A 136,514-nucleotide genomic window follows, 5' to 3' on the forward strand; every position below is an offset into this window, starting at 1 on the left:
ATCAACCTGGAGTTCTCATTTAAGGCACAAATGACCAGGCTCAAATTATACAGGTCATCCTTGACTTACGACACTTCATTTAATGGTTGTTCAAAGTTACAGTGGCTCTGAAAAAAAGTGACTTGTTGTGACCATTTTTCACACTTACGACCTTTATAGCAACCCTGTGGTCAAGTGATCAAAATTCAGAATGCTCAGCAACCGATTAATATTTGCAGTGTCCCGGAGTCATGTGATCCCCTTTTGCAACCTTTTGACAAGTCAACGGGGAAGCCAGATTCACTTAACAACCATATTACTAATTTAATAACTGCAGTAATTCATTTCATAACAGTAGTGAGAAGATTGTAAAATGGGGCAAAACCCACTTAACTGTTTCGCTTAGCAACAGAAATTTGGGGCTCATTGGGGTCATAAATCAAGGACTACCTGTACTTTGGATACATCATGTGAAGACAAACTCTGGAGAAATCTGTAATGCTGAAAAAAAAGGCAAGAAGAGGATCAGCAGCACAAAGGTAGATAAAATCAGTGGTGATACTACATCACTGGAAGATCTGGAGGAACAGGTTGTGGACAAATGTTCACAGAGAAAATCTGTGTGATCATTAACTTAGACAATATGTGGGAATAATAGGAATAGCAATAGCACTTAGATTTATATACCACTTCACAGTGCTTTATAGCCCTCTCTAAGAGGTTTACAGAGTCAACATATTGCCCCCAACAATCTGGATCTTCATTTTACCAGAAGGATGCAAGGCTGAGTAAACCTTGAGATTCGAACTGCCAAACAGCTGGCTATCGGCAGTCAGCAGAATTAGCCTGCAATACTGCATTCTAACCACTGGGTCACCACGACTTTTATAATTTTGGGAGACAGGAGGAGAATCCGCAGCCTAGGTAATCTTCCTCCTGTCTCCCAAAGTCACTTCCACATCCTATTATGTTTAGAATCAACACCAACATAATGGTATATCACTCAACCACATCTTGCCTATATGTAGGGCGTATACATGTTGAAGATAATGTGTCTAATAATGTGTCTCAATCTGTAAACTTTTCTATGTGAACTGGGTAACAGGTTGAAATAATTCATTTATGCCTAATACTAGGTGAAGTTCCACTTCATTGGTTGGGGTCTAGGGTAGCCTGTAGCTTAGCATACTGTGTGAAGGAAGCTAGCATAGCATAAATATTTATTAAAATTCACCAATTTTTCATTCTGCATGTTTCAATTCTAGTTCTTGATAAAAATTATACAACTTTCCTTGAACCAATGCAGTGGGCACATCCTTAACCCTCAACAAAGAGAACTCCAATCTTGAGTGGCACTGTTTATCTCTGTTTCCTTATGCAGCTGTTTTATGGTACTCATAGTGAGTAGTATATGTTCTTTATTGCTTACTTAGGCTGGTGACAGTTCAAAAGCTATGGGCAGTTGTCAGGGCCTGGCTGCATTTAAACAAAACACAAACCATATCCTAACCAACTATGTTTGATGTGAATTGTGCCAACAGAATTCCAGTCATTTTATGATTCAGTGTCTCATACAAACCCAGGAAGAAGTTGCGTTGGAAAAAAGCCACAAGTAGGTCTCAGAAGGGAGGACGTAACCTTGTACAGCAGAGTTATTACCATAAGCGTAGGTCAGGATCGTGGGCACTTGGAAGGAAAAGAACTGCAAACTCTTCTTAATCAAGGAATGAACTCTAAGTCTAAGCCAGGGGTAGGCAACCTCGGCTCTTTTATGACTCATGGACTTCAACTCCCAGAATTCCTGAGTCAGCATAGCTGACTCAGGAATTCTGGGAGTTGAAGTCCATGAGTCATAAAAGAGCCCGAGGTTGCCTACCCCTGGTCTAAGCGAAGATAAGGCAGACTATCTTCTAAAACAGAGGTCTTCAAACTCGGCCCTTTTATGACTCATGGACTTCAACTCCCAGAATTTCTCAGCCAGGCATGCTGGCTGAGGAATTCTGGGAGTTGAAGTCCATGAGTCATAAAAGGGCCGAGTTTGAAGACTCGCTGTCTAAAATCTCGGTGGGGAAGGCTTTGATATGCACTCGGCTCTCTTGTCACGGGATACCGCTACGGGCCTCAGTAGAGTCCCACCCTCCCGCGCAGGATAACAAGAGGGGCCTTCTTTCGCCCGTTCTTGCTGTGCCGGTTTCCCACAGACAGGAGGCGGACGTGCCAGCCTAACCCAACCCAACCCAACCGGAGAGAAGGGTCGGTGGCAGCGGACGCCATTGGGTTGCTATGCAGTGAAGTCTCCGCCCTGAAAGCGGGTGACTCGGCCCGGCGGTCCGCAATTTTTCCCGGCTGGATTCCCCTCCCCGCGGCGGGGAACTGGGCTGTCTTGCACCGCTCACGCGCTCGGCTGCTTTGGCGGGGAAGGAGGAGTTTGGGAGAAGATGAAGGCAGCGGGCAGCAGCTGAGGCGAGGCACGACGGAAAGAGCAGCTCGCGGGTTTTGTTTTTGTTTTTTCTCCAGCAAAAGGAATGGCTCACGCCGGGGCGGCGGGAGACGAGGAAGCCTCGCCGGGCACCTCCAGCCGCAGAGAGGAGGAGGAGGAGGAGGGCTACGGCGGAGGCCAGGCGGCCGCGATGCTGCGGGAAGCCCTCTCGCTGGAAGAGATCCTCAAGCTCTACAACCAGCCCATCAACGAGGAGCAGGCGTGGGCCGTTTGCTACCAGTGCTGCGTCTCCCTCCGCGCCGGGGGTGGCCGAGGAGAGAGCCTGAGCCGCCGGGTGGAGAGCCCTGCAGACATCCGCATCTGGAGGGATGGGACGGTCACTTTGAATGGAAGCGCTGCCGCCGCCGCCGCCGCCGCTCGAAGCTCGCCCGCAGCAGGTAAAGGTGGCGTAGTCTTAGCCTCAGCCGGTCCTGGCAGGAGGGAGAAGCTCCCAGCCCGGGTGACTTCCCTGCTCGGCGCCTGGCCGCTGTGATGCTTTTTGCCAGGAGCCGATTCCCTCCCTTTCCCCCCATTTGCTCTCAACTCCTGTTTTTTGCTGCTGGGTCTGGTTAATGCAGGGGTCTTCAAACTTGGCCCTTTTATGACTTGTGGACTTCAACTCCCAGAATTCCTCAGCCAGCCAAGCTGGCTGAGGAATTCTGGGAGTTGAAGTCCACAAGTCATAAAAGGGCCAAGTTTGAAGACCCCTGGGTTAGTGAGTCAGTAGTGTATAAAGGGGAATCTCATCCTACCTTCAGCCCGCCGTCCATCAGCATTTCTTCATCCGTTTAAACTCTTGTTGCTTTTTTTTAAAAGGAATTTGGCTTGCCTCCCTCCCCTCCCCTGTCCTCCCTCTTTTTCTACAGTACAAAATTGCTTCTGCTTTATACAGCTTGTACTAAAACTGTCCCACTTAACGTTTCTTCGCCATCCCTCCCCCCCTCGCTGTAATAACGCGCCTCTTTTTTTTTTACGTGAAAAAAAGGAAGATCTCACCATTTTGACATCCTCCCCCCTTCTTCTCCCCCCCCCCCCTCCAGAATGCTGCATTATGGCTGATATATAGGCGAACGCTTTTGAGTCTGCAGGGTGGCCTGAGGAAATGGTTTTATACATTTTGGAATAAAGGACCTAAAAATTGTGCAATTGCAATGTTATTTTCAGTACCACACAATATGGATGACTATAGTTGATTTCAATAGGCGGCCTGTATCTCTGTATGTTTACCAGCATTACTTTGGCTTCTTGCTTAAGCTAGAATTTTCTTTGCTCCTACTTGATGAAAGCCTGGAAAAGAAAGCGATGCAAAGCTGCCCATATAGGTCAGCATGATGGTGGGGGAGGGCACTGCAAAACAAAACAAAGAGAGCAGCTGTCAGAGTCTCGGCTTTGCTTTTTAGCAGAGGTTTTAATGACTACTGGCTCTCTATCTCTGTGTTTGTGTGTGTGTATTACATCCAGACAAATCAGGTTGGCTAATAATTTGAATATACATTCTATGAAGATAGCAGACTCTACATCTTGATCTTATAATGTGCAGTATTTCATGTGGGAGAAATTTATCTTCATGTTCTAATGTGTATAAATCAGTATTGTATATTGAAACTAGAATATGGAAAGCAAGCTGAGAATGAATACAGGAAATAAAATATGACTTGCTAAATTCCTCTATCAAGAGTGTACTTATGGACAATATGCCAGACAGGTTCAGCAATTATGTGTAATTTGCTCTTCATATATGTGAGTAATAAAATGCCATATTTACTTAGTCGTGCTTTGGTTAGCATCTAACTATAGTAGTCATTATAAACATACTTTTAAAAGTCATGTCAACATCCTAAACCAATGCCAACTCAACATAAGATCATTCTGTCAATAAACAGATTATGCCTGTTTTTTGTCAATCAGACACCAAATAAGAAATATGATACATGCTATGTATCATAAAGATCCTAATTTTAAAATGGACAACTAGTGAACAAAACAGAGTAAGAACTAATACGACTTCAAATTCGGAGTAACTGAATTTGATATACAAATTTTATGATATATTTTATGGAGAATAATAATAATAATAATAATAATAATAATAATAATAATAATAATAATAATAATAATTTTATTTATATAATAGAATTTACTGTAATTAATATTTGTTTAATATTGGCCCCTCATAATCTTCTTAAAAATGAATTAATGAATTCTGAAATTCTAAAACACATGTTATATGAACATTCTTACATTAACAGGTTAGAGAAAATACTAGCTCTACATTGCAAGCACAGTAATTGTATTTATGATGCATTTCCATGACTGGGATTAGGGCACAGAGTTTTCAGCTGAGGGGGAGTCCCTTCTGTTCAGGTTTTTATACCAATGCAGTGTATAACAAAAAGAAGAATTCCTCTTAGTACTGGTTTATAATACTTGAAATAGTAACTATATTCCTTGTGTCTTCTTTCTTTTGGGTATTATATTACTCACTTCCATATTAGAATATATTTATTAGGCTTACTAAGATTTTAAAAAACGTGGATCCCCATAACAAGTAGGGCAAAAAAAAGTCTGAAGGTGTGCACGTGATTATTTTTTCATCAACAGACTCTTAAAATTAAATATGGAAGAACACTGCAGGCATTCTAATTAAGCTGAGTTTATGTTATGAATTTTAATTTATAGTTAGCATTTCTGTAAAGATCAAAGAAAATTTTCCCTTTTTAAAAAATGTAACAATATGGTTGCATTTAACAGAGCATGTTGTTTATATTCTTGTTAATACTTTCAAAACATGTCAGTGTTACGGAGGGAGCTAAATGGATTTTTGACAATCCCCAGTAAATTGATTCGGTAATATTACCTATTTTAAAGTTGTACTTACAAAGCATTCTATTGTATAAAATTTATAACAAGACACTGCAACATCAAATATATCATGTATCAGTTAAAAAGATTGCTGGACTTTGATGAATTAGACACACATTACAGATAGTCCTCGACATACAACAGTTCATTTAGCGACCGTTCAAAATTACAGCAGCACTGAAAAAAGTGACTTATGACCATTTTTGGCTGACTGACTCATATTTATGAGGGTTGCAGTATCCCCAGGTCATGTGATCATATTTTACAGCAAAATTAATATGGAACCAGATTCGCTTAACAACTATGTTACTAATTTAACTACTGCAATGAGTCACTAATCAATTGTGGCAAGAAAGGTCATAAAATGGGACAAAACTCACTTGACAACTGTCTTGTTTAGCAAGAAAAATTTTGGGCACAATTGAGGTTGTAAGTCAAGGACTACTTGTATTTCATTTATATAATTTATTCAGCATTTTAATTTAGAAAGGTTTAAAAATTTCTGCGATCATCGCAGAAAGATCTCAACATTCCTATGCCATAAATACAGGTCCATCAAAATGAAATTTTATGTCACTGGTTGTTTAGTGGATTGTTAAATAAGCCACAATTGGTTGGGATATTATTGTTTACAAATGGGCAATTCACATAGCATATATAATCAGAGAAAAGATACTACAGGTGGGTTAACAGTCTTAAAATTTTCTAAACTAAAATAAACATTTTATAAATAATTTCTTTAAAAATGTAGCAATTGGTAATGAAACCATGTGGTAGTGAAAAATAAACTTATAAAGAATGTTATCAAATAAATAACAGATAAATAACCAGTAAGTTTTAAGTTACCATGTGAGTACAATTATTTTTGAGTTGTTGAATATAAAGGCTTTGGAATAAACTTATATGGAATTGCTCTCATAGCAATGTCTGTATTGGTTCTTTTTCTTAATCTAAAAAAGGGAAGAAAATACAAATGTTTGTGTTCATTTATATTGATGAAAGGAATGTTGTAAATCAAATGCTTCAATCTTTTCTTTGAAGATTATATGTCATAACATTCCACCAACAAGTTAAGTGAATGAAGTAAAGTTTGCTGGGTTAAAAGAAATTCAAATACTTCAAATAAAGCATGTCCTCTTACAAATTTCAAGAGAAAGAAAATTGCTAGGAAATTTGAATTTCTGGGATATATATACTTTTGAGAAGATGGTATTAACTAAGTAATATAAAACACATAGCAAATAAATCTCACTCTAGTATAACCATTCTGCTTGGGGTATTTGCCTGTCCGGCTGCCTTTTTATTGAAGGAATTCCACTGCCCTGTCCTATCTTTCATGTCTCTGTATGCAAGTCATTAGAATGTGCTGAGTTGAAAGAAAACAAATTATTTGAGCAAAATGAAGTTCATATCTTTTTTGCATCATTCCCTCAGGTGAAGAATGTTGAAAGAAAAAGTAGGGAAATTGAAAAACGAAGTATAAAATGTTTTTAAAATGTAAGCTGTACACATATAGTTTTATAGAGTTTTTTGCTATAGTTTTAGGGGCAAGCTTGGAGATTGGGGTTGTGGGGTGGGAAATGGATTTTTCATTTTGTACCCTTGACAGTTTATGAACTCTTAGAAGAGAATATGATTGACTGTCTAGCATCAGCAAAGTAGCATATATTTAGGGAGTAAGAATTCAGTCACATTTTCTTGCAAATCCAGTTTCTTTTAATATACTATAAAGCCCCAACTTCTACATGTTACATTTTCTCTCATTAAAATATTGCTGTCCAGGCTATAAGCAGAGAACTTGTATAACAGGAAAGATGCACTGCAGTAAATTGCCTGAGGAACAAATTACTGTAGTCCAGTAATTTCAGGATTAGTCTTTTTTTTAAATCACTGTTTTGCATTAAATGCTAAAGGTGTTTTTTTTAAAAAATAAAATACCTGATGTAAAGCTACAACATCTCAAATAGATTGTATCTGTATTCATACAATATGCTAATTTATGATTATAAATTCAATTCCATGGGATTGCATAATTTATCGAACCATAAATTTATAATAGTCCTTGGATTCACACTGCGCAGATTAGTGATCACATTTTAGCATAGTGTGTGGTGTGAATACAGCCTTCAGCCTGAATCTTATCCATCATTGCTAAATGAGATAATCATTCAATTTATGAAGTATAGTTTAACTGGAACAGAGCACCAACTTGGGATAATTGCCATAATATTTAATATATATGACTGTGTTCTGACTTAATTTTACTGATTAGTAGTTCTGAAAATACCCCCCACCCCTCCATTTTTTCTTTATGGGGAAATTTATATTTATTCTTTGGCAATGTCTGTCCCTTTTTTAAAAAAACTCCTATTTCTTGTTTGTAGCACAGTATATAAGAACATGAAAACTGACAGTTTTAAATGTAGCTGGCACACTAGATTGCAGACTGAGACAGTATAAATCCTCATGAATGAGATGTGGCCAGTGTTGGGATTCAGCTGCTTCACACCACTTCGGCAGAACTGGTAGCTAATTTTTTGTTGCCCAGGCCCAGAATGGACTTCCAGAAGCGGCATCCACACAGAGAACTGGTAGTTAACATATTTGAACCCCAAGACTGGATGTGGCCCTTGGTCACATACAGAATTAATTTACCCCAATTGCTTCCTCTCCTTCTGAAACATGTAGCTAGCAATACGGCCCCACAAGATCATAAACTTTTAAAATTATGTGATTTATGTATATGAACTATATTATGTATTTTATATACAGCCCAAGACAGTTCCTCTTCACTCAGTGCAGCTCTGACAATCAAAAGAGTGAACAATCATGGTTTACAAGTTTTCTGTATTACTTCTGCAGTACTGTATAAAAATGTCTAATTAGGAATTTGTATTAAGATTTTATTGTTTACTGTGCTGTATTAAGTCCTAGGTGTTTATTTCTCTGTACATATTAAAAAAAATTAATATAGCCTTCACTCATTCTCACAGACGTACACATTTTCTTTAGAATCTTCTTGTGGTCTTTAACAATAATTTGAAACCTCTCCAGTATGTTCTGGGTCCTGGAGATTTGATAGAGAACTCTTCATTTGTAGCAAACCAAGGCTACACCATGGAGTATCTGAAATCTATTTGTTTTGGATTTGTCTTTTTTAATTACATCACCAATTGTTTTCAGACAATGTAATTTTAAGTCACCAAGCCAGAAACCAGGACGGTATGAGTTCCAGTTCTTACGCATGAAATTTGGCTGGGTGACTTTGAGCCAATTATATTCTCTGTGTCCAATCCACTTTACAAAGTCATTGTAATGAGGAGGGGGAAAGAGAATTGTTTATGTTCATCATCTTGAGTTATTTATAAAGTATTGAAAGCAGGATAAACTAGCTAAAAAACAGACATTACCAAAAAAGCATCCCAGGTTATATTTCTTTCAACACTGAAGTTAGGAGATGAACGGAAGATAGAGAATGACAGCAGAAACTACCAATCTGCTATCCCAAAATGGGAAACTTCCTTCTGGAAGAGGGGATTGGAATCCCCAGCCTTCCGCCCTGTGGTTCTCAGTATACTCAGTATGCAGTATACAGATCAGATCTATTGATATTTTGAAGAGCTGCCAAAGTTGTATTAGATGCAGTGTCTGCTAGGTAAAATTACAGGTAGTTCTCAACTTATAACCATGCGTTCAATGACCATTCGAAATTAGGACAGAACTGAAAGAAGGATGGTTACAACCAACCCTCAGACGCCTGGCTATCCAAGCACCCCACGGACATTTTGATTACGATCTGGGTGCTTGACAGCTACCTTAGCCTTACCAATCGCAACTTGCACTCTTACAAACCTTCCCCGACCCTTGCCGTTTTTCCCTTGCAATATAATTGGCCCAAAGTCACCCCCTTGAACCTTTGTGTACCTTCCCCAAGCCTAGCTGCATCTCCCTTGCACCCTCACACACCTGCTTCAACTCTTCCTCACCTGGCAGCAGCCACTTGCCTACCTCCCCGCCTGCTTGCAAGCTATTTGATACTTGCAACTTCCTGTCAGCTGTTTCCCCACTTACTTGGTTGAGTATAGTTTGAGGAATACCTACACTCTGAATCTATCCGTGGATACTGTATATATCACAACTGAATTGGGGAAGACGTGTTCTTCTTTAAAAATTTCCAGGCTCTTTTGTTTCTACATCCTTCCCTATTTGAAATAAACAAGACCTTGGAAATAATGGAGAATCTGATTTTGTTCTACCATTGTTCCACATTTAGGATTATTAAGTATTACAGTGATCTTAGGAATTGATTGTTTAAATAATGACAGTGCAGTCCCCTAAACTTACAGTGATAAAATAGCAAACATTTTAACTTTTGAGGTCTTATAATCTGTGTAATTTCAGTAAGCTGCAGTAAGCTTTGAGTTCAGTTGATTTTACTGAGCGCTATTTTGATTACTGCTTTTTATGTTTATTTCTGTAGTTATCTGCCACAGAGTCACTTGGGATTGGGGAAGAATATAAATACAGATGCATACATATATAACATATTTTATGTAAATAGTACATTTTGTATGATATTTACATTTATGAGTAAAGATGAAAAAAAATCTGGTTATTTCTTGGGTCTGATTTGATATCACATGAAGCAGAGTTTGTTCAGTCATGAGTATATATCACAATTGACTTGAGTTTGTAGGCTGAGTAAGCCATAAATGACAAATTGTAAATCACATACAACAAAGGAAAAGACAAATCACAATATTGCTTATGTAGACACATTCTTTAATAATATCTTCTAAATGTGTAAACAGGATGTCAAAAAAGAAAAATATTTATTTGATTTTTTTTCTACAATAGTATATAAAAATAAAGAACAACTTAGAAATGAAAACATGTAGGTTGCATGGGGCAATTTTTGGATTTATTAAAAAGTATTAAAAATAAGTGGAGTCCATAAGTTAGAATAAGACTTGGGGAACTAATTCAGTTAAGTATTAGTTTCTTTCCCCAAGAAAATCCTGTTCAACTGATTGTTGCCAGAAGAAAAGGCTTCGGAAGGCGAAGGAACTTCGCTCTCTAAAAACCATCCCATGGAGCATTCATTCTCTTTCTCCGTGTCAGGAGAGGTGATTTCTCTGTGCTTCTCTGTAAACAGGAGGGGGTGGAGCAGACGTTTCTGGGAAAATGCCCATTCCTGTTCTAAAGAGAACCGCTTGGAAACAACTTGGAAAAAGGCTCTTTTCTTTGAGTCTGACAAAAGGCCATCTGCGAATAGCAGGGTCTTACTAACTTTCTTCAGAGATAACATAATTCTATAAAACCCTGATTTTACCTTTTCCTCCCTTTCTTATGTAGACCTTTTGCTTTTATTAATTGAATAGGAAATATGTGGAATCGCACATGAAATAATGTGAGAGCCATTTGGTCATGTGGTTAAGGCACCAGGCTAGAAACGGGAGACTGTGGCTTCTAGTCCTGCCTTAAGCATGAAAGCCGTGTGGGTGACTTTGAGCCAGTCATCTACCTCACAGAGTTGTTGTTGTGAGTAAAACAGGAGGAGGAAGGGTATTGGATATGATCATCACTTCCAATAATTTAGAAAAATAATTAGAACAATAATTTAAAAAAAATTAAAGAATGACAAATGCATGATGGTATTGGACAGCAAACTCCACCTGACATATTTGTGTCCTGGTATCTGCTACAAATGCCTAAGGCCTGTATTATCAGGAGGCACATTTTATTTATGGATTTTTAACATTTAAATCTCCTAAGGTGAAGTACTAATTTTAAAGAAATAGGTGTAATCTGCAACCAAAGAACAGAACAAAGTTTAGATTTTGATGGCAAAATCCCAAAAGACTTGTTCCTTTGTCTTTATGAGAGCTTGCATCCTTTACCTTAATATACGGTAGCTTACATTTTATGAAAGCTTTCTGCTATTTCCTTGAAATAATAGATATTGAATTTATAAAGTCTTCCTAAGGACCAGCTTAATTTTTGCATTACATGTACATTTCTTTAAAGTGTTATTAATACGATCATTTACCTTTCATAGAAAAAAGACCACAATCATCTGGGATCCAAATTAGGATCATGATCCACAGGGCAAGTCATATATAAGTAAATGACCTATGTTGAACAACATATTAGATATGAAAAACAACTGCCCAAAGGAAACATTAACCACTAATATGCTCTCCCTATGTGTACACAGAAAGAAGAATTGTAAGAATCCATAGTTCCTGTATATTAGTCTGAACATGCAAAGAATATACATAGTTTAACATAGTAGCCAATGATCACTAATCTTTTTTTATTTTTCATTTTGCTTAGCTGAAGCATTTTCATCCTTTTAGTCAAAAATGGCATGTTGAATGACTTACAAAGGTCACTAATAACACATGCATTTTTAGTTTTCATTTCTAATACATATTCAAATATCATAGTGTTGCTTTCTTTTATTTGTAATAGTTATATTGTACTTGGGACTAGTCAGACTACAGTTGGCTTTCCATCTTAAAAAGACTATGAGAACTATCAGAATGCAAGGTGTCTATAAACAAATTCATGTAAGGAATAGTTAAAAGAACTGAATATATCTATCTTGCAACAGAAAAAAACTGAGACAAATATCTAAAAAGCTGACATATACAGGAAGGGACCAATCTAGTCAGTATGGAAATCAAGGGCAGGACAAGAATCAATGAGATGAAATTAGATGAAAGCAGATTCAGGTTGAACATTAGGAAAGATTTAATACAAAATAGATTTCCATTTACTTTTCTTGCTAGTTTTCAGTGAACAAACAACTTTTGCTGCTGCTAAACTCTTGCACTGATGAATGCAATATTATGTTATGCATTAAGACATACAGGGAGTGCAGAATTATTAGGCAAGTTGTATTTTTGAGGATTAATTTTATTATTGAACAACAACCATGTTCTCAATGAACCCAAAAAACTCATTAATATCAAAGCTGAATATTTTTGGAAGTAGTTTTTAGTTTGTTTTTAGTTATAGCTATTTTAGGGGGATATCTGTGTGTGCAGGTGACTATTACTGTGCATAATTATTAGGCAACTTAACAAAAAACAAATATATACCCATTTCAATTATTTATTTTTACCAGTGAAACCAATATAACATCTCAACATTCACAAATATACATTTCTGACATTCAAAAACATAACAAAAACAAATCAGTGACCAATATAGCCACCTTACTTTGCAAGGACACTCAAAAGCCTGCTATCCATGGATTCTGTCAGTGTTTTGATCTGTTCACCATCAACATTGCGTGCAGCAGCAACCACAGCCTCCCAGACACTGTTCAGAGAGGTGTACTGTTTTCCCTCCTTGTAAATCTCACATTTGATGATGGACCACAGGTTCTCAATGGGGTTCAGATCAGGTGAACAAGGAGGCCATGTCATTAGATTTCCTTCTTTTATACCCTTTCTTGCCAGCCACGCTGTGGAGTACTTGGACGCATGTGATGGAGCATTGTCCTGCATGAAAATCATGTTTTTCTTGAAGGATGCAGACTTCTTCCTGTACCACTGCTTGAAGAAGGTGTCTTCCAGAAACTGGCAGTAGGACTGGGAGTTGAGCTTGACTCCATCCTCAACCCGAAAAGGCCCCACAAGCTCATCTTTGATGATACCAGCCCAAACCAGTACTCCACCTCCACCTTGCTGGCGTCTGAGTCAGACTGGAGCTCTCTGCCCTTTACCAATCCAGCCACAGGCCCATCCATCTGGCCCATCAAGACTCACTCTCATTTCATCAGTCCATAAAACCTTAGAAAAATCAGTCTTGAGATATTTCTTGGCCCAGTCTTGACATTTCAGCTTGTGTGTCTTGTTCAGTGGTGGTCGTCTTTCAGCCTTTCTTACCTTGGCCATGTCTCTGAGTATTGCACACCTTGTGCTTTTGGGCACTCCAGTGATGTTGCAGCTCTGAAATATGGCCAAACTGGTGGCAAGTGGCATCTTGGCAGCCGCACGCTTGACTTTTCTCAGTTCATGGGCAGTTATTTTGCGCCTTGGTTTCTCCACACGCTTCTTGCGACCCTGTTGACTATTTTGAATGAAACGCTTGATTGTTCGATGATCACGCTTCAGAAGCTTTGCAATTTTAAGAGTGCTGCATCCCTCTGCAAGATATCTCACTATTTTTGACTTTTCTGAGCCTGTCAAGTCCTTCTTTTGACCCATTTTGCCAAAGGAAAGGAAGTTGCCTAATAATTATGCACACCTGATACAGGGTGTTGATGTCATTAGACCACACCCCTTCTCATTACAGAGATGCACATCACCTAATATGCTTAATTGGTAGTAGGCTTTCGAGCCTATACAGCTTGGAGTAAGACAACATGCATAAAGAGGATGATGTGGTCAAAATACTCATTTGCCTAATAATTCTGCACTCCCTGTAAATAATGCTGAAAGAGTTAAGTCTAATATGCTTAATGAGTTTTTGATCAGAAATGGAATCAGAAATAGGAGATACTTTGTTCAGTATAATAGTTGAAGAGGAAGAACATCCTTTTCATTCTAAACAAGGGGAAACATTTCCTTGATTTGCCTTTATATTAAGTTCAGTGACAATACTACAAATGACAGACTACAAATCTTACTTGATAAGTACTATTAGAAATATGAACAGTAATAAATTCTCAGGTTTAATAAACTAAGCGCCAACTTAACCAACTTGAGTTGGCATAAACCAACTCAAGGATCTGTAAGCTTCATTTCTTTTCAAACGGTGAATATTCTCTTATGCTAAATATTTTTGATGAGTAACACTAAAGAATATTAAATCATTGAAGTTGTATTGCAGCAAGAAAAAGTTAAAAGTTAAGGTGAGCTTCAATTTCTTAAACCACTCTAAATTTCATGTTGGAAAAACTGAATATAATACTTTAATTTACAAAATATGTATACAAAAAAGGAAAAAGTTCTATAATGATGACAAAGTCAGGCCAACTGGATGGAGGAAGAGGTGATAACATCAAAAACCAATGAAATATCTTATTATAAAATAAGCACAGTCTTACTTTTTTATCTTTGACTTGGGAAGAAATTGAGGGATTATCCACAAATTATAGTGAGTTTTGGAAATGCTTACCTCAGGAGTTTGGAACAGTGTCAGATATCAACACCTTATCCCTCAGAGATAAAGGTGAGGCTAGCCCAGGTTTTGTTTTTACCTTTCTTCCCAGGACAAACAAATTTATAGGCCTTTTTAAAGTAATTTATCTATTTACTACTAAAACTCTTGTGTCTATAACCTTTAACTGGGCGAAATGGTGCATCATCAGTGAAAATATTTTCAACCAAGGTACTTCAAATGGGCTACTACAGTCACCTAGCTGGTATTTATGCCTAAAACAGAAATAGAACTCATAGTTTCCTAGTTTCTAGCTTGGTGCTTAATCACTAAACTAAATTAGCTTTCCAAAATTACTATCGCAAAAATTATTCATATGATAAATAGTTTAAGGGCAACAAATATATAGGTAGTCTTCAATTTGTGGCTGTAATGAAACCTGCCAATTTCAGTTGTAAGTCATGATGGTCATAAACTGGCACATCAAGTGCCTGACCCAATTTTAAAGCCTTTCTTTGTGGCAATTGTTAAGCGAACACTGCCATTGTTAAATGAATCTATTGTCTGGGGCTATGGGGCATTTTTTGCTGAAAGCCAGAAGCAACCACCTGTTTTCAGCAAAAATTGGGGTCCGCATGGATGTGACCACAGGATGCTGCAAATGGTCTGTAAATGCTGAATGCCCAAAATAGAACTTTGGAACCAGATCATAAATACTTTTTTGGGGGGGGGGTGTCTGTTGTAACTTTGAACGGTATGATCAGTGACAAGTCTAGGATTACCTGTATTCCCTATTAGCTATCTATGTTTCTGAAGGACAGGAGATTTTTTAAATTTATTTTTATTTTATTAAATTTATATACCGCCCTATTCCCGTAGGACTCAGGGTGGTTTACAGGGAGAGTTAAAAACAAACATACAAAAGTTAAAATCAGATTAAAATTAATTAAATCAAGTCCCCAATTTAAACTAAAACCCAATAAAATTAAAACCCCTCAGCCTGGGCCAGACAGCTCGAAGAGCCAAGTTTTCAGGTCCCGGCGAAATGAGCGAAGGTCGGGGGCAGTCCTAAGTTCCATTGGGAGTTGGTTCCATAGGGCCGGCGCGCCCACAGAGAACGCTCTTCCCCTGGGAATAACCCGCCGGCATTCCTTACCCGGCGGTATCCTGAGAAGGCCCTCCCTGTGGGAGCGCACAGGACGAAGGGAGCTTGATGCCGGCAGCAGGTGTTCCCTCAGATAACCCGGACCCAAGCCATTTAGGGCTTTATAGGTCATCACCAGCACCTTGAATCTCACCCGAAGGGCAACCGGAAGCCAATGCAGCTCGCGGAGTAGAGGTGTTACATGGGAGTATCGGGAAACCCCCATCACAACTCGCGCGGCCGCATTCTGCACCAGTTGAAGCCTGCGAGTGGTCCTCAAGGGCAGCCCCATGTAGAGAGCATTGCAGTAGTCTAAACGGGAGGTCACGAGCGCATGAGTGACTGTGCGTAGGGCATCTCGGTCCAGATAGGGTCGCAACTGGCGCACCAGGCGAACCTGGGCAAAAGCCCCCCTGGTCACGGCTCCTATGTGGTCTTCAAAATTGAGCCGTGAATCCAGGAGGACACCCAAGTTGCAAGCCCTATCAACGGGGGGGGTAACACCTCACCCCCCATCGTTAAAGATGGAATAGTCTGGTTGACCCGAGATGCCGGTATGAGTTTGTGTTCTGCCAGAAATGTTTAAAGTCTGTCAGAGCTATTGATGGATTTCCCTAGCTTAGTCTCCTTTCATGTTGAGTGTTACTCACAGGCAGAAAAAACACCCATCAACTGTTTTCCCCATCTTGAGCAAGGGCTATCATTGGAATAAACCATACTTTAACACATGGCTAGATCATAGGTTTAGCCATCTATCAAAACGTGGTACAAAGAGAATTGATCTGCAAGGTGAGTAGGCCTGCCCAGCAAAGCAGAATAATATTTTCTGCTTTACTCTGCAGTACAGGCTCTCGGTTTTCAGTACATCTGTAAAGCTGCCTGGTAAAACAACAGAGGCTCTTCTGTTTTATTGGATATTTTTTCCTTACTCCTCAAATCAGGAGCTGGGTTTCTCCACTCTTTCCCCCTGCAGTCCTTCTCCACCCTTTCAGTCAGCCACAGATTGAAGACCTGGAAAATAGAATCCCAGCAGGAGTTAGAAGAAACAAATCAACCCATTAATCACTGTGAGCCAGTCCCTAAAATAGCGAATGAGCACCAGAGGAGTAGTCTGGAGAAGTGAGGGCAAACGTCTGAATTTAAAAGTAGGCCTGAAAAACTGGTGATATTTTTTGAGAGAGCTATATGGCAAAACAAGATTCTCTGGTTTCAAATCACTATTCCCCCAGGCTTTTTTGGAGCGGGGGAGGTACATAGAACATAGAATAATAGAAGGGACCTTGAAGATCTTCTAATCTAGCCCCCTGCTTGAGTAGGAGATCCTATACCATTTCAGATAAATGTCTAGTCTCTTTTTGAAAGCCTCCAATGATGGAGCACCCACAACCTCTGAAGGCTGATTGCTCTCACCGTTAGGTAATTTCTTCTTAGTTCTAGATTTACCGTAGTTAGTTCTTAGTTCTCCTTAGTTCTAGGTTGCTTTTCTCCTTAGTTTCCATCCATTGTTTCTCGTCTTGTTTTTTGGTGCTTTGGAAAATTGTTTGATTCCCTCATCTTTGGCTGAAGGATGCTTGCAAATTGAAATAGGCAGCTCTTTACCCAATACATTTCTAGTCCCTTAAAGCTGATCAATGTTTTCAGAGGCCTGACAGGTAAATAATAATCTTTTCCAGTCAGCAAGTAAATTCAGTATTGATTAATAAGTAGCAGATATGGGGGAGTTGCACCCTGAATTGGTGTGAAAGAGATAGCTGTCTGTGTGCCCTGCTTCACTGTGCAGATTTACCTCTCCTGTTGTAGTCAGCTTCAGCTCAGGCTGATCCAGGAGTCTGTTTGGGGGTTCAGTTTCAGAAACCTGGGAGGAACATGAGGAAAGCGCTGCTTGAAAGAACTCAACTGCCAATCCAACAGCAGAATGGAAAACAGTATGTAGGGACAGAAGTAACAGGGCATAGCTGTCGAAGCCTAGAGGGGCCAGTATAAGTAGGTAGGTTTCAACTATTGCCCATGTCACTAACTGCATTGTTAATATGGCCAAACATATTTTAATAAAAGAGGAAAAACACTACTTTAAAACAAGCAGTTAAAATGTCTCTAGGCTGTCTTTGATGTGTGCTGAAGATAAGACGGAGACAAAGTCATAGGGACATGTTGAATAACCAAAACCAGAAAAATGTGTTTGTCCTGCGCTTAGAGGGTGCTGAGTTTAATGGGCCTCTCTCTTAAGGAAATAGACATGGACCTTAAAAAGAAAAAGAAAAAAAAAGCACATGGCACGTAAATGGTGCCTGTTCATGTATTTGTTATGTGTATAATTGCAAACTAAATGAGTATGTATGCATTCGAAACTGGTGATCTTAAAATGGTTTTGATTTTGAAAAGGATTTCAACCTTGCCTTTATTGGGTTCATAGAATGCAATTGAGATTTTTCTAATTTTGTTTTTAAATTGACTGTTTTTCCCCTCTTAAATATGACAGTAACTTTTCTTTTTACATTTTTAGGTAAATCTGAACGTTCACATTTTTCTGAAACAAAGGTAAGAATTTATATGAAATATAACATGATTTCTTATATATTTTGTCACAAGCCATTAGTAGCATTCTGTAACACAGACATGAGGCAGAGAGTCCTCCCTCCCTCCCTCTTAATGCAGAAAGAAAAACAGTTGAAGCACATAGAAGTCATACAGTTTGCCCATGACTGGCCACTTTGTACACCAGTTGAAATTCTGGAGAGCAAATAGAAGCATTAATAATGATTTTGCTTACAGTTCTGATTGTTCTGCTTCAGGGACATTTTTAATAACATTGATTTACAATTTCAATCTGACCAAATGCGATTAGCTGCAATGAATACAGTCGAAGTCAGGAAATAGTACTAGGAGTCCTTGCTTAATGAGAGTAATTGGGACTGACAACTCCATTGCTAAGTGTTGCAGTCATAAAGCATGATGTTACAGCACTGTGTTGACTTACAAAGGCGGTTGCTGCTGCCATTGTTAGACAAATCTCAGATGGTCATTAAGAGCAGTGTCACATGATCACCATTTGAAATCTGTTGACTTTCCCAATGACTTTGCTTATTGGAAGTTGGTAGTGGAGGTCACAAATGGCAATCACGTGACTGCTGGACTCTGCAACTGTCATACTTGGTAAAAAGTTGCCAAGTGCCCAAATTACAACTGCATAACTGTGGTACACTGTGATGTTCACTACTACGAGGACCCGTCCTACATCTCATTCAATGCTGTCATAACTTTGAACAGTCCCTGAACGAGTGGTATATGTTTTGGATTAAAACATTATTTTAAAATAAATGTTAATAGTTATTTTAAAATATGGCAAGAATATGATCAAATATGGACTAAATGCAATATAGTCAGTGTTCTGGTAAGACTTTAAATATTGGGTGTATGTACTGTAGGTGTGTATCTTAATTCAAGTAATGCCAGTATTTTTGCCCTAAACTCTTTAAGGGAAGGGAGATGTTTTTTTCTACTATATTGCAATAGCTGTTATTTCTTTGTTTATTCTATTTGCTGCCCATCTCACTATCGAGCAACTCTGGGCGGCTTACAACACCATAAAAACAAGAATATGTTAAAACATTAAAATTATCCAGAAATTTGCTACACTAGTACATGAATGGGAGGGGGTGAGATGTTCTTAACCCATTAGCCAACTCCAGTGAGGAATGCCCCCATCACAGCCCCAAGCCAGTCGGCACAGTCAGGTTTTCAGTCCCTTCCAGAGGCCAGCGGGGTGGGGACAGATTTCATCTCCAATGGCACAACATTCTAAAGGGTGGGAGCCACAGCAGAAAAGGCTTTTACCCTGGACCCCACCAGCTGAAATTGTTTGACCATGCCCTTCTGCAGGACTCAGTGGGGCAAGCCAATCCCTTTGGGGTAAGATGATTCCTCAGCTAGAGGAATCATTTGTTTCATTGCTGCTAGCTCCTTATATTAATTTGTTCAGCTACTCTTTAATTTAGGATTTAGGTTTGAAATATACTTCTCTTCTGCTACATACATGCCTATAATATGCAACTAGGTTATTTATCTGAAATGGTATAGGGTTTCCTGCCTAAGCAGGGGGTTGGACTTGAAGACCTCCAAGGCCCCTTCCAACTCTGTTATTCTATTCTATTCTATTCTATTCTATTCTATTCTATTCTATTCTATTCTATTCTATTCTATTCTATTCTATTCTATTCTATTCTATTCTATTCTATTTAAGGTAAAGGTAAAGGTTCCCCTGCACATGCGTGCTAGTCGTTTCCAACTCTAGGGGCCGGTGCTCATCTCTTTCAAAGCCAAAGAGCCAGCGCTTGTCTGAGGACATCTCCGTGGTCATGTGGCCGGCATGACTAGACGCCAAAGGCGCATGGAACGCTGTTACCTTCCCACCGTAGTGGTCCCTATTTTTCTACTTGCATTTTTACGTGCTTTCAAACTGCTAGGTTGGCAGAAGCTGGGGCTAGTAACAGGCACTCACTCTGTTATGCAGCACTCGGGATTCGACCCGCCAAACTGCCGACCTTCTGATCGACAAGCTCAGCGTCCTAACCCACTGAGCCACCGCATCCCTTATTCTATTCTATTTAGTGTATGTTTATTCCAAAATATAACAAAGTGGATTCAATGGATTTATAATTATTATCTGTACTTATTACTGAAGCTTAGATTTCAGTCAAGATCATTGGAAATATTATGAGATAAGGTACAAGAACAAATGGCTTTTTGTAAATCTCCCAGATTAATATTAACATTAGACAGATACACAAACAAAGGATACTGCTTTTTCCTGAATTCACTTCTCTGCTGTTTATCAATTCAACCAGTGGGACTAGTATCACTAGTCTCATTTAATTTGATCTTAGTGAAAGTCTAAATCCAGAATTAGTTGCATGCAAAAAAGTATGCTCCCAATTAGTTAAAATATCCATATTGATATGTTTTGAAATCTGACATGATTTTTTAAATTTCACAATACTTTGCAATCATGCAGACATAATGCTTTATTCATACATTTATCTGTAACTGTAGAATCAGTACAGCTCATCTAGCAAGTTATTTGCTGTAGTCTTGAAATGTGGAGCAAGCAACAATCTAAATAACTTTATTAATTGCATTATCCATTGCTAATTCATATCGCAGTGAACTAATTCAGTCATCTAGAAGATTACCAGTGTAATCAAACAGCCAAAATGTTCTTTCTCTGTAGTTGTTGACATTGAACAATACAAGGTACAATGAACTTGATTTTAGATGAGACGCTTTAAAATATCTACCTGCTTTTTCCCCAATTTGTTAACATTTATAAAGCTGCAATTAAATGTAAAAAAGAACTGTTTCTGTTATAATGGTATAGGCAATAGATTTTCAATATGCAATTCATGAAAGGTTAATTGTGAAGCTACAATTTTAAATATATTTGGTTTCTTTGTTTGTTGAAGGAGTTCACATATCCAAATAGGAAAATTAACAAACCTTCTGTTTGAAGAGTGAAGCAGTTTTCTCTGACCTGTACATAATGTTCTCAAGAATGTTGAAGTAAAGTCATGTGCTAGTAAAGAGAACAATGTATATACTTAAATAACTGCTTTCATTATTAAGTTTAGAATGGTCTAAACCAGGGCTTTTCAACCTTTTCACCCATTGTACCACTTTTAGGATATGGCACCAGTCGCCTAGCCAGGTGTCAAAAACTTGATGACCAAAAAAAAAAAAAGGAAAAAAGTGACAAAGTGCAGGTAGTCCTCGACTTACAACAGTTTGCTTAGTGACTGCTCAAAGTTACAATGGCATTGAAAAAAGTGCCCCCCAAGCCACAGCTGACCAAGACACCTGCCTGCCTGCCCGGCGGCGCTCTTCCTCCTGTCCGAGGTTTTCATTGTTGTGAGCATTTCTGTTGAAGATTGGCAGTGGGGGTGGGGTGGGAGTGTGTTTGGTTTTTATTCCCCCCATCTGCTGGGTGGTTGCAGCAGGGTTTGGTCACTTCACATGACCCTGGGACACTGTGACCGTCATAAATATGAATCAGTTGCCAAGCATCTGAATGTAAATTACAAGATGCTGGAGATGCTGGAACATTCCAGCTGATCGGCGCTTCTTTTGGGCTCAGAAGCACCAGGATCAGCACCGACTCCAGCTGGATCCTGGCGCTGATCCTGGTGCTTCCGTTGAACCCTGACAGCCCTGCAGCTCCAGCTATCTCTCGCTCAGGCTTGTGCGGTGCTGCCACTGGTTCAGCTTATTCCCCTCCCCTGCTACTTTTCTAGGATGGTCGTGTACCACCTGCTAGGTGCCAATGTACCACAGGTGGTACCCGTACCACTGTTTGAAAAATCCTGGTCTAAACTATTATTACAGGAATGCATGAAATATTTTTATATGGAGCATTATAGTAATTTACTGTTGATTAGTACCTAAATAAAATGGATGCTTTAGTCATCTATTTCCTGACTTAAAAATAATCTGCACTGAATTGTTGGTCTAATTCCTGAGTATGTTTCTAGTGTAATTTACCCTATTGTTGTGAATTAATTGATATTGGCATTATATTTTTATCCAGTAATCCATTCAATTTGGATTGATATGTTTCAGAAGTTTGCAAATCAGAATATTAAGTGGCACCAGACTCTAAGGTTCCATGATTTTTTGAAAATTTCTCACATGGCAGGATAAACATAATTTGCTATGACAGAAAATTTTTGAACTTTTGTTTTTTTTAAAAAAAAAACAAGCTGAAGGAATAAATAGCCCTGATGAAAAATTAGAGAGGCAAGAATTTTGGCTCAAGACAGCTTTTTTAGTGTTTACAAGGAAAAACATGCATTGAGGCTTTGTTGTTTTATTTATGAATATGAGAACTTCAGGGAAACAACAAGTCTATGGACAATGCTGTATTATATTGTTTAAGTGTGGGAGAATGGTATGCATGATATTGTATTACAGCATGAGATGTGAAAATAAAAGACCATAATATAATTAAAAGGTCTATTTTTTAATACTTGTTTATTAAATATATAACAAAGAGAGACAGAGCCCTTATATTAGTTTTCTAATTATCTGCATCAAGGCTAATTATCTTTATTAATCTAACTAAAATCTATCATTTAAATTTCAGCCCCCTTCAAACATCAAAGAAATAGGAGGGGTAGATATGAAAAAGAACATGAAAGGGATGTTTGTCCCATTTCCCATCTATTAGTTCTAATTTCTGTCCTACATTCTCCATTTGGAACTTTCCCTTTCATCCCCACTTTTCCTTGCTGAACCTAAATCTCCTACAGTAGACTCTCTTCCTATATTATGTGGAGTAAGCTTGCTGTGTTCTACTCAACTCAGCTTTATCATGCCTATAGTTCCACATGCAGACTTCAAAGGAAGAATGTTTGCATAACATTGAAAGTGATCTGGTTACAGCCTGGTTATTCAAAGCAAACAAACTAAAATTAAACACATCTACCTTATCCACCCCTTCATGGATTACTGCCTTGTTGTGGCAAAGGGGCTTGCGTAATTCAATGAAGCTATGAGCTATGCCGTGCAGGGCCACCCAAGACGGACAGGTCATAGCAAAAGAGTTCTGACAAAACGTGATCCACTGGAGAAGGAAATGACAATCCACTCCAGTATCTTTGCCATGAAAACCCTATGGACAGTACCAAAAGGCAAAACAATATGACGCTGGAAGATGAGCCCCTCAGGTCGGAAGGCGTCCAATATGCTACTGGGGAAGAGCAGAGGGCTAGTACTAGTAGCGCCAGAAAGAATGAAGTGACTGGGCCAAAGCCGAAAGGATGCTCAGTTGTGGATGTGTCTGGTGGTGAAAGGAAAGTCTGATGCTGTAAAGAAGGCCTGGAGGAATGTTGTCCATGGAGTCACAATGAGTCAAACATGACTTCGCAACTAACAACAACAACAACAAAACTTATCCAATTTTAGTATTTTGAAAAGTACCATCGGCAAGTTAGTTTGTGGGGTAGGGGGCAAGCTGCATATTAGAAACTAATTAGTTAACGTCTGGATTATATTGTAATTATTATGGTTTTTTCCTTATATAATATTAATATGGTAAGAGATTTTTTTCTTGTTTAACTACTGATTTAATATAAACTAGCATTTTGCTTTTCAGATATTTTGGACTATAACTTAAATAAGATAGAAGTTGCAAAATGACTGTTTATCTAAAACTTGATATAATCCCTTTTCAGGTTATAGAATCACTAGGAATTATTATTTATAAAGCACTGGATTATGGCTTGAAAGAGAATGAAGAGCGAGAGCTCAGCCCTCCTTTGGAGCAACTGATTGATCATATGACTAATACAGTGGAGGCAGATGCGACCAAAGATGAAGGCTATGAAGCTCTGGATGAAGTCGTAGATGATGAACATAAAGGCAATATTGAAGTTATACAGTCTTATAGAGATGTCATGAAGGTATAGTTTTAATCTATTTATCCAATGTTGATATTTAAGAAACAGTTAAAGTAAACAACACCTTTTATGTTTAGATAGAGCATTGACATAGTGGTTGTCTAATAAAGAATATTACAGTTAACTTAGATATTATAGTGTTAACCTGGTTGACCCTGACAGTATCTTCTAATTTAAAATATTGTTTTAATCTGATATATGACTTAGCACAAATTTGATTTTTGTTTCTGTTTTTACTGCATTTCAGTTTTCAAGAGTCTATTGTCTTCTACTACAGTCATTCCAATGCAAAGCTTCTTGGGAATTTCATCACTGCATTGATGTAATATTCTTCTACAACCCACACATTCTTAGCACATTCCATTTTCATATAAACACATACCAGAGAGATCTGTTTATCTCAAGTCAGATTAAAATTTAAATTTTTTTGCAATATGCAAAATTGGGTACATAAAAAATATTTTTCTGTAAATAGCCCTTTATTTAAACGTATTTATTTAGTATTGTAAATTTGCCCTTTAATTCAGCATGAAAGTTTTTCTGTCAAAATACAGTATTCACATCTTAAGTAGTTACTATCTCTAGATAGTTATTAACATAGGCTTTGAGTGAACATTGATGCTTGGTGACTTTCTTCCACACTTAATGATCAGTTGCTTGGCAACTGTTTGAACTTATGACAACACCCCCTCTCTAAGCTACTTACGACTTGGTTCCAGAGTTTACAGCTGCACACCTCATCATAGTCAATGACTGCATTTCAGGCAGTAGCCAATTTTGTAGCCAATTGCAGCATTCCATGAACCCATATTCACAATTTTTGACATTGTCGGTTTCTGACCTCTTTGTTTGGCATCCGCAAAAAAGCCAGTAAGAATATATTGATCCATTTAACAAATTTGGTGTTTGTTTAATGACCACAGTGTTCACTTAAGAACTGCTGCAAAAAAAGTAATAAAATATGGTCCAATCACATGGTACCTCAACTTACAGCCGTCATGACTTAACAACAGAAAGTCCAGGCACCATTATGAACATAAGTCAAAGACTACCTATATGTAGGCGTGATTTTCTATTGCCTTCTCCTTGGACATTTCTTTCACCTTTAAAGACTATTCAATAGACCAGGGATGTCAAACTCAATTTCACTGAGGGCCGCATCAGCATTGCGGTTGCCCTCAGGGGGCCGGGTGGGTATGGACAGGGTGGGCGTGGCCTACTGGATGGGCATGGCTAGAGTGCGTATGGCCTACTGGGTGGGCGTGGCCAGCTCTACATCGTTCGCATCAAGGGTGCCTATGGGGGCCTGGGCAGGAGTGGGACAGATCTGGGGGTCTCTGGCAGAAGGAGGGTCTCTGGGCCAGGGCCAAGGCAGCAGGGGCCGTTCCCTCACTGTTTCCAGGGTGGCTTCGGGGGCCACATGAAACCACTTCACGGGCCGGATCCGGCCCCCGGGCCTTGTGTTTGACCTGTCTGCAATAGACTAATATCAAAAAGATAAAATCCTGCTTAGCTTGTTGAGATCCACCTGGTTATATGCTATCCAATGCCTGTCTATATAGGAGAAGATTTGGGTAGAGAAATGTCTACTTTCACCTGATCAAAACAACCTTCTACAAAAACAACCTTCTACATAGGTTACAGCACATAGAATTTGGTTTCATGTGATATACTTGCTGTCTATACTTGCTGTGCCACAATTAGAAAAAACAAAATATGTCCATTTATGAGAAAGTCACAAGCTGCTCTTCCTGTTTTACTGTTCATACTTAGGTATGCAGTTCCCACCACATTCAACTTTTTAAATGCTTCTTCTAGCCTACCTAACACTTACTGTAGCACAGTTACACATAGCCATTTTAATATTCATTATTCATTACAGATCACATATTACCTATAACCTTTTGATCAACATTTGCACATTTTAGAATTTCTCCTTTCTTTGTCCCATCTTTGCTAAACATTCAACCAAGCTACACATATTCATCTACTTTCTCTATTTTTCATCACACAGCTTTCATCATACAACTCTGTCTTTGATAAGTTGACTGTCTGGTCATACCTCATGATATTATACAAAATCATTCAAGTTCTTAACCTGGGTAAATTACTCAGACTTGGGTAAAATGATTTTTCTTTAGGTAATGACACACAACCCCATTATCCAATCACAAGAGAGACATTTAAATTGACTTAAAAGGCTTTACTTACGTTGCATAAAATACTTTATGATAAGTAGTTTTGGATAATGAAGGAAAAAAATTGGTGAAGCCTTGTCTTAACCAATAACACAGCATCATGTGCAAATATTCCTTATGTGTACCACAAATATTACTTATGCTTTTATCCACAAATATATTAGGGGGCTGTTTGGTCTCCGAGCTTGGCGATTTGGCTGCAATGTTTCATCTCCATTCGGGGGGCGGGGACATCTTCAAAGCACACTGAAGATGTCCTCCCCCCACCCCGAATGGAGACGAAATGTTTGCAGCCAAATCACCAAGCTCGGAGATCAAACCTACAGCCCAACTGCCATCCCGAGCTTCTAATATTCAAACACATTTCACAAATATATTAAACAACCAAGGAGACACTCCCAACTTTCAACCATTCACTAAGCATTCCTTTCTGACAGATGGTTTGTTTTCATCATATGCTGCACCTACTGTGTTCAGCAATCAACCATCAGCTCCATATTTATGCAAAAATCTGGACTGCAAACTTCTTCCTAGCACAATGACACAAGTGCACTTGCAAAATTTTAACTTTAAGAACAATTATAATTTGCTTTCTTGTTTGCTCAAATCATGCCTATTTTCTCTGTAAGAATCATGAGTGTTTTAAACCATTATTGTTTGTAGTAGAAGATGTCTGTATATGTAGTGAGTTTGGAAAGCTTTGATGGTTTACAAAAGTATACTCAGATAAAGTAATGATAAAATTCTTAAAAAATAAAAAGTTCTAAAGAGCTTTTTTCTCCATCTTGCTGTAATAAGAAAATGTTTGTAAATAGGCACTATGTTCGCCCCCACATATGAACTGAAGCACTTTTTCATTTTTTTTATTGTGAAACAGTGAACACCTAAACGCTACACTATTTTTCAGGCTAATCTTTCTTGGCAGATACCATTTTAAATTCAGGTTTGTTTTTTTGTTTTGTTTTCTGGCTTATTGAAGAAAGCAATACTATACTGTACTGTATTACACTGTAGCGTTTTATAGATAGGATTTAACTTTCTGCTAGAGAAAGTTGGATCTTTCTGTTATAAGTCAGTAATATTGTAAAGCGAGATACCACATGACCGCAATCCTTGTTACAGGTAGCTAACCAAAAATCTGCAGGTTACTTGATCCCTCAAGCCTCTAGACTTAGTAAAATAAAGACTGCTTCCAACTCCCCCTCTCCTTCTGTCTCTTCCAGTCTTTGCTTTTTAGCCATCTTCTCCTCTGGGCCAGAAAACAGCCTCAGAACCACTCAAGTTTGGGCCTACTTGCCACGCTTTGAGAAGCCTCAGCCACATCAGGTTGGCCCAGCAAGCATTCATTCTCCCAGTTGCCTTCACTCCCACTCGCCTTTTGTGCCCAGCTGCCATGGCTGACACAGAAAGACCTCACTGGCTTGGTCACCTCCTTTTCACTGCCATTTCCACCTCCTCCTGCTGCCGTTACTGCCTTCTTTTCATTCCTTTTGACAGTGCAGCTTTAGCCATGTGTATCCAGAGAATCTGGATCTGACAAAGGCAGTGAAAAGGATGCAGCAAAGGGAGTGAAAGGAGACAGCAAAGGCAGCAGAAGAAGGCAAATGATTATTATTATTTTTTTTAAAAAGCAAAAACAACAGGTACTTCTGTGCCCAGGACACCTGAGCACAAAAGATTGCCACTGGAAACTGTGAGAGGAGGCAACTTGATGGTACTTACTAGGGTAAGTACTTACTACAGTGCTTGATGGTACTTACTAGGGTAGCTGAGACTTAATGACAAGCAGCAACAGTCCCAGTTTTTCATGTGGCCCATTGGGAAAATTAATTGCTCACCCCTGCTTTAAAGCATGTCTTTAAAGATCTGGAACTAATTGCAAACAAAGAACAGTGAAGAGCAAATCTGGCGAGCTTTATAATTTGATGAAAATCTTGAGCTGATACTGATCATGGAGCAATTAAAGTACCGTATTTTCCGGCGTATAAGACGACTTTTTAACCCATGAAAATCTTCTCAAAAGTTGGGGGGTCGTCTTATACGCCCAGTCGTCTTATACGCCGGAAAATAGTACATAAATCAATCGAGCACCCCCGTTCTTGCAAAGCAACTTCAAGCCTCCTTAGTCCAGTCTCCCCTCCAACGTGACTCTCCCTTCCCACCCCCAAGAGCCTCTAATCCCCTTCCCCTCCCCCTTGCAAATGCCAGACCCCGGGAGCTCTTGCATTTATTCCAAAGGGTGGGTGGAAGGAAAAGCCCCTTTCGGCTCTGGCGTGGTTGCAAGTCGACGAGCCCGGGAAGGCACGCCCTCCCCTCTCACTGTGGAGGAAGCAGGGCAGGCTGGCGTCAGGTGGGAGCCAGCAGGGCAGTCCTGCGCATGCGCGTGCTCCCCGGCTGCTAAGGAGACCTCGGGGAGCCGTGGCAGGTGCCTCACGCCCTTCCCTCTCGAGGCGGCACCGGCGGAGCCGTCCGGCATCGGGCAGGAGCCGGCAGGGCAGTCCTGCACACGCGCGCGCTCCCCGACTGCTAAGGATTGCTCGGGGAGCCGTGGCAGGCAGCTCACGCCCTTCCCTCTCAAGGCGGCACCGGCGGAGCCATCCGGCGTCAGGCGGGAACCGGCAGGGCTTTGCACCATCTGCATCAGACGGGTCTGAATCGGGCTTGTGTCGGACACTTGGCAACTGGCATGTAAGTATTTTCCGGCGTATAAGACGAAAAATCTTGAAAATCCTCTCAAAAGTCGGGGGTCGTCTTATACGCCCAGTCGTCTTATACGCTGGAAAATACGGTACACATTGATCCATATGTACCTAGAGAAGTAAAAGTTCATATTGTTAAGTCCATATTGAGCCATATGTACCTAAAGAAGAAATAATCCCTTGTTTTATTTTGTTTTTCCTATTGCAATTCTCACTTTGCCAAGCCTTCGGTATAATTATGGGTTTTGTTTTAGTTTTGTTAGGATTTATTCTAGATGAACTGGTTTTATTAATGCATATATTCTTTGGCAAAAAACTCTAGATATTGCTAGATGATGTGTGGTTAAACAACATTTGTTTTTTATTTTCTTGGGTAGCAGAATAATTCAAATATGATTTAAAATATTTTATGATATTGAAAATAAAATTACATTTCTCTGACATTTAAATTATAAATGAAGCATTTGTATTTTCTCTGTAAAACAAAACTCATTATGCTTTTGTAATCTTTTTGCATAGCTTTGCGCTGCCCATCTGCCAACCCAATCAGATGCACCAAATCACTATCAAGCAGTATGTCGCGCACTATTTGCTGAAACAATGGAATTGTACACATTCTTAGCCAAAATTAAAAGTGCTAGAGAGGTAAGCAATGTACAAATCACTTAGTTATTTGGCTTTTTAAAATGTCATATATTTCTGTTGTTTAGTATTAATACTCTGAAACAATTGCTCAAGGCTACCTGTAGCTTTTCATTTCTCACCTTCTTGTTCCTTCATCACTCTCAATATATCCATCATATCAATGTGTTACTACAGGAGTGTCAAACTGCTGGCCCGCGGGCCGGATGCATCACGCCGAAACCGCGCCCACCCCATTGCTGGCAATGGGGAAAAAGTCGCGATACGACATGTCACGTGATGTTGCGAGTTTGACACCCCTGTGTTACTATCTTCATTTTACTGTGTTTGTTACAAAATATTGTATGGAAGTGACAAATGCCAAAATGAGCATGTGATAATTATGATCTCTTTAAATATGAATTTATCTGACAGTGTTGATGTTGTTTCAGGTGTTGCTAAATTATAATGCATAATATCCTTTACCAATGACCGTGCTGGGTAGAATTAATAGCTATAGTTCAGCAATATCTGTAGGATTGTATCTTTACCGACCTTATTGTAAACAAATATTTTTTTCTTTTAATTGATAGAATTTAAAGAAAATGCAGGCAATGGACAAAGGAAATAAAGAATCTAGCACTGACCTTGATGAATTAAAAACTGCTGATTGGGTAAGATAACTTTTTTTCATAAAGTAACGGCTTTATATTAGAAACTTATAGCCAGACAACGCAATCTCTATCAAATATTTATATCAAATATATACAAAGAAGCACATATAAAAATCTATAAAATCATGGCTAATATTACATCTTTTTCCACTATAAAGTAAATAATAAAGAATTTATTGTTATTGAAGCTAAGAAACGTGACTCTAGATGCTCTATTAATTTCAAGACATGCAACTGATTATTTTGTTATCTGACAATGTACTTAACTGCTTGCTTGTTTATAACCTTTCCTATCCTGCATACATGCTTACAAAGAAATATTTGGGATTGTGTTATCTAAAATGGAATAATATATGGAAGTTAGTTGGGAAAAGATAATTGTTGCAGAATTCAGTAAAGTAAACCCTAGCCTAGCTTTTAAAACTGAAGCACCATTTTGCTTCATGATACATGTAGAAGGTATGATGAGTATTTACATATAAGTATAAGTTTAGTTTCTGCCAACCTAGCAGTTCGAAAGCACGTAAAAATGCAAGTAGAAAAATAGGGACCACTATGGTGGGAAGGTAACAGCGTTCCGTGCGCCTTTGGCGTCTTGTCATGTCGGCCACATGACCACGGAGACGTCCTCAGACAAGCGCTGGCTCTTCGGCTTTGAAACGGAGATGAGCACTGGCCCCTAGAGTCGGAAACGACTAGCACGCATGTGCGGGGGAACCTTTACCTTATAAGTTTAGTAGAGCTTAAAATACAATAATACAAACTTTGTTGTATATATATATTAACTTTTTATTCTTAACTACTTCAGGCCCAGTTTTGGGTTCAAGTTATGAGAGATTTGCGAAATGGTGTAAAACTTAAGAAAGTTCAAGAACGTCAGTACAATCCTCTTCCCATAGAATATCAGCTCACTCCATATGAAATGTTGATGGATGATATTCGATCCAAGCGCTACACTTTAAGAAAGGTTATGGTAAGCTCTGTCAAAATCAATTTTGTCATTTTTTGCATAGCCTTAAATTATGTTAGGACTACCAAAAAAGAGAAAAAAGCAAACTATTTTAGTTCATTTGAAAAACTAATGCCTTCTGGAGGGGTTTTATATTGCTTTGTTAAATTTTTGCCCTTAGAGTAATAGAATCTTAGCTAATTTTACAAGCTATTTTGAAAATCACCTTGACTTCAATAAATGTTACTATGTTAGGATCTGCTATTTGGAAGAAACAAGGACCTTATTTCTTTAGGCAGATAAAAACTAGATGCATAGATTTTTGTATCATATCATATGGATTTAACAAAAATTGCCAAACTGTTCAGCTGGAACACTATATAAAATTGAAGTTCATTTTGTTTTATTGTATATATAAACATTATAAATCATTTACTAAGAAATTTTGATAGCTTCTAGGTATCTCTTCCTGTGACCATTGAGCACAGGATCAGGATAACTCCTAAAGCTAATGCTTTATATATAGTAATCTAAAGTGCAAAAGTCCATTAATTCAATTCCCGAAGACCTTTTGAACCCTATAGAATAACATCTGGCTAGCTATATTTTACAGATTTCAGATAATATAAAACTGGTTACATAGTGCCTGCCTCCTGGTGGTCAATCGACTCCATTTCAGTAATCGCCACAATTATGATTTTTTTAGAATTCATTCCCCTTTTGGATTGCATGATACTGATGTGCAAGCAAAATAATAGATATTTTTCTTTCTCTCTTTTAGGTCAGTGGGGATATCCCTCCACGATTAAAAAAGAGTGCCCATGAAATTATCTTGGACTTTATCCGGTCTCGACCTCCATTAAATCCTGTATGTAATACAATGGAAAGGGGCGGGGCGGGGGGACAAAGTTAATGAAAATAAGAGATTTTCTATATCTTTTTGCTTTAACTACTTCATATTCAGCTTTTTCCCACTGCTTCTCCCAGTCATCTCTAAAATATAGGAAACACAGCTTTTTTTCTTATATTTTGTAGCATTGGCATCCTTCAAATCCATTTATATAAAATACACAATAGAGGAATTATTTTGAAATAAAATCTCACGTATTTTTGCTGTTTCATATCAGTCATCTCAGCATCCTTTATAGTTTATGCACTATCAATTTGATGTCTCTGCTACAGCTGATTTTTCTCTTAGCCTATTGGTTTTGTTATCTATTCTGACATGAAGATCTGTCCCTTATCTGAAAGTGTGACTTTGTGTATGTGTGTGTGTGTTCCCATTCGGATGAATCAGATATATCAGAATAACAGTGTAACAGAATTGGAAGGGACCTTGGAGGTCTTCTAGTCCAACCTCCTGCTCAAGCAGGAAACCCTGAAACCATTTCAGACAAATGGTTGTCCAGTCTCTTCTTAAAACCTCCACCACAAAGGTGAACAAGCTGATTATTCATAACTGTGGTTCTTTGGGTGGTCATCTGTGCATTGAAATGACCTTCCCTCCATCTCTCTTATGTCTCTTCTTTGGTTTGCAAGAAAGAACTTTTTGACATCAATTCAAGGAATTAAGCAGATAGCCAGAAAATCTCTCCTATTGCACATGCAGTGGCTAGACAAGAAGTGCTTTCCCCCATTTAAAACCTAGTATATTTAAGACGCGGTGGCTCAGTGGGTTAGGACACTGAGCTTGTCGATCAGATGGTCGGCAGTTTGGTGAGTCGAATCCTGAGTGCCGCGTAGCGTTACTCGTCCCAGCTTCTGTCAACCTAGCAGTTCGAAAGCACGTAAAAATGCAAGTAGAAAAACAGGGTGGGAAGGTAACAGCGTTCCGTGCGCCTTTGACGTCTAGTCATGCCGGCCACATGACCACGGAGACGTCATCGGACAAGCGCTGGCTCTTCAGCTTTGAAACGGAGATGAGCACCAGCCCCTAGAGTCCGAAACGACTGGCACGCATGTGCGGGGGAACCTTTACCTTTACCTTTATATTTAAGACATCTGACCTGGAAAGTTAACACAACCCAGGTGGCTAGAAAGGCCCAACAGAGGCTTCACTTTCTTAGGGTCTTGCGGAAGAACAGGGTAGAACAACAGCTAATGACCCTCTTTTACCGGTCTACTATAGAGAGCGTCTTCTCGTATGGTATTGTCGATTGGTATGCTGGTCTGACAGCCGCGGACGGGAAAGTATTACAGAGGGTAGTGAGCACAGGGCAAGACATTGTGGGCTGTCCCCTGACACCACTGGATGACATCGCCAGGGCTCGTTGCCTTGGAAGAGTGAGGAAGATTCTCAGGGATGACTCACACCCTGGACGGTATCTCTTTACTCTCCTACCATCTGGTAGGAGATATAGGAGTATAGCCAGCCGTACCAACAGGCTGAAAAATAGCTTTTATCCGTGGGCTGTTAGGCTTTTAAATGGGATATAATCTCTGTGAATTTATGCAGAATTGACTGCATACACCAGTATGTGGTGTAGTTGGTTCACATGGTGTGGTAGGATGGAGTGTTTGTTGTCACTGTGTGTTGGGGGGAGAGAGCACGGCGGGAGGCTCAGCTAATCTCAATGGTCACATGTTGTACTTTGACAATAAAGGTTTTATTTATTTATTTGTTTGTTTGTTTGATGTTTAGGCTGAAGAAGAGTTAGAATCTTTTAAAGTGAATATGCAATAGTCACTTGAAAAACCATAGTTATACTGTAGGCAAGCATCTATTATTTTTAAATTGTAGCTTAGAAATTTACCTTATTATCTTATTTCAATGGACGCTTAATTCAGGTAAAGCTGTGTATCTTGATGAACATCTCTTAAGCATTGTCAGTACTTTTCTTTGAGATATGTTATTCTTTCCAGGCATCTGCAAGAAAACTGAAGCCAACTCCACCACGGCCACGTAGCCTCCATGAAAGAATTCTGGAAGAAATAAAATCTGAAAGAAAACTAAGACCTGTTTCACCTGATGAGGTCAGGCGTAGCAGGCTAGGTGAGTACTTGGATTTTGATGAAACTTGGTTCGTCTCTCGGCTTAGGAACTGAGTGGAACATGAGTCATTTGTCCTTGGATGATAAACCTCCCCAAAATACCAGTAGATATAGGTTAGACTGGAAGATGAAAAATACCCCCCCCCCAAAAGAAGGCAATTAAATTATCAAGAAAATTGTGTGCATATGCAATGTAGCCTCTAGGAATCAAGGTCAACTTGGAGAAAACTTTTCCAAGATGTGTTAACCAAGTCACTCTTCATTTCTAAAATATGTTAGCCATTTCAAGTGCCTGACTGATTAATCTCTGTTGCTGACTGTACAAACACAAATATAGTGAAATAGATAAAATTAAAATATGAACACTTTGAAGGGACATATTTTCTACTAAAATAAACAAAAGTAGCTAATTTAAATTTTTTAAATTAATTTTCATGGAAACTTTAAGCTTATATCTCATTTTGAAAGAGGGAATTGGCGATGGATTAGTAAAGCCTTAATGCCATTTCTGTTACCTTTTTATGGAACCTCTGGAGTTAAGAGCTTTCTGACTAATAAGAGTTAGGATTATATAGGATCACCTACAGAAATCATATGCCTCCCCTTGTTTGCAGTCTTCAGTTCCACAAGCAAAAATGCAATAAAGCAGGATTGCTAATTGTTTGTAATCAAATTTCTAAGGAAGAGACAATATGCTTAGTGCTCCTTTTGCCTGATTTATCAGAAATCAGGTAAAAATAAGATAATAACTTTCAGCAAATAACAAAGTGAAGCTACTTCATTCAATGACTCAAGTTGTCCGAATTCCCATATAAATGCTATTATGCTTCCCTGGATATTTCATGTGTACTATTACTAGAGCAGAAGTTCTTTGATTATTTTTTTAAATCTATACACCATTACTCAAAAATGTAGGCAAGACTATTTCAAACATCAAATGTATTATATTAGTATCAATTTGTAACAGAAAATACATTGTGTTAACTCAATATTGATACATATTCAAATGTGGTAATCCTTGGTTAATAACCACTGGTAGAGCAATCATTCAAAGTTATGACAGTACTGAATTAGTTGAAATTATGATCAGTCTTCAAAGTTCTGGCTGTCCCAGCATGCTTGCAATCACGTGATTGCAATGTGGATGCTTGGCAACAGGTTCACACAACAGGTGCAGCATTCCGCAGTTACCTGATCACCATTTGCAACTTCCCTCTCAGCTTCCCACAACCAATATTAATGATGAAGCCAGCAGACAAGGCTGCAAGTCACTCTGGTAAGTCTATCCCACCCAGAAGCAGCCACCCTCAACCCTGCCGTCCTCATGTTGTGCCTCTGCGCGTCCTCCCATGCCTGGCAGCAAGCACCCAAAGCCCCATTTGCATTCTCACCACATCTTGATGGCCATTCACACAGCCTTTCCCTGCCTGTCAGCAGCCACTGCCTGCTGGCCTGCTTTCAAACTGCTGGGATTTGAAACATCCTGCTGGCTTCCCTACTTAACTTGGTTTTTTGAATGCTGGCAGGAAATTGCAAGGAGGTCTTTGCTTAGTGATGGCAATGATGCCAGGATTGTTGTTGTTAAACAATACAGTCATATGACCTCACATTTTATGACCACATGAGTTAGTGATGGAAATCCCTGTCCCAATTGTTTTCCCATATAATTTTTTATATCGAAGTATATAGGCAACACTGGTGTGGCATTGACATAATTTTTAGGAGAAAAGATAAATATCACAGTAGCAGTGCTTATTCGTGCTCTTTTTCTGCTTTTCCTAGACGTACCCACATCAGCAGCCTCCCAAAACCTATTAGAAAGCTGTATAGCGAATGGCAGCTTGGAATCCAAAGCAAAGATAAATGGCCTAGGGACAACGAAATTAACAGTGCAGCGGAAGAGACTTTTGAAAGCTCCCACTTTGGCTGAACTGGATAGCTCAGATTCAGAGGTAAGATGTATAGCAACAATGCATCCCTTCAGTTTTTAGGGTTTTACAGGTAATCCTTGACTTACAATTGGTCACTTAGTAATCATTCAAGTTATGACGGACCTCCCCAAAACTACTTATAACCCAGATTTGAAGTTTCGCTGCAGTCAAGTGATTATATTTTGGGTGCTTGGCAGCCAGTCTGCATTTACAATCAGTTGCCATATCCTGCACTCACATGACCTCAATTTATGACCTCTTTTTTTTTTGCCGGAAAATAACATTTACTTCTGGTTTCTGGAAAAAAAACACCCATTGTGGACAATAGACTCACTTAATCAACACCATGTTCACTTAACAACCAATGCATTCTCTTAACGATTGTCACATTTGCTTAATGATCACTGCAAAAATGATCATAAAGTCAGTGTAATTCCAGGCTGAATTACAATCATCAGTCGAGGACTACCTGCAATTGGTTCATTTCCATTTACTGCTTTTATTGGTCACATTGGGACTTGTTTTGCTTAAAATGTTGTGTAGTACATTTGATAAAAGTAGTGTTGAAATCATTTTGAACAAAATGTGGTTTTATGCAATTCATCCTAATGACTACTGTTCTAACCAGTTCTGGCTAGCAGATGTTAGAAAAACCATCTATATGAAATAAATAACCTTGGATTAGGTCATGTTCTTGATGTTGGTAATATTTTACATTGAGTTGGGTCTACTTTGCTCTCACTTCACCCTTGGCTTGTACAGAATCCCAGTATGAATACTCCTTTAACGTAAGTACTATTGATATCTATAGTACACCACTGAATTGCTTTTAGTTTATAAAGCTTGCACATATGGAGAAGAAGCTTATACAGTAGCTATCAGCCTATTATATGGCCTCTATAATATTTTCTGCTGTTTGAAGAAACAGTGATATTTTGTTTTCTAGAAGCATTAATATGACTAGGTAATCTTATACAGTTCCATATCCTGCATCATTATACATTATGCTATATTTTCCTGCATATTGTTTATATTGCTTCCCAATTAAGGAGAAATGAGACAACTGATTGCCATATTTTATTATTTCCAGGAGGAGTCTATACACAAATCAGCCAGTAGTGGTAGTGTTTCTCCCTCCCAGATGGAAGAGGTGTTTCTGGAGACCATATCTGGAAAAAAGGGTGAGTAAAAATGCTCAAAACAAATAAGATTTCCTGAAACAGTAGAAACATTTTAAACCTGATGGATTAATAGAGATTTGTGTGTGTATGATGATATTATATGATATGATATATGATATAATGCTACTTTCATTCTACTTGTATGACATCATTACAGGTACTGTTAAAATATTAATTTACAAAATTTGAACCTAATTCATTCTTATCAAATTTACAGTGCCTCCAAAATTCTTGCCAATATCATCCACACCACAGCCAGAAAGGAGACAACAACCGCAGAGACGACATTCCATTGAGAAGGAAACGCCAACCAACGTACGGCAATTCTTGCCTCCCACAAAACAGAGCTCCAGATCGCTTGTAAGTATTGTAGTAGATCAAATTCAGCATTGGTTGCAAGATCAAACATAGTGGTTCCAGCACTGAGGGAAGCAAATCCATATGTTAAAAATATGCTGTGATGAATCCTTAGCTCAAAATCGTGAAACCTTGGAACAGCTCTTTAATTTTCTTTCCAGTAGGTCAGGGGTAGGCAACCTTGGCTCTTTTATGACTCGTGGACTTCATGCTGGCTTAGGAATTCTGGGAGTTGAAGTCAATGAGTCATAAAAGAGCCAAGGTTCCCTACCCCTACTGTAGGTTGAAAGTAAGATCTAGAATGAAATAACTCTGAGCTTTTAAATTCTGGATTTGAATGTTGTGCCTAATTACTGATGCTTTTATATAAACTTGCTAACAAAATTAATATATCTCCAAGTAAAATGTCTTCTATATGGTACATGAAAATGAATCTTTTGGATGATGTTTTTGCATATTTTTAATATGTTTTTCTTATATTTAAAGAGCCTAGAATGCCGTGTAGTCATATAGTATTATTGAATCTAAGGATCAAAAGAAAATACAGTACATTCAGTTAGGTAACTTTATCTGAAAGTAGATTCAAATAAAACACAATTGTCATAAGGGAATAAAATGCCTGTTTTAGGAGCTGGCAAAATGCCGAATCCTTGTATTTTATAAGAAGGTCCATTTTTTTGTTAAAAGAATTCTTAAAATTGATAAAAGATTGAAAGAATTCAGGTTTAGGAAGAGGGGTGCATTTGATCTTAATAAAATGCCTTCTTATTCTGCATTGGCTCAAGAGGTTCTGATTTGGAGGCCAATTTTTCAGCATACTGAAGTTAATTTGCATTCCGCCACTAATTTATAGATCAGAGCTGCTTTCTAAGAAATTAAATGCATTTTGACATATGATTCTAACGTGACTTCACTGTCTGATCCTAGATTATCTTAAACTCATTTGTCAGTTACATATGCAGAGTACAGAACAAAAGCAATTATTTCCCAAGAAATAGCTTTAGGAGAATAATGGGTTTGTACATGTGAAAATTGTTTGAAGTATAGTTATGCAGGCAGTTAGAAATATAAACAATTGTGTAGTAATTATTCATATATACTACATAAAATTGCTTTTTGTGGAGACCCAATTTCAGAAAAAGTCTATCATTTCTGAGATATCTGGCATTTCTAATAGATGTGCTCATCTTAGTTTAAAGAAATCATATAATTTAAAAGTTGTTTGCCTATCATTCATTTTTTCTTAAATGGTCCTAGTAATATTATTGCAAGAAAAACTCAGAAGTTTGTTTTAGCAGAAGTAATATTATTTGACAATTGCAGTATATTCTTATTTTAGCCTTTGGGATTAAAAGTAGAGCAAGAGTTCTGAATATAATATCCATTGAAAAACTTAAACTGGCTGTTTTAATAATTTTTCATAATTATGGCTTGTTAGAAAATAAGCCACATGATAATCTAAATGATTCTAATTATCTCAAAAAGCAATTCAGGCTAACAAATTATAGATGCTTTCTCCCAGGGTTTGTGTGGCATGATCTCAGAAACAATTTATTCTGGATTTGTTCCTCTTATCTGTTCTGAGAGGAACAAGCTAGAAAAATCCTTCATTCAGACAACAAAGGATGGCACTGCCATCCACCAGAACTCACTGGGGGTCAAGATAAGCCCCTAAGAGCAATCAGAACAGCATCAGTATCACACAAGGCATTTGCTTTGCTAAATCAGTTTCTTGGAACAGCATACAAATGGGCGGGGTGTAATCAATGTTAATTAAAAAAAATAAAACTACAGAAGTTTCTGAATAAGAAATAATCTCATATTTTATATCTTGTACTGAAAGGAAAACCCCCTAATTCTGTTGTTCTTTGGTCTTTTGAGAATGAGGAGACTTCTTGTAAGTATTTCTTTATTTTAAACATTTTATATATTGGTTTCCTTAAAAACAAGGCAGTTATAATGTGTTAACAAATTTAAAATAGAATGAATGATCACAAAGCAGCAGAACTTATTCAAACTCCTATAGTGATTTGCCAAAATTCCCACATTACAAGGAGGCAGTGACTGAAATGATTGAAGTTTCAGCATACATCAAAAATTTCCTGAAAGTATCATAATTTTCTAGTATCTGAAGTTACATTTGTTTTTAGACTTGGTAGCTCTCTCACCTGCCCACCAATGTCATTGTAATATTGTAATATTCTGTAACTTTATGTTTTATCAGCTCTTAGTAGTCCCCTGCAGATTTCCATTTGGATGTATATGAGGGCCACAAATATGGAAGAAACTGAACCCTCAATCAAGCACATTTATATCCTGTCACAATTCTATAAAGACTCATAGCATTTCACGACATTAAAAAACAACAATGTTGATAAAATTGAAAATATAAAAAAACCAGCAGTCAAAAATATGCAAAACTGGTGCTGGAGCCCAAACATTCACTAAAAAAGTTTCAGCTTAAATAGTTTCCAGAAATCAACTAGAGTTGGGACCAAAATCTATATACACAGAGGCTGTCCTTCCCCCCCCTCTTCCCCCCCCTATCTCTCTCTTTCTCTCTCTCCCACTCTCTTCATATATATTTATATTTATATATACACACACACATACATACACACACACATACATACATATAATACTGGCTGCCTTCCCATATCTGACAGTATATATACACATATTGGTACACATATACACATGCATGCATGTATGTACACTATATGTATATGTCAGATATAAGGCGGACAGACAGTAGGTTTTGAATAAATACATATTATAATTTATATAATCTATAAAATACTTTTCCTGTAGCTTTTTATTTTGCTGTTGCATTTATCAGGCAGAACAATATTTTCTTTTCATTTTTTTCTTTCTTTTTCTTCTTTTTTCCTAAATGGAGTTTTATATCCATAAAATGAGGATTCTGTAATATGAAAGTGTGGGAGGATCTTTGGAATATACATAAAAAAGCAATACTGCATTTTAGAAAGCAATAATAATTCCTGAATTAGAATATAGTCCTGTGCCAGTAATTGTGTTTGTTCACAAGGATGAACCTGCTATACAATATGGTGATTAAAAAAACATACTATGTTGTTCAAAAATAAATATATACTGTTGAGCTTATGCTTTCTGATAATTAATTAACTGATAATTTCACATGTATTTTTTGTTTTTAGGAAAAGCTATAAGCATTTTATAACAATCTGTGAATTGTCATTGAGCAACTGTTTCACTGTCATTTAACAGTACCATTAAAGTTATATTTTTAAAAAGATATAAAATTAATATTACAATACTAAGCCTGCAGTTTCTCAAAGTATAAAGAAAGTGGCATAAATAAGGTCACATTATCCTATGTTAAATTTAACATCCTCCTTCTTCATTCCTTCCCTCAGGATTGATGGATTGTCACTCTTTATCTTCTGGTGAAAGAAATCCCACCTTTAAATAATCCTCATTTCCACTGAAAAGAAAGTTGAATGGTTTCTTCCAGCAGAATTAGCAGGGAACTTATCTTGTGATGGTTTCTTCCAGCAGAATTAGCAGGAGCTTGTATTTTATTGTACATTAATTCTGGTTATATTGAGCTGACTTCCTAATAAGAAAGAAAGAAATATCAATGCTGGGGTTATTTTATCTAAAATGGTAGACAAACATTTTCTTTATGTTTAGCCTTCCCTTTTCTACTTCCTATCTAATGTTCAGGTTCCAAGGAAGACTCTTTTTTCAACCATACATACAACTTCTCATCTTAGTACCCATCCTTTTGAAGCAGCTTTGTTTGGAATGGCCAGAACTGTGTATTATCTATGTGAAAGAGTTTTTAACCAGTGGAAAGCCTCAAAGGTTTGCCTCCTACTGTGAGCTTCCTAAAATCTGTCCTAGGAATCTTTCCTTCCCATCAAATGGGGAGAGTTTCCTAAGGTGTTAACCGTTAGGATTTCACTAGATTCTGATTAAAATTGATTTTGGTGCCTGCAGAACTCTTTTGTGCATGCATAGATTCACTGATCAATTTGCCTAGAAGTTGAAATTGTCTGTGAAAGGTAATCAAATTAGAATGTAAAATCAGAAATTTATTAGCAGCATTTTATGATCTTAACTTTTTAGAAGTTAAAACAAATATCAACAGTAGAGAAATAGTTTAGAAAAATTAAGAATGAATTTTAAATCAGAGGTCCCCAACCTTTTGGGCACCAGGGACCAGTTACACAGAGAGAGCTTTTTCCGTGGACCGGAGGGGGCCTGGTTTTGTGTGCTGCCTGCATCCTTCGTATGTGGCTTTGCTTGTTTGTGTGGTTCCTGGCATGCCATGGCCCAGTACCAGTCCACAGACTGGTGGTTGGGGACCCCTGTTTTAAATCATAAAATCATACATGTCAATTTTGGCCAAGTTTTCACATTATACCGTAAATTAATCTTTCAGTGTGTATTTACATACCGATAAATCTATATGCCAAACGTTAAATGAAAGCTTAACTAAATTAAGATTTACAGATGCTAAATTAGCATTTACAATTAAGAACATTTATGAGTTCATGTCAACGTAGTTGAACATTTTGAACATTTTTACACAAATTACTGCATTTTCTCAGTGGATTGGACTAAAAATAAACAAATAGTTGGGCTTTATCATTATAAAGTTTTTTTTATTTCACTGTAGTCTTCACTTCAAAACTATGAATATATTTATTATGTGTTATTTAATAGAAATTATTCCTATATTAGTCTTGTGTAGTTAAACTAATTCAAAGGTGTCTGAGGATTTTAGCTTGGTAAACTACTGTATCCATCCCACTAGCAGCTACTTGAGTTGCCTCCAATGAAAAAGAAGCATTAGTTCAGCTAATGTTCAATATCAGGAAGGATCTGTTTATTATCCACAATACAATGTTGGTTTAGAAGAAAAGCTTAGCAACCGTACTATCCTAATATTCTTTGAGGTTGGAAAACTTTCTAAGGAATTCCTCTCTACTAGTCTTCATTGGAAAATGTCAAACATAAAATTCTAGTAGTACTTCAAAATGCTTTTAAAATATAGCCAGAATGGCTGGATAATTGAAGGTTTAAATATGGATTATTCTTATATGAAGGATTTAGTAGACACATATACAGATACGTGAAGCCACCCAGGCATATAGGTCACTCCTGTTTTGAAACAAGAGTGTCCTTATCACTTGTCTCCTTTCTCCAGTATCCACACAACAAGCACAATTATTTTTGAATGAATGTTGGGATCCCTTTGCAAACAGATCTGCTCAGGGTGTACATGTGAAGAGTTTGAAGTAAAGCGGGGCTTTCAGTAAGAGAACAAACACTTTGGTAACATGCTGTTCAAAATAATGAATCAGTGAGGCTATACTGAGAAGACCATGATGAAACAATTCTTCAAGATTTAAAGACACAATTTAATTTAATGTCACAATATTTATCAAGTGCTTTTTCCTGGATTGTGTGCTATATTCTGAGAATGCAGTCAGCTATTAGTAAAAGATTCAGCAGCATTCAAACCGATAACTGACTTCATAATCCATCAATAATGGATTACTTGTAATGTCTTGCTAATTTTGCTGCATTCCGTTGACATGAGAACAGTTTTCCTCTCAGAATTGTACACTTGATTCCATGTATTCTTCATGAAAGTGGAATAAATTAGCATGGAACTGGTAATGCTAAGTGCTACTGTTAGCAGATTATACCTGAATTATTCCATGAATCAGTTTCAGCTAAAAGATTTTGTTTTGTAATACCAGGTGTAAAAATTAAAATGATGAAACAGTTTTTCTCCTTTTGATCATTCTTCTTTCATATTTTCAAAAAAGATTTTGTGACAGCAAAAACAGAATAGTACAATTCTCTCCTGTTTTTTATAGTGCACAAAGCAGTACAGTGCAGTTAGAAATAATATGTCCTATTTCATAGCTACAGTTTTACCATTACGACATGAAACATTTCAGTTCTTCAGTGTAATATGCAATAAGTATTAGCAAAAATTAATAATTGATATTTAATAGGTTATTACATATAATGCCAGGAGAAAGAGCTGAGTTGACCAGTTTGATAGAGAACAGCAACTTAGATTCATGCTGTCTCTATACTAAACATTTTTCAAACAGGACTTCTCATTTTCACACTGATGTTATATGGCCACTTATAGATGCACATTTTTTTTAAAAAAATTCTAAGACAAAAAGCTATGACTTTATAATTTGATAGTATTTTATGAATGAATAAATTAAAAAGCTAGTAATTTCTTAGTGGTACCATTATTTACATTAGTACAATAATACATTATTTTCTTGATGGAATAGCTAGTTAGTTATGAAAGTTCTTTAGTGAATTTGGACCATGTTGCAGCTTGGGGAGAAACACCATTGGGAAATAGATAAGGGACTAGTTCTTCTTCCCACACCTTTTCTAAATTAAAGACTGAGCATAATTAAAGGACATTGGTGTTTTAAACAAAGTTATGAAACAAGCAGCAAAAGGCAAACTGTTTAATAATCTAAACTAATAATTTAAAAACTTGAACATAATAACTACAACGTTTAATATTTATGAGTAAGGAAGAAGGACAGTGGCCTTTTTTGGGGGGAGAGGGAATTTCATTGATCTGCACTTCAATAGCCACATGTAGTTTAGTATCAGTGATAGAGCAAGGCATTCAGATGTGGATTGCTTCAACAGTCCTTCAAATATTTTAGTGGCAAACCATTTTTGGATTACGGAGTATCAACATTTAATATAAGGAATCCTGCCATCATATTCCTTGATTTTTTTCTGGGTAATCATATATATTATATTATCAATCACCTTTTATGTCTTGAATCTTGCATCAGTGAACAGTCACTCGTACTGGAAATTTAAAAGACTAAAGCAGTTACTATTTTAAAATAAGCTAGATAATTTTGTAAATGCAGTAGATAAATATAACTGAAAACAAAAGATAAAAAGTTATAAATGCCTATAAAACATGAAGACTTTTAGCTTGTGGTGGGGGGAAATAGCGTTTTCCAGTGTAATACTAAGGTTAATATAGTATAGCAAATTGCACTAAATTTTGACTCTGAAGTCACATTATATTCAGTATGAATAAGTTAATGATAAAAAAGGCACAATTTGTAAGCCATCTTGAGCAAGATGAAGTTTGTATTTGAGGTCCATTTTTAGATGGGTAAGACAGCTGTTCTTTAAAATATGGTGGCTCTGGTATGCCCTCTTTACTAATTCTGCATTGTAAATTTTTTCTTAATTGAAAGACAGAATTATAAACTACTTAAAATAGCACTTTATCTATTGGTCTAATTAGTTGAGTTTTACATTATGCTGTATTTATAGTATGAATTTGTACTATTTTTCCTAAGAGCTATAAGCAACATAGATTTGATGAATGTCCCAATTCATCTGAAGTCTACTGATTATTTTCCTCCTGCTCCAAACCTTGGAGTCTTTCTGTCACTTTATATAACTTGCAAACCAAATTATTTGCAAAATATAATTTAGCTAGGGAGAGAATTCTGTCTTTCAACAAAATCTATGGCAAGAATCTATCAAAGAGCTGAATTTGGGATGTGCATTTTTATTCCGTGGTATCAACAATTCTGATGATTTATTCAATTAGATATTAAACCGTTTACAGCATTTTAGTGTTGGAAAAAATGTCCTGTATACTACTTCTTATCACAAATTGTAATAGACTGATATTCATGCTAACAAGCAGGAGCATAAGGTGTACAAAGTTGCAATTATAATTGTTTAAATATTATATAAGGAAAATAATACATATAATTTTACTGTAAGTTAAAATATACCACAGAATAAAATTTTCTTCTGGATTGGATTACTGTTTCTTTGGCTTCTCTAGGGATCTTAAGGTATCAAAGACACCATCATAATGATTGGCTTAATAACCATCAAAGTCTTTTTCAGGGACAATCTTTTTAGCCTGCATATCTGAAGTCTTTGCTCTTTTGATACCTGTGGATCATATAAATGTTCTTCAATGTTGATGGTAAAAGTAAAATCTGTTTCTTCTAAAATTACTAACCAGGTGGCTGGCTCTTTACATAGATAGCTGGGAAATGCTCTGAGAAAGACAGTTGAAAAGCATTTTTTTTTCTTTCAGGAAGAGTTTTGCTACCCGGTGGAATGCCTGGCCCTCACAGTGGAAGAAGTCATGCATATCCGTCAAGTGCTGGTAAAGGCAGAACTAGAGAAGTATCAACAATACAAAGATGTCTATACTGCCCTAAAGAAGGGAAAGGTACAGCTAATTGTGTTGATTTTCCATAGATATGGACAGTGGAGTGGGGGAAAGAAATCTGTATGTATATCACACAGGAAGTTAAAATTTGCAGAGAGGGATTCAAATATTTGTGCAAAAGGAAAAGACTACGGTAGGTCTGTAAATTGAGACATTCTTCTGAAAATAGAAGAGCACCTTCTTTTAACAAATGTTCAACAGGGGGCACAACAGTGATTTTTGCAGATTTTATCCTATCTTGTTCTGAACATCATACAGCCTTCTGGAGTAGATTTATATATAAAGCACTGGGCAAGATTCACAAAGGATAGGAACAAAAATCAGTACATAAATCACCAGCTTCACCTTCTCAAACACCAGTAGAATTCAACAGAGCATAAGTTTGAATCCAGTTCTTTTTTGTCAGCAAGCTTGTCTATTATGCTCTCAAAATGCTTAATATAGAAGATGATATGTCAGTTATCAAAGGATTATAGAAACATTTAATGAGTATTTTATAAAAAGTGGGGAAACTACTTATTTCAATAAATTTAATTAGATTAAGTGTACAACTACTTGATTATGCAGTATATATTTGCTGTGGTTTGTTTACAGACATAATAGTCTCTTATTGCCAATTTTTGTAGCTCTGTTTTTGTTGTCGCACAAGAAGATTTTCTTTCTTCACTTGGTCCTATACTTGTCAGTTTTGTAAAAGGTAAGCACATGGTTGTCATTAAAAATTACTGAATAATACAATGATAGAAATGAAGTACTTATTAAACCATTTTTAAAGAATTTATTACTATTGGTTTTGCATATTAAAGGAACGGGGAAGGATAATTTTTGGAGAATAAAGGAGAACTTGAACAGGTTAAAGGTTTGCACTTTTAGAGACATAAGTGGGAAACCTTTGCAGTTAACAATTTTAATTATGACGTATGATGTTCATGCCAGCTAATATAAAATGAGTAAATAGCAAGAGACATCTGTACTCAGAAAATAGATTAACAGTCTTGGTCTTGTAAACTTGTATACAAACTGCATGCATGCATACTGTAGATGGATTATTATATTGCTCTGAAGAATAACACTTCTCTGAATTTTTCATAATTCACATTTAAAATTTGCTTCATGCATTTCTGAAATAAGAGTCTGCTGTAGTCTCAAGTGAAATCTTTGTCAGTTTCTAAATTTTCTTAGAATAGAATTGCATCAAATTTGTGTTCATTCCATTTCTAGTTTTAGATAGTGAAATGCTACCCAAAATCTATACTATTTGAAACATGCTCATTTTGGCTTTTGTGATTTCTCCTCGTTACTTCCAAAGAGTTTCTACAATTTAAATCACCTTAGTGCAGCAGACTAGGTTTGAACAGGAGAACTAATAGCCCACTGGGAAGCTGGGATGGATCTAGGTAGGGCACACAAGCTTCTGTACCCAGTGTCAGTCTTCTGGCTTTCTCTGTGTTTTTTTATTCATGCTGAAAAAATGAAATAACCATTGAAATTCAAAAATAGTATGTAACTGTTAGAATATTTCTATAAGGAAAAATGCAATATAGACCCCAGAGACAATTTTACTGTGAACTAAGAAAGCCAATCTTTTTTTATGTTATAGGCCTGTATGCTCACAGTGCTGTAAAAAAGTAAGTTTAAAAACAAAAATCTAAAATCTGTTTAATAAATTGTTTCTATTTCTTTAAATGCTTCATTTTTACCTTTTAGTTTTTAATTCTACCTTTTCTTTAGGAATTCAAGATAGTATATATAGTATCCCGTCTCTAATTTTATCCTCCAGTTTTATCCTAAAGAAATATAAGAGTTTTTTTGAATGAGATATTGTTAGTGGGCAAATGTCATGCAATGAACTTTAATGACTAGTTGTGAACATGAGAGTCTGCACTTGCTCTTTGAATATTTTACTAAGATTCATAAAAATGCAGCATTATTGAGAATATGTTGGAGTAGGGTGCCATAAATGGTACGGCATTTACAATCTCAGGGCATCAAGCTCCCTTCGTCCAGTGCGCTCCCACAGGGAGGGTCTCCTCAGGGTGCCGCCGATAAAAGACTGTCGGCGGATAACACCCAGGGGAAGGGCCTTCTCTGTGGGTGCGCCTGCCCTCTGGAACCAGCTGCCCGTGGAGCTCAGGACTGCCCCCGACCTTCCCACATTTCGCCGGGACCTGAAGACCTGGCTCTTTGAGCTCTCCGGCCCAGGCTGAGAATTTTTAACTGGGTTTTTTTAATTTTAGGGATAATTTAATCTTTTTAAATTTGTTTTTAACTTTTGTACTGGTTGTTTTAAATACCCTGTAAACCGCCCTGAGTCCTTCGGGAAAGGGCGGTATATAAATCTAATAAAATAAAATATAAAATAAATAAATATGTCACCATTGTTCCCTTGCTTTATGACAGATGCGCCTACCATCAAAGCCATATTCCTCCCTTCCAATTTTTTCCCTGGGACCTTCCGCTTTACAGAAAGGAGAAAGCTTTATGAGGCCTGAAAAAACTCCCGTCAGCCATCACAGGTCACTGAAGGGCATACCAAGGTCAGTTATGCTTATAATTAATAATGGGGGAGAAAGACAGACAGAGAGAGATTCATTTCTTTCTTCCTTCTCCCCTTTCATCTTTCCAAATTAATAATATATTATTAATGCAACTTACTCATACTAGAGGTGGAGAAGAAGCTAGAAATACTGAGTTCAAAATGGCTGGATTTAACCAGAGACTGTGGAGAAAGATTCCAAATAAATTCACACCTTAGAATTTCTCCTCCCAGTATGGAAGAGGCAATTTTGTCAATCACTTGAAATATTCCCAACACTTCATTTCTAAGCCCCCCTTCTAACTTCTGCCCATTCACATGACCCAGAGAATAGTTATTTTTAAAGGCTGAGAAAGAATTATAGAGGTTATGGTCTAAATGTTTTCCCTATCTTAAAATAAACTAATATTTTAACAAACTCCTAGGCAGATCTCTTCCTTCCCTTCCTTTCCCATTCCTGTTAACACCTTGCAGAGTATTGTTTTGTGAAGCACAGCATAATGTCCTGTGAAGAAGGCAGACAACCAAAGCATCCTTCTTGGAAAGTTTTTGTGCATATATAAACCTTTTTGACTTGTATAAAACCCTGTGCCTGACACCATCATCTCATATACATTAAGACTCCTGAGCTCTGCCAGTCCTGTATCTGAAAACACTAGTATATTCCTGAAATTATGTCCTCCTTGCCTCAGTCACCCAGGTGGCAAGAGGATTTTTCTAGGAATGGGGCAATGCTACCCCATCTCAGGATAATTTGACCTCACACACTGTAGCTATCCAAACATCTCCACTTCAGCCATCTTGGTCTTGGGACACACTTGCTTCCTGAGTGCCATGAGTTCATTGCACTGAGCATAAACTTATTTCTACTAGGCAGATAGCCGTACTTTTGACACTCTGTGTAATAAACTCAAAAATATCCCTTCCTTGATTGGCTTTCTACCTTCCTTATAGGTGAGCATGATGTGGCTCTGAGAAGTTAAATTAAGAAAGTAATCTTTTGTAGTTCTTTCAGCCTGTTTTAAATATACAGTAATTTCATGTTTTAATACAAAGAAAGAAAATATATATTTTCCTACATAGCATGATTTAAGATAAAATACTCTGTATTTAAGACTCCACAAGATTTAAAAACTCCAAATTCTGTTTGATAAACTGTAACAACTAGTAGCATAACAACAGTATAGAACAGGGGTGTCAAACTCATTGAGTCACATGACATGTCGTGACATATCACAACTTTTTTTCCCCTTGCCAGAGCTGGGCTGGGTGCGGCTTCTGCTTGACGCATCCAGCCCACGGGCTGGCAGTTTAACACCCCTGGTATAGAGCAGTTGCTTAATTTATATTCCACAGCTGCAACCTATTTTCATTAAATTTGCATTTTTCCTTTCTTGAATATATTTACTGGAATACCTTAGCCATTCTTGCCTTCTATTATAATTCATGTGTTAGTCTTTCTTTTCTTGCCTGCAATTTTTTTAAAAATGTTCTGATTATGTAAAATTGGTTATTTTTATGTTGGTTGACCTTGGGACAGTCACTTTCTCTTAGTCCTGAGAAGGAAGCAGCGACGAACTTCCAAAAAATGGTGCCAAGAAAACTGCAGGGAATTGTCCAGAGAGTTGCCAGGAGTCGACACTGACTCGAAGGCAAAAACAAATAAATTAATAAAATGAGCATAAGAAATTCAGGTGATTTATGCAGTTTCTTCTTTCTCTATGCTCCAGATGTTAAGAACTGGAAAAACTTGAAAAGGTTTCAGAAACTCTTTAGAACAATTGGAAAGATGAGTGCTACTAATGAGATCAGAATTGTTCCTTTGCTTTTAGATTGTCCTCAAAGTCAAAGTCTGTAGATAAGTCAAGCGAAGAAGCATTTTTTCCAAAAGAACTCATGGAGGACTGGAGCACCATGGAAGTGTGCGTGGACTGTAAGAAGTTCATTTCGGAAATCATTAATTCAAGCCGCCGCAGCCTCTCTCTGGCTAACAAACGAGCCAGATTAAAAAGGAAAACACAGTCATGCTACATGTCATCTCCAGGCACTTCAGAATACTGTCCTTCTGAGAGGACTATCAATGAAATCTGAGTCTTGTGCCTTTCTCTTTACAGTATTTACTTTTCATGAGATACTGAGAAAACTCATCAAAACCAGAGCATCAGTCTTTCCTTTGTTTTACTTGATCATTTATATTTTTATTAGCTTATTGGTTTCCCTGCTTTATATAATTTACAAAAACAAAAAAAACCCAGAAATTGTCCTACCCACCAGGCCAGCGAATAAATTTGTTTTACTGGAGGAAAGCAACTATACTAGATTGTTGTCTACTTGTCTATGTTCAATGTACAAAGAAAGTCTTTACTTGTATTTTTCCCTATTTATCCCTTAATTATTTTTAAGATGTCTATGTATGTATATATATATGTAGATAGAACTAAAGAAAAACTAGATTATGTTGTTAGTACATTTGTAAACCATATTGGCATTTGCTGCCAATGAAATATTATTCATATTTTGTTATTTGACATACCTAGTCCCCTATTGTACAGAACTTGATATCTCATAGCACAAGATTAAGAAGGATTTCATAATATGCTGGAAATGGTTGATCAATCCATACCATCTCAGTCTTAGTATAAAATACTGAATAAGCTGGAAGCCTGAATGGGTAATTATTTTCCAGAAGCTTCTGCTATACTATAATAAAATTAGTGTGTTCAAAATATTTTTTCTCCTATTTGGAATGTATCTGAATATCAGTGGTAGTGTTACCTGTAGCTTTTATAAATAAAACCCTTTATAGATGCAGAATGCAATATAAGTTTAGTTTTTAATATGAATGAACTTTTGTAAACTAGTGTTCTCTGGGAAATAAACCTGAGAAAGTAAGATAAATAATGTATATTTGTTTTATAGAGCAATACATAAGTACTGCTGTAACCAAGAATATGGGAGCATGTCTATTATTAACCCCATTTTTACAGGGGTATGTATCTTGGCTGTAAAGATTTTTTTCCTGAAAAAATTTGGGACAGTGTGTCTCAGATTAAGAAGTGTTTTTGTTTCCTTGTTTTCAAAAGGTTGGAGAAACACTGAATGTTTTCAAGTTAAAATATTACTGAACATCACATTTTTGCACTGTTTTATAGTCAGATTTTTTAAACAAGATAGGCGCCTAGTATGGAATTGGGTTATTTTTGTATATATAGCAGCTCATTTAAACTGTTTGCAGATTATCTGTGGATAGGAACAATTACTCTGCTATGTTTTAATGACCTACTTTATCTTTAGAATCAAAATTTGGAATATGATGGGGAAAAGGTTGCATTTCATTTTTATGTTGTAAAGGAAATGAGTGACACTCAGTTCACTTCTGAAATAGGCAAAAGTTTACCAACCAATTACCAACATTTATTTATGAAATATACTATCAAAATTTATTCTATCATCTTAATCCCTTTTAATATTTTGATTTGATTGTTCCTTAAATACCCCAAATACTGTAACGCTACCTAACTGAAATGATGAGTGTTAAATTTAATATCCAAGGATCACGCATTAATTTATTTCGAGGTTAGGGTTAGGTTCTTTGCTCTCTTTAACTTAAAATGTACACACATATAATATGAAAGAAAAGTATTGTTCCATCATCAAGCTGGTAGTCCTTATTACCCTGAGTTACCCAGAATCTTTCCACGTTGTACATTCACTTCCAGTACAGCTGATCTACTATTCTTCTAGCTGTATCTTTCTCATTACACAATAAAAAAGGGACGCGGTGGCTCAGTGGGTTAAGCCGCTGAGCTTGTCGATCAGAAGGTCGGCAGTTTGGCGGGTCGAATCCCGAGTGCCACGTAACAGAGTGAGCGCCTGTTACTCGTCCCAGCTTCTGCCAACCTAGCAGTTCGAAAGCACATAAAAATGCAAGTAGAAAAATAGGGACGACTATGGTGGGAAGGTAACAGCATTCTGTGCGCCTTTGGCGTCTAGTCATGCCGGCCACATGACCACAGAGACATCCTCAGACAAGTGCTGGCTCTTCGGCTTTGAAATGGAGATGAGCACCGGCCCCTAGAGTCGGAAATGACTAGCACGCATGTGCGGGGGAACCTTTACCCAATAAAAATAGGTTATTTTTTTGACAGAAACCATCTTTTCAAATGTAGGCTAGAATACGTTAAGTCAAATTTAATAAAATAGAATAGGATTTTATTAAATCCTCTTTATTGGCAAAGATTTTCACATTTTTTGTGTGTTTATGTGGGGCCAAGGAAAACACAAAAAATATTATATAAATGTATAAATTTATTTCCTAGCAAACTATTTACAAAATTCTGGTGAGTTTAACCTGAAATTGTTAGGACAATAGTTGGATAGTTGCCTAGATATATTTGATATACTAATGAAATGAATGAATTAAAGATTTTGTATTGGGCTGCACAAGAGAAATGCAGGTAGTCCTCAACTTATGACCAAAATTGGGATCGGAATTTCCATTGCTAAGCAAGGAGGTTAAGTGAGTCACACCCAATTTTACAATCTTTTTTGCCCCAGTTTTTAAGGGAATCATGTAGCTTTAAGCAAATCCAGTTTTCCCCACTGACTTTGCTTGTTGGAAGCCAGCTAGGCAGGTCGCAAATGGTGAACCTGTGATCTCAGAACATTGCAATCATCATTAAAGTCATACTGTCTTTGGTCACATGACCATGGGGATGTTGAGGCAGTCAAAAGGGTAAAGATCCAGTCATAAGTCACTTTTTTCAGTCCATTTGAATAGTCCTAAAATGAATGATTGTAACTTGAGGTCTATCTGTAGTCAGCAGTCATATATAGATAAAGTTTTACCAATTTGTACTAAAAAAAATATGTTTACCTCAAAATTCCATACTTCAAACTGAAAAATGAATACAGTTGTTTAACATTTTCCATTTTTCTGATCCATTACCACCCGTCATAATTATATTACGGTATGTTTACATTCACAATATAAATGTCAGAACTGATTTAAATAACATTTCTGTGAAGACAAAGCCTAATGAAGAAGAAATTGTATAAATTAAAATCTGTTACTTCCCTTCTCCATTTTTCTTTATTGCTGGGCTTGTATCTATTTATAAATTATCCCTCAGAGATTGCTTATCAGCATCTGCTATGTAATTCAAAATCAGCTCGAGTGTGAGGTCCCATACATTAAAAAACAAATCCATTCGTAGAAACATGGTCATCTGACTGGAATTTTATTAAACCGAGGTTCTTCTCTACCTTAAATTGTTTTGTAATGTAAACCCAAGTTAATCCTTTGCCAAAGCACAGATTCTTCCAGCTGCTTTGAAGGCTTTCATGGTAGGTCTCTGCATAAGAAAGTTTTCAAAATATTTGTCCTGAGCCTTACAGAGAACCCAGCAGCTTCAATGCAGGTTATTTAGTTTATACTGCTCCACTCTGTGAAGTGATTGTTTTTTAATGCTTTGCGCAAATGTTGTGTGCCTAATTGGTTTGAGAATATGACAAAGCTATTTCACAAGCCAAATATTCCATGATCGCATGCTTTCAAAAGAAAAGTACACCCCAGGAGGGAAAACTCAAACAGAAGACTTGGATTACTGTACTGATTCTGAAAGCACATCTGATCATCACATGATGTGTGTCAAAGTTAAATGAACTTGCTAAAAATTATTTGCAAGTTACATATTTCTGTTATTTGCAATCCTATGATTTATATGATTTTCCTTTCCTGTTTCCAAGGTCAATTCTTCACAAAAGTGGGAAACATAAAAAACACTATCAGTAAACTTAGATCTGGCAGCCAGCACAATTTCCAGCCAATAAGATATATTCTAATTGGGTGAGATTAACTTTTGTGTGGGTCAGAATCCTATCCTACCACTCACAAGGAATGTCAAGCAAATGTCTTTTTGCAGTTCCATGCTGTTCACAAGCAAAACATAGGAAATCTTAAGATATTTCACCTTAAGGCAAAAGCGAAACATAGGAAATCGTAAGACGCATGACTTTGTATCACAATTCTGTGATCAGCACTAAGCTTCAAAGCCTATTGGCATGCATAGAACTGTACACTTTTTAAATGCATGAAGATACGAGAAATAAGAATTAAAATACACGGTCATTTCAAGATACAGAAGTACTTGATTTGGCTGAATCCATAGGGAAAAGCCACATATATACAGCACAATTCTCTCTGCCAATGTCCATTTCTCAAAATCTGATCTGGAAGACTGGGGAAATCCTAAACCTTTCATGAGAGCTGCTATAGAAGCTTTCCACCAGCAAGAACCTTTTGCTGGAACCTGCTGCTGACTATCAAGAACAATAATTCTTTGCTTATACAGACATGACTCTATATACAAATTAAGACAATGACATTCACATTTTAGATTTTGCTGCTAACTGAAGACTTCTTTTGCATTCCATAAATGAAGATATTGCAAAAAAAACCTTTGTAGACATGTATTTGTAAGAAAATTATTGTACTTTTTATTGACTTTCTTCTGTTTTAAATCTTGCTTTCTGAAGGCTATGCTCACCTAGAAACTCATCCAGCTTAAAGATAGAAGAAAATCATAATATGGTAAAAACAGGAGAAACAAATGAAAATCAAATGCATTAAGTATGATTGAAGAAAGCTGAGCTTCCTAGAGCTGGATTTAGAATTCAGGGTAATTCCATTGTGTGTTAAAGTAATATTTTTTAAATGGTAAGGCTTCATCCCTTGATTATACTCCGAAACTACTTATTGCTGCAGTAATGATTTTATCTTGCACTATAAATGAGAAAACAGTGGTAATGAAAGAGAAAATAAATAGGCTTTCTCTCTGCAAGTAGACAATATGTTTGGGAAAACAAGTCAAAATCGTTTTTTGGCTTTTTTCCTACTACTATCTTTTACATAACTTTTTTTAAAAAAAAATACAGGTCACCAAAACTGGATGCTTACAAGGGAAAAAAATGCAGTTGTTTAGTTTTCTTTATTGTGTTCCTAAACCTGCAATGTACCTGGCAGTGATTTGAAAAGGAAGCACAACTTTAAAGTCTTCAGGTCTACCTTTTTATGTCATGATGCTGACTCCCCTAATGGATAACCATTTGTAAATGAAAAGGGCAATAATTTTTTTTCTGCTTGTTTTCCTGTTACATAATATTCACTTGCAGTTTATGGATTATTAAACTCATAAAAATGTTGTGGTATTGTTTGTGTTGTCTCATCACCTGAACACAATTATCTATTATATGCACATACACAAAAATAACATTTAAAATTGTTATAATCTCTAGGACCATTTTTATAAATTACATTTCTGGGAGTGAACTGGCCTGGATAGGATAAAACTCAAGGGAAATAAGAATTACCCATTCTTGGGCTGAATGTATGGTTTCTAGCTTTTAGGAGAAAAACAAGATAATAGTTTTTTCCTTTTATTGGTGTTTTAAAAATAAACACCATTTTATGTAAAAAAAAAAAAACAACCACCCCCCATTGGTTTAAGTTTCACACTGTAGGACACACAAAATTAAGGAATATGCACTCCTAACTACTCTTGAGTTTAGTGGTTCATTCTAGAATCTAGAACATTTGCTACCCTTGCTAGTGATTTTCTGTTTTTTAGGACTCAGCATTATATGGTTATCCTGTTCAACAACTGACCTAAAAACAGACTGCTTTCCTAAAGAAAAAAAATACTTTTTTGCCATCTTTAAGTGGGTCATATTAATTTGTAATTTCAGAAATCTATGGGATTTAACTTGAGATCAAATGATTTGTCACTTAGTAGAGCTCACAATCAAATCACAAAATAATGAAGATCTAGAACAGAGTTTCTCAATGTTTCCCCTCACTTCAGTAATGTTATTTGAAGAGTTGTTGCTGCCTTTCATCAATCATGGCAGTTTTCTACATTAACTAAAAGAACATACACCAGAGATTTTGATATTACTGCCCAAAACATAAAACTAAATGTTTTCCAATAATCAGTCTGCTTATTATTAAAATCAAGAATTCTTTATTCTAGGAACTGGACCCCATTATCAGGGAAGATAATATTTTTATATTTTAATAGTCAATCAGGTAGAAAATAAAATTTGCAGAGATGTCTCTGGTCATGGCATAAACAGTTTCATCTATTCCAAATACTACTTCTACATCTTTTCAAGATACATAGTTTTGTCTTCATTTACACTGAGGATTTTTTAAATGCAAACAAAAAACACATGCAAATAAGGAAGAGGTTACAAGACCAATTAAGGACCAGATGGATTCATGGACAGTATGAACCAAACATTTGAACATGCAGATAACATTGGCAGATAATGAACTCTGAAAGACACCTGCATGTAGTCATATTAGCTGCTGGAAGTAGATGTCAGTAATATTTTGCTTTTCCTTTCTCTTAGTGAAAGGCTTTGTTCATAGGAAACATGCAAATCAGTAAGGCAGCAATGCTTCATCCGCTATCTTGCGTACTTTGACACAACAGACCCTGTTGGTCATTATTCCTGCCATTAGTGTTGCTTCCCTCTCAATTATATTGTAATGCCAACAAATGAATGTAAATGCAAAATGGTGGTATAGATAATCTAAAGACTAGAAAAGCCTTGGCAACAGAAAGAATTTAGCAGGGATACGGATAGGGAGTAGGATTGTAGTTTTCCTAGTAAAGGCACTCTTCAGTTTGTGTTTCTCTGAAGCAACTCTGGAAATACAGGTGAAACTCGAAAAATTAGAATATCATGCAAAAGTTCATTTATTTCAGTAATGCAACTTAAAAGGGGAAACTAATATATGAGACACTCATTACATGCAAAGCAAGATAGTTCAAGCCCTGACTTGTCATAATTGTGATGATTATGGCTTACAGATCATGAAAACCCCAAATCCACAATCTCAGAAAATTAGAATATTGTGAAAAGGTGCAATATTCTAGGCTCAAAGTGTCCCACTCTAATCAGCTAATTAAGCCATAACACCTGCAAAGGGTTCCTGAGCCTTTAAATGGTCTCTGTCTGGTTCAGTAGGAATCACCATCATGGGGAAAACTGCTGACCTGACAGTTGTGCAGAAAACCATCATTGACACCCTCCATAAGGAGGGAAAGCCTCAAAAGGTAATTGCAAAAGAAGTTGGATGTTCCCAAAGTGCTGTATCAAAGCACATTAATAGAAAGTTATGTGGAAGGGAAAAGTGTGGGGAAAAAGGTGCACAAGCAGCAGGGATGACCGCAGCCTGGAGAGGATTGTCAGGAAAAGGCCATTCAAAAGTGTTGGGGACTTTCACAAGGAGTGGACTGAGGCTGGAGTCAGTGCATCAAGAGCCACCACACACAGACGGATCCTGGACATGGGCTTCAAATGTCGTATTCCTCTTGTCAAGCCGCTCCTGAACAACAAACATCAGAAGTGTCTTACCTGGGCTAAAGAAAAACAGACCTGGTCTGTTGCTCAGTGGTCCAGTCCTCTTTTCTGATGAGAGCAGCTTTTGCATCTCATTTGGAAACCAAGGACCCAGAGTCTGGAGGAAGAATGGAGAGGCACACACTGCAAGATGCTTGAAGTCCAGTGTGAAGTTTCCACAGTCTCTGTTGATTTGGGGAGCCATGTCATCTGCTGGTGTTGGACCACTGTGCTTTATTAAGTCCAGGGTCAACGCAGCCGTCTACCAGGAGATTTTGGAGCACTTCATGCTTCCTTTCGCAGACAAGCTTTATGGGGATGCTGACTTCATTTTCCAGCAGGACTTGGCACCTCCCCACACTGCCAAAAGCACCAAAACCTGGTTCAATGACTGTGGGATTACTGTGCTTGATTGGCCAGCAAACTCGCCTGACCTGAACCCCACAGAGAATCTATGGGGCATTGCGAAGAGAAAGATGAAAGACATGAGACCGAACAATGCAGAAGAGCTGAAGGCCGCTATTGAAGCATTCTGGTCTTCCATAACACCTCAGCAGTGCCACAGCTTGATAGCTTCCATGCCACGCCACATTGAGGCACTAATTGCTGCAAAAGGGGCCCAAACCAAGTACTGAGTACATATGCATGCTTATACTTTTCATAGGTCCGATATTGTTCTATGTACACTCCTTGTTTTATTGATTGCATGTAATATTCTAATTTTCTGAGATTGTGGATTTGGGGTTTTCATAAACTGTAAGCCATAATCATCACAATTATGACAAATCACGGCTTGAACTATCTTGCTTTGCATGTAATGAGTCTATCTCATATATTAGTTTGCCCTTTTAAGTTGCATTACTGAAATAAATGAACTTTTGCACGATATTCTAATTTTTCAAGTTTCACCTGTAAAACAATTCTGTGCCTTACATCTTCCCTTTTTAAAACTTTGAAATTATTCAATTACTCAGATATACTGTCGATTTAAAATGTTTCCTGCTTCCAATTTCTAGAGAAAATATCATAAAGCAGGTTTTCACTCCTTAGTGAATTACCTAGAAAAACAAAAAATTATATGAAATGTAATGATATGCAAACAAAACATAGCTTTAAAAAATGGCTAAAAAGTAATCATATTTCATGGAAGCTTCTTTGTAATCATATTTCATGGAAGCTTCTTCAAGCTAATTTCTACTGCAACCTCTCTGAGATACAGTTACAGACTCCTGCAATAACTTAAAAGTTTGTCTTCATTAATAAAACTATTTCTAATTTGTATTAGAAAGAACATTCCACTGAATTTTGAAATTCGGAACCAATATTTGAACTAACTTTATGTTGGTTCCAAAGAAGAGTAATCTGAGTTTCACAACATGTGAAAGATACAGTTCTACGGACATGATAAACCCAATTCTCAAAGCAGGATGTGAAATACAGGCTGGTATAGAATCTTTTTGCAGCCTTCTAATCCCTGATGTGAAATAATGAGCTAAGCAAGTTATCCTAAATGTATGAACATATTTCTACCAGCTTTTTATTTCTAGTATTTCACTCTGAGGTAATAGTTGACTTTTCACAAATGATTAGAAGAAATCCATTTCAAAATAAATTATGCACTAAATATCAGCTGGCAAGAAAATATTCAGATTATTATCTTCTAGCAAAGTATCTGCTCCCCTTGTTTTTAGCAGTGCTTTGATTATAAATAAAGAGGTAAAATGTTGGCATTTCTTATTCAGCTTCTACAAACAGTGCAAAAATAATACCACAGAAACCTGCAACCAACAATGTAACTTGCCAAGGAGCAATACTTGGTATATTCCCACACAGGCTTTTTTAAAATAACAAGGCCATGCTGCCAAATTAAGGAAATTAATCAGAGCATGCCTCTATATCTCTTCTGGATCGACTTGGTAACTTTAAGGTCTATGGACTTCAACTCCCAGAATTCTGGGAGTTAAAGTCTACACATCTTAAAGTTGTTCAAGTTTGAAAAACACTATTTTGGACTGACCTTCCCCCCGCACGCCTCAAATAAATAGTTACTAACAGGTTGACAGACTCTCCACATTTTTGGTACCTATGTACTTCACCAAAGAACTACAACTGTACTTAACAAAATAAATGCTAATATTCAAGCAGCAAAAAGAGCAGCACATTCAAAAGTGTATTCGCATAGCTCTTGGTATTTATGTAGACTAATCTTCAGTCATTCTTTTAGTTTGAAATCCATGTAAATAGCTTGAATTTGAAGTCACTGTCTTGCAGGGAATTAGTTAACTATATCTTGAATCCATATAAAAACATAAAAATAAGCTTAATTATAATACAGTGGGTCCCCAAAATGCTTCAATGTTTAGAAAAAAAGTGTCCTGTAAAACTGATTATAAATTAACAGACTCTCTCATTCTCTCTGCCTGCCTGCCTATATATGAATTTCAAAAAAGTAAGGAGTATTTGCCTCAGCAACAACAATAACAAAAAAATTCAATGGAAAAATAAAGATTGTGACAGTTCATCAGTTTTCCATCGAAGCAGCTGCCATTGTTGATTTCATACTGTCTCGTGTTGAAGTTAGTTCACCAATCACCCATTCTAAAGCTTCACGCCCCTGTAATGGAAAAAGAAAAGGTTATTTGACTGACTGGAAACAATGCTAAGCATGTAAAACTTTCCTCTGTCAGAATCCAGCAAGTTCCAAAAGCAAAGTAATTTGTTTCTGCCTACATGATGACAAAGCACTATAAAAGCTACTGAAACTCTCTGTTATTTCTTGTACCCCCTTCCTTTAAGAACAGCCTTAATTTTAATTTGTTTTGAAAGTCATTAATTTTTAACCTAATGACACATTTTTTCTGTAAACAATACTCTTGCCAACCTAAGTACAAGATTGCATGCTAATTCTAATGCATAATGCAATGAACTGATTTCTCAATCCAGCAAATCAATTACAAAGTTTCCAACATTTCTAGAAGACTGCTAAAGACAGATTTGATTTACAAATATTCCCAGAACACATCAATGACCCAAATTCTAGTCCAAAAGTTGTGAAACGTTTTCACAAGCCACAATACTAAGAATACTGGAATTATTGCACTCTCCATTACCACATTGCATCTCAACAAAGAAAATACACCAGAGTATCTTTTTTTTTGCTTTTTCTGAATGAGAAAATTCATTGCCCTGATTTCTCCATTCTGGAATTGAAAGAATACTTCAAGGGTTAGTCCTAGAAAATAATACTACATAAGAATTCTACAGTCCTTGAGGTTATCTCCAAAGGCAGTCTGTCACCTGTCAGACCTCAAGAAAAATATCTCTTCTTCTTGCTAACTGTTTCCAACTTTGAGAAATTCCCTAACACCAAAGATTAAAAAAGACATTAAAAATCATGGTAATGGGCTCTGATTCTAGAACTTTTCAACATGTTCATAGCCCGAGTTGCTAAAATAAATTTCGTCTAAAGTTTTTAACTGAAGAAATTAAAATCCTACCTAACAAATGACTATTGAACATTATAGCTGTTGCTATTTTACTAATATTTTGATCTTTGAAGTTAAAGTAAATATTTGTACATCAGCCTGTTTTGAAGGCACTTAGGTAGATTATACATAGCTCAACTAGAGTGTTACTTCTACCTCAAAATGTCTTCCAGGTGGTTATTTATTGCCACTTAGATAAATTTACAGAATGTGAATAATTATGTTCAATAAAATTTCAGATTTTTTAAAGTATCATAAATACTTAGAATCAAATCCCTCAGAGAGCTACACCTACACCTAAAATCTCATCAACGTGAAGTACTAGCCATGCCACAAGTACACACATTGAATTAGCTACTTCCCTGGCAACAATTTCTCATCAAGTGCTAACCATATCCAACCCTACCTACTCCTTTTTTGAATGTAATCAAGATCAACTACGTTCTACCTACACGGACTCCAGCTACCAGGTTTACTATAGTTCTGTAAAAACATGTTAGGTAGGAACAGAAAACTTGATCAGAACTGCTTACCCATTCCTCACTTACTTATTACGATGATTACAAAACATATGACTCAAATCAGGAATTTAACTTTTATTAAAAAAAATAATCAGATGGTGCTTACTCTATATTCATCTGATAGGTTATTGTACTACTGTATTTGCATGTATTGTTCCTAAATTGCAAAAATGTGACTTCTTAATAGAAGTTTAATTATGAAGTGAGGAAAAATGCACCATTAAATATAGGAGATCCGAGGCTGAGCCTTAAGAATTCATACTTCACTTTAGGCCTGCAACAGTATAATTGATCCTAAATTTCTGACAACATAGCTGCCATGATTTTTCCCAAAAGAATCTAGGGTGAGGTTATTATCTAAATTCAGCACTTATCTCTTTAAAAAGCCTTTATGGTAGAATATGCCACAAATTGCATAACTATTAAAGAACATCCAGAGATATATTTTCACAGGTAGTTTCACATTTTTGCACACTATATTCATTATTAATATTTCAATATTTTTTGAAGCCAGCAAACATTTCAACATTTTTCATTTTAAATCAACCATCTTTAAACGACTATCTGAACATGCTTCAGTATTGCAAATTACACAGTTCAGTTTTACTTTTAAATCTTCTAAATAAAAATCTAAAAAAAAAAAGAAAATTACCAAGATAGAAAAATAACATGCTTGAAGAAGACATTCACTGGTTTATTGTAAAACAGCGTGAACTGTTGCATTCTTACAGTGCAAGATACTTGCAATATATCAATTTTCAGAAATCTTAAACATTACTTCAAATCTGACACCTATGGCAACAAAATTCCAGGTTAAATAAAATTTGGGGGTATACAGTTATATAAATGTGCATAGGTTTACAGTTAAATAAATTCTAGGAAGTGAAATAATTTGATTTAACCAAATTCCAATTACACTGATAAATAAGAAAATGTCTGAATTCCCAAGTTTATGTTGCAATGAACAGTTACTCATTCATTTACAGCAGTTGAAGGAAACACATAAATTAGATTACTTTTAATACACTTACTTATGGATAGAGCAGTCCTGACAAAGAATTAGTTTGCAATGTACTTCAAATGGTGTATTAACATACACTGTAAGCGAGCAGATTTGCCAATAGACATGCACATTTAACATTTATGCATATGATAGTAGTACAAAATTGACACAATGTTAATGGTTTTTAATTTAAGGGCAACTAAGAGGATATGGTGACCATGTATTATGTTCATACTATATACACACACTCCAAAAATCAGAGTATTTAAAGATATTGCACCATCTTTATATAAATTTTAATTACCTGTAAATTAGGATATTAAGCACAGAAATTAAACTTTTCTGTTCCAAGTTTGATAGAAAAATGTAAAAAAGACCCTATCTAAATTTATTTTCTATAGCTAGCTGACAGTTTTATCAGAAGCTAAAAATGTACCTTTGGAAACAAGTTATTCAATTGGAGAAAAACAAAATCAACACTTTTATTATGTGAAACATAATGACATTATTAGTACAAATTCAAATAACATCCCAGTTAATGAGCTGCAATTCATCACATTCCAATGAAAAGCAACTGGTTGTTTATGTCATTCATTGTTTTCAATCTAGATACAAGCATAATTATAAATTATAACTAGAAATTTCTCCTTATATGTAAAGGAGAATGAAAAAGAGAAAGAGCACTTTTAATCTGAAGAATACGCTAATCACTTTAGCTTGAACTAGATGTGAATGGAGCCAAAAGGTTCCGTAGCTCATTTAAAAAGCACAAAAGCAGTTATGTATCTGTAAACAATGAAGCTAACAATATCTACTGCATTTACCCAAAGGAAGACAATCCTGAACTGAAGACAAGGTTCCCCAAGGCTACCAATTTTCAAAATAAGTAGATAGAAAAATATAATTCTGGACAAAATTTTGTGCCTAGGGTTTACATTTAAACCAAGTTAACTCACCAGCTGGAAATTTTCCACACTGCCAATAAATATGAGTGTTTTATAGGCTTGAATATGTGATGGACAAAAAAAATCACATTCCAGAAATAGACAAAACTGGGACTACTGAATGAGTAACTTCCTAAAATTAATAGACTGTAAAACAAATTCATCTGCATATATCAGACATGTCAAACTCGCGACGTCACACAATATATCAGAGCTTTTTCTCCATTGCCGGCAATGGGGTGGGTGCGGGTTCCTGGTGACGCATCCGGCCCGCGGGTCGGCAGTTTGACACCCCTGGCATATACCAAACATTCTGTCACATAAATAACTCTCCAGATGAAGAATCATATTAAAAAGGAAGGAAGGAAGGAAGGAAGGAAGGAAGGAAGGAAGGAAGGAAGGAAGGAAGGAAGGAAGGAAGGAAGACCGAGATGAGGTCAAGGAAGGAGCAACTGTTTGTGAAGGGAAGAAAAGAGAGATGGTCCATTTAGATATCACAAAAGAGTTACATTCATCAGGCAAGTAGCAATCTTGTCTTTCTATGGGGTAAATATAGTATATATGGTCTGACTTAGATATATAATGACATGTATGCAGTTTGCTACTTTCTTCACTGCACTGTCAAGAAAGGCAAGGCATGAGATGTAAATAACCTGAGAATTGGCTGCCCCCTCATGAGGTGGTTTTGGATAGCAGCTGGGATCTATATACCTAGCTGATAAGAGTACACTGCTTGTATTTATACAGCTTTTAGCACAAGCTGTATTACAATGCATGTATCATGATGCAGAAAAATCTATGTGGTTGCTACAAGTTGATAATGACTTCTTGGCACATAATCAATCAATTAACTAAATGCCGTTGGCATCATATTTCTACAGAAATATACTGCAGAGTCAACTGAAACCAGTATTGCCCTCAAGTAGTACATGTTAAGCAACCAAGGATTTGAAGGTAACTCTTCATTGAACAGTTATTTCACATCTAGTCTTGCAATGCTCAGACCTGAACACATAATCAATCTGATTTGACATGTACTGTTACAATAGAGCTCTTTGACCAATTCAGCACAGAAATGTTAGAAAAAAAATTCCTCCAGTGTTCTAATAATATTCTTTTTATACAAAAAGCAATAACAAAATATAAAAATAACACTAAATTGATTCCCCTGAATTAAAAACCTTCCTATGACAAAGTATTTAGATACCAAACGAGCCCTGATTCCTAATTAAAGGCACTGTTCCTCTATGTGCAATGTGTGTATATACATATAAAAGCATGCAGCTTTTTAAAGGTACATCACAACAACATGCATGTACTTGCTAGAAGCTGAAATGCTATACCAAGGTAACAAATACTGACATTACCACTAGTTAGTACAAAATGCAGCTGTAGAAAGACTGCTAGCTTAGAACATTTTCAGAATGTTGAATTGTCCATTCAAGAGCATCCCACCCCTGGAGTAACACAGAAAAAATGTACAACTTGCAGCAAACAATTATTCCATCATCAACCCTACAATGTAAGAGCTTCCAGCAAAATTAAACATTTTAATTGCATAGATACAGCAAGCAAGAGTACCCCAAGAAAGTTTCTATGTATAGCAAAGTGGGATTTTGACAGCATATAAACATGCATCCCATCATACTAATACTGAGGAGTCAACTAAGCGCATGTATTGTTGCTAGTTTGGTTTTAACATCTACTTAAGATTACATGTTACCAAATTCTTAAAAAATAACTGCCATCTAGACACTTGGTTACAAAATTAAAGTGACCGCAGCTGAATGGGTGAAAAATACAGAGCCACACTAACTGTTTAGTGGTACCAGCATTAGAACAGAAAAGAAGAATCAAATGCAGGCAAATGACTAGGACAAGCAATACATTGACAATTGTATAAAAAGGCAGGGAAATGTAAAAATGATTGCTTATCACATTCCCCAAAAATCTATGAACAGCATCTCATCTCATCTAGTATACATATACATATATACATATACACAGGTACATACATACATACATACATACATACATACATACATACGTTTCCAGAAATAGTCTTTATAGGAGTGAGCTACTTAATTGACATTTTATTTATTTATTTTTATTTATTTTAATCCCATTTATATCCCGCCCTTCTCTGAAGACTCAGGGCGGCTTACAATCTAAGCACAAATCAAATGTGCTTAGCAATAGCCTTCATTCTATGTATATGCCTGCTTATTAGGGCTTTCGGCCCCATCTCAAGCGGCATTTTTACAAAGTCAGCTTATTGCCCCCAACAATCTGGGTCCTCATTTTACCTACCTCGGAAGGATGGAAGGCTGAGTCAACCTTGAGCCGGGTGGGATGCGAACCTGCAACAATTGCAGGCAGCTGGTGTTACTTAAGGAGGCATTAGCCCACTGCTCCACCAAGGCCACTCATTTCTAATTAAATTCTAAACCACATAAGAATTACACCTCAAAGTTACATTTCATAACATTCATTTAGTGGTGCAGTTAGGACAAACTGAGTCACAGGGAAAAAAGGGACTTGCCAATTGTCAGACTTGACAACTTACATGAAAATGCCATTGACTAGTCTCCATATTTATTATTTGAAATTATCGAAACAGATGACATGCTTATGATTCTAGCTTTCTCTTACTCACTAACACAGAATGGGAAACATATACCCTACACATACTGCAAAACCTTCATTTCCAGAAGATTAAACCATCAAACCCAATGGAGCCCAGCAACAGCTGGAGGAGACAGGTTTACCATCAATGGCTCAAACGTATGAACTGTATTACACCTTATTTTAAAGGCAGCATCAATCATTTCAAGCAGGCATGTCAAACTGCCAGCCCGTGGGCAGGATGCATCACAATGAAACCGCGCCCTCCCCATTGCCAGCAATGGAGAAAAAAATCGCGATACGTCACGCAACGTCACGTGACGTTGTGAGTCTGACACGCCTGATTTAAAGTAATTGTTTTGCAACGTTTTTCCCACTTATCACTAAACAGAGCAGTTATTTGCAATCTGACTAATCTGTAAAAGGAAAGAGAATAAAAAGGAGGCCGCCCAACTCTTACCTGACTTCAGTTTTGCCCTGAAGCAGCACTGTTCTCAATGGAATGCAGTCATAACAGAAAGTAGGCCGTGTTTTTCATACCTTAATGAATTTAGAAAGCAATAGCACTGGCTATTTCAGATACACTGGATGAGAGTTGTCTAATAACACCCTCTCTGGAACAGTTGGAACAACTTCCACATTCAGTTGCCAGATAACATTTACAAAGAAATCAGGGGCTGGGAACAAGGTACTACTGGATGGTCCCTACAAGCCTGTAACCTTGAACAAAACTAGCTTTTGCACACTTTTCTCACATGTTCCATGAGATTTGGATCATTTTAATTTTAAATAACTTGTAAATAGTTCCCGTTTCCCAGATTTCCCTCAGGAAGGTGCCCACATCATATCATGCAATTGTAACTGCAGCCTTAAACAGTTGCTACCTACAGTGTAAACCAAAGATATGAGTACCGTATTTTCTGGCGTATAAGACGACTGGTCGTATAAGACGACCCCCTACTTTTCCTGTTAAATTATAGGGTTTGGGCTATACTCGCCGTATAAGACTACCCCACTGCATACAAAGTCTGCTTGGATTGGGTGGGTCAGCTCTCACTCCCTGCCTGCCCAGCCCTCCCTGTCTCCAAGATGATCCGAGCGGTAGTAGGCAATTTTTTTAAAAAAAAATCCCATTTATATCCTGCCCTTCTCCGAAGACTCAGGGCAGCTTACAATATAAAGCACAAATCAATGTGCTTAGCAATGTACAAAGTACACTTCCGGCATCCAGAGCCTGTCTGCGTTTCTTTAACCTCCACATGCTTCCGACTCTCGACAACTTCAGCGTTGTAAACCTTGCTGCTGTTAGTATCCTGGGTGACTCTTCTCCAAACCCCCTCTACCTCAACCCGGGTGAAAACGCTAACGTGCTCCCAGTGTGTGCCTATCCCTCTCCAACCAACTGCCCCCCCCTCATCTGTATCTGGCTCCAGAGGGCTCGTCCACACATCCCAGGGCCACCCTCCAGCAGTCCCCGGCTCCAGTCCATCTGACACAGACGGAAAACAGCCGGCCCTTGCCTCCAGCGCGCAGTCTATAGCATGCAGTCTCGGCACAGGTCCGTCGGCAGGCAAGGGAACAGCTAGCATGTTTTGTAGTGCCCAGGCTCCCTGTATGGCAAGGCAGACTGGGCTGTCCTCCTGAGTGCCTGCGGGGTCCTCAGCAAAGCCCTGCGATGCAGGCGCGTGCAAACGCCGTGAAGCAGCTGGTCGTCGGGTTTGCAGAGCCAGGAATCGACGATCAGCTGATAGTCGGGCTTACTGATTACGGGCGACCTCCTCCCTTGTTTGTCGGAGCGCCGGGTCATGGAGCGAGCCATGTGCAGTGGGGGGGGGTGTGAGTAGGTGAAGCAGGGCTTGTTTTTGGAATGAGACCCCCTGCGTAGTGTCGGGCCCGCAGGGCTCGACAACGGACAGCAATTTTGTGATTCCCTCCCCCTGCCTCCCCCCCTATCAATGAGCTGCCGAGGTTGCCTGCGTGTGTGTAAGTGTGGAGGGGTGTTGCCTCTGGTTTTTCCTGTAACATTGGACAATAAAACTGCCCCTAACCCTAACACCCGGCGTATAAGACGACCCCCGACTTTTGAGATTTTCATGGGTTAAAATGTCGTCTTATACGCCGGAAAATACGGTAGATTCTTTCTCCTCTCTTCTACTTTGGAGAGTAAAAATGGCAAGCAGGTTATTGGCCTGCTTCCTCTGTAATTTTATGTGCTTTCAGAAACCCACTGGGAAAGCTAATTAGTAGTAAGAAATACTACACTTTGATCTATGTTCAGGAGGCCAGCAGCCACAATTCAAATTCAAATTCAAACTGAATATGTGATTATACCACAGCCACACGCATTCTACTCTTTTAGCTATAAACATCCATTTTAATCAACACACACACACACACAAAGAGAAAGAGGGAGAAAAGAGAGAGATGTATGCGAAAAGGAAACCTAGCCCATTGTTCCCAATCATCAGCACATATGCACTACTACTAGAATTTTTGAATCAAGTTCTAAATAGTTAAGAATGTTCTCTAAATACCACTGGTAATTAATAGTCACTTTCCTGTTCTTAATTTTACTTTTTAAAAATTACAGTATATTGAATGTTTAATATAATGTTTCCCTACCATTCAGCAATTAGTGATCTTCAGATGGGTTGGCTTTGAATTCCAATAGATGCCTCAGACATTTCTTTGGCCTATCCTCAAGCCTCTTACCTCATTCTTAATGTTTAAAAAATAAAATTAGAAGGAAGCTACAACATTGCAAGGCACAGAAGCAGCCTCATTATTTTTATTTCAAACATAATTTTTATTTCTAAGAATCCCCTGGATACCATAACTTCCTTTCAAAAATAAAATGGGATGTAGCTGCAGGTCAAAGCTTCTCTGATAAATAGGCTCCGTGCAATTTAAAAAAAAAGTCTGAATATTTTAAGAAGTACAGAGGTTGCCAGAAGCACAGATGGCTTGTGAATGGGCAATTTATCACCCAGTCATCTTCCTTGGTATTCACTACATTTTCAAAACTTTTGTTCAGTTTTAACTCTCATCACTCCCTGACAATTGATAAATTGGATTATAATCCAAAATGTCTAGATGGCATCATACTTGAAAAAACTAATAAATAGTGTTGTATTTTGACTACTTTTTTATTTGGTTAAAAGATTTTTAATTGAGGGCATCTTGGAATCCATCTACCTCAAAAGCCAATGGATTGACAACATATACTTGTTAAGACTTAAAAAGACATCATGGTAGCAACAGGAACGCAATAAAAATATTTTATATGCCTACCTTTCTAGCATTAGATGATATTGTGTTGGCCATTAAAGTTTCCAAGTAGCTACTAAGACTAACACCTTTTACCGTAATAATTGCTTCTTGAGTTAGAAGAGTCCTAGGGAAGGAAAAAAATTAAAAAGTTAAGACCACAAAGGATTCTTAGTGACAAAATTACGCTTTTGTTCAAGCAGAACATCTAAACTTACTTTTCAGGGTTTTCAGGATGAGGTGTATAAACTAATCGTTCATCCACTGATACAAGATTTGTAAGTGTTATCTTAGAAAAATAAAGACAGAAATTAGTTCTGACTTACTCTTGCATATTAAATGAAAAACTCTCTTACAAGTTAGATTCTGCAACACCTTAAATAAAAAGACCATTTTAAAAATGGTGAAGGCTAAAATCTTAAACCCGTTGTTGGGGGCAGTAGCCTGAAGAGTTTCAAAACTCATATTTTAAGTATCAGTATAAGCAAAATAATTGACTGTGATTCTTTTAGGATGCCCTCCCTGTTCTAAACTTATATTTCCCAGCATGACTTTCCTAAGGTTTATTTCAGAGATACTGAATATTATCTAGTGTTCTGTTCTTGTTTACCACTTTGATCTTATAACTGTATTTTTCAAAGAATCTTCAAACATGGTATATAAAAAAACCCAGAATAAGCATTCAACAAGCCTCTTGTCCTGCAAGCAATAAACAACAGACTTCATTACTTACATTTGTGGAGCTCAATATCATTTTCTTTTCCACTGGATCAACTACAGAATGTTCTTTAATATATGTAACAGTTCTATTTGTCCCCAAAATCTTGAAAAAAAAGAAGGAAAAATGAGAATTAATCAAGTCACATGAGCAGAAATTATGCAATATAAATCTTTAAAAGTATGATTCCTCAACATGCGCTGTAATTCTTAACAAAATGATATTAAATATCACTAGAATCATGCAAAGTCAAAAGCGATAATTGTATTAAGAAGCCAAGAGGGTAATAATTTAGGAAGAATAATAGAATAACTTCTATTCAGGTTGTTTTTGTTTGTTAGTTTTTTACAATATAACTTACAGCTTTTACAATATTTGGTAGACCCCATTCAGTACTAAGTAATCGATGACTATGTAATCTTCCTTGATTATCAAGGCTTCGGTCCAGGACATCAACTCCTACCACAGATGGGTTCATAGGATTGGGGTATTTTCTCATTGCAGCTTTTATTACAGTATCCCATGGATGCCTGGGAAAAATGAAATAGAACAGAATTAATCAATACACATCTTTAAGCATTCAAAAAGAAGGTTCAGTGCAAGTAGAAATTATTTTAATTTAATTTGTGTTAAAGAATGCCCCAAAAGAAATCAGTATCCAAATCTCATGATTTTCTAATTATTTTCCCAACTTTTCCCATCCATATTGTGTTTAATTTTTAACCAGCTGAAAGTAAAAAATTAGGAGAAAGTATAGGTATGCAATTTTTTAAGTGAACAGCCATCCACATCCATAATCCAAAAGGCAAGTGCAGCCAAACATAAAGTTAAAGTACAATAAAATGCTGTTTTAAAGAATAAAATCTTCATGTGTAATGTACTTTTAATGTTGACTTACTTTATATTCTTCAGGTGGAAGAGTTCTATCAGAATATTTTTCAACATGAGCATACGTAGCATTTCAAGAACATCATACTCTTACAGTACAATGCAATTTTTTTATTTAAAAAATTAATGACAATTTTTCTCTGTAGCAAGTTCCTATCTAGTTCCTACTGTCCTCAAAGGAAAAATCTTTCAGATTATAAATTCAATCCTGTATTTAAGATTGTCTTTAAAAAAGCCCTGTTAATCAGTGCCAGCAATGTATTTAGAAACTGTTTCAAATACGCTTATGAATTTTCTAAGTAGTTTTTAGTCTTGTGTCACATCCACTTGACCACATAATCTGGAAATATTCTCTCATTTCTGTTAGTTTGTCTGTTTGCCCCCCCTGTTTTCCCCCCTACATATTTCTGGAAGTTTTAAATTTCTAGACAGCTGCATTTATTTATATTTTCTACTTATGCTGAATTCTGATGGCTCCAGAAAACTGACTACGCAAAGAATAAATGAAATATCTGACAAAGGCATCATGATTCAGCGCAACCTATTCAAGAAACTAGATCAGTTTGAAAACTATTGCTGATAAGTCTGGAAGTATCCAACGATAAACCAAACTACAACTCACAACCTTTGTTCCCTGTGTGCCTCAGGCTGTTGAATATAAGTTGGCACATAACACGTGTATATTCTGAACATGTAAGTTGGACTTTGATTTTTAGAAGTACCTTTAGATCAGACATGTCAAACACAAGGCCCGGGGGCCGGATCTGGCCCGCGAAGTGGTTTCATGTGGCCCGCGAAGCCATCCTGGAAACAGTGAGGGAACGGCCCCCACTGCCTTGGCCCTGGCCCAGAGACCCTCCTTCTGCCCAGAGACCCTCAGATCTGTCCCACTCCTGCCCAGGCCCCCATAGGCACCCTTGATGCCAACGATGTAGAGCTGGCCACGCCCACCCAGTAGGCCATACACACTCTAGCCACGCCCACCCAGTAGGCCACACCCACCCTGGCCACACCCACCCGGCCCCTTGAGGGCAACCGCAATGCTGATGCGGCCCTCAATGAAATTGAGTTTGACACCCCTGCTTTAGATCATTCGAATTGAAAGAACAGAACATTCTTCTATACGATCACTTGTTCCACATCTCTCTTTCAAAGGGGCTCTGTTGCAATTCCCATATGCTAAAATACACATAGCTTGAAGTTCTGTTAGATTCTCTTGATAATTAATCCTTACCTGGAGGTTTAATTCATTTATACTTCACTTATTCTTTTAATTAACAGCTCACCCATAATTTAAAACTGTACAGAATTTGAAATGAGGGCTAGTGCAGTGTCCCTGGAGCAACATAACAGAAACCAGACAACGGTCATTCTTCAGAATGTTAACACAATGAGGTGAAAGGAGGAAGCATACAGATTTATTTTATTTTATTTTATTTATTTTATTTTATTACATTTATATACCGCCCTTTCCCGAAGGACTCAGGGCGGTTTACAGGGTAATTAAAAACCAAGATACAAAAGTTAAAAACAAGTTTAAAAAAAATTACATTTGTCCCTGTATAAATAAAACCCCAGTTAAAATAAGATTAATCCTCAGCCTGGGCCAGAGAGCTCGAAGAGCCAGGTCTTCAGGCCCCGGCGGAATGAACGGAGGTCGGGGGCAGTCCTCAGCTCCACTGGCAGCTGGTTCCAAAGGGCAGGCGCCCCCACTGAGAAGGCCCTATCCCTGGGTGTCGTCCGCCGGCAATCTCTTACCGGTGGCACCCTGAAAAGACCCTCCCTGTGGGAGCGCACTGGACGAAGGGAACTTGATGCCGGCAGCAGGTGTTCCCTCAGATATCCCGGACCCAAGCCATGTAGATATAAAACACTATTGTTTTTTTAAAAATGTATACAGCAAGAGGGACTCTTAATAGTGTGAAGGAATTTTGGAGCACTAGGGCAAGGTTAATTCACCCACATGATATTCAAAGGCATTCTTATGCAAGGATCTCTACTGTGATTTACAATATTTTCTTAATCTTTCTTATGTAGGTAACAAACCAAATGTCTAACATCTATAATCATGCTTTTGTTCAGGGCTCTTCTGCAGTTCCTTGGTGAGGAGGCCAGTGGTTTCTATAATCTGGGCTTACCAATAAATTCTATTTGGATCTATTTTCAATCACTTGGATTCCTAATTTAATAGGAGCAATAATATTTCCTCCAACACAAGGGAAAAAGCCTACGTAGTCTAGTAGTTAAGATGCTGGCCTAGGAACCAGGAAACTGTGAACTCTAGACCTGTCTTAGACATGAAAAACTGGCTGAATGACTTTGGGTCAGTCACTCTCTCAGTCCAATCACTTCATTTCATAGGATATATGAAAAACAGCTTTTATCCGTGGGCTGTTAGGCTTTTAAATGGGACATAATCTCTGTGAAGTTATGCAGAATTGACTCGGGAGGCCGGTGTGTGGTGTAGTTGGTTCACATGGTGTGGTAGGATGGAGGGTTTGTTGTCACTGTGTGTTGGGGGGAGGGAGCACGGGGGGGGGGGAGGCTCAGCTAATCTCAATGTACACATGTTGTACTTTGACAATAAAGGCTTATTATTATTATATTGTTGTGGGTTGCTGTTCTGGGGAAAATAGGAGGAGGAAGGAGTCTTAGGTATGTTTATCGCCTTGAACTATTTATAAATAATAACACAAGCAGGATAAAAATAAAATAAAATGCTCAAAATGTTCACTGGCAATTTCAAATCACATTAAACTTATCTTTTAGCTTGAGACTTACACCAGATAAATAATTGCAACAAGAACTTTACCCATTCATATCATTAGTACAATCTCATTCAGTTCTCACCCCCAGAACATTCCATTCTTTCCGTCCAAATTTAAGAGCTGAAAGATTTTTTTTTAGGATGCATACAGGTAGTTCTCGGTTAACAATAACTTGTTCAGAAACTATTTGAACTTATGACAGCGTTGAACAAGTGATACTTACGACCAGAATTCATATTTGTGGCCATCCCAACACTCCTACAGTCACATGGCAATGATTCAGGTGCTTGGCAACTGGCTTACACTTAAGATGTTTGCAGCATCCTGTGATCAATCATTTGTATGCTTTTCTGCTGACTTGCTAGAAGAAAGTCAATGGGGAAGCCAGTATGGAAGGTTGCAAGTTACTATGGTAAATAACTTCCACTGTTCTTTCTCTCATGGGCCCAGGGAGGTAGGCAGCCACCTATTTGGTTGCAGTTGAGCTGCGCACACATATGCTAGCCTTGCCGGGCTCACGCCACAACATAGTACGGACACATACACCCCTGCTTCCCAAGTCTTCAAGCACCTGCTGGCCTGTTTGCAAAGCCACCTAAGGAGATTTGCAACTTCCTGCCAACTTCCCCATTGTCTTTGCTTGCTGGAAGCTGGCAAGAAGTCACAAGTTCCAATCACATTAGGTCCTCACCATGATCCTCATTTAACAACAGCAATAGGAACTGCTGTGATTGTCACTAAGAAATCTGGTCATGTGACATCATGCTTATAACTTCATTGCTTATTGATAGAAATTCTGGTCTGAATCATTGTCTTTAAGTGAGCTCTACCTATATGGTTTATCTTCTGTCACTTCCAGATATATTGAAGCTTTTGCTGAAAGCTAAGTGTTTGATAGTAAATGTCAGACAAATGATGTGAATTTTAAACACTCAAGATAAGCATAATATACATTATATAACCCCACTCAAATTGACTATCCCAAGTTTGGGATTTAACCTTTGGTAAACTTTGGCAAGATGACAGCTATTCTGGGGTGTTGGTTCACTGACATACATCATACCGATACTGCAGTTCTTTGTCAAGTTATGTTATGCAAATCTTAGAAAAAGAGTAACACATAAACAAAAAGATTTAAAGACCAGGAAAAATGTGAACACGAAACACCGGTTTCTATCTTTTCTATATGCCATTTCACACAATAGCTTTTTAATCTAAATCCCTCACTGATCTCTTTTTGAAGATTTCATCAATTCCATGCAACCCTAATGTTCTTTGTCTTCCCATTCCTGTACTGGTTTTGCAATTTGATCCTCATCCTTTCTCTATGACCAAGCCACCTCATCATTCTTCTTTTATACTGCTTGCTCATTTTTGTATTTAATGTTCATTCAACAGCATGTGTGCTTTATTACAGAGTTTTAAATAGACAATTTCTACTATGTACATCCAAGTTACTTTTATATTTCTTTTTAAATAGCCAACACTCATTTCTATACAATAAATTAGGCAAAAGCACATTCACACAGCCAGCCACATTGTTTATTGGGGCAAATATTCATTTTTTTACCACTGCTCACATATTACCCACTACCTTTGCACCACAATTTGCATATCTTAAAAAAGTATCACCTGCTGTTTCCATTTCTAGTGGAACGAGCACTGACAAATATTAAGTATAAATAGCACCATCTTCAATTTTCATTCTAAAACAAATTGATCCTCCATCAGGGAATTACTTCATATGTTAATTAAAAAGCTGCTCAAAGCAGAATATTGATATAATTAGAAGAGGGTTTTATAAAGTTTAGAGGGAAGCTGCAGCCACAGGTTTATACTCTCATCTTATAGGTATTGCAGAATTAAAATGCAATTTAAAATTGCTGAAATGAGTAACAAGATTGCAAGATTTTCATCACACTAATATGTGCAATCTTAAGACTTATGCAATCTAATCTGTACAGAAAGGTGATAAAGGGTAAATTCACATTCAGATGTCCTTAAACATTTAGGGGAAAAAATTCACAAGGATGAGAGTGGCATACTTAACTGGACTCCTCATGCTTCAAAATAAATAAATAAATAAATGCTTCAGAACCGCCCTGTCATTTATTAAAGCAGCCCCTTTTTCTTTAGGCTTTCATGGGAATCTAAAAAGGTGTCTATGTGATTGCTTAAAGTGGCAGCACCTTTTCAGGTGTTTCTAGAAGCCTGAAAATTAGAATATTCGAAGGATTCTATGTTAAGCTCATTCAAATGCTACTTAAAAATGACTAGACAATCATTGAATCCTTTAAATGTAAAACAAGTGTATCAAATAAGTGAGAATGAAAATTCTAATATGTTATTTCTATGCAAAAACATAATTTTGCTATAGAGAAAATAATATAACTTCTGTTCATGCAAAACAAGAATTATCCAACAGACCATTACAATGACAACAACTTTTTACAGTGTCCCAAATTCTCTTAGAAAATTCCAAGATGATTGGATCATGAATTTCCTCCATATCTGTATATCTGGAGACATCCCTCTTACTTTTAGCCACCGTTCCTTGAAGTGGTAAAAGTCTGTTTTATATTAATTTGGTTTCCAAAAGGATTGACTCTCCACTAAAAAAAGATGACAAAGAAATGGATTTAGAAAGCAAAATGTTTCTCATGTATACATAAAGAGAAACATAAACCAGGAAAAACTCTTGACTGAAATCCAAATTCTGAATTTTTCATAACCAAAACATACTCAAAATGTCAAAACAGTGGAGGCCAGAGAGGAAGATTTAGGACTAGTTTTACTTGTCACCTAATCAAACTGCTTATTCAAATTGCAGTTATCAAAAAAAACTACTTCTAAAAACCTCAGAACAGGTAAGGGAGGGTTTTAAGATCATCCACCAAGGGGCTACCCAACATGGATCACAAATAAAACACCAACTTGATGACCTTCCAGCATCCTAGCAGAAGTGTCCTTTGGCCAGTTTCCCTTAGAGGGCAAGTCAAGAACTACTTTGCCCTGCAATAAGGACAGAAAGGAAACACTACTAAGGGGAAAAAAGATCTAGTTACTCTAGGTCAGTGGTCTTCAAACTTGGCCCTGGTGGACTTCAACTCCCATAATTCCTCACCCAGTGTGCCTGGCTGAGGAATTCTGGGAGTTGAAGTCCACAAGTCATAAAAGGGCCAAGTTTGAAGACCCCCTGCTCTAAGTACTGAATTAATGCCTTAAGGCAGCGTTTTCCAACCTTAGGAACTTGAAGATGCGTGGACTTCAACTCCCAGAATTCCCCAGCCAGCTGGCTGGGGAATTCTGGGAGTTGAAGTCCACGCATCTTCAAGTTCCTAAGGTTGGGAAACGCTGCCTTAAGGAAAGCAAAATGAGTGTGCCTCTACTACACCCACCACCGATACTCCCGCAATTTTTCAAGCTTTTCCCCACTTTTCACCTAAGTCTTCAGCATTACGACTGTGAGATCGGCAAAGTTGCAGCCATTAAGCAGAGATCTTGTAGGAAACGGGTTGTTGTCCTGGCGCTGCCGAATACGTTGGGAGGCAACAGGCTGCGTTCACACAACACCTTATTTCGAAACGAGGCTGCCTTGCCTCTTTGTATCTGCGAGCCTTCCCAGGATCCAGGCGGGATGGTTTGTAAATCGTGGGTTACGGCTTAGCACCCTGCCGTAAAAGCAAACCAACCTTGATTTCAGGAACGCAACCACTTCGCTTCAGCCTTTCCCCTTTGGGAATTCAAGGCACCCCGGGTAAGACAACAAGCTAAGAAAAAGCTGGAGCTCTCCCACCGAGTAGGCTAGAGAGGAATCCGGGTTAAGATCTCTCGCGACGTCCCCGCCGAGGCCAGGCCAAGGAAGAAAAGCGCCATTTCTGCCCCCCTCCCTTACCCGAATTCGTGTTCCGAGCTCCAGATCTTCATCCTGCAAAGAGCGACGGCTGCGTGGCGGAAGGCGCCGGCTTCTCGGCCCAGAAGGAAAAAAGGCGGAGCTTCCCGCGAAATGGGACAGGAATGTGGCCGGTGACGTCAGCATCTGCGTCAACAAGGTAGGGCAGAGACCGCCTCCTGCGTCGGCCACTCTCGGCTCTTGCAAGGCGGGATAAGGCGGACCTAGTGCGCAGCGAAGACGGCAACGCCCTTGAGCCGGAGACGCGGAGTTCACCTTGTCGGCCGGCACGTGCTTACGCCGTCATTGCTTACGCTATTAGGCCACGCCTCCGCCTCTGTGAACGGGTGGCTTTTTTTCCCACTAGCGCAGGGGCAGGCAACCTCGGCTCTTTTATGACTCATGGACTTCAACTCCCAGAATTCCTGAGTCAGCTATGCTGACTCAGGAATTCTGGGAGTTGAAGTCCATGAGTCATAAAAGAGCCGAGGTTGCCTACCCCTGAGCTAAAGTATCCCCAAAGCCGAGAACAAAAAGTTGCCTAAGCAGAGATAATAAGTTTTAAAAGCTGTAAAGGTTAGAATTATATTTACGGACGTTCTTCATACCCAAAAGAGTTTCGTAAAAGGATAAAGGTGATAGCTGGCTCAGGAATTCTGGGAGTTGAAGTCCATGAGTCATAAAAGAGCCGAGGTTGCCTACCCCTGAGCTAAAGTATTTATTTATTTATTTATTTATTTGTTTTTATAGACCGCCCTTCTCCCGAGGGACTCGGGGCGGTGTACAGAGGAAGGAAGGTATACAGATTGAACAATAAAAAACAATAGTAAAAACAAACTGGGACCCCAATTAAAGCTATCATGCCAGGCCGGACTGCTGGAACAGGAAGGTTTTTAAGTCGTGTCGGAAGGTACGGAGGTCGGGGGCCATCCGGATTTCGGTTGGTAAGCTGTTCCAGAGGGCTGGCGCACCCACTGAGAATGCCCTCCCCCTGGGGGCCACCAGCCGACATTCCTTGAGCGGTGGCACCCTGAGGAGGCCCTCTCTGTGGGAGCGCACAGGACGGTGGGGTGCTGACATTGGCAGAAGGTGCTCCCGTAGGTAGTCCGAACCCATGCCATGTAGGGCTTTGTATGTCATCGTTAGCACCTTGAACTTCACACGGAAGGCAACTGGAAGCCAGTGCAGCGCACGGAGGAGAGGTGTGATATGGGAGTATCGGGAGGCTCCCAAGAGTGTCCGTGCCGCTGCACTTTGCACCAGTTGAAGCTTCCGAGTGGATCTCAAGGGCAGCCCCATGTAGAGAGCGTTACAATAGTCTAGGCGAGAGGTCACAAGGGCATGGGTGACTACATAAGGAATCCAGGTCCAGATAAGGCCGTAGTTGGCGAACTAGTCGAACCCGGGAGAAGGCCCCCTTGGTCACAGCTCCTATGTGGTCTTCCAGGGAGAGCTGCGAGTCTAGGAGGACACCCAGGTTGTGGGCCCTATCAACAGGGGGTAGTAACTTGTCCCCGATGTTAAGCAATGGGACGTTCTGAATATCCTGGATTGCCGGTACATACAGCCATTCAGTCTTGTCCGGGTTCAGTTGAAGCCTGTTCCTCCCCATCCATTCCCGGACCGCTTTCAGGCAGCGGGACATCACGTCTAGGGCATCACTGATATTGTTTGGAGTTGAGATAAAAAGCTGGGTGTCATCAGCATACTGATGGTACCCTACTCCAAAACTGCGAATGATCTCACCCAGCGGTTTCATGTAGATGTTGAACAGGAGAGGCGAGAGGACCGACCCCTGAGGGACTCCGCAAGCGAGAGGCCTCAGGGTCGACCTCTGTCCCCCTGTCAGCACCGACTGCGAGCGACCCTGGAGAAAGGAGGAGAACCAACGCAGAACCGTGCCTCCCACTCCCAGTCCCCTGAGGCGTCGCAGCAAGATACCATGGTCGATGGTATCGAAAGCCTCCGAGAGGTCTAATAAGACTAGGACAGAGGAATGGCCCCTGTCCCGGGCTCTCCAGAGATCATTCATCAGAGCGACCAATGCCGTCTCCGTGCTGTAGCCCGGCCTGAAACCCGATTGGTACGGGTCTAGATAAACAGCTTCATCCAGGATCTGAGGAAGTTGGTGCGCCACCACGCTCTCAACAACCTTCGCAAGGAAGCGAAGATTGGAGACAGGACGAAAGTTATTCAAAGAGGATGGGTCCAAGGTGGGCTTCTTGAGGAGAGGTCTCACCACCGCCTCCTTCAAGGCGGTGGGGAAGTGACCCTCACTCAGAGAAGCAGAGATGACCGCTAGGAACCAGCCTCGTGTCCCCTCTCGAGCTGCATAGGCCAGCCAGGAAGGGCACGGGTCCAGTAAGCATGTGGAGGAGCTCAACCTTCTCATAATCCTGTCCACTTCCTTAGGAGTTACAGGATCAAATTCTTCCCAGATGACGTCGACAAGACTGTCCATGTCTTGTTCTTCCATCTCAGCCCAGTTGGAGTCCAGGCCAGTTCGAATCCGAGCAATTTTATCCAGCAGATATTGACCGAATTCCTCGGCTCGACCCTGCAAGGGTTCCTCCCTCACCTCTTGGTTTAATAGGGAGCGAGTCACCCTGAACAAGGCAGCCGGGCGATTATCTGCGGACGCGATGAGGGTGGAAAAGTAGTTGGATTTTGCCACCCTTATCGCAGCGAGACATTGGGACGCGGTGGCTCAGTGGGTTAGGACGCTGAGCTTGTCAATCAGAAGGTCGGCAGTTTGGCGGGTTGAATCCCGAGTTCCGTGTAACAGAGTGAGCGCCTGTTACTCGTCCCAGCTTCTGCCAACCTAGCAGTTCGAAAGCACGTAAAAATGCAAGTAGAAAAATAGGGACCAGTACGGTGGGAAGGTAACAGCGTTCCGTGCGCCTTTGGCGTCTAGTCATGCCGGCCACATGACCACGGAGACATCCTCGGACAAGCGCTGGCTCTTCGGCTTTGAAACGGAGATGAGCACCGGCCCCTAGAGTCGGAAGTGACTAGCACGCATGTGCGGGGGAACCTTTACCTTTACCTTTACCTATCGCAGCGAGATAAGACCTGGTGAGGATTCTTAGTCGCAATCGGTCGGATTCGGATCGACTGGATCTCCAACGGCTCTCTAGGCCCCGTCTCCGACGCTTCATCTCCCGGAGCCCCTCGGTGAACCATGGGGCTCGCTGGGATCTGCGCCGGGTCAGAGGCCGCAAGGGTACAACTCGGTCCAGAGCCTCCGTGGCTGCCTTTTCCCAGGCTTCCACTAAGGCATCCGCCGAGCTGTGAGCAGGGAGTGCATGCGTGTCCCTAAGTGCTGCCTGGAACTTATCAGGGTCCATTAGGCGCCTAGGGCGGTACCATCTGACTGGCACCATGCACCCACGGTGGGGGGTGGCAAGGGGGAAGTCTAGCCGCAGGAGGTGGTGATCGGTCCATGACAGGGGCGTAACAGTTGTGGCACCCCCACCGATATCATCACGCCACCGTCCAGACAAGAACACCAAGTCTGGGGTGTGGCCTCTCTCATGAGTCGGTCCAGAAATTATTTGCGACAGGTCCATGGCCGCCATGGAAGCCATGAACTCCCGAGCCAGTTCGGACGATCCTCCCAGGGACGGTAGATTAAAGTCGCCCAAGACCATGAGTCTTGGGAATTCAACCACCAACCCTGAGAGGGCATCGAGTAGCTCGGGCAGGGCCGCCGCTGCACGATTAGGTGGTAGGTATGCCAGCAGCAGGCCCAACTGCGCCCCTGGGCCGTATCTCAGTAGGAGAGACTCACACCCGACCATCTGAGGGACGGTGGTCTCTCGCGGGCTAAGAGATTCCCTGATGATAACTGCCACTCCCCCGCCCCTCCCATGGGCCCGAGGCTGGTGCAGCACCTGGAAACCTGGCGGGCAGAGGTCAACCAGAGGGACACCACCCTCTGGGCCCAGCCAGGTTTCCGTGATGCAAGCCAGGTCCGCATGCTCGCTCTCCACTAGGTCACGAATGAGGTGAGCTTTGTTAGCTACGGACCTTGCATTCAGGTAGACCAGCCTTAGCATGGGAGGGTGCACACCTTTGCTCCCGGGTCCTCCGGGGGAGTACAGAGGGTCGGAGCGTCTCACCGCTTGTACAGAGCGGAGATGACACTCCCGGTGACGATACGGCCCTCTGTCTGTGCACCTTCTGCCATTCCCCACCATCCTGGGAATGGGATGTTTGTCAGTACGCCACTGGGTATTATCGGCGACTGGTCCTCGCTGTACACCGTCGCGAACGGTCGTGGGCCTGGCATGAGTTATGGTGGCTGGAAGGCGTGCCTTTCCCGCGCAACCATAGTCTTCTCCCTCCCCCCTCCCTAACCCCACAAAAAACTTAACTAAGAACTTAATCAGGGGCCTCTTGTTGGGCTTATGCTGGAGGCCCCTGACCCTGCCCGGCCATCTCTCAGAGGCCCAGTGGTTGGGCCCGTCATCGAGATTGGATGTGATGCAGGCGGGTCGCACCCAGGAGAGTGGGGAACCCCTGAGGGCGTGTAGTACTGTGCTGGAGTATTGAACGAGCATAGTCACAAGGAGTTCCGGGAAGGCAGTCCCCTGGATGGTGAATTTGCAGGAGGGTCGAATCGGGTAGGTGTGTTTGGATCGTCGCCCTGCCACTGCCACTTGGCCGGGCGAACCCCCAGAAGCAGGCCACTCCTCATCCTCTCACAATGGGTTGTGTCTCTGCTTCCGGGGGTGGTCCAGAACGTACTCTGGGTGAAGCATACCCCATGGAGCTCTCACCTCTATGGGGTTGCAGGTGTAAGGCCAAGCCACTCTGCCACCGTGGCTTGCACCCAGGCCCGTTATGTCCTGTGGGGCGAGAATGGGCAAGGGTGGTTGAGAGTGGGTAGAAGGCAAGATGGAGGGATTCATTAATTGGCGTCAGCTCTGGTGGTTCAGCCGCCCAAACAGTTCCCTCCCTGATCCTCTGGGCGTTGTTCCCGGCCGCAGCTCCATAGGCCCCTATTGGTCGGGGACCGTCCAGAGCGTGGCCTCCCAGAGGTATGGGAGTCCCTGGTGTCATGCCGCTGCTGTTGCCATCTCCGTTCAAGGTGCCTCGACGAGGTGGCTCAGGGTGTGTGCCGTAGATGCCTCGCCTCCGCCACTACCGCCGCTGTCAGAGGGCCCTGGGCAAAAACGGTCGACCGGGGCCCGGAGAGGATGTCACCACCGTCCTCGCCTTCATTGCCGCCGCTTCCGCCGTATAGGGCATAGAGGAGTCGTTGGCACCCATTCGCTGCCGCTACCGTCGTAAAGCTGGTCTGCGGCGTCTCCTTGATCACTCGGAGACGCCGCCGCTATCCGGGAGCAGATTAGGCAGCCGAGGCAGAACAGCAACTCCGGCCCCGCTCAGGATGGTTGTAACGGCAGCAGCGGTACAGGGGGCGGGCCGGAGATGCCACGCCGACAGCGCTATCGCCGCTGTCTAGGCCCCTGGGTGGCAGATGACTGGGCCTGGAGAAGCAGTCCCGGTCGCCGTCGTCTCCGCTGCCGCCTCTTCCACCGCCCAGCTGATCCGCGGCGCCTCCTCTGATCCTCGGAGACGCCGCCGTTGCCCGGGAGCGGGCCAGGGGAGCCGAGGTAGAGCTTTTGGTATCCCCAAAGCCGAGAACAAAAAGTTGCCTAAGCAGAGATAATAAGTTTTAAAAGCTGTAAAGGTTAGAATTATATTTACGGACGTTCTTCATACCCAAAAGAGTTTCGTAAAAGGATAAAGGTGATAGCTGGCTCAGGAATTCTGGGAGTTGAAGTCCATGAGTCATAAAAGAGCCGAGGTTGCCTACCCCTGAGCTAAAGTATCCCCAAAGCCGAGAACAAAAAGTTGCCTAAGCAGAGATAATAAGTTTTAAAAGCTGTAAAGGTTAGAATTATATTTACGGACGTTCTTCATACCCAAAAGAGTTTCGTAAAAGGATAAACGTGATAGCTGGCTCAGGAATTCTGGGAGTTGAAGTCCATGAGTCATAAAAGAGCCGAGGTTGCCTACCCCTGCAGTAGCGGCTTTCATTGCGTGACTGACCGCGCGCGGAGTTTTAAAGATTGCCTCGGTCCGAGATTAGTCTGTACCGAAAGCAGAATAATACATCACGGGTTTGCTGGATATTTATTTGATGAAAGAAGCAATCCAGGACTCCCTTATTGAGACAAATCCTGCCGAAATCAGTGGAACGGTGTTTCTCAACCTTGACAACTTCCAAGGTGTCTGGACTTCAACTCCCAGAGGTCCACAGCAAGCTGGGGAATTCTGGGAGTTGAAGTCCAGATATCTTGAAGTTGCCACGCTTGAAAAACAGTGCAGTAGAACTTATTTCTGAGTGGACAGCAATTTAAAGAAGAACATTCTCAATTTAATATATGGCTGGCTAAATTCACTTAATTTAATAATCCACTGTATTGGATCACTTATTTTAATTAAAGCAAAAAAAAATCCCAGGTATAACAGACCTATTAGATGGCCATCTTGAACTAACAGGTATTTGGGTTAAATAAAGTTGACAGTGTTGTGCAATTTCAGCTCAGTTACTTAATACAGTATCACTACTATATGTAGTGCAACTCCAGACATCTGGAGTAGTTGAGCCAACTGGATTAGCATTTAAAATTAGGAATTTTTTACAGATGTCCAGTGCAAATCTACTTCCTTGTAATTTAAAGTATTTTATTCCCTGGATTAAAAACCTTTAGTGAAACACACTTTTAAGTTCTTTCCAAACTATATTTTTCTTATCTGAAGGGAGGATAGACCAGTCATGCAGTGATGTAATATTGTGTACAAAGACCAAGATAAAAATTTTTTTGTTACTGATACCCTACCAGAACGTCCTAGAACTCATAGAGTATCACATTTATATATTCCAGTTCAAGCAGTTCAATAGCAGTCATAAAATTGAAGTATGGAAAAAAATGTCCTTCAAATTTGAAGCAGACCTGAAACAATGTTTTTTATTTCCTGGATAATTACTATTTAACTAGAAAACAGTTTATGTTTGCTGCAATCCCATTGCCACTTACTTGAACATAAATCCTATTAATTTTTGTGGAACTTCCTTAACACAACTAGTCTTGTATTCCTCAAAAGCTAGAATCCAGTAGCCCAGTTTCCAGCATCACGTTATTTCTGAAGAATTCTGAAAGAAAACAAGCCAGTTATATTTGATTTGCTCTCCTCCAGCTAAATTACATTATCTTGAAGCAAAAAAGCATATGCAAGAAAATCACGTTTGTCCTTTTACGAAACTCTTTTGGGTATGAAGAACGTCCGTAAATATAATTCTAACCTTTACAGCTTTTAAAACTTATTATCTCTGCTTAGGCAACTTTTTGTTCTCGGCTTTGGGGATACTTTAGCTCAGGGGTAGGCAACCTCGGCTCTTTTATGACTCATGGACTTCAACTCCCAGAATTCCTGAGTCAGCATAGCTCAGGGGTAGGCAACCTCGGCTCTTTTATGACTCATGGACTTCAACTCCCAGAATTCCTGAGCCAGCTATCACCTTTATCCTTTTACGAAATATAATTCTAACCTTTACAGCTTTTAAAACTTATTATCTCTGCTTAGGCAACTTTTTGTTCTCGGCTTTGGGGATACTTTAGCTCAGGGGTAGGCAACCTCGGCTCTTTTATGACTCATGGACTTCAACTCCCAGAATTCCTGAGTCAGCATAGCTGACTCAGGAATTCTGGGAGTTGAAGTCCAGGAGTCATAAAAGAGCCGAGGTTGCCTACCCCTGCTTTAGCTGATCTTTTCGTGTCTGTAAGGAAAAAGCACGGAAGCACCGGTGCTCGAAAACTGCCCCCCCCCCCGGGAAACAAGCGGCGCTTCCACAATTACGAAAAAGAAAGGAAAGGAAAGAAAAGAAAAAAAGAAACGGCCCCACGCAAACGGCAGGCGTGGAGACACCCTGCGCGCGCATGGGCAAGAGGAGGAGGAGGAGGAGGAGGAGGAGGAGGAGGTCGACGTGATGACGTAAGCGGAGCGCCAGGAGCGTGATTCAGCCCGCCTCTTCGGGAGGCGTGCGAGGTCTGTGCTTGTGGGGTCTTTAGGCCTGTTTGGAGGGGGGGGGCGCCATGGCTCATCGCTGCCTCTGGCTGTCGCGCGGTTGTTGCCGGCGCACCCCTGCTGGGGTCCCCGCAGCTCAGCTGCAGCTTTGGTCCCGAGGTCGAGCTGTCCCTTCCCGCTCCATGAGACAGGTGAGTCACAGACGGCAAGCAGGGCAAGGGCAGATGGGTGCCGCCTTCTTCCTGTGTCTCCGCGGCTGCCCTCCCCGTAGCGCTTCTTGAGCCCCCTGATCGCCCGAATCGACTCGAGTCGGCGGCTGGAACGAAACGGATTGCGCAGCTTGCGTTGTTTTGTTTTGTTGTTGTTTTTTTTGCTCGCGGCAAGAATGCAAACAGATATCCCTGTTCAGATCAGGATCGCTTACTTTAGGGATAACCTTTATAATATCAGAGGTCTTCAAAACTTGGCCCTTTTATGACTTGTGGACTTCAACTCCCAGAATTCCTCAGCCAGGCACACTGGCTGAGGAATTCTGGGAGTCGAAGTCCACAAGTCATAAAAGGGCCAAGTTTGAAGACCCCTGCTTTATATACTAAGGCAGCGTTTCCCAACCTTAGGAACTTGAAGATGCGTGGACTTCAACTCCCAGAATTCCCCAGCCAGCATAGCTGGCTGGGGAATTCTGGGAGTTGAAGTCCACGCATCTTCAAGTTCCTAAAGGTTGGGAAACGCTGTACTAAGGAGCCCTATACTCTTTTTTTAAAAGCGGGGCATCCTCTGTAGGAGGCTTTTAAGAGTGAGCTTCCACATCGTGAGAAAATTTAAAAAAAAATACAGTGCAACAAAAATCTACTCGTATCGTGAACTGGGATTCTTGTAAAATGCGTGGCTGAAGTGTCCGATTACATAAGGAAGCAAGAATTTCATTCAGCGTGATTTAGCACATAGTAATTATGCTTTAGTTATATTACTTGGGAAAGAGATCAACTTTTAAGTTTTGGTTCCTTATAAGTTTCAGAAAAAAAGCTTCCCTCCGGTTTTCAAAACCAGCATGAAAATATACAGTAGATGGCTAAACCACTTACCGTGCTAAACCAGAATTTGGTCTGTTCGTTGCTTGCATAACCCAGTCCTTCATATTCGGTTACTCCGTGAACCCCAGCTTAGCACAATGTACGAACCTTACCTAGCTTTAAAATTGTTAAACAGAAAAAGACATCTGTTAAATTTGTTGCCAGAAGAAGTATACAGTTACAACATTCTGTCCCAAAGATGATTTTTCAAAAGGCAATTGGACTATGGCCTAATACTAGACTATGACAAAAGGCCCAGTTGCCTTTTGAAAAAGTATCTTTGAGACAACCATAACTTGGATGACTGAGAATCTCCTTAGACATTTGGTACCACAATCTATTTCCCTTTTACCAGACAATTTTATTTCTGTGCTAATTGTGAAGACTACCTGTATTCCATGGCTCACATAGATATCAAGGAAGAGCTAACAGGGATTATCTATTCCTCATCTCCTACTTATTTTCATTTCTGCTGATCAGTATATTGTTAGATATAAGACTGTTGCAACTTTTAAGAAATTCCAAATTGCTTTCTGTACGTGTGTGATATTGTTGGGTGTTAAAAGCCATTTCCAAGTACTGCTTTCCTGGGGCTGTCATAAGAATTCAGAATAGTGGAATACAATATAGTGGAAGTGTGATGTCAGTGAGATATAATCCTGGATAGGTTTATGTAAATTCAAATCTAAGAAAATATTGGATGCAGTTTGCCAGTAATCCTTACTATAAGCATCTTAAGTTAGTTACTTTTAAATGTGCATAAAATTGTACTAAAAAAAATCTGAAAAGATTTTCATTCTTAATGATCATTCTCATTTTTTTCAGCTTCACAATAAAGTGATCTCCCAGGTTCCTACAAACAGAAACAGTGTTCTTGTAAATGTAATTGCTGCTTATCAAAAACTCTTTTCCCAACCTCCAAAAGGTATTGCTATATAATACTGATACCGTATAGCTTACATACTATTACCTCCTTCATGTAAAAGGATGTATACAGGTAACAAGATTTATTCTGAATGGCAAGAGAGATATATGAATCTGTGGTTTGCAGATTGTATTGTGGTTTAAAAATACTCAAATTCACTTTAAATAAATCCACTAAGATAAAACTCATTAATTTCACAAAGATTGTTCAGAATATGATTATTTCTGAAACCAATGTTTCATATATTTATTGTACATATTGTCATGCTCGGCAAAATGTGTATTTTATTTATTAAAAAGTAAGTTTAGAATGTAATCAATTGCATTCAATGAAATTTCCATTTGGAAAATTCCTTATACCATCTTAAAAAAATATACAGCAGTTATATCTTTCTGAAATCCTATAATCTCTATAATAATACTTACTGGAAGCTAGTAATGTGCAATGAGATTTAAACTCATAATATGTAGGCTTCAAGTATTCCTTTTATAATTTGAGTTTCAACATCTTAAAATTCAATGATATCAATAGGATTATTAATATATTTTCATAATTTTTTGAAAACTTTCTCTAGCTCCAGGTACTGTCAAATACTTTTTTAATTTAAAATAAATTTCAAAGGAGATATCTACAAATGGATATATTTTCAGAAATTGAACAATTAATGGCCAATTGATAAAAGATACCAAAGAAAGAATACTGAGTTGTCTTTCTGATATAAAAAAGAAACACAACATTTTTAGTTTAATTCCAAAATGTCTACTATATTATTATTTATAAATGTTTAAAAACCTTCCTATAAATAATATAGGTAAATTGGTTTTTGACGTCCCTTTACTTTATGCCAACTGAACAAATACAGTACTCTTAAATATGACTTTGTTTTTTTTTTAAGAAATAAGAAATGTGCACATATATACAAATTTTGAATGTCAAAAATAATTCTAAGGCACAAATCAAAGGTCATCTTGTCCATTGCTTATTTACTGGAATCCTTTATACTGGATTGTGTTTGTGAGCATGAATTTCCTTTGCTTAATAACTGTAGCTTAACTGAATTAGCCACCTGATGGAATAAAGGATCTAGGTATATAAAAATACGGAAGAACTAAAATTACAATTATGTGTCACTTTTTTGATTAATGGAATTTTTTAATTTTATTTGTTTGTTTAATCAATCCTAGTCAAGACTAGCTGATTGGGTAGCTTACAGATAAAAGAAAAAATGTAAATAAAATATTATTCCAAACTAAAAGGAGCTCTATGGCCTGGGAGAACAACTGAGTTCCCTCCCCCCCCCCCACCGCCCAGTTTCTGGGACATCATGAGGATGGGAGTTGCACAAATCTTTCAGAAGGCAGGTGCTGCAACCAGATTGATGTGCCTACTGGATCTGTAAAGTGACACTATTTGATAGGCAGAATCTAAGGTACATCCATCTTGCTTCATTACACCCAGTGGGCAGAAGCAGCTCGTGGTAAATGGTCCCTCCCACTAGTGACGTTATAGGCCCCGAAGGCACCTTGAATTGGACCTGGAAGCCACCTGATAATTTATACAACAATATCTGTACTATCTTAGGCATCAATGTCAAGGTGATTTTTATTTCCACTGCTTTATTTTAATAGGATTTGAAAAATATTTTCCTGGGGGAAAGAAACCTAATGATGTGAAAGATTCTGATGGAGAACCCAAAGGTACCAAGACACGCTTTCATTAGAGCTCTGTATGTAAAATGAATATTAACTTGGTTACTTCCATTTTAACACTCATTAGTTCTAATTATCATGTGCACTAGCACACAGGTTTATTGTTTCATAATTCAGTGCTAAAACTGGCTCAAATGATCCCCTCTAAAGATAATCTTCCTGTTCTTCGCTTCTGTTGTTTACTTTCTGTTACTACCCTTTAGCTAGACAAAATATCGATTGTGTTTACTCACATTTCAGATTTGACTTCACCATTTGACTTCACTGTTAGTTCATTATCAGATTTGTTATATATTAGGTGTTACTCAAAAGCAAAGAGCTGATTATTTGATAACTGCTATGTATATTGCAGGTAGTCCTTGACTTACAATGTTTTGTTTCATGACTGCTCAAAGTTACAATAGCACTGAAAAAAGTTACTTATGACCGTTTTTTTACACTGACAACTATTGCAGCATCCCCATGGTCCTGCGATCAGAATTCAGATGCTTGGCAACTGGCATGCATTTATGACGGTTTGCAGCATCCCAGGGTCATGTGATCACCTTTTGCAACCTTCTGACAAGCAAAGTCAAGGGGAAAACCAGATTCACTTATCCATGTTACTAACTTAACAGCTGCAGTGATTCACTTAACAACTATGGCAATAAAGGATGTGAAATGGGACAAAATTCACTTAACTGTCATGCTTAGCAATGGAATTTTTGGGCTCAATTGTGGTCGTAAATATTAAGAGGGCAAAGAAAAGAGGTAACATGGAGGGCAATAGTATTCATAGGAGGAGGGTGTCAAAATCAGCAAGAGTGTAGAAGAAAAACGTTGATGGAAGTTCCACTTCTTTTGTACATCTGCCAACATTGTATGCTACTTAAAGAAGCGAGGCCTGTATTGCAATAGTCCATCTGCCATCTTGCTAATTTTGACCTTTTTATCCTGAGGTTCATCCTGGTTAGGTTCTGCAAACAACACACAGACACACACAGAGCACATAAAAATTTTCTCTTTGTTAAGGCAGAGTGAAAGAGAAAAATGTTTCTGGGCAGAGGTCTATCAAAAGATGTTTTCACCTTCCCTATCAGCGGTTTGCAAAGAAATAGATAAATATAGGTAACCAGAAATTTGTGCTCAAATTTTTTATATCTATTTCCTGCACAATACCTGGAATCTTTATTTATCTTTGTATAAGTTACATAATTAGGTGGTTAGCATTTATTACTATTTCAAACTATATTCATTGGAGGGGGGGAAGACTGCTACGATGATCTGTAATTAAATTTCTTTCTAGCCCCTTTCAAGATTTGGGGCTGAAGGCCTTTTTTTTTTATTAAAGAGTTTTACAAAAACAAAATTTTGCAATATATCCCCAAATCACCCCCCCCCCCAGGCCTTTCTTTTCAAGTATCACTTTGTGTCCTGGAATACTGCAATTTATGTTGCATTTTTTCTTTCTTAGCTAATATAAAAGTTGCAGTTAAAATGCAACTTGTGCCATTTCTCCTTCCACTTGAATATCTAATTATTAATGCCTACAGCTACAAAGGGATTTTAATACATTGCACAAACGGAATGTGGCATTATTAAGATTACTTCAACATTTGTTTTTTGATGTTTTAGTTGCTAGAAAGGACAATAGGTTGAAAGAATCGTATGTCTTATGTACTGATATTAGGGGCTATATGCCAAATGAATCCCCCTTAAAGGGTAGTGGTTGCAGCAGGAACGACTAAGCTGCCACTTCAGAGCAAAAAGTAGGACCAGGATGTAGGGAATCATAGAATCATAGGGTTGGAAGGGACCTTGGTGGTCATGTACTCCACATACACAACCCCACCTAAGGCAGGAATCCTTATTACATCATGGACAAATGGTTGTCCAATCCTTTCTTGAAAACCTCCAGTCAGGGAACTCCCAAAATTCAGGCAAGCTGTTCCATTGACTAATGGTTTTCACTGTGAGGAAATTTCTCCTTAGTTCCAGGTTGGATCCCCCTCTGATAATCTTCCACCCATTGCTTCTTGTCCTGCCTTCAGCTACTTTGGAGAATAAATCAACCATCTTTTCACAGTGACAGCCTTTAAAGTATAGGAAGACGGCTATCATGTCACCCCTAAGCCTTCTCTTGGTTAGGTTTAAACTTACCTTATTTCTCTTAGGACCCACAGGGCATCTGGGAGAGGAAACTGAATTTCCAGCCTTCTATTTTGCAGGCCATAACATTAGTACAGATATTTTAATAAATACATCTGGAAATATATGATGAGCTTTCACCCATTGCTTCTTGTCTTATTGAAAACCAGTACTGTAGTGGAAAATAGCAAGCAGCCTTTGAAACATTCCAGTCATACCAATTTATTTCTTGATATTTTCCAGAAGGGTTATCTGTAATTTGTAAATTGGTTACAAAACTGTTTCCCCTCAGTATTTACATGTTCTGATGGTACTAGCATAATCGTAATACTAATTTGAATATTAGTATTTTTCTTAGGTTATTATCTTGAAGGAGCTGGGTAGATGCAAATTTTGTAAAACTGCAAAAATTCCACAATCAGATGTTTACAATTTGATGAACTTTGTGGGAAAGAAGCCACTATGACTACTGACACAAAGAAGCCTGTTCTTGTCAGAGACGTCCTTCTCTATAGCAAGGCTGAAACTACACTAAGTCTTTCAGTGAAGTACCATCCATCAAATGAGGCCCATACAAAATTTTGTTAATGTTTAAATCTAATTAAAATTATATAATTAATATGATTGTTCTATAATTGTGTAGTAAATTATTTTCTCCCATTTCTTACATTAAAAATTGGCACTTGATAACTTTTGAAAGACTCCAGGATTACATCCTAGGGGCTTTCAGAGAGGTTGTGGACTTCCTGGCTTTGAGATTATTGACACACCAAAATGACTGGAGCTATCTCATCTTGTATCGCAATGGAACTATCCTGTATCATGGTATCTGTATTCAGTTAGGTCGGAAATAGAGGACCACAATAGTTAATATTAGATATTGGATGTAATAGTGTTTATTGATCAAATTTGTATGATTTCTTGATACCCGTTCTAGGTTAGATGTGCAAAATATAATTTTGATAATGGTATAATGGTCTAGTTCAGGCATGTCAAACTCGCAACATCACATGATGTTGCACAATGTATCGCAACTTTTTCCCCATTGCGGTTTTGATGTGACGCATCCAGCCCATGGGCCGGCAGTTTGACATGCCTGGTCTAGTTTGGCTATTATAGTGATTACTGTTGTATAAATATTGTGTATACAGAACCGACCATGTCTGAGAATGTCAGAGTGATAATTTTAATAAGTCTTTTATACTTTCCATTGAAACATATGTATGTTTATTATAGATGCAAAAGAGGCAGAGTCCCAGCAAACTTCCAAATCTGGCAGTGGAGGAGGTAGTAGTGGAGGCAAAAAAGGTGGCAAGAAAGAAGATTCTAACTGGTGGTCAAGATTACAAAAGGTTCCAATTCTTTTTCCAAGAGTTAGCAGAAAGCTGGGTGGGAGTTGTAGATAATGGATCCTTGGAAGAGACAATGGCCCTATCTGCTTTGAAGGAAATGATGATACGTCCCCTCCTGAAGAAGCCATCACTCAACCCAACAACAATAACAATAATCTAGTCTCCCTTTTTAGGACGGTTGTTGAAAATATGGTGGACTTACATTTAGTATCCTTTTCAGTTGAGCTTCAAACTCAAGTGTATTGAAACTATTTTGGCTGCCCATATGGATGATCTGTGGTGGGACTGGGATACAGTAGTGTGACTTTCCTAGTCCTGTGTGGCCACACACACACACACACACACCAAGGATTAAGAGTGAAAGGCACTGTTTTACAACGGTTTTTGAAGAAGAGGTTCCATTCACTGGTAGTGGGAACAGGAAAAGTTGCACCCTGGGCTGCTCTGTTACAGAGTGCTACAGGGCTTGTCCCTTGTATCCCTTTTGTACCTGTTTGTATGAAGTTACTGGAGGAGATCATTCATTAGCATGGAGTCAACCGATACCTGTTTTATTTCTTAACCCTAGCCCAGGGGTAGGCAACTTCGGCTCTTTTATGACTCGTGGACTTCAACTCCCAGAATTCCTGAGTCAGCTATGCTGACTCAGGAATTCTGGGAGTTGAAGTCCATGAGTCATAAAAGAGCCGAGGTTGCCTACCCCTGCCCTAGCCCAAACAGGCAATTTGGTAAAGAGAAGGGAATGAAAACCACTCAAAGTCCTTGTGGACTGGAGCAACATATAAGCCTTAATAAATAAAAACAATACATTATATTCTGTCAATTTTCACCATTGAAATGCTGTCCATTTAAGAAAATGTTATTAAATAAAATTCTATATTAGTGTAGAAGGCAATACAAATTATGTCACTCTGTATTTTAAATTTACAAGTCTCTGACCTAAGCTGAGTGTTTGTGGTAAGCACCTATAGTTATCTCAGCTATAATCTTTGCTTGTGTTTATAATTTATAGTGCCTGCCATTTAATGCATTTTTTTGGGGGGGGGATGTACAAAATTTAAATATTTTTAGAACATTGTAAAAGATACAGTGTGAAAGATAATCGTAATTGGTAAGATATTTTAAAAGCTACCTGCTTGTTTTTGTTAGCGTAAAATAAGAAATTGTTGTCTTTTTATACAGAGTTATCCTCTGGAAATAGTAATGCCTCTTCTTTCCTTTTAGGGTGATTTTCCCTGGGATGATAAAGAGTTCCGGTATTATTTCATCTCAACTTCTCTTTTCTGGTCTGTGGTAATCTATTACGTTATGTTCAGGAATTCTGGAAGAGAAATCACGTGGAAAGACTTTGTCAACAATTTTCTTTCCAAAGGAATTGTAAGTAGCCAGAGGAAGTAATTTTATGAAAGCATCGCTACATAATTTATAATTTATAATTATAGGCTGACTCAGCCTTCCATCCTTCCGAGGTAGGTAAAATGAGGACCCAGATTGTTGGGGGCAATTAAGCTGACTTTGTAATAATGCTGCTTGGGGGGTGTATGAAAGCCCTAATAAGCAGGCATATACATACAATGAAGGCTACTGCTAAGCTTGTAAGCCGCCCTGAGTCTTCGGAGAAGGGCGGGATATAAATGGAATTAAAATAAATAAAATAAAAAATAATCAGTGTGATTAAGTCACCTCAACACAGATTAGCCTAGTAGATTGTGGAACTTTCAGTCTGATTTGAGTTAACATTTTATAAATAAATAAAATAGCTATATAATATCAAGGGCAGTAACCCGAACTAGTGTTTTGCCTGCAGAAGATACATGCAAAATGTATCCTGACACAAAATGACTCTCATCAAAATCCTAGAACAGGGGTGTCAAACTCAATTTCATTGAGGGCCGCATCAGCATTGCGGTTGCCCTCGGGGCTGGGTGGGTGTGGCCTGGGTGGGCGTGGCCTACTGGGTGGGCGTGGCTAGAGTGTGTATGGCTTACTGGGTGGACGTGGCCAGCTCTACATCATTCGCATCAAGGGTGCCTATGGGGGCCTGGGCAGGAGTGGGACAGATCTGAGGGTCTCTGGCAGAAGGAGGGTTTCTGGGCCGGGGCCAAGGCAATGGGGGACATTCCCTCACTGTTTCCAGGATGGCTTCGCGGGCCGCATGAAACCACTTCGCGGGCCAGATCCGGCCCCCGGGCCTTGTGTTTGACATGTCTGTCCTAGAAGAACTGATACCAGTCAGAAAAGTGGACAACCGGTAACTCACCTGACATAACTGAACTACAAAATATTTAGACATTCTTCACTATTTATGGTGATAGCTGAATCTGTTGAAAGTTGAAGTTCACAAAAGCTGTAAACTTTTAAGTTGTCTGTTTTTGAGGGAGTGATGGATTGGCTAGCATAAGGCTGTTTCCTGTATTCAGTGGATGATGGTTCCCCATGTTGCAAGGCCCAAATACATCAATACTTTAGATTTGAGTTTCTTAATGAGCTACTTTAGTTTCTAAATATTTGGGTGTTCTGATTATTTATTTGCATATTAATGTGTACCATAATTCAGGTACTTAACATTTAATTAGTATAATAACTTTAATATGTATGTATTTTAGAAGAGGGTATTAGAGTTGCAGTTAAAGTCTTAGAACTAGAATGGGAGGAATCCTGTTTGATTCCATCCTCAACCATAGAAACCTGTTGGCTGATCTGGGGCCACTCTCTCAATCCAAGCTACTCTAAATTATTGTTATTGTTGAATTAATGTAAAAAAAATGTGCCCATGTAAATTGATTTGGATTTCCAGAGGGGGAAAAATAGAATATAAGGGTTGCATATCCTTAATTTCTTTAAATTATCCTGAAGGCAAATACAATATAACAATATCCCTCTAAAATCTACTCATAAGCTAAATGGAACTTTTTAGTCCCATATTTATTCTGAATATAATCTATCCTTCTCCTCCAAACTGAAATATATCTTTCTCATGAATGATCCTTCAAATAAGCAGAAATCTTAGACATTTCTGCAAGATTCGAAACTTTAAACATCCATTCTTCTATTGTAGGCAAACTATCCTTCTTCCAGCATTGTCCCACCAGTAACCGTGCTGCTGTTATCAAATTCAACATCAAATTGGTTTCTTTAACATCACAATCTACAACAATACCCAATAGAAACAATTGCGGAGAGAACTTTATCTTTCTCTTAAAAATCTTTTGAATGTTCCACCAAATTTTAACCCAAAAAGCTTTTATATTTCTGCAAGTCCACCACATATGAAAATAGGTGGCTTCTAAACTACCACATCTCCAACATTTAGACTGTAAGTTAGGATACATGTTAGACAACGTTTTGGGATCCAGATGCCATCTATAAAACATTTTATAAAAAATTTCTCTTAAATTTTGAGCCTGAGTAAATTTAACATTTCTAACCCAAATTACCTTCCAAGTATCCAGCGAAATTGGTTCCTGAATATTTTGTGCCCACTTTATCATACAATCTTTAACTAATTCCGTTTCCAAGTCCAGTTCGATTAAAACATTATTTATCCTCTTTATATGTGCACGATTTAAATCTCTAATAATAATAAGGCAGGTCTTGATAGCCTAGCTCAGGGGTCGGCAACCTCGGCTCTTTTATGACTCGTGGACTTCAACTCCCAGAATTCCTGAGCCAGCTATGCTGGCTCAGGAATTTTGGGAGTTGAAGTCCACGAGTCATAAAAGAGCCGAGGTTGCCGACCCCTGGCCTAGCTAAAAGCTAAAATGGTGGTGGCCTTCAAATCATTGGGGAGAGCATGTTCTGTAAAATAGGAGCAATCCAGAAAAGGCACACTTCTCACTAAATGACATTTCAGGGAAGAGAACTGGAACGTGCCTACCTTACCTAATCTGGTAGAGTGGGCAGATATTCTAAGTAAGAGGTGGTCCCACAAATTTACCACACACACGGTGAACTGAAGGCAAGATATTCTCTAACCCCTGTGGTGTTTTTTTTTTTTTTTGTTAAAGTCATGATCCTCAAGAGAAGCAAATAGGTATCTTAATAGTTTGTGTATAACTTGGGATCCGTAAGTCTATTAATGTTGCAGTGACAGACTCAGAATAGTTTTTTTACAGAATAATAGAGTTGGAAGAATCCTTGGAGTCCAACCCCCTGCCCAAGCAGGAGATCTATTCTGGACAAATGGCTGTCCAATCTCTTAAAAATCTCATGTGTTGGAGTACCCACAACTTCTGGGGACAAGCTACGTTTAATTGTTCTCACTTGACATGAAATTTCTCCTTAGTTCTAGGTTGGACCTTTCTTTTTTTAATTTTCCATCTGTTACTTCTTGTCTTGCCTTCAGGTGCTATAAACACTATAAACCTTGATCAGTGATAGAGAGTTATTTTATTTATTTATTTATTTTATTTTATTACATTTATACACCGCCCTTTCCCGAAGGACTCAGGGCGGTTTACAGGGTGATTAAAAAACCAAGATACAAAAGTATCAAAAGTTAATGGAGCAATTACATTATTCAGTGTGTAAATTACATTTAACTGTTCATTGTATCTCAGAAGTTAAATAGGAAGTTCGGAAATTCAGAAAAGGCTCTATTGCAAGTACTAAAAGATGCACGTTTTACCAAATGGTAGCGTTAAATAGGTTTAAGTAATGTTAATCAATCCATGGCTTCAGGTACTGTTATATTTGTTTAAAGAATGGGCCCACCAGTGCAATTCAAGATACATAAAAGGATCACAAAGCAGGGACTAGTGGATTCTCATTTACTTTCTGTGGTCCTTCCTCCCGTTGCCCAACATTATGTTTTGGACCAGTGATCAGGAGCACAGTTTTATGCATAACAGGAAGCAATAGCAGTCTGTTCACTGGGAGAATTAATCCCATTTAATCCCATTTATATCCCGCCCTTCTCCGAAGACTCAGGGCGGCTTACAATCTAAGCACAAATCAATGTGCTTAGCAATAGCCTTCATTCTATGTATATGCCTGCTTATTAGGGCTTTCGCCTCCCCCCCAAGCGGCATTATTACAAAGTCAGCTTATTGCCCCCAACAATCTGGGTCCTCATTTTACCTACCTGGGAAGGATGGAAGGCTGAGTCAACCTTGAGCCTGGTGGGACTCGAACCTGCACTAATTGCAGGCAGCTGGTGTTACTTAAGGAGGCATTAGCCCACTGCTCCACCAAGGCTCCTTGCTGGAATTATCAACCTCACCCATCTTCTTTGTCATTTTAAATTGAGCAGGTGTTTTTTTTTTACATGAGTATAGCACAGATTCAGATTAAAGCCTCTAATTTAATTAGTAAGGAGACCAATTTGGAGAAGTTAATAAATCTAGTACTGATGCTTTCCTGCCTTTATACAAATAGAAATATAGTATCACATGAACAAGGAATACTGGTAATAATATGTTTCTTTTCTTTTTTGATAGGTGGACAAACTAGAAGTAGTGAACAAACGCTTTGTTAGAGTCGTCTTTATTCCAGGGAAATCTCCTGTTGATGGGGTAAATTGAACTCGTAGCCTGCAAACATCAGGGGGTGCAATATTTATACTTACATGCATTCCTATAAGTTAAATAATGTCCGAATCCCCTATTGCATAGCATTATGGCAAAGGTCTGGGTCTTTATATGCAATTGACAAAACTATGGCTTGTGGAGCAGAAATGGGTTTTTTGTTGCATTTTAAGAAATTTATGTTTTTAATTTTAATCTGTTAAGCATCTCAGTAACAATATGTTCTTTCTAATAATTAAAACCATAAATCGTAAGTTCATTTTTTCTGTTTTATGCAAAAAAAATCCACATAGGTTTCCAGTCAGCAATAACCAGATACTGTCTTTGATCAAAGAAGTCAATTTATGCATCTCGGCAAGTTCACCAATCATTCCTCCATTGGGATTAATGCCAAATCTTTTCATTTTTGTGCATACAGTAATTTCACTTCCATTATCATGCACAAAACAAATTATTTCTGTGATTTTTTTTCCAACTGCTTGTTCATCAACCCCAAAAGAAAATATGTTGGTCTCAATTGTATATTAATCTTTAAAATCCTATGAAATCAGTGTGCGTATTTGAATCCAGAATTTTCTAACTTTGTTACACGTTACTGTTGGGAAAAATAGAAAAACATGGCAATTTGAGCTGAATGAAAGGCTGAATAGCAATTCAACTAATAAATTTTTTTTTCTGTTTCACTTAATGCATAATGAAATCCTTTTGTCTGAAATTAAGTATTATTTGTCTGTCTAAAATTACCTTAAGTAGTAAAACTAAATTGCTACCATTTTGGTCTGTTTACAGCAATTTCTTTGGTTTAATATTGGAAGTGTGGATACATTTGAGCGGAACTTAGAAACTGCCCAACAGGAGATGGGCATAGAAGGAGAGAACAAACTGCCAGTAGTATATACAGCAGAAAGTGATGGGTAAGCATTTTAATATTTTAATTTTTGCATTATAATGTACCTTTAAAAATCACTAAAAAAAGCAGCATTAAACAATTCTAAAGGGTTATTGGGACCAAGACTGATTTTTTTAAAGGGTTTTATTGGTTTTTATAAGGATGGGAAGGAAAAAGGAGGGGTAGAGATTGGGGTAGAATACAGGGAAGGTTGGGATAGGGATTGGGGTTTTCCCCGATAATATTCAATGTTTGGCAAACAGCATATTGTCTGGATACATATATATAAATGAGAATATTAGAGTTAATGATTGTTAGCAATAATAAATATAGTAAATTATAATAAAAAATATTAAGTTTTCAATCCATAATATTTTTCTTACTGGGATACATTCAAAAATACATATCACCTTCCTTTCTCTCTAATTCAGTTGTCTAGCCATTGATAAAATTCAGTCCAAGTAAACTGAACCCTCATTCTCATTAATCTCTAAAGTTAATCTATCCATTTCTGCACAATCTAGTATTTTCTTTATTAATACTTCTTCAGTCGGTAAATTTTCATTTTTCCAGTATTGGGCATAGATAGTTCTCGCTGCTGTTAATACATGTAATATCAAATAACTGCTCTCCTTGTCATAGTTAGGACCTATCATTCCTAAGAAGAACAATTCTGGTTTAAATTCTGTTTGTTTTTTAATCATCTTCTCCAACCATAAATGTATGTTAAACCAGAATCTTTTAGCTTTAGGACATGTCCACCAGATATGGTAGTAAGTACCAGGTCTTTGACTACATTTCCAACAAACATTTGAGGTATTTTTAAACATTTTCGCTAATCTCACTGGAGTCATGTGCCTTCTATAGAACATAAGACTGAAATTTTTGAAGAAAACTATAAACATTCACTTTTGCAAGAGCAGCTGCTTCTAAAAGATATTGAATAATTATGTCATTAAAGCCTTTGTTGTTCTCTCAGAACTCAAAGCAAAAGTGGGTTTCAGATATGGGTATTTGAGTAGTTGCTGCTGAGTTCTTTCAGTGTTTTGGGAAATTATTTTGTTAGCTATTTCAGTGTGATATGTATGAAGGAAACCATTGCTTCCTCGTCCTTATCTGAATTTTTCATCATTTTAAATAATTGTTGGGATCCAAAGTTCTCTTTAGTTACGTTTGCACTTACCTCAGTAGAATTAACTTTAGTGTCAGAACTGCTACCTCACGGTCTGCTATTGCTTTAATGCTAGTCTGCCATGAACTTCAGGAAGACTGGATGGGAGGGTACCCAGGGGTAATGCAGAGTTTGCCGTATCAGCTAGAGATGCGACTTCAGGGTCAGTCGGCTGAGAACATATTGTAGCTGCATTCCAACCCACACTTGGAACGACCTTCTAAAAACATCCTTTTCAAATTTGATTGGACATTTGGCAGCCAGTATGGGGAGGATCCTATTTTGGCACCTGAATTTCAGTTCTGGCTTTGCTGTACTGTGACTCACTATACCTTTCTCAGTGAATGGAGTTAAGGAACATTCTTACTTGAAGGTTCAAGTTAAGGCAGCTTTGACATTAATCCGGAACTGAAATTCGCCCACCAAAATCCCCAAGTGTAACATCAAACCGGTCAGTCCTACAGGAGATCAACCCTGACTGTTCTTTAGAAGGCCAGATCCTGAAGCTAAAACTCAAATACTTTGGCCACCTAATGAGAAGGAAGGACTCACTGGAGAAGAGCCTAATGCTGGGAAAGATTGAGGGCAAGAGAAGAAGGGGACGACAGAGAATGAGGTGGCTGGATGGAGTCACTGAAGCAGTAGGCGTGAGCTTAAATGGACTCCAGAAGATGGTAGAGGACAGGAAGGCCTGGAGGAACGTTGTCCATAGGGTCGCGATGGGTCGGATACGACTTCGCAGCTAACAACAACAACATCCTATCCCCTAGCATCATCCCCATGCCGGCCCCCAATTGTCCAATCAAATTCAAAAAGGATGTTTAAAGAATGGCCGCTCCAAGTGTGGGTTGGAATGCAGCTACGGTCCGTTCTTAGACGTCTAATCTTGAAGTCGCATCTCTAGCTGATACAGTGAACTCTTTATTACCCCTGGGTACTTCCCCACCACACACACACACACACTCCTTTCCAGTCTCCCCAGAGCATGGCTGACTGGCACCAAGCAATAGCAGAGCGCAAGGTGGCGGCTCTGACACTTAGAGCTGTTTGCAATAAGTTATAGGAGTGCTGTCAGAAAAATAAATAAATCCACTGTTGCTCTCTTTAGGACATAGATGGTTTGTTCCTAAACATTTAAAAAAAGAGAGCAGGTGTTCTGCTGGTGCAAATATTAGCCTTTCTATTAAATTTAGCGTATTCCTAACAATAAATATATACATTGTAATGTATTTTCCATGCATTGTGTTTGGCAAGTTGTATGAATATTTTGACTAGGCCATTCTTTACACCAACTTTCTGTTTTTATCCTTTTTTTAGTTCATTTCTGCTGAATATGTTGCCAACAGTCCTTATAATTGGCTTTTTGCTATATTCAATAAGAAGAGGAGCAGCTGGATTAGGCCGAGGAGGCCGGGGAATGGGTGGACTCTTCAGTGTTGGTGAAACAACTGCTAAAGTCCTAAAAGATGAAATAGATGTGAAGTTCAAAGATGTAGCTGGCTGTGAGGAGGCTAAATTAGAGATAATGGAATTTGTTAACTTTCTGAAAAACCCAAAGCAGTATCAAGATCTTGGAGCAAAGATCCCAAAGGTACTAATTCTCATTCATTGACTTAGAGCCAGACATATTTAGAAATCTCTTTGGTATGGAATAGTAATCTCAAACTTAGTCACAGTGTATTATCTTCCTAATTTTAATTATCTGCAAGAATAAGAAAAATGTTGTTATTAATTTATGGAATTTAAATAACTCACTGATGATGTTCAGTTACCTAAATCCTATTGCTGAATTAACTCAATCCCATTACTTCCTTTCAGATAAAAAACAGTAAACCTTTTAGTACAGATTTATCTTAACACATGGTGGTTGCAAGTTTTTTTAAAAAAAATAATAATAAAACATGGCTAATATATGTTGGCTTCATCTCATCAGTAGGAAGTATGTGCTGTGTATTGACATAAAATCTTATAATTTGGATTGAGCTTAAATATTTTACATTTCCTCCAATCTAAATCCTTTGCCGAATTTTGCTAATACTATGACAAAAATGAATGATGATGAGTGTGTGTGTGTGTGTGTGTGTGTAATTATGTTTAACTTTTATTCCTACCTTTTCTTAGGGTGCTATTCTGACTGGGCCCCCAGGCACTGGGAAAACGCTTCTAGCAAAAGCAACAGCTGGGGAAGCCAATGTTCCTTTTATTACAGTCAATGGTTCTGAATTCTTAGAGATGTTTGTTGGCGTGGGCCCTGCTAGAGTAAGTCTATAACTTTGCTCTCTTATTGCAATATATTTGGCTCTCAAACAACAAAATTATGTTTAATTTTATGTTTAAACCAAACGTGAAATGTTTGTTTCCATTTTAAGACATCTTACCATTTGCACAAAATGCATTTTACATCTAGTTTATTGGCTACAATACAATCTGCCTGATTTCATGACTTTGCGGTAACTTTCTGTTGAATAAAAAACAAGGGGTAGAGCTCTGAGTCATTGAAAATACTTTCTGTTCTCTTGCAAAGGTTCGTGATTTATTTGTTCTGGCTCGTAAAAATGCGCCTTGCATTCTCTTCATTGATGAAATAGATGCGGTGGGAAGAAAGAGAGGAAGGAGTAACTTCGGAGGGCAAAGTGAACAGGAAAATACACTCAATCAACTCCTAGTAGAAATGGATGGTAACTCTTTAAATTTTGTAGCAATTCTGATACATCTTACTACTTAGATATTAAAATAAAAGTAGTTTTAAAGAGATAAAATGGAAATAAATTATATTGTTTCCGTGTAACTTACTTTGAGAATTGGAAAGCAAAATGCAATAAAGAACTATGGAATAAGAAAAAAATATTTTTAAAATTCACTGCAACAGCTTTTTTCATCAATGTTTGTCGAAGCACAGTTCCCACTTTTCAGTTTAATATATGCATTTTTGCCTCTTTATGGCTTTTCTGAATAATTAGGAGTCAAAACATAATTTGTTGGTCTATTTTAGAAAATAATATATTTGCAATAATCAGTAATTACTAAATATTATGTTTCATTCACAGGTTTTAACACCGCAACAAACGTTGTCGTCTTGGCAGGCACCAATAGACCAGATATCCTGGATCCTGCCCTTTTGAGGCCAGGTCGTTTCGATAGACAGATCTTCATTGGTAAGCTGTTCCCCATATTGGTCTTGTAAAGATATTAAATAATATGCAGAGAGGAAATAAGGTGGAATTCTTATTTTCCTGGAGCATCTTAGCAAACTTAACGTGTGAAATTGCGTATCTAAAAAATTCTCAAATTGGATACTCTTTGTACATGGAAGATGAGAGAGATGGAGTAATTAGAGACTATTGGCCTTTATTAAAAGTATACATGTCTGAAAATATTTGTAAAGAACGTATTTTAAAAATATTTTTTTAACTTCCCAAGGGCCACCAGATATAAAAGGAAGAGCATCTATTTTCAAAGTTCACCTGAGGCCTCTTAAGTTGGATACTACCTTGAATAAAGATAATTTAGCACGGAAACTTGCATCATTAACCCCTGGGTTTTCAGGTAGGTAATCCTATGTAATAACTAATACATTTTAATACATTGCATCACAAATATCATTTACTAAATTTATACTTATATTAAGAAGACTTTGGTTTTAGTCTTCCTGAGGTCATATGCCAAAATTATTTTGGGCGAAGGAATTTGAAGATGGTATATTTATTTATTTATTTATGTATAGTGTGACCCTCAAAGGGAAAGAGTCAATAACAAAATAAGGTTAGCCTTCAGCATACCGAAAATCATTTTCTGGAGCTTGGCAAATAATTTTTCTTTTAACTCAGGTCCCAATCATTTAGGTATACTGAATGGATTCTTTATGAGCATATTAGCTATTTGCCCTGATTCTGAACAGATAATTTTTAAATCATTGACTCAAAATTTATTTGGAGTTTGATTTTTTCAGGAGTGGCATTTATTTCAGTGGAGACATTAGCCACTGAGATATAAAATTTCAAAGTATCCTCCTTGTGGTAAATGATTAAAAAAAATGGAAACAGCCTGGAGTTAGGTGTCTCTTATGCCTTCTTTCCTTTAGGTGCGGATATAGCTAATGTATGCAATGAAGCTGCCTTAATTGCTGCAAGACATCTTGCAGATGCCATAGGTCAAAAGCATTTCGAGCAAGCTATTGAAAGAGTGATCGGAGGTGAGGAGCTGACACATTGTGGATTACATTATTGGTGTTGTTATCAGTTGGTTCTTTTATTCATGTTCTAATGTTGCTTGTTTGGCAAATACTTCCATTAGCGTGTGGAGAGTGATAGGCTGGATGCCCTGAGCATCTGTGCGGTGTCCATAGAATAATTTACAGGGATGGAGGAGGGGATAAGAACTTTAAAAAATGAGAAAAACATGACACTCAAAATTTTGATGGTCAAATGGCATTTTGCGCTCCTAATGCAGTAAGAGCTCCTCTTTCATTAGATGCCCCCAATGAAAGTTACATCCCAGGGGCAGGCATTTTAAGCAGATGAGACAGGTGCCTTAAGCATTGGTAAAGTTTAAGGCACCTGTTTTGCTCATTCATCTGTAACCCTAAAACTGCAAAAAAAAGCATAATCTCATTTAACCCCACCTATGCAGGCAGCTTTGGTGGCCACAAAACTTTGCTTTGGCTGGCAGTCTGATTTTTTGGCATCCCTGCTACGAAGCAAGAATGATATTTTGCTTCTTACTTGAAAATAGTATGTAGGAGCCCCTGTGGCTTCTGCCTAAAAATATTTTTTCTTCTTCCTCTCGTGGTAATTTCTCACTCATGCAGAGAGAACAGAAAAATTATCTACTAGTACCATGTTTTCATGTTAGCCACCCATTGGCACAGCAGCTGAGAAATATGCTCCATAGGAATTGCTACACTAATTGAATACTTATTTATTTAACCAATCAAAGGCCTAGAAAAGAAAACACAAATATTGCAACCAGAAGAAAAAAAAACAGTTGCATATCATGAAGCTGGCCATGCAGTTGCTGGGTGGTTTCTGGAACACGCTGATCCACTTCTGAAGGTATGTTGACTTGTGGCACAGAGGTTCTTTTGAAGGATTGCTTCTCAGTTGAGATAAATTATAGGTGAGCCTTTTATATATCTCCTTGGCCATCTCCCTTTGCAGTGCAGGCTTTCAAACCAGGATGCCTTGAATTAATCATCTGTCTTATTTCATATAGAGTGGAAAGTTATTAAATCAACTTTAAATATCTTTGAATCCAAAAGTCATGTCTTACATATTTCTTACTTAAAAGTTTCTTTGCAGAGATAGCAGTCATGTGAAATACAGATTTGTTACAAGCTAATGTTTGCTTGTTTATTTGTTGGTTGGTTTGTTATAACAAATACTTCTATTTCTCTTCGGACACCAGGTATCTATTATTCCTCGTGGGAAAGGACTGGGCTATGCTCAGTATTTGCCGAAAGAACAGTATCTGTACACCAAAGAACAGCTTCTGGACAGAATGTGTATGACTTTGGGAGGACGTGTGTCAGAACAAATCTTCTTTGGAAAAATTACAACAGGGGCCCAAGATGACTTAAAGAAAATTACTCAGAGTGCATATGCTCAGGTCTGTATTTTTACTTGGTGTTTCACACCTTTGTAGAAATCTTGTCTGGCAAGAATTTTGCTTCTACATACTATTTCCTATTAATATCTTCTGACAATACCACAGTTTTTCTCAAACTTTCGTCTGAAATCTGCTCAACGCAGGCTGAAAAAGAGTTTGCTTTCTTCCCAAAATGCAGAATTCTTGTTTCTTCATGCAAAAATTAAAAATCCTTGTTTGGTCATTTACATTTTATCATCTTGCCTTGCCCAAAGCACTTTATAATTTTGATTAAATGGCTTTTAGACTACTGGCATTAACTGCAATCAGGGGAATTAGAGACTTATGCTGAAATGCTCGGGTCTCCTAGTGACAGCTTAGATTACAAAATTGGGCCTTCTATTGCCAAACAGAACTTTCCTGGATAGCCATTAAGCATGTGCCTCATCCCCTTTACAGGCTGTATTGGGTGAATTCCAGGAAGAGCCTCTTCTGAAGCAGCTCTCTGAGAACATAGGAATGAATGGGAACTGCTGCACAGGTGTGTGTATTGCATTCTTGAGCAGGTTCCATACATTTCAGTGATGCTGATGTTACATTACCATTAGACTTTCTAGTGCCTTTATTATCGATTTAGTAACCAAATAATTATGGCATCCCTAATTTTGCTAAGCACATTGATTTGTGCTTTAAATTGTAAGCCGCCCTGAGTCTTTGGAGAAGGGCGGGATATAAATGGGATTTTTTAAAAAAAATTCTACTCAATACTTCTGTTACAAAATTTGATGCAATTAGTTTAAATATTTAATTTTAATAGGTATGTATAAGTTCCATTCTAACTATTAAATTACAGTGATTTAGTAGTAATAAGTAGAATGACTGGTATCCATGTTCCTTTGGAATATAAGAAGTATAAGAAAAGCCATTGTGGATCAGGTGAAGATTATCTAATCCGGTATTCCATATCACACATGGTTCATGCAGTACCTTACAGAATCAAAAGGGCAAGCGTAATATCTCTCAAACTGTTACTCCCTAACAACTAATATTTAAAGTATCCTGCGATTGTTTTAGCAGGTACAATAAAATTATCCAGTCTGTTGATAGTGATGTAATCCATGAATTTTTCTCATAATTTTTAAGTTGTTTAAATTGGTGGTTGTCATACTATCTAATGGTAGTAAATTAATTAATTCACATGCTTTTTGCAAAGCAGTATTTTTAACTGCTCTTGAATCTTCTGATATATAGGGAATGTTCATTAGTACTAACATTGTGGAATACAAAGAAAAATCAGCATTTTATGCAACACTCTTAACTTTATATTGGAGTCCTCAACCTAACAGCTGGTTGGTTAGCAACTGTTCATAGTTAACGACAGACCCAAAAAAGAGGACTTATGGCTTGGATCCAAAGTTCCAATGGTGAACTTGCTCTGCAATCACATGGTGGAATTTTATGTACTTGACAACACGGCTGCATTTGTGGCCATTTGCACCCACACCAACCATGTGTGTGTCTTTTATGATAGTTTTGCTGAAAACCAGCACTTCTGGTGTTTGGCAAAAGCATGCCCATAGCAAACCATTGAGCGGCTTGGCAACCATGGTGTTCATTTTACAACTATGGTGTTTGCTTAACAATGATGTAAAAATGTCATAAAATTGGATTGGCCATGTGACTGACTCATTTTACAACCATCCGACATATGAGCATAACGGGCAAGGTCCATAACAGCCACATGTCAAGGATTACTTATATATGGCTTAGGTTTTGTTCCATCTAGTGAAGGATATCTGTCCTCAGCCCTAGCTCTGCCTTTGCCAGAAAAAGAAGGGCTATTTTCCCTCAGGGTTTCGTCTCAGGCTGAGGATAAGGGAAGAATAAAAGAAACAAAAGGCAGGACAATTAAGCGGGCAGAGAATTTTTTTTGTGTGTGTCAGAATTGAGCTGTGACCGGGTGGCTCAGTGGGTTAGGACGTTGAGCTTGTCGATCAGAAGGTCGGCAGTTTAGCCGGTCGAATCCCGAGTGCCGCGTAACAGAGTGAGCGCCTGTTACTCGTCCCAGCTTCTGCCAACCTAGCAGTTCGAAAGCACGTAAAAATGCAAGTAGAAAAATAGGGACCACTCTGGTGGGAAGGTAACAGCGTTCCGTGCGCCTTTGGCGTCTAGTCATGCCGGCCACATGACCACGGAGACATCCTCGGACAAGCGCTGGTTCTTCGGCTTTGAAACGGAGATGAGCACCGGCCTCTAGAGTTGGAAACGACTAGCACACATGTGTGGGGGAACCTTTACCTTTTAATTAGAACAAGGAGTCCCAGTCACATGGGGGGGCCTGTGGAGTTAAGTGCAAGTATAAATTCAAGGTAGGGAATAAGGAACATCAGCACTGGAAGCCTGTTTTTCCCCCCTGTAAAACGGCAAATGGTGGCCTGTTTCTTTTTTCCTCCTCCTCTCTGAAGCCGGGAAGATGGGATGGCTCAACAAATGGCCCAAGAACTGTTTTGAAAGGCCATATTCCAGTCCATCAATTCTTCGGAGTTTACAGTTACTTTTATCAGAAGAAACATGAAAGGGGTGAAGCATTGGATAGCCTAGGAAAGAAGCATTTGGCAGAAGGTGCCATACAAGTTCAAGACTTATGGTCCAGTGGCACTTAACTGTTGGCCCTCATCACATCCAGGCAGCCTCGCCTCGAGAAGAAACTATAAGTAGCTCAGGGTTGAACTGTGGCATCCTTGGTGTTCTCTGAGCTTGGTTGTTTGCTTGCAGACATTTTATTACCCAACTAGGTAGCATCTTCAGTGCTCAAGGGGGTGAGGTTTGCTCTTTATTTTATAGTAGCTTGTCAGTGTTGGTGGGGGTGTTGTTTTCTCCTTGATTAAGCTATGATTTATTGCTTGATTGTTTGAGTTGGTAGTTCCTTGATTAAGATATTGTTCTGCTTGATTGTCTGATCTTTTTCCTGATCCAGGGAGTCTTTGACCTTTACCACCATTTGGAATGTCTCTTTTAGGGTATAAAGTGATTAAGAAAGTGAAGCTTTTGCTGATTAAATGAACATTAATTCTGTACTTAAGGTTGTATTTTAAATCCCTTTGCTCCCAAGCTGCTCAATTCTCAGTGGATCACAGATCAAGAAACTCAATTCCTGTGGTCTCTTCATGAAGAGCAGCTTTTCCAGAGTGCAAACAGGCAATCCCGAATGATGTCTCCTTCCTGAAAGATTTTCAAAAGTCAGAACCTGGCTCCTGGCCAGCAATATCCTGGCAGAGGTTCTCACTGGAACTTTTATTCTGTTCTTGCCCAGAAGCCTAGAAGCCAACTTCATATTAACATATGAACAGTTAATGTTAGTCAGCTTGTCAGCTAATTTTTTTTAATCCCATTTATATCCCGCCCTTCTCCGAAGACTCAGGACGGCTTACAATCTAAGAAGATTGTAAGATTCTATGTATATGCCTGCTTATTAGGGCTTTCGCCCCCCCCCCCATGGCATTTTACAAAGTCAGCTTATTGCCCCCAACAATCTGGGTCCTCATTTTACCTATTGCTACCGTTATCACTGAAAACAGCTACCCACTACTTTGATTCTTGATTAAGTGTTGTAGAAATGGCTTAACTAATCTGCTGTTCAATCCTCAGATTGTTCAGTTTGGAATGAATGAAAAAGTTGGGCAAATTTCATTTGATCTTCCCCGCCAAGGAGACATGGTGTTAGACAAACCCTACAGTGAAGCAACTGCAAGATTAATAGATGAAGAAGTGCGAACGCTTATTAATGAAGCTTATGAAAGGACAGTATCTCTACTTACTGAAAAGAAGGCTGAGGTAGAAAAGGTATGCATTTCTTGTCCGGCTATTATCAGGAGGGGCATAAGATTCTTATCTAAGTAGGTTAAAAGATCATTGCTGAGTCAGGTCCAAACCTGATTTTCTAGTTTAGGGGTCTTCAGAGTTGGGCCTTTAATGACTTGTGGACTTCAACTCCCAGAATTCCTTAACCAGTGTGCCTGGCTGAGGAATTCTGGGAGTTGAAGTCCACAAGTCATAAAAGGGCCAAGTCTGAAGACCCCTGTTCTAGTTGATTAAAGAAACTGAGACAATCCTTTTTTCCCCAATTCCTTTTTCCTTCCAAATGCCAGCATTATCTGGTTCCCAAGAATTATTATTTAAGAGTTTAGCTCCAAGAAAAGAAACAAATGAAAATTACCTACCTCCAATATAAAATTAGGGATTAAGAATTTCACCAGGTTCTGTGTATCAGAAATACCAGTATCTATTGAATATATTGTTATTTTTTCAAAGGTACAGTTAGACAAAAATAACCATAATCAGTGTTCAAAAGTTTTTGACAGCAGCAGAAATATTATTTCCGGACATCTAATTAGTATAAATGATGGTGTTTTAGTCATAACAGAACAAAAGTTATGCATTTTGTTTTTTGAAAGCTTGAAATACAGAGATGCAGAGTTCATCCTGCATATTCTTACCTGGAAGACCTTGTAATAAGTAGCGCTGTAATATGCTCAGAACATAATTCAGCCTAGGTTAATGGTTTTAAAAATCTTGAATTTTTTTATCCGTACATACTATATTAGGATTGTGGAATGAAAAATTAGAGGCTGAACCTCCTTGTAATACATGTGTGCCTGTTGTTTCAGGTGGCTTTAAGGCTCTTGGAGAAGGAGGTTTTGGATAAGAGTGATATGGTTGAAATGCTTGGCCCCCGACCTTTTGCTGAAAAATCTACCTATGAAGAGTTTGTTGAAGGCACAGGCAGCTTAGATGAAGATACTTCACTTCCAGAAGGCCTTAAAGACTGGAACAAAGAGCGTGAGGAGAAAGAAGAGGCAACAGATGAGGGAATTGCCAGGCAAATCAGAGGACATGTGCCTTTTTAGGGTTGCAGTATGATGGTGTTGTACATAAAAGTGACACAGATTAAGTTGCACACTGAAACGAGAAACACTTCAAAAATCTGGTGTCCAAGTATCTATCCTCTGCTTTATTGGAACAAGCCTGCCATGGCTGATGAACTAGGAGGGTTTTTCCCTCTACAGAGTATTCAGAATCCACAGGAAGCCGTTTCCCAGAATCCCTGATTAAAAAGTATAGTTCTTAGAACTAATGGGTCTACATTGAATTTCTTCTAGAGTTGCAGCAATTCAGGTCTGTTATTAAGAGTTGTGTAAACTGATATATTTAAACTGCCCTAGAATGTACAACTTCCCAGAACTCCGGGAAAACTTTATTTTTGGATCACCTCTACCAAGTGTGAGCTGTTAATATCCTGAAATTGTTGGCTTTGATCATAAGAGTATTTCCTGGGATCCCACATTGCTTTTCATATGTTTGTTTTGATGAAGCACATAAGTTTTCAACCACCAATTTGAATTTTTTTCCTTTACCTTGTTGTCCAGTAAAGAGACCCTGCAGGTATCTGTGATCAAACTGAAAAGCTGGTAATTAGAGAGATGGGGGGTCTGTGGCTACAATGAAGTGTAAAATCTAAATTATATTACTGCAATTTTAATAAAGTGTGGATTTTTTTTTCTACATGAGATTGTAAAATATTGAGCATACAAATGTATTTTGTAAATACAGTTTAGCAACATTAAATAAAATCAGCACACTGGACTGTGCAAACAGGCAGATTCTCTTGGATCCTTGGCCCAATAATGAAACCATACCAGTTGTTAGATTTCTAATAACCACAGACACATAGACATGAAAGATTACATGGTAGCTTTTTGAAGGAGACTAGGGGTCCCATAGACATGTTGATAAAGTGTGGCAATGAAATGAGAAAAATCAGAATTCACCACGTACCGTCTAGTAAACTAAAGGGAAAAATAACATCAAGTAGTCTGCTCCATACTGTTATCTAAAGTCATCATATGAGCTCATACACACACATATGTGATACTGATCTTCCTGTTCAGAACCAGAGATAGATAGCACAGGCAAGGAAGGATGGATTGGATGGACCATTCATTATTAGCAAAGGGCATACAAGAAGAAAGTTAAGCTGGAGTCCCTATTGTAAATTAGTAATTAGATAAGAATAGAATGCAAATTGAACAGCTGATAATGAAAAAAAATTGGGATCTCTGCTAAGAAAGGTCATTTAACGTGCTCATAAATTACCTGGTATTAAGCAAGAAGCAGGTATGGCTGCTACTGCTGCAAAAGTATCTAGGTCAGTAAAAAGAGAAGGGAAGGGAGGTGTGTTCCCAAAACATCAAACTAAAAAGCAACCAGTAGTAGATAATAGAAGCAAAGGAAGAGCATTGGGGTAAAATCTGTAGCTTCATAGTACATTATGAACTTCCTGTGACAAAGCAAGGATAGTAACATTGTGAAAAATAGACCTATGAAAAATTCAGCCCGCTTTGTGGCTGTACTAAAAAAAAAAGTTTCATGTTGGAGCGCTTTAAAGATATTAAAAATTCAATCGCTAATGGCACATTATCTGGATTGTGATGAGAGCTAGCACAAGCATCAAGGATTGAAAAGGCTAGATAGCTAATAAAACATATAGAGAAACCCAGTCTTTATCCTATGAATCATTAGGTTCCTAAAGTAGCTATTTCATATGCACACACTTGGAGATATTTCTTTGCAGCCAGGAATGGGAGTTCAGCTGGAAAGTGCTGTTTTACTTGATGCTGGTTAAATGTCATACTGTCTAATCCAGACATGTCAAACACAAGGCCCAGGGGCCAGATCCGGCCCGCGAAGTGGTTTCATGCGGCCCGCGAAGCCATCCTGGAAACAGTGAGGGAACGGCCCCCACTGCCTTGGCCCTGGCCCAGAGACCCTCCTTCTGCCAGAGACCCCCAGATCTGTCCCACTCCTGCCCAGGCCCCCATAGGCATCCTTGATGCGAATGATGTAGAGCTGGCCACGCCCACCCAGTAGGCCATACGCACTCTGGCCACGCCCACCCAGGCCATACCCACCCGGCCCCGAGGGCAACCGCAATGCTAATGCGGCCCTCAATGAAATTGAGTTTGACACCCCTGGTCTAATCCAAAATGTCCAAAGTCAGCATAGGTCAGGCATAGCATTTAGGAAAATCTAATGTGGCAGCTAGTGAAGTAGACTGGAATTCTTATGGAATGTGCTGACATCTATTCAGACATGTCTGGTCCGTCCACATGATGGGGATTACCCAAGAGAGTAACTGGTGCCCTGGTTGCTAGCACTACAAAAAGGTAGGTGGAGCTAAAGCCAAAGTTGCTGGAGCCAGAAAGAGAACGTGGGAATTAATTTACATTTCAATGTAACAAAATCACATCTACTGTAGTTATACCATATGGGATGTTTCTAATGCTTTCTATCACATGTAAAGTGAAAAAGTAGTAGCATTTGGAAGAATTCTGGGAACTAAGTAGGGTACATGTGGACCTGCAGCCTTAGAATATGCCTCCTTTGTATCATGAAATTTAAAGCTTCAGCTTCTAAAAGAATCATCCACTTCCTCAGAGGTTACTCTAACAATTCAAAAACACCGGTGTTGAAGCATAATTTATAAATATGGAATATACATAAGGCTAAATTAATTTTAAAATTATTTTTAATTAATGGAGTTTGTTCCCAACAAATCAATACATGGTAAAAAAGAAAAAAAACATAACACTGCAATTCTGAAACACATTTACTTGGATAAAAAATTCCATTTAGAAGAAGAAATGTTTACTTTCAAGTAACCATGCATTGGATTGTGGTGTAAATTGTTTCAGCTGGGTGTGGGAAGAATATGTATTATTTCTTAAAAGAAAAATCTCCCATTTCTTTCAGGAAGCTGGATAAAATTACTTATTTCAATATAACTTTTATGTGCACTAACACCAAGTCAAAACACGTGCACTCATAAGCCTATTATGTAACTGGGGTAGCTCTGTGATTTATAAACAAGACTTAATAGGTTTATGTCTACTTTTAAATGGGCAACTCTAATTTTGCTGTTTCAAAATAGATTCAGCCAACCTAGTGAATATGGGAGGGATAATGTTCATTCTGTAGAATTTGGGCCTGATTTTTATTTTGTTTATTTTTTGCGTTAAAAGTCTTGGCTCTCACAGCCCCATTGAGCAAGTCAATAAATTGGGAAAACTTAGCTTTACCTTTGATGCAAAGCATTAACGATCCATTCTAAAGAAAATGGCTAAATTAATCCTTTGAAAAATTAAGCTCTATGATATTCTTAATGTTATGTAAATGATTAGCACTAAAGCAAACACTTCAGACTTGAGAATTGTATTAACTTTATTCATTAACTTCTTCCTCATCATCTTCAAATGCTTCCTCTCCATCGTTTGCTGTTGCTTCTTGGTACTGTTGGTACTCAGAAACGAGATCGTTCATGTTGCTTTCTGCTTCTGTAAATTCCATCTCATCCATACCTTCACCAGTAAACCAGTGAAGAAAAGCCTTTCTCCTAAACATGGCAGAGAACTGCTCTGAAATTCTTTTGAAGAGCTCTTGAATGGCAGTGCTGTTTCCAATAAAGGTAGAGGCCATCTTGAGGCCGCGAGGTGCTATATCACAAACAGCCACTTTGACATTATTTGGGATCCATTCTACAAAGTAGCTACTGTTCTTGTTCTGGATGGCGAGCATCTGTTCATCAACTTCTTTCATGGACATGGGACCTCGGAAGACTGTGGCCACTGTCAGATATCGTCCATGTCTTGGATCACAGGCTGCCATCATGTTTTTGGCATCAAACATTTGCTGAGTGAGCTCTGGGACTGTAAGAGCTTGGTACTGCTGGCTGCCTCGGGCAGTCAAAGGAGCAAATCCAGGCATAAAGAAGTGCAAGCGTGGGAATGGAACCATATTTACTGCCAACTTGCGTAAATCTGCATTTAGTTGGCCAGGAAAACGCAGTGATGTTGTGACCCCACTCATTGTAGCAGACACCAAATGGTTGAGATCTCCATATGTTGGCGTGGTAAGCTTCAAAGTACGGAAGCAAATATCATAGAGCGCTTCATTATCAATACAGTAGGTTTCATCTGTATTTTCAACCAGCTGATGGACTGAAAGAGTGGCATTATATGGTTCTACCACGGTGTCAGAAACTTTGGGAGATGGCATGACACTAAATGTATTCATTATCCTATCAGGATATTCCTCTCGAATTTTGCTGATGAGAAGTGTTCCCATCCCAGAACCTGTTCCTCCTCCAAGAGAATGAGTGAGCTGAAATCCTTGCAAACAATCACAGTGTTCACATTCTTTTCTCACAATATCAAGCACTGAATCTACAAGTTCTGCTCCTTCAGTATAATGTCCTTTGGCCCAATTATTTCCAGCACCCGTTTGTCCTGAAAAGGAAAAAAGATCAGATTTACCAAGTCGTGAAATAGACTCAAAATATCTGTAGATGAATCTTCACCATTCCAAAATCTATATAAATTTAAACATTTTCAAGTGTCATATATTGGGAACTCTAGCTGCCAAGTAATAGTCAAAACATTCTTAGAAATGCTTCATATAGTTTTACATTCGTATACATTGTGGTATACTGACACTATAACACAGGAATTTCATTCACGCCCATTAATGCCAAGATGGATAGGTTTGCCAGTTCTCATGTTTTTTTGTCTTTTACTAAAAATTCAAGATTCATCAGCCGGTGCTATAGAAAAATGCATTGGCTACCTGTATGAAGTTTTGTTACATTTGGGGTTAACGTGAAACGAGAGGAACGCACCAAAGGTGCAAGGATACATAAGCATTGTCTAATGCATGCATTAAACGCATTGTCCTTGGGAATTTTTCTTTTTGTAACAGTCTATCGTCAACATACCAAAGATAAAATTATCAGGCCGAAAGAGTTGTCCAAAAGGACCAGATCGAACACTATCCATGGTTCCAGGTTCCAAGTCCACCAAAATTGCTCTGGGTACATAGGTTTGGGCTAAAAGAAATAATATGTACATTAAATTAAAACAGACTACCGATCTATCCACATAAATTTCTGAATATTTACTACACCATCTAATTTTTATTTGATCTAAAAATGAGGGACCAATTTCCTTACTGTTCTTGGGAAAAATGCCTTATTGTCCTTCACAACTATTGCAATCTTAACCAAGGCTTTTGCTTAAGCTCAGCCAATATACATATGCCATCCCACTTTGAAAATCTGTAAAGCTCACTCCCACACTCATCCTTTAGGTGCCATGTCAAGTGAGCATTTATGGATATAAATGACAAGCTGGTGCCATTTTTAAAACTAGAATTTCAAGTCCTAAACACCCTTACAGTCCCCATTACCAAAAGTGAGATTCTTGGTTTCAGCTCATCAAGGTGTTTCCCACATACCATTACAATTATTGCATTCGTCTTTTGGCTTCCCAAAGGCATGTCCTCAGCCACTTTTGGATCAGAATGATAGCTCTGTTGTTAGCCTCAGGTTATAGTACAACTACCATCATCGGTTGTAAACATGGCCCACAGCGATTATTTACTTTTGTTTTCCTATCATGCTATCAGTTTAAGCAAGGATAGGCAAATGGAACTTGTGTACTACATTAACAGAAGTGGAAGTTAGTGGGAAGCTTCATTCAGCCAGAAATGTCAGGAGCCATGGGGAAGGTGGGGGGAGGAACAGGAGAATGGACTGCTACCTTATCTGAAATTAATCCAGGACAAAGCTCAACATGCTCACACTTGTAAACAATGGCAGGATTTCACACTTTTGGACTGGGACAATAGCTCAAAACATTAGGGCTTGATATTAGTAAATCACTGCTTAGTTGCTGAAGTTTTGCAAACTTCCGATTTTCTCTAATCGAAGAAATTGCTACAGGGCAATTTTTCTATCCCCCCAAATGCAAAAGATGGTATGTCAGAAGCTAGATACACATATATTCCGTAAATATGTATGCACCCATCCAACAAACTCACAAATGCTCTCTCACTTAGTGAAAGAGGAACTGTAATTTCCCCTTCCTGAGAACTGAGCACTCATTAAGTAATTTCCCCATTTAAGTCAAAGACAGATAATTGGCATAACTCTTGGCAACCAGCTCCTTCCAGCCAATACATGCTGCTTCTGCTTCTTCTTCCTCAGGCTTGCACTCAAACCCTTGCATTCAGCCACAGTTAAGAAGTGGGCCCAAATGTGGCAGGAGAAAAATTTGAGGCAACAGTATCAGCAGCTATTTGTCCAACTATGTGACCACAAAGAATCTCTCTTAGGGTCATAAGTAATGAAGTTCAAGGATTGGTAAAAGTAAATGCAAAGAAGCAATTTTTCACTACAAACGAAGAACGTTCTTAAAAGTAAGAACGACTCAACAATGTAAAGTGGGCTAATGCCTCCTTAAGTAACACCAGCTGCCTGCAATTAGTGCAGGTTCGCATCCCACCAGGCTCAAGGTTGACTCATCCTTCCATCCTTCCCAGGTAGGTAAAATGAGGACCCAGATTGTTGGGGGCAATTAAGCTGACTTTGTAATAATGCCGCTTGGGTGTGTGTGTGAAAGCCCTAATAAGCAGGCATATACATAGAATGAAGGCTACTGCTAAGCTTGTAAGCAGCCCTGAGTCTTCGGAGAAGGGCGGGATATAAATGGAATTAAAATAAAAATAAATAAATGTCAAACACAAGGCCCGGGGAGCCAGATCCAGCCCGCGAAGTGGTTTCATGTGGCCCACAAAGCCATCCTGGAAACAGTGAGGGAACAGCCGCCACTGCCTTGGCCCTGGCCCAGAGACCCTCCTTCTGCCAGAGACCCTCAGATCTGTCCCACTCCTGCCCAGGCCCCCATAGGCACCCTTGATGCAAACGATGTAGAGCTGGCCATGCCCACCCAGTATGCCATATGCACTCTAGCCACGCCCACCCAGTAGGCCACGCCCACCCAGGCCATACCCACCCGTCCCACTGAGGGCAACCGCAATGCTGATGTGGCCCTCAATGAAATTGAGTTTGACACCCCTGACGTAAAGGAACATTGTAAGCGGTAGATGTGCTTTTTTACACTGGGAATTATGGTGAAATCTGACATCTCTGACAGGCTCCTGTTTGGGGCAACTATCTTATTGAGACCCAAAGCAAATACATTACATATTATTAAAATTGTAATGTATTTTGTCTTGTGTTTCATTTGTCTCCCTGTTTCAGCAGGATGCAGCATGTATTTTTGAAATTTATACATGTTACACTTATGCATTAAAAGGCCTAAAACACACAGGCAACAGTGCTTAAGAGACAAAAATGCAATTTTACAACCGATTATAAGTAACTTGCTCTATCTCACTTTCTGTTCTGAAGTTCACAGTTCACTCGTGACCAACCCACACTTAAACGCTGCTCCGTTAGTATTATAAGATATTATGCTAATTAAGGCAGATTTCTTTACTAGATGATTTTTTTTTACAAAAAAGCCAGCTTGGCAATTATTTTATGCTAAAGTTCACAGAGCAGCTATTAAAACACGAAGGCATCTTGGGACGTTTCCAGAATTTCCCGGCATGCTTGGGAATTCTGGGAAGTGGCACCCTAAGGCCAGGGGGAATGTGCTGTTGTCGGGGTGGGTGGGGTGGGGGAAAGCATTTTTCTAAAGGAAACGCAAGAGCAACCTCGTCGCTTCCTTCCCATTTTCTCTCCCCCACCCCCTAAAGTAAAGAGATCGCTCGGAGGCCCGAAACTCCTCACAACTCACAGGATGATTCATTGTAGTAGACGCTGATCCTCTCCAGCTGCAAAGCTGAGTCACCAACGTAGCCTCCGGCTGGGTCAATCCCGTGCTCCTCGCTGATCACTTCCCAAAACTGCGAGGAGCAAAAAAGGACAGGGACGACGATTTAGGGCGGCGCTGTTCTTCTCCAGCAGCCCGCAGGGTCCGTTGCGAGGACGCCGCCGCCGCCTGCCTGTCTCCCACCCAGGGCGGCCTCGAAGGCATGCGCCGGATCGAGCAGCTGCTGAATGCCAGGCGTGTTTGAGAGCGGCTCCGGACGGCCCCTCCCGGCCCTTGCCTGGAACAACCCAGCAGCGAAAACGTCTCTCTCTCTCTCTCTCTCTCTCTCTCTCTCTCTGTGTGTGTGTGTGTGTGTGTGGAGGGGGTGGGGAGAGGGGAAAGACAGGAACCCAATGTACACATGTTGTACTTTGACAATAAAAAGTTTATTATTTATTATTTTATTAATTGCAAAGGAAAAGAAATCGGTTTCCAATTCTCAGCCCGAAACGTCTCTCTCTCTCTCTCTCTCTCTCTCTCTCTCTCTCTCTCTCTCTCTCTCTCTCTCTCTGTGTGGAGGGGGTGGGGAGGGGGGAAAGACAGGAACCCAATGTACACATGTTGTACTTTGACACTAAAAAGTTTATTATTTATTATTTTATTAATTGCAAAGGAAAAGAAATCGGTTTCCAATTCTCAGCCCGAAACGTGTCTCTCTCTCTCTCTCTCTCTCTCTCTCTGTGTGTGTGTGTGTGTGTGGAGGGGGTGGGGAGGGGGGAAAGACAGGAACCCAATGTACACATGTTGTACTTTGACAATAAAAGGTTTATTATTATTTTATTAATTGCAAAGGAAAAGAAATCGGTTTCCAATTCTCAGCCCGAAACGTGTCTCTCTCTCTCTCTCTCTGTGTGTGTGTGTGTGTGTGTGTGTGTGTGTGTGTGTGTGGAGGGGGTGGGGAGGGGGGAAAGACAGGAACCCAATGTACACATGTTGTACTTTGACAATAAAAGGTTTATTATTTATTATTTTATTAATTGCAAAGGAAAAGAAATCGGTTTCCAATTCTCAGCCCGAAACGTGTCTCTCTCTCTCTCTGTGTGTGTGTGTGTGTGTGTGTGTGTGTGTGTGTGTGGAGGGGGTGGGGAGGGGGGAAAGACAGGAACCCAATGTACACATGTTGTACTTTGACAATAAAAGGTTTATTATTTATTATTTTATTAATTGCAAAGGAAAAGAAATCGGTTTCCAATTCTCAGCCCGAAACGTCTCTCTCTCTCTCTCTCTCTCTCTCTCTCTCTGTGTGTGTGTGTGTGTGTGTGTGGAGGGGGTGGGGAGGGGGGAAAGACAGGAACCCAATGTACACATGTTGTACTTTGACAATAAAAGGTTTATTATTATTTTATTAATTGCAAAGGAAAAGAAATCGGTTTCCAATTCTCAGCCCGAAACGTCTCTCTCTCTCTCTCTCTCTCTCTCTGTGTGTGTGTGTGTGTGTGTGGAGGGGGTGGGGAGGGGGGAAAGACAGGAACCCAATGTACACATGTTGTACTTTGACAATAAAAGGTTTATTATTATTTTATTAATTGCAAAGGAAAAGAAATCGGTTTCCAATTCTCAGCCCGCTTCCCGACTCGAACCGTTTTTTCCCCTTTTCTCTCCGCTTTTAATCGCTCCATCCTCCTCCTCCGCTCCCCCTTTCTTTCCCCCCCCTCCCGGCCCAGCTTCAGCATTTTCCCCCCCCCCCCCCCCGTTTTCAATTTTTTTTCCCCCCCGAAGCCTTTTATGGTCAACAACGCAAGGAGCGGCTGGCTATGGAGTTCCCGTTTGGGTGGTTTCTTTCCAGCGCTCGGCGCCCAACAGGCGCCTCGGCAAGTTTCAAGAATTTTCTCCCTCCCTCCCCAGCGAAGCGAAACTGGCAGGGAGGAATTTTGCTCATCGCTTTTTTTCCCCCTTCCCTTTTGGGTATTAAGGACGAAGGAAACGGGGCGGCTTCTCCTGGCCCAGAGGTAGGCAACCTCGGCTCTTTTATGACTCATGGACTTCAACTCCCAGAATTCCTGAGCCAGCTATGCTGGCTCAGGAATTCTGGGAGTTGAAGTCCACGAGTCATAAAAGAGCCGAGGTTGCCCACCCCTGTCCTGGCCTCTTTCAAGGAACGTCCCTCGTTCCAGGTGGACGGGAGCGAGGCGAAAGGGCGCGGTCGCCTTTAAGGGGAAGAGCTGGACATCGCCCACCCCGCGTCCAGCACCTCCCGAGCGGCTGCCAGAGCGATTTATAATTCATCGGTTGGCCTTATAATGCGACATAATTCCCCACCGCCGCCATCATCATCATACCTTGGTTCCGATTTGGTTTCCACACTGACCGGCCTGGATGTGCACGATCTCCCTCATGGTGTTGGGTTTTTTTGTTTTCTGCGCCCGCTGCGTTCGGCTTCGCCGCTTCCCCTTTGCCTCCCGTATTTCAAGCCCTGCGGCGGAGGAACGCGGAGCTGCTGCCTCAAAATGGACGTTTTGATTGGCTCCCGGGCGGTGATTCAGCCTCCCCGCTTGGCTCACTCGGCAACTTCACAGAGGCTGGGAGGGAGCAGCAGCAGCAACTGGCGCAGCCCCCTGACCAGCCTTTTGCTCCGGCCGCGCCTCTCGGTGCGTGTGAATCGTCTCCCTCTTGTCTTGGCAAGAGCCGTTTTCGCACGCTAGAGCAGCGTTTTCCAACCTTAGGAACTTGAAGATGCGTGGACTTCAACTCCCAGAATTCCCCAGCCAGCTACGCTGGCTGGGGAATTCTGGGAGTTGAAGTCCACGCATCTTCAAGTTCCTAAGGTTGGAAAACGCTGTGCTAGAGGTCAGAGCTTTCTATACGTTAAGAGTGCCTGGCGCTTGCCCAGACCCCTTCCTCAGCCAGGCCGGAGTCTAGTAGGTGGCCACCTACCCCCTCCGACACATTGGGATGGCATAATTCAATGTTGTTGTTAGTTGCGAAGTTGTGTCCGACCCATCGCGACCCTATGGACAACGTTCCTCCAGGCCTTCCTGTCCTCTACCATCTTCTGGAGACCATTTAAGCTCACGCCTACTGCTTCAGTGACTCCATCCGGCCACCTCATTCTCTGTCGTCCCCTTCTTCTCTTGATCTCAATCTTTCCCAGCATTAGGCTCTTCTCCAGTGAGTCCTTCCTTCTCATTAGGTGGCCAAAGTATTTGAGTTTTAGCTTCAGGATCTGGCCTTCTAAAGAGCAGTCAGGGTTGATCTCCTCTAGGACTGACCGGTTTGATCGCCTGGCAGTCCAAGGGACTCCAGGAGTCTTCTCCAGCACCATAGTTCAAAGGCTTCAATTCTTTGGCGCTCAGCCTTTTTTATGGTCCAATTTTCACTGCCATACATTGCAACTGGGAAGACCATAGCCTTGACTATACGCACTTTTGTTGACAGGGTGATGTCTCTGCTTTTTAGTGTGCTGTCTAGATTTGTCATGGCTTTCCTCCCGAGGAGCAAGCGTCTTTTAATTTCTTGGCTACAGTCCCCATCTGGAGTGATCTTGGAGCCCAGGAAAATAAAATCTGTCACTACCTCCATTTCTTCCCCATTGTAATTCAATAGTCTGAATTAAAAAGGCAGTCTGGTGTAATGGTTAAAGGCACTGGGGAGACCCGAGTTCTAGGGCTCCCTTAGGCATGAAGGCTGGTTGGGTGTTTGGGCCAATCACTTTCTCTTAGTCCTAGTCTAGGAGGTCATAAAAAAAAATCCTGACAGAAGATGCAATAAACCATTTTCAAAAACGTTACCAAGAAAACTGCACAAGCTTTTTGCATGCATTCATCAGTAGTCAAGGTTGACAAAAAGGATAATTCATAGCTCTGGGCTTAGTGCAAACCCAGACAAAATAGGGACAGAATGGAGTGTACTATCTGCACTATAATATATCCATCCCATCCCATCCCATCCCATCCCCCCTTCTCTTTAAGCTTTTAAGAGGTTTTTAGAAAGACAAGGATTGAAAACAGAATACAGGTAGTCCTCCACTTAAAACCATCCATTTAGTGATTGTTCAAAGTTACAATGCACTGAAAAAAGTGACTTATGACCATTTTCCACACAACCATTGCAGCATCCCATGGTCACATGATTAAAATTCAGATGCTTGGCAACTGGTTCATGTTTATGACGGATGGTGCTGTGTCCCTGAGTCTGTGATCACATTTTGTGACCTTCTGACACACAAGTCAATGAGGATGCCAGATTCATTTAACAATCATGTTATTAACTTAATCGCAATGATTCACTTAAAGCTGTGGCGAAAAAGGACATAAAGTGGGGCAAAATTCACCTGTCTCACTTAGCAACCGAGATTTTGGGCTCAATTGTGGTTGAAAGTTGAGGATTACCTGTACTGGAATTAAACAAAAAAAACCTAGTGATAAAGCGTGGATAAAAACTATCAATTTTTTAGGGAACTTTTCTCCTCTTTTGTTTGTTTCCATGACCACTGTACTTTGCAATAAACTTTGAAGGATAGTGTTAATTTCTCTTTAGGTCATTTAATTGGTTATTTTTTTAATTGGGTCTAGAAACCTATTTTTGTTTTCCTAGAAACCATATTCCAAATGTTTAAATTTGCTTCCAGTGTGATGTGCAGTATGGTCCTTATTATTATAATACAGATATATCAGTTTCCTACGTTGTGACAAATTGTAGATGTCAGCACGTATCTTAATACATTGTATTTTTATTTATATTTATATTTTCTGGAATTATATCTGAAAGAAAGAATGATTTCAGTTCAAATTTTACTTTTAGAATTTTCTGAATATTTTGTTCTATTTCTCAGTATTTTGAGGGTATTTTTTAACATGACTATCATATATGATAAAATGTTCCCTTGTTGTGGCATTTCCAACATATATTGATTTGTCTGCATTAGTAATTATTGATGGAGTTATATGTATATAACCTGTAAAACATTTTATACCAATTCTCCCTTAAATTTTATTGATTTTTCCCCTCCACATTTCTTCCCATTATTGTACTGTGATTGCTTCTTTGTTGTTTTGAACCTGCCAGCTGAAACAAAAAACTACATGTGTGGTAGATGTAGCAGCCAACCAGATGTCTGCAAAAAAAACCCTTTGGTAAGTGTTGCTTCCAGTGGATTGAGAAATGGAGAGGGTGCCCAAGAGGTTTATACTTTATAAAGTTTGTGCCAGTGCTGATTTGCCACTGGAGTCTTGTTGCCATGCACGACTCGCAGGCTTCTTTTGCAGACACTTGGCAAGTGATCCCTTAACTTCTTTGACAGGAAAAATCTGGCCCTTTTGGGACAGTCTGCTACAAAGTGAACAGGAAGGAAGTGACTGCAGAAAAATAGGGGCCATGCCAACTTTGGGCTCTGGCCATATATTTACCCATGAATTAAATTGCCATATTGCTTCTAGCAGATTACTCCTACAAGAATGTGCTCTTCAGTTGGAAAAAAGTGGTCCAACCTTGGTTTTCCTTTGTACCAAATTAATGAATGCAGCCATGCAAAAAAGAGATCCTTCCTTCATTGTGGCTTGGTCTTAAATGCAATGAACGTTGCGGGGCAATTGACTATTCCAAGCATCTGGAATCTCAGTCATGGCCACCTGCTAGGAAGGAGTCTTCCAGCAGAGAATCGAGAGGGGAGCCAGAAGGAACAATTTTGCATTTGCCTGGCAGAGTTGTGACTCAGAGTTGGAAGGAACAGGTGGGATAACACTGCTCTGGACACACTAAATGATGAGTATGCTTGTGCTTCCACCCCGTGTAGTATGATTTGAAAAGAAACAGATCATCATTACATTCACAAGTGAGCCAAGGGTCAACATTTCCAAGTCCCAGTGCAAGCAGGGGCATTTTTCTCTTCTTGGGAGGGACTACAATCATTCATTTAGCGACTGCTCAAAGCACTGGAAAAAGTGACTTGCAACCAGTATTCACACTTGAAACTGTTGCGTGATCAAAATCTGGGTGTTTGGTAATTGGTATGTATTTTGACAGTAGCAGCATCTTGGGTTCATGGGATAATCATTTGTGACTTTCCCGGGCAGCTTCCAACAAACAAAGTCAGTTGGGGGGGGGGGGAAGCCAGATTCACTTAACAACCATTGCAAAAAAGGTTATAAAATTGAGTATGACTCACCTAACTACTGCCTTGCTTAACAACAAATTCTTGTCTCAATTGTGGTTGTAAGTCAAGGACTACCTGTATTAAGTTGTGTAGGCTACTCCTGTTCCCTGCTTAGAATAAATGCAGGGCTACACCTGTCAATGTCCATGCCTTTAATCATTGTGAGAAAGAATCTCTGCCTAGATCTATTTTTTCCCCCGTCATCTGCCTGGAGAGCAGGGATGGGTTTCCTGCACACAAGCAGTGTATGGGGCTGTGTGTCTACGTAATCCCTTCCTCTCATTCTTTCAGTAGATATTGGGAAGGAGGGGTAATTTGATTGTCTTCCATGCTAAGGAAAGGGAGGGCATAGAAAAATGAACATAGTGCTAAGACAAGAACAAATATTGAAACAGTATTTGAAATATTACTGAGTACAGATAACCAGAGGAAAGAACTGAAACCTTGAGTGGTTGGTACATTAGTTTACTACCAAAGACATAGCTACCTTAGTTGAAATGATTTGTATGTGCCACCTACACAAGAAACAAGCAAAGAAACAACAGAAATATTGTGTAAGTCATGGAAAACTGATGGAGTGCTTTTTGCATATTCCATCTGTTTTGCAGAATCTTTTCCGTGTTTTCAAGGATTTTTTTTTAAATAGTTCATTTTTCCCCCATTTTTTTAATCTTTTGAGCATTCAAGATTACCAACTGACTTTATTAGAAGTAGTAAAAAAGGCCATATCCAACTTTTGAAGCAGTTGTGCATCTCCAATTATTGATATTTGTGTAACTGCTATTGGTTGCAACTAAACGAAACTTCTGTTCCTCTTTTGGATTGCTACATTGCCAAGAAAAAAGAAAGCAGTGGGAAACATAATTTCCTGGCATCAAGAAAGGCAATATGGAGTATTCCTACCCAACCTTATTGAGGAAAAATCTACTGTTTACAATCTTAACTGGAGGATGGAATCAAAAGCTTTGATGACAAAACAAATATTTATTTTGAAAGGGATAAATCCTTTCATTGTAAGGTAATTAGGCAGGAGCCAAGGAAATTACAACAGTTATTTGTTACCAAATGAAATATGCTGAGACAACTGCTCTGCCTTTTTAAAGCTAGCCATTATGCATTCAGAGGATGGCTAAGTTGCCACAAAGTAGCTCACTGGAAAGCACTACATAACTTTCAAGCATTTGAATCTTTCCTTAGCTTTTTTTTTTAGATCAACCAAGTGCACTTAAGTTTCTACTATACCAGGGGTATACCAGCTGGCTCAAGAATTCTGGGAGTTGAAGTCCACGAGTCATAAAAGAGCCAAGGTTGCCTACCCCTGTACTATACTGTCTGCTGTTTTCTGTGATGAAAAAAGTCAAAGTTGATTTGAGGGACTTTAAAGTATATATTTACAACCAGAAAAGAGAGACTGAATCCACATATTGCTTGATTTTTTTTTTCCAATTTGGCTTTCAGTCAGGCATGTTTATTAATAATAAAATTATTTCTCATGATCATTTTCTCGCTCTGTTGCAACACCTTATGCAACTTTCCTTAAGAAACTTTCCAGGGGCATGATATAGGACGTCAAGTCTTGTAATTCCCAGCAAGAGGTTTGTCATAATTTCAACCCCAAACTGGAGAGAGATCATCTTTAAGTATGTGCATCACTTGCTCTTTAGATTTTTGACTGTTTAAGAAATATATCTGCAGTGGGGCTTGTAAGCCGCCCTGAGTCTTCGGAGAAGGGCGGGATATAAATGGAATTAAAATAAAAATAAATAAAAAAATAAAAAATAAATTCCTTATAGTTCCAATAATGTGGCCATATAAAAACAAATGGCACACGCCATAATCTCCTGACTCAAACAAGACTGCTCCATTTTGACAAAAAGACAAAAAGCTGCGTCTTACAGCAGCAAACTAGAAGCGCCTGTTAAAAAGTACCAAAGAATGAATGGTCACATTCTTCCATCTTATTTATTCAAGAATGTGTTTTTCAGAAATGAAGCTAATTGTTAGTGCACAAATGGAAACTGTGTGTGCTGTAATGCCATATGCCCATGATTTAAAAGCACATGAATGCCGAGAATGTAAAGAGGTCAGGACAGCCTTTCTTTATCCCACCCTTACTGCCCACCCACAAATTAAAAAAATCTGTGTCAAGGTCTATTTTGTTAAACAGTGTGTCCAGAATTTGGGATTGCATTATATGTCAAGTGCACCAGAGAATTAAGAGCATTGAGGAAAGAGAGCAAATGCACAGTTGTAGTCACTGTGCCGAGGAGATGCTTTGCCAAAATATTACCATGTCCTTTAAAATAAATGAATTCTTCTTTATGCCACTTGTTCTTCTACAGAATTAAATGGCGTGAAAGATAACATTCATTTTGATACTGAAGAAGGGGGGGTGGAGCCTAGAATTTGCTTATGTGAAGTTGTTTGCCATACATATCCCTTGCTGTTTGTGGATTTGTATCTGGATTTAAGGCTACATTTCTGTACAGAAATTGGAGCTTACACATTCTTAAAGCCAACATTGGCATTGGTTATTTTCCATTGGTATATATATATGGAAAATATATCTTGGTGAGTATATCTTAGTTTGATGGAATTGGCCCAACAATTTGCTGGGAATTCATGCTGGTGTCAGGATCTTGCCATCTTGAGTCAACTAATTAATCCATCTAATTTAGTATTAATGAGATTGGTGAATGCTAAGTGAAAACAAGAGAGACTACACGATGAGTTAGTTAATGTGTGAACCCTATTGAAGTATGGTTCCTTTGGTTCTGTCTTAGCATGATGGTGAAGCTAGTCATTGTGATTTATGGCCTATCATCCCATGTCATGCTGTCCACTGTGACTTCTATGAGATTAAATAAGTCATGCTTTAGTGCAATGTGTGAACCAGTCATTAACTTGCAAGTAGTTCTCTGTGTTTCAGATGAATTTCTTCCGGCTCACCCTGAAGATGCTAGACTCTGAACATCAGAACTTCTGATCTGCTATTAGTTATGGCTTCTCTTATGTTCAGGTACACTCAGCAATTATGATGAACCCAAATACTCTTAACAACTCTCTAGATCTTGAAGCATCCATCATAAGGCATATGAGTAGATTGATAGATGCAAGTCAGATGGCAATTGACTATTGTATATATTTTAAATCAAGGTGATAAACAGAAATTAAAAAAAATATAATAGAATTAAAATACTGATTAAAATGATCTATAAAGTAAAATGCCAAAATAATCTAATAATGTCAAATCTGGTAAAAGAGAAATGTCTGTACAGATTTCCTAAACGAGGAAGAGGGGGCCAAATTTAGCTCATGGGGAACTGCATCCCATAATTTAGGACAACAGTAGAAGAAAGGCCCCCTTTTCAGGTGCCACAATAAGGATACTTTGACATAGGGATGATTTTCAAAAGGGCTTCCCTGCAGATCTCAACAACTGGACAGGTTTGTAATAGAAAAGGCAATCCTCTAAATATTCAGGCACTAAACTATAAGGGACATTTTGGGGAAATCTGCCTGGTTTGCAATTGGCCACCAGCATATCTTTCAATACAGTTATCCTGTGACCCTGTGTCTTGTATCCATGCCAATAGGTTTTCAATTGTAGCCACACTGAATTGGTGAAGGAGGGTTGATTTATAGTTACTGATATTTTTTATTATTTTGATTTATTTCTATTGAAGTTCAAGATTTTATTATTCCATTCCAGGAATTCCCATTGTGCTTGCTTCTTGACTTTGGCTATCTTGAAGAGCTGATAGCCTTGAAATTGTGTCCAAATTTTTCTGTCCCATGTAAACTAAACAAAATCAATGTGAGGTATTTTTAGCTTCTTTCTCATACTTCCCTGTTTCTCAAGACCATGGGATCTTTTCTGTGAACTACCCTTTACTTGCTTGTTCATTCCTTCCACATGGCCAAGACCAATCCTACCATGTATTCCTTTAAACAAATATGCAATATCTGAAATCAATAGGTTATCCTTGTCAAAGTAATATTTTGTATGGTCTCTTATGTGTTACTTTCCTTTAGTAATATAACATTTGGAGAACTGTACCAGGAATAGTGCATATAGAAATATATTTCAAAGCCATGCAAAATGATTGGCATTATATTTATATAAAGGACAACATTGCACTAAACATTTAAAATGAAGAGTATCCGATAATTAGAAGGTAACTAGCAGATTAGAAAATTAGAAAAAAACTTACTTGAAGCAGCGAAATAAGATGTGATGTATATGATAACTAAGATTCTAAAACATACTCGAAATCCTTTCTACCATTAAGAGGAATCAGTTAATTAGCCCAGAAAAGGCAGAATGCACAATTAACCTTCATTTACACCCCATCTTTAAAATAACTTCATAAATATTTGCCATAAAAATTAGTGGTTCCTGGAAAAATGGAACTGCTACTAATGGTTTTAAGTAGCCCATGGACTCATTCTCAGAAAGGCAGGCAGCCTACTTCGGTCTGCATTACTTCACAGTAAATGTGGGGCTCTACAAAAGTCTGTTTGTACAGAAAAGCCAACCTTATGGGAAAAAATGTCACTTCTCTTATTTTCCAGATTAATCACAATAGATGAAACTTGATACCATATACCACGGCTTCATTCTACAATGGTCTGTCTTTAATGCACTCAACGTCTGCCTAACATTAGGTGAGCCATGATGAATAGGAGTGTATTTGTCCTTAATATCATATTATTGTAATCTTAAGCAAGCAAATAAAAAGAGGTAGAACGTTGCAAAAACAACAGGCAGACAAGGGGAAATCAATTTTTCCAAGGCTTAGAAAAATTGAAGACAATGAAAAGAAGCAACTAGAAGACAAGGTGGCTGATATTGCCACCATGACAAAACCATAAGCTTAGAAAACTAAAAAAAGTATGGTAGTTATTGACAGTCAATCATATTACTGGGAGAAGGCAATCCCATAGATATCAAGTACCATGAAGGGCCGTAGAGATGACAACCAACACCTTGAATTGCATCCAGAAGCCAACTGGGAATCAATACACCTCTAGATGAAGGTGTTACATGGATGTCTCAAGGTTCACCCATATTCAAGCTACCAGATTCTGGACTAGCTACAGCTTCTGAATGTTCTCTAGAGGAAGTCCCATATTGAAAGTGACTGAATGACTGAACAATTGACTAGAGGTGGGAGATGTCCCTTATGTTTTTTGGAGGGTAAACATTTGGTTTGAACCATGATGTATGTCATACATGTTGGCTGGACAGAATTTTGAGAATTATAGGGGTTTTCTGCATTACTTACCCTGAATCAGAGTTTATACTAGTTTCATACTGTTTGATGTTGTCAAACATCAGAAAATTGCATTACTCATAGTCAGCAAACCACAGAGAAATTCAGAGGCTACAAAAAGAAGGTCTGGGGGCTTGGAGTTACAGTGTTGGGTAATCTGGAGGGTGCCAGAAACAATGTATTGTGCAGAATTATTGCCTTAATTTGTTGTTACAATATTTGTCTTGTAACTACAGAACACACCTTCAGTTCAGTTGGGGAGTGTTGTGGAATGAATGTTGAAGTTGTGTAATTGCTACTTTGTTTCATGGAGTAGAAGAACTACAGAAGAATTGTTATATTTATATGTAGTGCCCATTTGTTATCTAAAACTATTTGTGTAGTTTCAAATTAATGCATGGTTTCATGAACAGATTAATGCCTGACAATGCAGAGATTGAATATTTTACTTGAAACTGTTTCAATTAATTTCACATTTTTTTACTGGATAAGGAAACTGCTGAAGATTGCAAATAAACACGAAAGGCACAGACTGCTGATCAATTTAGTTGTTTCAACCTACTTCTGTTTTCCATTAGCTGTCAAAGAGCATGTGAGACGTTTACAGATTTCACTTTGCATTCTTTTCAAATAAATAATTCACAAAGAAATAATACAGATAACACAATAACTATTGAAAACCTCACTAAACCTTCCCCTTTGCACTCAAGCTGCCATTTTTAGATGAAGGAAATTGTTTTAAAAACCCTTGTTCATTTGAGTTATGTTGGGAAGGATATATAATACACACACACACACACACACACACAGAGATATACATAAACAATCTGGGTCCTCATTTTACTGACCCCAGAAGGATGGGAAACTGAGTCAGCCTTGAGCTGCTGGCCATCAGCAGTTAGCTGCAATAACGGCTCTTCACATCACTATGGCTCTTCAACCTAGACCAGGGGTCTCCAACCAGGACAACTTGACTTGTGGACTTCAGCTATGTTGGCTGAGGAATTCTGGGAGCTGAAGTCTACAAGTCTTACAAGTTGTCAAGGTTGCAGACCGCTGACCTAGACCAACCTTTTGGAAAAAAAATTTTCCTCAGGGAACCCTGCATAAAATTTATTATATCTACAGCTAGCATTGCACAGTATATGATGTCCAGACATGTTTTGCTCCTACTCATAACCTCTCACAGAACTCCACTTGAGCAAGGCTGGCCTAGTCAACATGAACACTCAAACTACATCTCATAGCAGACACAAAGCTTTTACTTTTCTTAGCAGGACTAAGGTACCTTCTTCCTTTGACGATACGATATGATAATCTTTATTGACATTGTCCCGTACAGAACAACGAAATTGAAAAATCCACATCAACCCCACAAAAACAACAAAATACATATCAACATACCACCCACCCCACATATACACATTTAACCCCTAGAAACACTCTAACACTCTAAAAACTAAAATACAGAAGTTCTCTCAGAAACTGCATTCTGCTGCATTCAAAGCCAAAACCGCTTTTGGATAAAAACTATTTCTCAAGCGGCTGGTCCTGGTCTTTATGACCCTATACCTCCTTCTAGAAGGCAGAAGCTGAAAGAGATCATTTCCGGGGTGCGTGCAATCCTGCACAATCTCCACAGCTTTCTTATAACACCTGGAGGCATAGATTTGATTTAAAATAGGAAGAGTACACCCAATTATTCTCTCCGCAGTCTTTACGATGCTGGACAGCATTGTTTTTTCCCTGACTGTACAACTCCCAAACCACACACACAGACCATAGGTTAACACGCTCTCTATGGTACAGTGGTAGAATGCCAACAACAGGTCCTTTGAGAGATTATGCTTTCTGAGAATTCTCAAGAAGTATAACCTCTGCTGTGCTCTCTTCATCACAACTTTGGTGTTTGCTCCCCATGTCAGATCATCTCTTAACTCCATTCCCAGAAATCGAAACACCGAGACCTGTTCCACACAATTCCCTTCAATAATAAGTGGATGAATGTTCGATTTGCATTTCCTAAAGTCTACAATAATCTCTTTTGTTTTTTTAAATTGAGGAATAAATTATTTTCCCTACACCATCAGCAACTCAACCTCCTTCCTATAAGCTGACTCCCCTTCCCCAGCAGCAGAAGATGACAATTCACTGGGTGCTTTTTTAGTTTCTGGATGTCACTGCTACTGCAATTCAACCCTATTCTTGGAAATCTGGAGTAACTCTGGATATGCAGGTTTGAGAACAGTCCTACTGGTCAGATGTGCTCACCATTAAGCACCTAGTTTTTTTTACCCCATAGGATCATTCCATCCAGGTCTTTTGACTCAGGTTTCCCCAGCTGTTCCTTAAAAAAAGAAACTTGCTTCCTGGGAAACCTCCAGGTATCTTGCATTCATTCAGCATTCATTCCTATCAATTGAAATAATTATTTTCCATAGATATTCTGGAGCTTCCCATGCTTCTTGAACGAGGACAGTAATTGTACAGTAAGGAACAATAGGAGGAAAATGGAATGTTCTCACTCTGTGCTTCACCATGCAACTCAGGAAGGGGGAGAAAGGGGGGGAAACATTTGATATTTTCTGTCAAGTGAAATGTTACCAGCCCATTGCTAGTCTAGCCGTTTCAAGGCCAAGGCTTGTCCTGATGCTGATACGCAGCCTGGGAGACAGCATGAGGAGGAAAGAGGGGGCTACGTTAGACCCAGCATCTTGGTTTTAACCATTAAGTCAAATCCTCTTAGGCAACTTTTTTTTGTTGGCAAAATCAGCTTTCTTGAACAACTGTAACCAGAGTTTGAACAACTAAGATTACAAACTAAGAGGCGATGCCTGAAAAATAAGAGACAACATTTTTAATACTGATATGTGACATTTATTTATAGATTAGCAACAATGAGAAAGTTTTAAATGGAAATTAGTTTAATGTTGAACTTCTCTGAGGTATAATACGACTTTTCACACACAGTAATCAAAGAAAAAGTTGTGAGTCAGTATGTGTGATGTTTTGCTGGGTGAACCACTTTCTACTGGAAGTTTATGGCAGAAGAATTAAGTTAGTACATTAAAAAGATTCCGACCATACTTACAATGATGACATCATTATCTTAAATAAAAGCTTAAACATTAAAAGTATATTTATGTACCAAGCTAAACTTGAGATATTTAATATATTAAGGTGTAACTCAATCTCTCCTTCCCAAAACCTGCTTACAGTGTTGGCTGGACAGACAAGCAGTTAAAAAGGCTGTTATGTTTGCTTTAGTGTTTGGCATCCGTAAGCAGACCATCTTCATAATCACCCATTACTTCTAGTATGTATGTTCCGGTGTGGAGAAGAAGTTGCCCTGTGACTTGGGCAACCTGTGACAGAAAACGAAGCATCTTCCTGTGAAGAAGGTAACATTTGGCTTTGACCAACTGTATGATTACCAGAGCATGGATTAAAACAATGCATTATCTGACAAAGATGGTCCAGCTTATACAAAGTAGTGCTATTGTAACCAGCATTTTTTTTTAATGTTCATTTCACAGATATAGTCAATTTCAAAATGCTATTGCCCTCAATTGTCAGAGATCTTGGGAGAAGCTCATAATGGAAGCACCTTCCTTTTGTAACACAGACTGCATTCTTAGGTCATCTGCAACTGACTTAAGGCAGTCTGTTTTGTCATGGCTATGGGACACCCTAAGGAGATTTGCCTGAAACTAAAAATATCTTTTTAACAAAAGCTCGGCTAATGTTGTATTTTCAGTTTTGCTGTAATGATTTTTCTGTTTATTTGCTGTTAACTGAGGTGGCACTGTGGTTTTATACATATATACTATACCACAATTTATTAAGGGCAATTAATATATTAATATTGGCTTGACTCTCAAACCTGTCTTTTTGCCTGTTTTGGATAAATGTATTGCACAAACTTAGTAGTCAATTGTGGCAACTAAACAATGATTAAACTTGCTTAATACAATGCACAGAATAGTCACAAGATCAGATGCTTTTTAATACCAAGTTTCTATCACATTTGAATATGTAATATTTTAACAAAAAAATTGTGGCATTTTTTTGGCAATTAAGTTGTTATGACTGCTGATAGAAACTATTAAAATATATTATTATTTCAAAATTAGGTTGCTCCTTTTATTCAGGGAAATGTATTTCTGTTCCCATTCAACCACAGTTACATATTAAGTTCTTATATGAGAAACTGTACACACTACTACCATCTAGTGCCTTAATATCCAAAACTTCAAAAATTCTCAGTTCTTAATTTTTTAATTTAACTCAGTCTGATTATTGAAACAGTCATGTTATAGCTATCTATTGCTGCATATTAAGTTCTCATTGTAAACTACACAAAGGTAGCAGACTTTTTGTATTTTCTCAATTTAAGAAATGTTTTAAGAGCCTGCTTGCTTGATTATAGTTATTTTGTACATGCCGCCAGACAACCCTGTGACACATTTGGTCATTTTTTGAGCAAAAGATAGTGCAGTCTGACGTGCCCAAAAAGAACATTTAAGTTTTATATTGACCATATTTTTTGCCCAATTACTAGATGGTTCTGTGGTCATCTAGGAAAAGTATTTATCATAAACAGTAAAAAAAAATAGTGGCAAACAGTTTTACAAATCAATATTTACTTATCGTGGATAAGAAAGCAGAAGGAGGAGTGACTTTTGATTTCCTGCTGGATTCCCCATTGACTTGGCTTGTTGGAAGCAGACAGGAAGCATTGGAAAGTATGATCCTGTGACCACAGGGATGCTGTAAGGGCCATAACTTTGCAAATAAAACCGGGCTGAACATTGTGGAAACTTTAATTCCACACAATACTGGGTCACAGATATTTTATGCATTCTTTATGTTAGGAGGTTTTAGGTATTGTGATTCAAAAACTGTGTGTGCTGTGTTACACTGTGTGGGCTAACCTGAGGGTACAGACAAACAGATGAACACAAGTAGAGTTTTAGTAGTATATAGATTATAAAAATGAAGACTTAACTCTCAGAACTTTGGACAATAACATTGGGCCTTTAGTTTCTATAGCCTTAACTATCTGCACAGTGGATAATTCTATTATTTGTATAAAAATAGTTAAAGTAGGGATAAAGTAAAGGTAAAGTTTCCCCTGCACATGCATGCTAGACATTTCTGACTCTAGGGGCCGGTGCTCATCTCCATTTCAAGCCGAAGAGCCAGCGCTTGTCCGAGGACATCTCCGTGGTCATGTGGCCGGCATGACTAGACGCCAAAGGTGCACGGAATGCTGTTACCTTCCCACCATAGTGGTCCCTATTTTTCTACTTGCATTTTTATGTGCTTTCGAACTGCTAGGTTGGCAGAAGCTGGGACGAGTAACAGGCGCTCATTCTGTTACGTGGCACTTGGGATTCGACCCGCCAAACTGCCGACCATCTGATCGACAAACTCAGCGTCCTAACCCACTGAGACACCGCGTTCCTTAAAGTAGGGATAGGCTGAAACAATTTTTTGATATTATACCAAGTTGGGCAGGTACAAATTGAATAAATTATTATGTTTTCAATACTTAAACAAAGGCAAGTATGGAATTATTTTTCAATAAACTGAAGTTTATCAAAATTATTTATATCGCCAAATTTTTATTCTTCCTATTGTAACACAACTTGGATTTAATGAAAAATGTCCAATATTGCTCAACTGAAGTATGGAAATTAATAAGCCAGTGATTCTACTTAAGGTAGCCATTTCTTACCCTTACATCCTATACTTTCTTTAAAAAAGTTAAATGCACCCTACTAAATTCACACATCACTGTCACCTCATAACCTCTCTTGAAATAGGTTAGACTGAGACATAAGTCATAGAATGGTCTTCATGATTTATGGGGTGGGCATCTACCTTGATCCCTCCAGTTCAGTGAGATATGCTCATATTTTATTTATGGTCTTTCATAGGCACTTATGCTGGATAGGCTTCCAAACCAGGAGGGTTGCTCTTATGCACTCTGACCTGCTTAAGATAATAAAAACACAAGGCTACACTTTGCCCTAG

At 38.9% G+C, this 136,514-nt stretch overlaps 5 protein-coding genes across 8 annotated transcripts in view; 2 read left to right on the forward strand and 3 right to left on the reverse strand.

Annotated features, from left to right (window-relative positions):
- Positions 1 to 2,277: 2,277 nt before the first annotated feature.
- On the forward strand, positions 2,278 to 54,701 carry SPIRE1 (spire type actin nucleation factor 1). Of its 2 annotated transcripts, XM_083360730.1 has the most exons (17): positions 2,278 to 2,856; positions 18,082 to 18,116; positions 23,801 to 24,028; positions 29,442 to 29,567; positions 30,137 to 30,217; positions 31,026 to 31,190; positions 31,948 to 32,034; positions 34,029 to 34,158; positions 35,940 to 36,109; positions 37,179 to 37,269; positions 37,487 to 37,629; positions 39,470 to 39,523; positions 45,755 to 45,892; positions 46,519 to 46,589; positions 47,493 to 47,520; positions 48,293 to 48,429; positions 50,261 to 54,701. In XM_083360730.1, the coding sequence occupies exons 1-17, from the start codon at positions 2,505 to 2,507 to the stop codon at positions 50,517 to 50,519; spliced, it is 2,295 nt and encodes a 764-aa protein (XP_083216856.1). In that variant the 5' UTR covers positions 2,278 to 2,504; the 3' UTR covers positions 50,520 to 54,701. The 2 variants fall into 2 exon arrangements, with proteins under 2 accessions (XP_083216856.1, XP_083216857.1); XM_083360731.1 differs by lacking the exon at positions 39,470 to 39,523.
- Positions 54,702 to 56,240: 1,539 nt separating this feature from the next.
- Positions 56,241 to 78,233, reverse strand: PRELID3A (PRELI domain containing 3A). Of its 2 annotated transcripts, none has more exons than XM_083360749.1 (6): positions 77,748 to 77,969; positions 70,761 to 70,929; positions 70,415 to 70,504; positions 69,900 to 69,970; positions 69,706 to 69,808; positions 56,241 to 60,450 (listed from the first exon to the last, which is right to left on the reverse strand). In XM_083360749.1, exons 2-6 carry the CDS (start codon positions 70,896 to 70,898, stop codon positions 60,358 to 60,360), a joined length of 495 nt encoding a protein of 164 aa, XP_083216875.1. In that variant the 5' UTR covers positions 70,899 to 70,929; positions 77,748 to 77,969; the 3' UTR covers positions 56,241 to 60,357. The 2 variants fall into 2 exon arrangements, with proteins under 2 accessions (XP_083216875.1, XP_083216874.1); XM_083360748.1 differs by having other exon boundaries at positions 56,242 to 60,450; positions 77,951 to 78,233.
- A 7,732-nt stretch (positions 78,234 to 85,965) lies between these two features.
- On the forward strand, positions 85,966 to 111,999 carry AFG3L2 (AFG3 like matrix AAA peptidase subunit 2). Of its 2 annotated transcripts, XR_014492163.1 has the most exons (18): positions 85,966 to 86,178; positions 87,886 to 87,985; positions 89,614 to 89,682; positions 93,058 to 93,173; positions 94,398 to 94,550; positions 98,612 to 98,686; positions 99,488 to 99,612; positions 102,076 to 102,349; positions 102,880 to 103,017; positions 103,283 to 103,436; positions 103,806 to 103,913; positions 104,179 to 104,304; positions 104,840 to 104,950; positions 105,694 to 105,809; positions 106,162 to 106,362; positions 106,801 to 106,882; positions 109,990 to 110,184; positions 111,009 to 111,244. XR_014492163.1 is itself a non-coding variant. In XM_083359974.1 (17 exons), exons 1-17 carry the CDS (start codon positions 86,056 to 86,058, stop codon positions 111,246 to 111,248), a joined length of 2,424 nt encoding a protein of 807 aa, XP_083216100.1. In that variant the 5' UTR covers positions 85,966 to 86,055; the 3' UTR covers positions 111,249 to 111,999. The 2 variants fall into 2 exon arrangements, 1 of the variants encoding a protein (XP_083216100.1); XM_083359974.1 differs by lacking the exon at positions 106,801 to 106,882 and having other exon boundaries at positions 111,009 to 111,999.
- A 1,942-nt stretch (positions 112,000 to 113,941) lies between these two features.
- On the reverse strand, positions 113,942 to 121,576 carry TUBB6 (tubulin beta 6 class V). The gene is made up of 4 exons (XM_083357859.1): positions 121,388 to 121,576; positions 119,034 to 119,142; positions 116,168 to 116,278; positions 113,942 to 115,682 (listed from the first exon to the last, which is right to left on the reverse strand). Exons 1-4 carry the CDS (start codon positions 121,442 to 121,444, stop codon positions 114,619 to 114,621), a joined length of 1,341 nt encoding a protein of 446 aa, XP_083213985.1. The 5' UTR covers positions 121,445 to 121,576; the 3' UTR covers positions 113,942 to 114,618.
- Positions 121,577 to 133,351: 11,775 nt separating this feature from the next.
- CIDEA (cell death inducing DFFA like effector a) overlaps positions 133,352 to 136,514 on the reverse strand; it is a 10,595-nt gene continuing 7,432 nt past the window's right edge. The window contains exon 5 of the mRNA XM_083361142.1: positions 133,352 to 133,865. Within this exon, the coding sequence (XP_083217268.1) occupies positions 133,739 to 133,865 (127 nt within the window). The 3' untranslated portion in view covers positions 133,352 to 133,738. The remainder of the gene's footprint in view (positions 133,866 to 136,514) is intronic.

This window comes from Vipera ursinii (assembly GCF_947247035.1).
Source record: "Vipera ursinii genome assembly, chromosome: 3".
Taxonomy (NCBI): domain Eukaryota; kingdom Metazoa; phylum Chordata; class Lepidosauria; order Squamata; family Viperidae; genus Vipera; species Vipera ursinii.

Excerpts from the sequence above, each read along its gene's own strand:
- SPIRE1 (XM_083360730.1), top strand. The coding sequence starts at position 2,505 with ATGGCTCACGCCGGGGCGGCGGGAGACGAGGAAGCCTCGCCGGGCACC. Across the intron at positions 30,218-31,025 it reads AATTAAAAACTGCTGATTGG|GCCCAGTTTTGGGTTCAAGT; the intron begins GTAAGATAACTT and ends TAACTACTTCAG. Across the intron at positions 37,270-37,486 it reads GACCATATCTGGAAAAAAGG|TGCCTCCAAAATTCTTGCCA; the intron begins GTGAGTAAAAAT and ends TCAAATTTACAG.
- PRELID3A (XM_083360748.1), bottom strand. The coding sequence starts at position 77,982 with ATGAAGATCTGGAGCTCGGAACACGAATTCGG. Across the intron at positions 70,505-70,760 it reads TACCAAATATTGTAAAAGCT|ATTTTGGGGACAAATAGAAC; the intron begins GTAAGTTATATT and ends TTTTTTTTCAAG. Across the intron at positions 60,451-69,705 it reads TATCATCTAATGCTAGAAAG|GGGCGTGAAGCTTTAGAATG; the intron begins GTAGGCATATAA and ends TTTCCATTACAG.
- AFG3L2 (XM_083359974.1), top strand. The coding sequence starts at position 86,056 with ATGGCTCATCGCTGCCTCTGGCTGTCGCGCGGTTGTTGCCGGCGCACC. Across the intron at positions 89,683-93,057 it reads TTCTGATGGAGAACCCAAAG|ATGCAAAAGAGGCAGAGTCC; the intron begins GTACCAAGACAC and ends TGTTTATTATAG. Across the intron at positions 106,363-109,989 it reads CTCAGAGTGCATATGCTCAG|ATTGTTCAGTTTGGAATGAA; the intron begins GTCTGTATTTTT and ends TTCAATCCTCAG.
- TUBB6 (XM_083357859.1), bottom strand. The coding sequence starts at position 121,444 with ATGAGGGAGATCGTGCACATCCAGGCCGGTCAGTGTGGAAACCAAATC. Across the intron at positions 116,279-119,033 it reads CTACTACAATGAATCATCCT|CCCAAACCTATGTACCCAGA; the intron begins GTGAGTTGTGAG and ends TATTTCTTTTAG. Across the intron at positions 115,683-116,167 it reads GCCTGATAATTTTATCTTTG|GACAAACGGGTGCTGGAAAT; the intron begins GTATGTTGACGA and ends TTTCCTTTTCAG.